Here is a 123,155-nt window from a genome sequence, read left to right on the forward strand (position 1 = left end):
ACGGCACCTGCCACTAGAGCTGCCACTACCGGCAGGCACTGTTCCCGAACGGCTCCTGTCACTGTTTAGCGCCACTAGCGACAGCACAATCATTGCTTTTGATCATTTAGCCGATGTACAGAATCTCTGGTTTAGGCTACTTCCAGGAGTGGCGGGTAGGTACCTCTCTACTGTATCTGAACGGCACCTGCCACTAGAGCTGCCACTAGACCTGCCACTAGAGCTGCCACTAGACCTGCCACTACCGGCAGGCACTGTTCCCGAACGGCTCCTGTCACTGTTTAGCGCCACTAGCGACAGTACAATCATTGCTTTCTCAAATATTATCTTAAAGAGATGTACAGTCAGCAACAATAATATAATTCGTAGTCATACAAAGATTAAACAAGTCCTCAATTTATTTCCGTATTCCAGTTTATCGTAGCCGTGCACAGCATCTCGGGTTTACTTCCACGAGCGGCGGTGGCTGTCTCTGTACCCCGGCAGGCACTGTATTCGAACGGGACCTGCCACTGTTAAGCGCCACTAGCGACGGACAGAAGTGGCAGCTGCCAATAAGAACTGGCAGCTGCCAAGCTCCTTAGTGGCAGCTGCCGCTACCTGCCTTGGCGGGTGCCTGTGACTAGTGATGGGATTTATGGCTCTTTGAGGGGATCCGGATCTTGGCGATCCGTTCCTTTCAAAGAGCCGTTCAAAGGAACGGCTCTTTTGGCTCTTTTTAAATATTTAGTCAGTTTTAAGAAGCCAGCTTGGGGGCATCTCAGTTTATCCTGGAAATAATCACTGGGAGGAATGATGAGGTGAGATTTGTAGTCAAATAATTAAAACTCAGATATCACACACCAATATCTGAGTTTGAATTATTCTGAAATATTGATTATTACCTCATTTGTCATGTGTGGACTATATTCCATATGGCTGCACAACATCCCTCTGCTTAGACAGTGACATCACTATTTTGTATTTACCTTTAGTACAAAGTGTGTGTATGTGTAAAGCTACGTTGACTTATGTTATTCATACAATACCTACTCACAAATAAACATCAAAAACAAAGCCGGCTGCAATGAATTTCTGTGCAAAACAGCTTTTACTACAAACACTTCCACACAATGTGGAAGTGAAGGATGCGTGCACAACTATCATCATGCTGTTAGGCAGTAGCACCCCTGCGCTGGGTGCGCCCCTCCCCCTATAACTGTTCTGTCTCGCGGAGGAGCTAATTTGTGTGCATCTGTGTGAAACACGCATAGGAGAAAAAGAACGACCGAAAGAACGGCTCCCCTCCAGCCGCGACTCGGCTCCCATCGTTCATGTTTATGAGCCGTTCAAAAGAATCGGTTCGTTCGCGAACGTCACAACTCTACCTGTGACGTCACTTCCTCCTGCCAGCTGCCGTTTCAAGACTGAACCCCCTCAGAAGAAAACGCAGAATAGCGACAGCTGCTTTTTGACGCTTTAAACATGGTTGAATGCATGATTACTGGTCAACACACAAAACTACAATCTGGAAACTACGATATGGGCTGCAGGTTGGCCTTGAACAGAGGGAAAAGAACGTCAGCCAGGCACCACTACAAAACGCAAATAAAATGCATAGGTCGCTCAGAGTGATTTCATTTATCCTAGACTCAAACGCCCGCGTGGACAGGACCTTTAGCCATATTGTGAATCAGGCGCTAGGAGCAATTCAAGCGTGGCCAAAAATGGCCCATGTCATTAAAGCCAAGCTAAAATATGTACCTTAATCTTAAACGTAATATCTACCTTAATGTTAAAAGTAACTGTATGCACCAGTAAAAAGGTAAAACCTTCGTAATTTAAATAGTAAATTCCCTTACTTTTAAACGTTTTAAGCTATGCAAGTGAACGCAGCAGAGAAAACCCGCCAATCAAGAAAAAGACTTACTGTATAAGGCAAATTGCAGAGGCTAAACAGATATCGCACAACAGTATAGATAACGGGAATCTAACCGTAGTTTGAAAAAAAAAACAACTGAAACACTGTAAAATCGCATAGTCTACTAAAATATTCGAGTCTATTAACATTGCCTCATGTGCCAGAGACGAACAGGCTAACCGCTTACTCGGCTACGTTTTCTAATATATTAGTTGGTAAAAAAAAAAAAGCAAAAACCCGTCAACCATATGTATTTTGATAGCCTATATGAGTATAATAAACATATATGACGAAATGGCAAGCTAAATACCAAAAGATGAACTATTTAAGTAAGTAATACTCACCAATTTCGCTTCGCTTCGCTTCACGACATATGAACTTGGCGCCTTCAAACTGAAAAGCCGAGTAAGCGGGAAAAATTCCCGGATGTAGAGACTGACGACGTAGTGTGTCAGAAACCGGGATCACCGGAATAGAACGCCGTGTTTAACAGTGTAGTAACACTATGTGACGTTAGTGCAGCCACATTTAACTCTGAAACCTGAACACTTTAACTCTAAAAGCTCTAACACCATGATTTCAACACTTTTGAATTTGCTGTGTACTGTTCCTTGGTTACAGCTCAACTGATATTTTTAAGGCCTGTTTTTTAAAGACAGTAGATGCTTTTAGGAACTTTGTTCCTGATGCCGAGTTTCTGGGCTGTCGATGGGTAACTGCTGTAGCTCCTGGCCACTTTTGTGTGTCGCGTTCCCACCGCACAACAGGAACTGGGACTTTTATGCTAAATAAGTCAACTGCACTCAACTGCAGCTACACTAAGCTCCCACCCAGTCTCTCGGTGTTGAAGCTCTTCTGGAAGAGTTTTAATTACTCTAGTGTGCTTGCCCTAATGGTCTTTTCCAGTGGCGCACTCATGGCCCACTTAATCGCACACATGAGGAAGATGCAAGGGAACAACCAGTTGAACCAGCATGGAGTGGCCCGGGCAGCCTTCATGATCTTCTTCCTGGCTTTTGAGTTTGTGGTATGCGCTATCGCTAGGCACACTCTGGCAGCCATCTTTCAGCATGGCCTCACTGAAGTCTCCATGAACAGCTACTGCTTGGTCAACCTGACCCTCTCCACCATCGTACCCATCACCCTGATTGTTGGGATCAGTGCCTTGCGGCAGAGGATCGCCAGTTTGTGTTTCAGTGCTTCAGGAAATAACACGTAGACGGTGGACTCATGTAGCATGTTTCCAATAAGGGTTACAATGTGCTTTCATTTGTTAGCAGACGAGCAGCAAGTTTTCATTAACAAATACTGCACGTGTGTGATATATGCCTTGCAGCTAAATTTGAAATGTTTGAAGCATGCCATTTACCAAATCTGACATTCTGCTGAAATAAAATATGTATATTGTATATCTTGAATTTTTTGTCTGTCATTTTGATTTTAATCTCAGGAATATTGCTGCATTTCTCTCTGACAAACTGGCATCCCATATAGGTTATTCCCTGCCTCATTTCATTTGCTTCCTCGCAAATGCTGTAGTACAGAGGCATTCCCGCTTTGGGAAAAGTGGTTATGGAAAATCGATGAGGAATACAAGTGTATTCCTCATCATCAATCCAGTGAAAACAACTGAGAAGTCCAGAAAGCTGCACACATCACAGCTAAATGGAAATGGAAATTTAAAGTTAAAGGAAATAATTTTAACAAAAAACAAATGTTTTCAATATGTGTGATGTGGTTTTCTGTGTAGGAACGTCCAGGAGCCAAGGGCCTGTAGATCAGCTTCTACATATCAGCGTATCGCGCTAAAGCAAAAAAACACCAACACATAATTCCTGCACTATTTATCTCTTCCATTTCATAAAAGATGCAATGACCTTATTTTATTATCCGTCAGTCTTCCATAACAACATTAAGTGTCACAGAGACTATTCCCATTAAATATATCTTTTGAATTCTATTGAATATATAACTTTATATGCACTATATTGACAAAAGTCTTTAATATGGAGTTGGCCCACCCTTTGCAACTATAACAGCTTCAACTCTTCTGGGAAGGCTGACCACAAGGTTTATGAGTGTGTTTATGGGAATTTTTGACCATTCTTCCAGGAGAGCATTTGTGAGGTCAGGCACTGATGTTGGACGAGAAGGCCTGGCTTGCAGTCTCTGCTGTAATTCATCAGGTTGAGGTCAGGGCTCTGTGCAGGCCAGTCATATTCTTCCACACCAGACTTGCTCATCCATGTCCTTATGGACCTTGCTTTGCGCACTGGTGTGCAGTCATGTTGGAACAGGAAGGGACCATCCGAAAACTATTCCCACAAAGTTGGGAGCATGAAATTGTCAGAATGGCTTTGAATGCTGCAGCATTAACAGTTCCTTTCAATGGAATTAAGCGGCCAAGCCCAACCCCTGAAAATCAACCCCACACCATAATCCCCCCTCCACCAAACTTTACACTAGGCACAATGCAGTCAGGCAAGTACTGTTCTCCTGGCAACCGCCTAATCCAGTCTCGTCCATCAGATTGCCAGACAGAGAAGCGTGATTCATCACTCTAGAGAACACGTCTCCACTGCGTCTCCACTGGCAGCGTGCTTTACACCACTGCATCCGACGCTTTGCACTGCACTTGGTGATGTAAGGCTTGGATGCAGCTGCCCGGCCATTGAAACCCATTCCATGAAGTTCCCTACGCACTGTCCTTCGTGGTTGTTCCCAGTTGCTTCCAATTTGTTATAATACCATTAACAGTTAACCGTGGAATATTTAGTAGTGAGGAAATTTCATGAATGGACTTATTGCACAGGTAGCATCCTATTACGGTAACATGCTTGAATTCACTGAGCTCCTGAGAGTGACCCAATCTTTCGCAAATGTTTATAGAAGCAGTCTGCATGCCTAGGTGCTTGATTTTATACACCTGTGGCTATGGAAGTGATTGGAACTCGTGAATTCAATGATTTGGAGGGGTGACCCAATACCTTTGGAAATATAGTGTGCATATAAATATCCAGCCATAAATTTTAAATTCTACAGTTCAGGTACACCTGCAGCTTCTCCCAAAAAGCACAGGGCAGTTGACAATTGAGAGATATCAGTTCACCCCTTTGATGAACACTGAACCTGGAGAAAATATCTGCAAAGATCATTTAAACACTCTTTCATTGTAGGACAGAAACGGAACCCTCTCACCTGGAGGTGTGACAGTAAGAACCGCGCACCGAGTTCACGTGCTATTTACTGCACTACTACTAATGCCCAGAAGAGGGCCTCCTCTGCAATATACTATAAAGTGTTGAGACGCCACACTCTAAACCTCGATGAAAGTGAATGAATGGTACGCGAAAGTGAAATACTGTTTTCTTGCACTCTTGTTATAAATTTGTGTGTGTGTGTATATATATATATATAATATATACACACACACACACAGAATATCTGGGAAAGGAAAGATGTGATGAAGAGGAAGCAGGGTTATTTGAGAACTGAAATTGTTAAATGTTTTTCATGTTTGTGTTTTTTTCCAAACACCATGATTGTGAAGATTTAAATAAATCTATCAGCATCTTGGGCTGAATCACAGTCATTGCATTCTTACATCTGCAAAACACATCTGTACACTCTCAGATAGTGTCAGCTCTTATGGTTGTGTGTGTCCTTGACACACAAAAACTGTCTGGGGACAGGATTTGGGTAGGTGGAGGCGTGACTTTATGTTGATTGTGAGCTGCTCAGCCGAGACTGACAGAGAGACTGACTGCCTGCATGCAACTCTGGGAACCAGAGATGACGTAATTCTGCACACCTGCATGCACAAAGAGTCGCTTTGCTGATATGAAAAGCTCGTATCTGAAGTCTCACTATTTTGTCCCATTAATACAGGCAGGCATTACACTGGAGCTATTCAGGTTAAGTATCTGTGGGGGGGGGGGGGGGTGTGGGGTGGTTTGCGGTGTTCTTGGGAACAGAATCAGCAACCGAGGCTTTGCGTGTCGAATCGACTTGCCTGCCCCTCAATCACAATCCCCACATAAGTATAGATTGCTCTGTTTTGTTCATCTCCAGCAGGACACCATGCTAAAAGCTGGCCTTGAAGTTAGTTCTGTCTCTCTTTCTTGGCATATGTGTCTGCATTTTTGTTTTTTATATTTAAAGTTTGTATCCTGTTGGCCTCCTTGGCACGCAAAACCCATTGCAAACCCCTTCCTTCCATCCAAACTCTCTTTGGCTTTGTTTGGCTGCAGGCCCAGAGATCATCTCACATTCAGCTTCACATCTTACTCAGGTTCAGCAGCAGAGCAGAGCCTCGAATTCGCCAACTTTAAGTGACTGCCCGACGTCCTTACCCACTCTGCTATCTGCTACCCTGCAGTTCCTTTGAAGCTGCATGCATGAACAATGCATCGCCTTCGTGTTTGCCAGACAGACCTTGTGGCTATAACGGGCAGAGGGTGGGGAGTCGTGGTCGAGGGAGTCAGCTATTCAGGGAAGAAAGACCCTGGGTAAATATAGCCCCTGTGAGCCAGTTTGCAAAGAAAGTAAGATAGGTGGGAAGGGGGGGGGGGGGGGGGGGGGGGTGAAGCACATTTTATCAGAGCCCAGTAGACACATATAAACAGCTTCAATTTAATTCACAGCATACTTCTTGATTGTCAGTTCTGCAAGGGCAAAAACTCAGAGGGGAGGAGCTGGGTAAATATTTACATGATTTATTCCTTATTTGCCCTTTGGTGTAGGCCAGATGAAAGACAAGGCTTTAGTTTCTTTTCATATTCAACAAGGTAAAATACAACAGACTACTTTTGGCTCGATGGCGCCCCCTGGTGTCTCCCAGTTACACATTCTGCACAACAACCATCGCAGCTTTCACGCTTTAAAATCTGTTAGAATAACTAAGGGGGTCATAAACAGGCTAGGCTTCATGCCATATATCTTTTGTACTATGTTTAGTAAATACAACGTCACTAATCCATGATATTCCGTAGGTGCAGTAGCTTGAGCCCCGCCCACAATACATTTAACGTCTAATTACCAAAATCGTTTTGTGAAGTTGCAAGAGAGTTGTGGAGGAAAATGGCAGGAGAGTGTTTGGGGATGAGTACCCCGGGTACCCAGACCTGAGGAAGATGTTTCAGCTCCAAAAGTGGAGATTAGCCTGTTTGAGCAGCCGTCTAAAATAACTAGGTTCAATTTACCAGCGTGTCAACTGGGAGAAACAGTATCTACAGGATGCAGCATTATTTGCGAGCATGATGAAAGGCTTACGCTTAATAGATACCATCCGTTAGGATAAAGCTGACACCATTTATGAGGTGTTAAGAGGTGAAACGCAGGCCAGGAGTGGACCCCGAACACCAGCAAATCAATAAATCAACACTCTTCAATAATATAACAGTTTAGAAAATATCTATCAAGTTATAGGTTTTTTTAAGTCAAGTCATCATGTTCTGGTAATTCGTATATTTTAAACTACGGTATGTCAAATTGGGACACTTTCTGAAAATTTGCTTTCTGGAAAAAATTGCAGAATCATCTCAATGTCCTGAATCACAAACTGATACCATTCTAATTACATTATTGCCCCCTTGAACACCATGTAGAAGAGAAAATAAAGTATTATTGAACACATATTAAGGGCGAAGTTTAACTGTCCCGTTTTGCCAGGTGTCCAATTTTAACAATACTCACCCTACACACCACAACCATCGACCAAGGGGGAAAAAAATCAGAATTGCCTTTTGCAAGTTAGGGGAACAGAAAGTCACTGAACGTTGTTAAAAGAATAAATGCCTGAATAAGATAATTGATCGTGGAAAGGCATGATTCGAAATACGCCTAGTTAATTTCATATTGACCGTAGAAGTGCAGAAAAACGCGACAGAGAGCAGAAAAACAGGCACATATTTCAGCGCTGCTGTGGTAAGTTACTCGTGGGTTGCACTATGACCGAGACGGGGAGGGGGGGGGGCGTCATGAATGGAGGTCATTCTTCATGTGCTTAGCTGCTCAGAACAGTGCAAGTGGTTCGAGAAAGGATCGATGCGAAATCTCCCCCAATTTTATTTTAAATCTGACAGTTTTGCGCATATGTTCGTCTTATTTCTCTAACATTTGTTAAAAAAAAACACACTTCAAAGACGAGCAACATAATGTGTCATGTGTTTGAAAAGGTTTCAGAGTGCCCACTTTTGGACCTTTCACTTCATGATATTATAACACTGACAGTATCGTTTCAAAAAGGTTTTAGATATTTGAATTGTTGGTTACTTGGACCTATAGAGTCAAAGAGAGATTCCAGACTTAATGACTTTGCGACTTCAGTGAGGCGGGGCCGGGACAGTGAAGCGCCACTCCCCTGGTCGGGCCTTGGTGACAATCTTTACTAGCAATCTCACAGTTTCAATCGGGACATGGTAAATCTGGGTCGGACTGTACTTCGTTAATAACTAACAGATAACAGCAAATACACTTGCGGACGTTCCAACGAGCTGAAGTTCAGTGATTGTCGCGGACGGGCCGGACAGGAGGGGCACACTGCGGTTAATATGAAGCAGTGATCGGCTGTAGAAGAATCTATGGAGGCGGTGAGAAGTTGCCTGCTGATAGCAGTGCTTTTGGTGGGAGCCGCGAGCGATCCGGCCACGGAAGGTAAGGCGATCAGTAACACTGTGTAAAGTTATGACGGTCAGAGCCAATAACGCCAGTCAGACCCACAGGAAAATAAAGGTTTCATGGTTACTGGCATCGGATTTAACCAAACAGGCAAAACTTACTAATCAACAAATAAGTGTGAAATATGCGGGCGATTGTGACGTTTGAGAAATGCATGGCTTTTCTTTCTGGAAGTGTGACGAGGAAGTATAGATCGTGATTTTTAAATATGAACTCTTAGTAACAAAGTGAGGAAAAACGTAGCTATTTACGTCGCTATACTGTAACCTGTTCTGCAACTTTTACGGAGAGTAACAAGAAAAACAACTACAGTCACAACAGAGCGTAGCCTACTAACTGAAAGCGTCTTCCTTGTGCAACTTTTCCATAGACGGTGGTAAATGAATTAGGAAAAAACGACAATTTTCTCAGGTCTTCTACGAGAAGACTGGGAACAAATCGGAAGAAAATAACATAATAAAGTAATGCAAATAATTCAGTCACGCCACGAATGGGGCTTTCCCCCATTTTGTTATTTGAAAATTAAAAAACACGTTAGCGTATAAAGGAGACATCGTGTAAAAAATAAAATAAAACAAGGACTGATTGTGCACTTTAAGATGGACCCCTGCCTTCCGCGGACTAGCGAGTCACGTAAGGTGACGATGGAGGATCCAAACCTGTACGGAATGTCTGACACTATTTAATCCGAAACCAACATATTGCAAACGAATATTTAAATTGACGGTAGATTTCTGCATGAGAGCAACGTAGGATGACATGTTCCAACAACTACAACAGCAAGTTTAATTTATATAGCGTCTTTCACCAACCCAAGGACACTTTATAGAGGAATGGTAAATAAACAAAAAGGTAATCATTACAGATAAGAGATGGAAGAAATACAACATAATCACTAATAACATGACAAATACAGCAGACTAACTCAAACCATGATGAAAACGAATGGACAAATTGACAGTCAATGACCAGGGTAGCGGAGAGAGAAAAGAGATGGGACTTGAGTTGAGTTTTGAATATGGGAAGAGGAGTAGAGGCTCTGGGGATGGGAATTCCACAGCTTGGGGGCCGCAACCCAAAATGCCCAAGCACCCATGGTGGAAAGTTTAAATCTCAGGACGGACAAACTGACCAGAAGATGATGATCTAAGTCTGCACCCTGAAGTAGCCATTTCCCACATGGGACATTTCACCGACACAAATAGGTTACTGACCATTTGCAACTTTTTGCAATTTACTGACCATCAGAAATGGTCATACTCATTGACATTACTTGGCGGAAGCACAGAAACTTTGACTGAAAAGGTAAACAGATTTACGTAATTCCACAGGTATGGACATGGTATCGCATCTCTGCCCCTTTTCTCATTACAGCTCCGGATTGTGAGTTTCCTTCCAAACAGTATCACCATAACGTCAGCTGTTAAAGTACTTTGGGTTTTTATGATTGACAAAGCATGTAGGGTACACAGCATTAGAGCTGACATTTTTTGCTGTGTTTGTTATCTGTAACCTTTAGGGATTTAAATGGTTTACTTCATTTTTATTCACAATAGACAGTCGAGACGCTAGAGAGAATACAGCCTTTCCTGTGGCTCTGTATGCACAAAATAAGCATTTGAATCCCATACTTACCGGTGTATTTAATTGTTAGTTGTGTTTTATCAATAGCATGCAAAGCACCTGTGAGGGTGATTAAGTTAGAGACTGACATAATCCAAAGATGACTTGAGATTAAATGGAAGCTGAATGCGGGACCTGCCCAGACTTAAATCTTTGTGATCACTTCCTTGTCAATTCAGATCATCCAGTGCTTTCCCACTGGATCCACGGTGGCTTCCTGACTGGATGACCATCATGAAATGAGTGGGCTTAAAACGTAATTACCTTCAGCATAGTGTTAAAAAAACAACACTGGTAGAATATTGGAAGATGGGTGAATGCAGGTATGAGCTGGGGTGTTGCTAGGGATTTTATGCCCCATTGGTGTATATCGTATTAGGCCTAGAGCCCAGACCAATCAGGTTATGATCCAAACCTATTACAGAATCCTGATAACTTTCCCCCCTCATGACATCTCTTAGTATAGTTAAATGTAGTGATTTGATAAATACACGTATGCTTTTTAAATGTATTCGTGCAACCATACATAATGTAGCAATTCGTTTATTAACATTACGATATACATAGATCAGATGCATGGTTTTTCGCATTTAGGTAAACCTGCCAAATAGCCAGCAGGTGGACAAGGGCTTTTCTGTGGTTTAAGCGTCAACTTCTCTTGGTTAGATGTTTAAGTGTCTCCACAAGGTGAATTTAAGGTTATGGACGGGCTTATTTTTTCTTTGTTTTCCTGCAGATATAAATGAGCTCCAGCTATATGTGTCTCTGTGTGCATCGCGCATGTTCTCCTTATGTTTTCGTGGTTGTTCCAAAGTGACTAGACATGTGTTCTGGTGAATTAGTGATCCTCAGTCCATGATTTATTGACACCCAGGGCTCTGGTGGGACAAAAAGAAAGCCAGACAGATCGGTGCTCAGTGCAGATGTGATCAGATTTGCTGAGCATGAGATTAAAACCAACAACCTTCTGAAGCTGCAGAACCTCACACCATCCCAGACCCCTGGTGCCTGATGATAGGGAGCATATTGCAGGCAGCACACGGTACATGGCAGGGGACACTCAGGGCTGCAGGCCAGTCCATCATTGGACACACACACTCACACAATAGGGGCAATTCAGAGACAGCAAGTCACTTAATCACGCTTTGGATGGTTACCCGGTGCTACCTGGTGAGTCAGATTACACTGAAAGTGGAAAAGACAATAATACTGCGACGAGACATTGAGTTCTCGGCTGCGGTAACGTAGATTAAGTGGTAATAAAAATCATGCAGTTTAGACTCAGGACAAAAAAAGCCGTTGGCAAAGCAGGGCTGTTTCTGACTGCACCTCGCAGGTCGGGGAGTCCGGTTCTTAGCTCGCTGTTTATCATTCTGACGAACAATACACAGTCTTGTTGTCATTCTTATCATTGCACTCAGCACAGCCAACTTACAGTCCAAAGGTCCCTGCGACGCTGCCAGCGGCACTGAACATGGCCGTGGGGCCGTGACTGGGCTCTAACCCCAGGGCTCCCCCCACGTGTACGTGTTTTACTACATGTCAGGCCCCGAGCTCGTGTTTACGTGCTGTGTGTAGCTGCACCGGCGGTGTGCGAGCGGGAGGGAGCCTGCCAATCCTGTTCAGCAGGGCTGGTTTGTTTTACAGGGAAATGCCAGTGTTTGGGGGGGGGGGGGTTTGCCATACTGGTTTGTGTGAAGGAGGGGTGCTAGGGGGGAGGTGTGTTCCTTTGTGGGCTTTGTGGGCAGGGCTTCCATTTGTTGTGGGACAACGGGACACAGTGTGTGTTTGTGTACGTGGGGGAGGTGGTTGTTGATAAATCTGGCCATGTTTTCAGTACGTGAGCTGCCTGAGCTTCCTGCCTGGCTGCCTGGCACACACAGGTACAGGTGTGGTGGGAGCTTTGCTCCGAGTGGATCTCACTGCTCTGATGGATCTCACTGCTCCGAGTGGATCTCGCTGCTCTGAACGGATCTCACTGCTCCGAGTAGATCTCACTGCTCCGAGTGGATCTCACTGCTCTGAACGGATCTCACTGCTCCGAGTGGATCTCACTGCTCTGAACGGATCTCACTGCTCTGAATGGATCTCTCTACTCCGAGAGGATCTCTTTGCTCTGAGTGGATATTTTTGCTTCGAGCAGATCCCTTTGCTCCTCTGCTCCTCACACCTGCCTGTGTCTGGGTCTAATGCATTGGCAGTAAGCCTCTCTGTGACCCAGGGTACGTGTGGGTTTGGCCACAGTCTCCCTGGTCCCCCTGCCCTCACCTCCCGACTCGAGGGGAACCGCGCGTCTGGGCCAGCGCTGTTCTGGGCGTCTAACCCTAATCTTGCTTATTCCTCCTCTCTGGCCAGTGTGGCGGTTGGAGGCGTGTTGACTGTTCGGCATCCTTTGTGTCTCCCCCAGTCAGGCCACGAGAAAGACCCGTGGGGAGTTAAAGTGGGACGTACAGAAAGAGTGAAAAGAGGTGTTTGTGTGAAATCCCAGGTACCCCCCCCCCCGATCCGGTCACACTGGGGTTGCCTCACTACAGACTGTGCCGCGGGGCGTGGGGGGCATCAGCAGCAGTGTGTCCTTACTCCTTACAGGAAACAAAATGTCCCTGTTTACATGTGCTGCCTTCATATGCGTCACATCTACATACATAACCTCAGCTCAGCTGCAGACAGGCTGTCCCTGTTGTGCAGTCAGGTGCAGTCATTTACCAAATAAAAATGGACATTTAAAGCTTCCTAATTGATAAGACTAGAAATCCATCTAATGCTTCTGTATACAGTCAGCTTGATAAATACTCTTTGCCACACCATATATATATATATGTGTGTGTGTAAATATATATCCTTAATATATATCTATATATATATATCCTTAATAGCAGTGCTTTGTTGAAAAGATATCTAAAGAGTTTAACGTTCTAAAAACAATGACTGAGTCCAAAGTGGCTGATGCTGTGGATTACTGTGGTCACTTTAGGTTTTGGGGGCTGGACTTGGTGGAGGAGTGAGAATCTGTAATGTGACCAGACCTGCTGTCTCTGGGGGTTGGGAGGGGCTGCATTAATGCATTGGTCATTAAGACTCATGAAATCTGGCTGATCAGTTGCTGGAGCCTCCCCCCCACCCCCAGTGCAGTAAGTGTTATTGCCGGCACCCTGTGCTCTGGTTAATTAGTTAACCAGCCCCTGGTTGCTCATCACGGGGCCGGGGAACATAACCATGACGAGCCTCCCCCACTCTGCTGCATTAATGTCACCTTGCTAGTTCCAGGGTGACTGGCTGGTTAGAATAAGATAAGATGCTCTATTGGTCCCATAGAGAAATCCTTGCAGCTACAGTGAGGTGCATAAAGTGCACAGATACAAACATTCAGTACAAAACAAAGACAGTAACACAGAAATCTAATGATCTGAATCCCCCTGAAATGTTGGCGCGAACCCAAATCAGACTGCAGTCTCTGATGCCACCCAATATATTCTCCTTTACACTTAACTCCTTTTTACACTTGTTTACTGATCGCGGAGCAGATCAGCTCTGTGGCAGGCAGCCCTGACATCTGGATAAAGGGAGATCAGCATAATCCAGCAACCCCCCCCCCCCCCCCCCCCCCGAACCTGGTGTTCACCATGTCCCACGACTTCTCTTACTCTCCCTCAAAAACATGAGGCAGAGTTATATCCTAGGAGGAAGAGAGGACACAAGTATGTTTCCGGAAAGCATCATGCCAGTGCCAAGCCGGGGGTCAACAGGAAGCCTACAGAAGTAATGAGATCCTTGCTAATGGTCGGCATGCATTAATGTCACATTGGGCATGATCACTGGTACTTCTGTTTCAACCCCGAAAGGAGAGTAATCAATCCGGGGGCCACAGCGATGATGAGGGGGGTGGGAATCCTAAAAGAAAGACCTCAGGCAAGCAGAAGCCCCCCCCCCCGTGCACTTCCTGTAAACACACATTCACACTCTCAAACAGACAGACAGACACATGCGCTGAGAAGCAGGCAGCCTCCTGCCCCCCATCGCTCAGCTCTGGGTTCAGCCTGACCTCTGGTCTCATCCCACATTCCCTCCCACTTTCTTGGCCTTGCGCAGCCCTTATCGCTGGCGTCCGAGGGCACCCTATGAAGAGCTATTTTCCGAGGCCCGCGGCGTGTGTGTCGGTCTCGGCAGGGACTCCAGGTCTAGCGCATTCATCCACGCACCTTCCGGGTCCGTTTCAGGTTCCTGCTGCTATTTCCTGCTGAAACTCGGTCACTAAGTCAAAGTCGGGTCACATGATTCCAGCTCCTCTCTGGACGGAATTCCCTTTTGCGGCGATATGTGTTAAAATGCCGTATTATATAATAACGACACTTTATTAATCTTTGGGGGAGTTTCTCTATTACCTACCCATCTTGCTCTGCATGAGTCACATACACAAGTGAGTGTTAGCCTGAGTGTGACAGTGAAGGGTCAGCCACCTGCGATGCCCGTAGAGCTCAAGGGCCAGCAGACATGTGGCTGTTCTGCCAAGGCTGGGCTTGAATCAGCGACCTTCCAATCACAAGCACAGAGGTTTAGCTCGCTGAATCACACACTGCTCTACACCTATACATGTATTTGCAACTGAACATGGACAAAATGTGGTCAGGCAGTTGAGGCTGCATTTCTCTGTCTAATGTATTTACAGACACAAAGCTGGGTCTCTCCTTGACTTGCACCCGCAACGTCCATCGTTTATAAGAAAGGAGGATTCCTTGTAAATGTGTGATAGATCTGATGCATCTGGCACAGAGGATAGCATTAAGGGCTGGTTCATACCCACTGTGGATACTTCTTGTACCAACGTGCCAGGTAACAGCATGCATTGATGCCAAGGCTGGGCTGGTGCTGTACACCACAACTGCTCTTAAGTGATGTTTATGTAGTGTGGTATGGATGTGAGATTAGAAACTTCAAGGGGGGGGTGGCAGCATTGTGTTCCCTGGACAGCCCTGTCGCCTGCTCCACCCATCTGATCCATACTCCTCATGCACTCACCAGCCAGTTCAATTTCTAGATGGATCAGCTAGAAAAGCTGAAAGCTAATAAATGTTTTGCCTGAATGCTCTGATTCTGGCTGTTTTTCTGAAATGTCTTAAAGTGACAGTTATTCATTTCTATGTCAAAATGTTTATTTTGTATTTATTTCTCATTTGCAATGTGACCAACATTTCACGTGACATGACAATAAACACTATAACAGATGCATTATTGGTATAGACAGACCTTTGCTTTTATGCAAAGGGACCCATAGTAATGGGAAGGGATGCAGTTTATGTTCTTTGGGATTTGAACCTATGAGCTTTGTGTTGTTAGCTCAATGCTCTATCAGCGCTACAAAATTGTGCTTTAGTTTAATGTTAATTGCCTGTGAAATACTACATCAAGCTCAAGATCACACAGTTTGAAAATATAAAACAAATCACATCTCCTAATGGTTTAAAACTGGACATAGCATTTTATTTTTCAGTATAGGTTAATTGTAAAATATTCAGGCTATATAGGTGCAAACCAATTGTATGGTAAAGCCTTTTATGTGACAACCCTGGAGCATTTGATGTGACTTGTCTTAATGTAATTAGGTTCACTAGATCTGTGCCTGTTAATTCATGTGACACCACTGACTAGAGTGGACTGAACAAGGGCTAGATAACATGATTAATTAACCCGACAATAGCACAATATTTTTTTTAAATCAGCGAAGGAAACCATCACACTCTGAAGAAAATATTAATTCAAGCATACTTTACACATTCTCCCTCAGATGATTAAATTCTCCCGCAGTAGCTGACCGGCTACCAATTCGCTGAACAGTGAGGCTAGTGATGAAAAATAACGTCATACAGTGTTACAATCACAGAACTGTACAATATTCCTTGCAAAAAGATCCTCAGAACAAGTTTAGATGCCAGATGGCTGTGATCACAAAATGGCAGCTGCAGGCTCCGTTTTGGCTGCTCTGTCTTGTAGTTCCAATTTTTCAATTTTAAGATGATTTTGGGTCTGGTCAAGTGTACATTTTCAGGTATAGATTTTCATCCATATAATGTTTTGTCAAGTGGTAATAAGATCCATCAAAATTCAAATACAATAAATACAGAAATAATGACAAATAGATTGGTCCTGTTCACACAGAGAACCCTGAAGTCACATCATCCTTCTGCTCTCACTATGCACTGTTGCTGCAATTTTGATGTGATTTGTCTCAAAATTTAATCAGGTCCAGATCTTCACCCTTAAGGTGAAGCTGGCGCTAGACTGGAACTAAGATGGCACTGTAGTTATCTTAAGCCTGCAAAGGCTGTTCTGTCAGTTTAACTGGGAGCGTTAAACCAAGCCCCTCTCCCCAGATCTCCCAGTATGCCTCGGCACAGACATGAAGTTGGCGCTGCTGTCAAGTCCTGAAAACCAGTATGAGATGCTGCGGCTGATGTACACCGGGAGCCAGGTCGTGCATGGCAATCTGGAGATCACGCACCTGCAGGGGGCACTGGACCTCAGCTTCCTTCAGGTTGGTATCAGCTGGCGTTACCATGGTGTCAGCTTCCGCTTTATCAGCTGCTGTGACACGACAGGTCATACTGTCAATCTGTAAACGATGTTAGAATGTGGCCTGTAACCTGCGGGTTGCCAGTAGCCCAGCTGCAAAAACGTAAATACATCTTGATAAAAACATCAGCTGTGTGATGTCGTTCTAAATATAAGCTTTTCCCTCTCCTCTGCTTTGCTGTGCACCCCCCACCCCGGGCACCTACAGGGCATCGTAGAGGTACAGGGCTACGTCCTGATCGCCAACGTCTCGGTGCCCTTGGTGCCCCTGGACAGCCTCCGCATCATCCGTGGCAGCCAGCTCTACAACTCGAGCTACGCTCTGGCCGTGAAGGATAATGGTGGACTGAGCGAGCTGCGCTTACGAAGCCTGACAGGTGGGGGGTGCGAAAGAGAGTAATGGGGGAAGGAACAAAGGAAGGAATGGTTGCCGCAGGGCATGTAAGAGGGAGGGAGAGAATGCCAGATGAGGGCAGATGGAGATGTTCAACCATTGTGTGCCAGTTTATGGTTAACTATGGACCGGTCAGTCAGGCTGTGTTGCTACCCCACAGCCGATTGGACGAAGACTACTATATAAATGTAAAATTCATTCTGATTGGGTGAAGCGGCTTCAGTGTACATGATGCCTTACTGCTCCCTGTTGTTCAAACAGAAATCCTCCTGGGGGGGGTCTACATTTACGACAACCCCCGGCTCTGCTTCCCAGACGCAAGAAAGATCCTGTGGAATGATACTCTGGATGAACAGAACACATACAAGAACCTAGTGGAGGTGCAGAAGCGTCCAGCCCTTTGTGAGTGCCCACCGGAGGGGTCAGAGACCTCCTTTTAAATTGAGCTCCATCTGCCAACCTGTGTTTGACACACCATCTCCAGGGACTTCCTGGTGACCATCTGTCTGTTTCGTCTTACCAGGTCGGAGCTGCCATCCAGCTTGTAAGAACCAGGCCTGCTGGGGATCGACGGCCCAGGATTGTCAGAGCCGTGAGTCATGTGACCACACAAGCCTCATCCGTCACTCAGCCTTGCTGGATCAGCACATCTTTGCCTTGGTGTGTGTTTTTATCCAAGCCATCAGAACTGCCCCTCAGCTCCCTCCCCTTCCATCTCACAGTGACCCACATCCAGTGTGCTTCCGGGTGCCTCCGCTGTAAGGGTCCAAAGTCCAATGACTGCTGTCATAAGCAGTGTGCCGTCGGCTGCATCGGGCCCAAGGACACCGACTGCCTGGTACGTCCCATCTTGGGGCAGATGGGGGGGGGGGGGGCAAACACAGAAATACAGGTGAACATGCATATATGGTCTCACAGATGCACATGGTGTGCTCTCAGGTTTAGGAGCTTGTACCCTTTTTAAAAGGAAATCTTAAGTGCTCATGTGGTCGCAAACCATCTCTTTCCTGATGCTGTTCCCCCCTCCTCCCCACAAACATTCACCCTCCTGTTTAGGCATGCCGTCACTTCAATGACAGTGGAACGTGTAGAGAAAACTGCCCACCCCCCATCATCTATGACCCAATAACCTATCAGTCCAAACCCAACAAGAACAGGAAGTACAGCCTGGGCGCCACATGTGTCAGAGAGTGTCCTGGTGAGTCTGTGCTCCTCATTGCACGCTGCTCAGAGAGTGTCCTGGTGAGTCTGTGCTCCTCACTGCACGCTGCTCCCAGCTCGCCCACATCCTCCACTCCTTCTTTTTTTCTCCTGGGCTGTTTTCCTCTAGCTGTTTACCTTTCACTGCCTCCTGTACTACGACTGTCCCTTTTATTCTCACTGTATATATCACACTCACTGTATAAATATATCAATCAGGGCCTCATTCTGCGTCTCCCCAAGGAAAATAATTTCGCCTTCCCCAGCCCTTTTTTCAGTAGGTCACCTAAGATTCATTCTGCATGCCCCCCCCACCCCCCTCATTGTAGATAACTACCTAGCCATGCCGGTGGCCTGCACCAAGGTGTGTCCCAAAGCCAACCAGGAGGTCGTCGTCACATTCCCTAATGGCACAGAGATCCAGAAGTGTGAGACATGCGACGGAGACTGTCCCAAAGGTGCGTACGCACATTCAGGAGTAGGTGTGCTTGCTTCACCAGTCTCCTGATGTTTCATGCCGTCTCCCTATCTCAGTCTGTTATGGTCTAGGCATGGGAGACCTCCAAGGTGTGCATGCCGTGACCTCCTCCAACATCGCCCTTTTCTCTGGCTGCAAGAAGATCTTTGGCAGCCTGGCCTTCCTCCCTGAGACCTTTAATGGGTAAGATCATTCCACACACGCCCAAACTGCACCCCCACTACAGCCGCTTTTCTGTGTCACGGAGGATGAAGTTCAGATATCTGAAACTGGGAAAAGGTCAAGTGTCATGGTTATTTGAGGTTAGGATGTATGATGTATCTGCAATACTACTTTGCCAGCACCATAGTGGAAGAATGTTGGTCTTTACACCTATTTCTTCTCCAACTATCCATCGTCGCTCCCCAGAGACCCGAGAACCAACACCTCGGCCCTGGAGCCGGCGCAGCTCGACGTGTTCAAGAGCCTGCAAGAGATCACAGGTGCTGCTCCCCCCCGGCTCAGCGCGTGGCCTCGTTAGCCTAACGCAGTGTAAACATGCACTGAACATGAGTGCTTTTTGGTTTTCTTGTGAGCAGGCTACCTGTATATTGAGGCTTGGCCGGAAAACTCGACCGACCTGAGTGTGTTTCAGAACCTGACGGTGATCAGAGGAAGGATGCTGTACAGGTGCGGACTTGCAGCCCCAAGGTGCCGCTTCAGCCCGGCTTTGCTCAGATGCCTCTTTGGCTGTGACGTGTGACCTCCTCTGTCTCCCCTCCTCCTGTCCACAGGGGCGTGCTGTCGCTGGGTGTGCAGAACCTGCAGGTGGAGTCTCTAGGCCTTCGCTCCCTGCGTCGCATTACCGGCGGCCTGGTCCTGTTGAATGGCAACCGCCGCCTCTGTCACGCCAGCTCCATTCGGTGGGAAAGGATAATGCACCCCCCCAAGAGGTCAGGTCTGCAGCAGGTCATCCTCACAGAGAACCGGAGCCCTGAGGAGTGTGGTATGCAGTTTCTCTTGTGAATCCTAGTAGTGGTATTGGATGAGTCCCTCAACACCTAGATTTAAGCATAACACAAAGATTTGCAACCTCCAGCGGCAGATGGGCAACTGTGTCACCCCTTGTGTGCTAACGAGAGCTGCTGGGGGCCAGGACCAGGCCAATGCGTGTCCTGCCTCATGTTCCAGCGTGGGACGGAGTGTGTGGAAGAGTGCAACATCCTGCAAGGGTGAGAGAGTAGTGACAGAGGTCTTGTTGGGAGTGGAGAGAGGTGGAGCACCATTGCGTTTGAGGCTAGGCTGGTGTGGGTTGTGTGGCCTCCCTGGATACATACATTGGCATTCAACATAGTTCCCTCATTTCTTCCCCTGGGGAAAAAGTACCACATAATGGCTGATTCCTTAGCCGCGAGGCCATCTACTGGCCAAACCCTAGTAGTGTGGGTAAGTAGTAACAGCTTGTGTCCCCTTCAGGTCTCAGCGGGAGTACAGTGACAGCAGCGTGTGTCTCCTGTGTCACCCGGAGTGTCGCCCCATGAACGGCTCAACCTCCTGCCATGGGCAGGTAAAACTCGGGGGGGGCGGCCTTCTCTCAGTGGCTCTGAAGCAGAACCTTCGCAAGTTCAGGAACACTGGCAATGCCTTTGCTTTCCAACAGGGGGCACACCAGTGCCGGGAGTGCCTGCACTTCCAGGACGGCGACACCTGTGTGTCACATTGTCCCAGCGGGGAGAAAGTGGAGCAGCAGACCGTGTGGAAATACGCCAACGAGACCAGGCACTGCCTGCCCTGCAGCACCAACTGCACTCTGCAGTGAGCACCTGTGCAGCCACCGCCAGCTGCGACCTCGCGTGCACCGGCTTTACCCAAAGAGCAGCCAGTTTATGGGAGAGGGAGATATGCCAGCCATTATTTATTTTGGACCCGTGCTTAAAAAGATCCTGGGAAGCAGCCAAATGAATTCAAACAATTTATCATGCTTAGTTGTATCAGTTTGCCTGCTTGAAAGGTTCTTCTGGTTAATGAGTTCTGGGCTCAAGCATTGTGTGAAGGACTGAAACTTAAACTTCTCCCATTCCCAGCATGTAAGGTGCTGGGCAGAACCTACTGTTCCTTGGTTACAGCTCAACTGATATTTTTAAGGCCTGTTTTTTAAAGACAGTAGATGCTTTTAGGAACTTTGTTCCTGATGCCGAGTTTCTGGGCTGTCGATGGGTAACTGCTGTAGCTCCTGGCCACTTTTGTGTGTCGCGTTCCCACCACACAACAGGAACTGGGACTTTTATGCTAAATAAGCATGGGAGATACAGAAAGTTTGTAGGTTAAACTTCACATGCAATTTCATAAGCAAGGTAACTATACCGTCACCCCATCCCAATGGAGGATGAAACCCCACTTTTCTCCACACTTCTGCATAACTTCCACGTTAGTGCCAGTGCTTGTGTTCAGCCAGTCAGCAAAGTCAATTGCTATAAGCTACAGCCAGATGAATGAAAAGTACCTACCATTGAGCAGGACCAGCAACTACAATCAGGCTCTTGCAGTGACAATGTGACAGAAGTTCCCTGAATTTTTAAAAAGTTCCTTGTTCCTGAACAAAGTTGCTGTGGTGGGCAGGGGCCAAGTGCATTCTGGGATGCCGGAGAACAAATGCTAGGATAGCTATATGAGAGCCAGGCTCAGGCTAACAGATCTGTAGAGAGGAAGAGCAGCCAGATCGTTAGTCACAGGTGCAGACCCCCTTTCACGCTGTACTATGTTACTGCACTGGGAGCCCTTACCCACGTTTTACTGCTGTTTACTTTCAGGTGCACCGTGATGGATGAGCGGGGATGCCCCGTGCCCCCTGGCACAGGGTAGGAATCCTTTCTGTTGTGGTTTACTGTGAGTGTATTGTTAGGAGTGCTGGGACTTGACATGGTGAGGTAAAGTAGTTTAGGGTTGTCATCATTTGCATAATCAATTAACGTGAATAATAACTTCATAATCCTATAGGTGATGCCAAACAAAAAATGAAAAGTGATCTACTGCAGCCTGTGGTGTACTGCTTACAGTGTTCATGCTCTGTCATTCGTCTCCCGTCAGGCCGGGCACTTTCATCGCCCCCGTGATAGGTGGAGTCCTCCTCCTCATCATTCTAGTGATGCTCATGGTCTTCTACCTACGCCGCCAGAGGCACCTGAAGAGGAAGGAGACAATGAGGAGGATCTTGCAGGAGAATGAGGTGCGGGAGGGCCTGTTGGGGGTTGGGGCGTGAAGGTCCAGTACTGTCTACTCACTGTCAAGTGACTTACTGCCCAGTCAGCATCTAGGCTGTAGCTTGAACCACCCAGGTGATTCTCAGGATTCGGACGGGAAACCAGGGTATTAAGTCAAGTCTTAGGCTACCAATGGTCCTGCGGGCAATACAAAAAAAACAGCTCCAGTTGACCTACCAGGGTTCCTAACTTCTGAGGAATACACATTTTAGGGCACTTTTACACCGCACAAAGTACGGTACTTTCGGTACGGTATTTTCGGAACTTTCGCTTTTCCATTGACTTCCGGTCGAGTACCAGTACCGAAATCTCGAGTACCGAAAGTGCCAAACCAGTAGGGGTACTCCTTTGGTACTTCGGTACTTTGGGGTGGGACTTGCAAACGTATTTGCTGTCGATTGGTTATGCAAATAGCCTACCGCTGAAACACAAAATACAACCGCCATCTTTTGAAACACACAGCGAACAGAGCGATCACAGCAAGAAACAAAATAAAAAGCAGTAGAAACAAAAATATAAAAAAGTAAAATGGAAGGATGGACAAACGAGGAAACACAGGCTTTAATCGCCATATGGTCGGATGAACAGATCCAGTGGGATTTGGATGGCACGATTCAAAAAAAAAAAGTTTTTGCCGTCCCCGGCAATTCAGTTTCCCAATGTTTCCCCTGTCGTGCGCTGATTTGTACACGGTTTAGCTGTTGTTTTCATGTCTTTTTACGAAGCTCTTGAGGTAAACAAGCCATATATTTTAAAACATCACATGCCTTTTCGATGTTTTTTGTTTTTACTGATAATAAATTAAATTATTTAATTCGCTGGATAGAGATATTTCTTGATGAAAACGGTATAGTATTGCTTATAAGACTATATTATGCGTGACGATCTACTGTATTCACATGTTATAATGTAGCTGAGTGATTTTCAGACATTTCACATACCTCTTTGCTTTAATATTAGGGGAAACATTATTTCCTGATAGACAGGAGAAACATAGGGAAACTGAATTGCCCGGAACACCGTAATACCAAGCCACTTGGAAGAAATGGGGCACACACGAAACAATGAACAATGCCGCTTGAAAATCAAAAAACATAATTAAATAATTTGTTTGCTTTAAAAAGACTGAATTAGCAGTAAGCTAATTCTTACGGCCTTGATCGGCTTAGCCAAAGTAAGTGTACCTACGTAAACGTAAATCATGGCAGCATTCATGCAATTTGGATATTATTGAATCTTATACTGTGATAGAAGTTGACATAACAATAAACCGTATTTTCCAGCCTCAACTGTTAGTTTCAATTTTGGGCTGTCAGTCAGGGGCGGTCACTGATGATGTCATTTGGTACCGGTACCATTTTTTACGCCAGTGGAAAACCGACATGAAAGAAGTACCAAACTTTCGGCACTTTATGGAAGTACCGAAAGTACGGTACCTGGTGCGGTGGAAAAAACGCCCTTACAGTGCATGTAAAAACCATCGGATGTGAATGCATTGATTGAGAGTGAATGGGTCTCTTTTCTTAGCTGGTCGAGCCCCTTACCCCCAGTGGCGCCGTGCCTAACCAAGCCCAGATGCGCATCCTGAAGGAGACAGAACTGAAGAAGCTGAGAGTGCTGGGCTCTGGGGCCTTTGGCACTGTCTACAGGGTGAGGGCAGCACATGCCAGCTTGCAAATGCACTCGCAGACCCAACGTGCCAATAGGACATGAGGCTCCCTGTTCACTCTCGCTAACCACTGCATGACACTCCTTAAAATACACCTTACCCATGGTAGACACGTGAATGGTGCACAAGTAGACACACTCGTGTGCTCAGCTAATGTAGTGTTTCACAGACACCTCTTTCATCCTCACGGCAGGGAGTCTGGGCACCTGATGGAGAAAATGTGAAGATCCCAGTGGCCATCAAGGTGTTGAGGGAGAACACCTCTCCCAAAGCCAACAAGGAGATCCTAGATGTGAGTCTGTAGGCTAGTTTAGTTCTGTCAGGCCCTTGAACAAGGCCCTCAATCCCAATTGCTTGAGAAACTGGCTGACTCTGCTTTTTCAATCGTACATGTAAATGTAATCTGTTCACTCTGAGTCAAGTAGGACCTTCTTGCCACCTAGCATGTAATATACTTGCGTCCCCCCCACCAGGAGGCATACGTTATGGCCGGGGTGGCCAGCCCATATGTCTGCCGCCTGCTGGGAATCTGCCTGACCTCCACAGTACAGCTGGTCACCCAGCTCATGCCCTACGGCTGTTTGCTGGAGTATGTGCGCGAAAACAAAGACCGTGTCGGCTCCCAGTACCTGCTCAACTGGTGCGTGCAGATCGCCAAGGTGAGCGCTGGGGAGAATTCCAGCAAGATCCATGGAGGCTCCATGCAAGGCAGGCATTTGCTTATTAGGGAGGAGCCTAAAATGACCATCGTACATGTTGACCTGCAGGGGATGAGCTACCTGGAGGATGTGCGGCTGGTCCACCGGGACCTTGCGGCTCGCAATGTCCTGGTGAAGAACCCCAACCATGTCAAGATCACTGACTTTGGTCTGGCACGCTTACTGGACATAGATGAGACGGAGTATCATGCTGATGGGGGCAAGGTCTGCTCTGTCTGTCTGGTTGAGTTGTTATATCACTGTTCCTTTACAAGACTATGACATTATTTTCTCTTTATTTATACAAGCTGTTAGCCCATCTGATGGTTGTCATCCCCTTTTGGTGACATTGTGACCTTTGACCTTTGAATATCCGCTGGTTACATGCTCTTGGCAATGAGATAACATCGCTTGCTTGCAGGTGCCCATCAAGTGGATGGCTCTGGAGTCCATCCTGCACAGGAAGTTCACACATCAGAGTGACGTCTGGAGCTACGGTTAGTCTATATACACCAAGCCGGATCTGGGTATTGGTCAAGCGGATTGACACTGACTGATACGCTCTGCCTGTCTGTGTGTGTGTTGTCCCCAGGTGTCACGGTGTGGGAACTGATGACGTTTGGGGCCAAACCCTATGACATGATCCCTGCCAGGGAAATCCCAGAGCTGTTGGAGGGGGGAGATAGGTTGCCTCAGCCCCTCATCTGTACCATTGACGTCTACATGATTATGGTGAAATGTGAGTGTGGGAAAAACACAGGAGTGGTGAAAGCACGCTGGGTTATTTTGAATGATTCATCAACACCTCATGATGTATGCCTGCCAAGTACATTTCCCAAAGGTTTAAGTCCCACTGCAGTGTAGAATGGGGAGGGGGACGTCTTAAATTTTGTGAGGTCTGTGCTAATCTTGTTTCGGTTTAATTTTATGTTTCGTAGGTTTTAATCTGTAGTTGTATAATAACTCCAGTGGGGCTTTTAGACTTAGCTTGGCTTGTTTTAAGGTCCAGTTATCAAACCGTTAAAAAGTCAGAGATAACTAATGCAGTATAAAGTCAGTAACACGTTACTTAAGGCCATGTTCTTAGGAATTTACAAACATATTCATAACAACTAATAATGCATTCACAAAGCATTATAAACATGGCATAAGAGATTAAAGCCATGTGTATTATGTATTATGAATGCTTTATGAAGCTCTCATCTATAATGCACTATAAGAAGCCTTCATAATGCATTATAATGGTTGGTAAAAGCATTAAGGATGTTTTGTACTGCATTATAAAGGTATCTATAGTGCACTATAGATCAGAGCTTCATAATGCATAATAAACGTGACTATAGTGTGTTATGCCTTTTTATAAATATCTATATCCATGTTTATAATGCTTTATGAATGCATTATAATGCATTATGAATGTGTTTATAAATAAAATAAAATATGGCATTAAGTAAAGTGTTACCAAAAAGTCTTGTTAATGGTGGGAGGTCTTCCCAAATTGATCTGGAGGAGCGTGCACATTGCAGTTGACCACTGAATTCAAGCATGCAAAGTTTCCTTGCAGTTGACTGTATTTGTGAACGACAGGCTGGATGATTGACCCAGAGAGCCGGCCTAGGTTCCGGGAACTGGTGACAGAGTTCAGCAGCATGGCCCGGGACCCTTCCCGATACGTGGTCATCCAGGTGCGTCCATGTCAGCCGCTGGGAGCTGTGGTGTGATACAGACTCAGCCCGTTCACGGGCCACTGGGACGCCGCTGCCGATGTGGTGTTTCTCAGCCTCTCTCTGCGTTTCAGAACGACGATCAGATCAGCCCAGTGGACAGCCATTTCTATCGCACGCTCCTGGAGGAGGAAGGACCTGGCGTGAGCGAGCTGCTGGATGCGGAGGAGTACCTCGTGCCTCACATGGACCTCTTCAGGACCCAGGGAGAGCTGGCCAGCAATGGGCCCTCGAGGCATCACTCCCATAGGGCAAGGCCACCTTATCCCCTGCGGCTATTTGACATGGGCATAGTGATATCGTGTGTCTGACTCCTGTCTCTGTGTTGTCCACTCAGAGCACCGAGAACAGCCTGGATTGGGATGGTCCAGTGGGAGCGAGGAGCATGAATCCATCAGTCAGCACGCTGGGGAGGAGTCAGTACCCCACCCTGACCATGGGGGCCAGCATGAAAGGGCTGTGGGGCTCCCATTACCCCCTGGCCCGTAGTGTATCTCACCGCTCTGCGGGGGGACAGTCGGATTCTGTTTTCCTGGATGTGGGGACAGAGGCTAGCGCCCCCATCAATGGCCTGCGGTACTGTGATGACCCCACGTTTGCGGCTATGAGGGACAGTGACATGGAGATAGATGGGCCGGCTCTGTTTCTTTCACAGACGATCTCCCTGGGAGGTCAGGGACAGCCCGGTAAGCCTGGCTACACCTTCAGTGCCCCACCGATCCTCATGCCCAACTGGCTGTACAGCCACAACCCCCCAAATGTATCCATGGCACAGTAACTGTTATTTTTGTAATTAAGGCATATAACTGTGCTAATTATTATTACAATCATTATTTCCATATTGATTATTACATGAGGGCCATCCCTGCACATGTATGCTAATTTACCGATCCCCCCCCCGGTCCCCAGAATACGTAAATCAGGTGGTGCAGAACGGTGGAGTGAGCTACACAGAGCGCCCCAGCACGTTGCCACGGCGAGCATCTGGGTCAACACGCCGCTTCCGCAGTGGCCTGATGCCTGGCAACAGCGTAGAGAATCCTGAGTACCTGGTGCCGACTGGAGGTCCGTCACCTGCTTTTGACAACCCCTTCTACCTGGACCTGGCCAAGGCACGTGCCGGGGGCCCCAGCCCGTCGGCTCCGCCCCTCCCACGACTGACCAATGGCTTCGCCACGCCCACAGCAGAGAACCCCGAGTATCTGGGACTGGCAGACAGCTGGAGTAGGCAGCAGGGTCACACTTGAGCTGGACAGTCCCCGCTGTGCCACCTCTAAGCTATGACCTTTCTACCCGTCCTACCTGGCCATCCTCGTCCCTCTCTGGGCCAGCCTACCATGTCTCTCCAGCTCTTTGACCTGTGCTCTAATGGCTGGATGTCTAGGTTGATCTCCCTTCAGCATCCCATCTCAAAGCCTTTTCTAGACAACCTTGATCCCATTTCTCACACATTAACCCAAAGCCAGAGAGGACAGGGTGTTGTGGTTCCTGGTCCAGGTGGATGGGGGGGGGGGGGGGGGGGGGTGAAACTCCTCCTCTCCAGCAGGGTCTCTGTTCCCAAAATGGAATGGAGGAACATGTGAGAGATTTGTAGGCCCAGTGGACTGGAAGGTGACTTTTGGAGTAAATGTATCCCCTATGTCCGACGGGCAGCACAATGTAGCGTCTGGTCTATAACAATAGAAAAAAAAAAACAAGTCAATGGTTTACTGAGAAGAGAGAAATCTCCTGGCCATTATAAGCTCTTTGGAAGGACATAGATCCTGATGTCTCAATCAGTAGTGCAGTATGCAGTATTTGAACAAAGGAAAGTTGTGTGTATTGTTTGGAGGTACACACAGATGCACTTGTCTATATTCTTAATCACATCAGAAGTTATCACAGAACTGCTTTTGGTATTTACCCCAGACCAAATTTGAGGTCAGATGGTTTTTTTGGTGGGTATTTTGTGCTGTGACTCAACATGGACATTAAATTGCTAACAAAAACTAAAAAATGCTGTATTTCCAACAATCACAAAACATGGTCGGGTGATTTAACCATAATAATGAAATCCTTTTGTCAGTCACACTTCAGTGACTTTTTAGGATTATCCCAAGTGAAATACCAAGCTATTTAGGAACTTTTGAATGAGGTGCTCACCTGAATCTCTCCACTAGAATGTGCAGGTGTTTAAGTGAAGAAATTTGCTTTGCTTAAAAGCCTCAGCTTAACTAAGTGTAAATGTAACTGTCATTAGTGGCCAAACTCACTGGAAGAGAAGAAAATGAAGGAAATAATAAATATATGAGATGTAGAAACAAGTGACACTGTAGAAATGAAAGGTATGATTTTTTAATTATGTTTGAAAAGTTCTGTACTTTTTTTTCAATTGAGAATACTGATGTTCTGGTTCATTATTAATGAGAGCTCTATTCTCATGTGTGATGTTTAATATGCACGTAATTCCAACTAGAACATTCTGCAGAGACCATCTGGTTTGTAAGGCATGTGTAATTAAAGGGCATTCAGCACTGCAGGACTGGGCCAGGTTATGTGAGGAAATGATTTGCATGGCATTTGTATTTCTGTGCACGGGGCCGCGCTCTTAGTGGTGCAGCCAGAACAGAAACTGGCCACGTTGTGGTTCAGAAAAGCCAAATTCCCACAGCTACCAAGAATGTATCTACACTTCCATCTGAGGCTCATCCTGCAGCTACTGAAGAGTCATCTTCAGATTGCAGAGCTTCCCAGAGTCTCTCTGGGTGAATGTGCTTGCAGTGATAGAGGATGGATGCTTGTAAGATGCAAATCAGCTGCATTGGAGGAAGAGGGTGAGGGTCTTATTAGGGGCTCCGGTTGGCTGAGGAAGGCCCCCGCATGCCATGGCGAGCCCTCAGACAGAAGCATACTTGCTTGTTGTGTCCTGTGAGCCTGGGGGGGGCTCATTGTCATTCAGGGGGCAAGGCCTGCGTGAAAGGAGCTGTTTGTTATTGCCGGAAGCGGGGCCATACCCCGACCCGGGCTCCGCCACAATGCGGGCTGATGTACGGCTGACTGGTGGGCCCCTGAACAATGCACAGAGGGCTGAGGGAGGGGTGTGTAGAGGCCCTCCGCCACCCCCAGCTATCATTGACGCTGTCCCAGCTTATGCGGGATTAAGATGCCAGCTGGCTGGACGCAGGCTCTCGGAATATGGGAGTGCGTATAGCAACCTGTGCTGTGGGTCCTGTCGGCATCTCCTCTCTCTCCTAGAGCTGCAGTTAGATGGAAACAGTCCTTTAGGAGCACAGAGCAAGCTGATAACAATGCGAGATATGCACCGGGAGGGAGGGGGAGATTCCGGGCTGGTCTCTGTGCCGGAATGAGCGGCATGACTGTAGTCTGTAGTGCTGAGCTCTGTTCAGGTCTGTCACTGAAACGGCACTGCCCTCATTCAGGTTCCAGGGCCCCATTCTTACCGCTATCAAACTGAAATCCAAAGCTGTGATGCGCATCTGGTGATACCGGTACACTTGTTTTCTTTGAAACACAGGTTAAGAATCTCGCCCTGTGAAGCTGAGGGCCATGTGGAGGAGCGCCCCCCTGAGGGAAATCTCCCAGCCAGAGTCCAAAAATAAAAGGTGCGGCTATGTGAACCACGCCACATGTGGTAACTCGAGCCGAGCCGCTAGTACGTAGAGTCAGCCGGCCCCCGCCGCCGTCTGCATATAGAACGTGCCGGGCAGTCTGGAAACTGTGGGGGTAGGGGTGGCAGGGGGACTTGTGAATGTTGTACAATACACTTTATAGAAAATCTCTCCTATTTTTTCAAGTGATATACCATTTTTTTTGTACATTTGTATTGCGTGTAAATCTGGCCGATTTATTTTCTGGAACCTGTATCAATGAGCCAGTAAATGGTTTGCATTAAAGTACTAAAATAATATAACTTTGTATACAAATGTTTTTTTTTGTTGTTTTTTTTAAGATTGAATTTTGCTCACACAATTTAAATAAAGTTGGTCTTCGTACAAAATCTCACAGAAAGCACAAATGTATTTTATTTTTTATTGAGAACAGAGCTGCCAATGGATTTTGCCTTAAAAACAAGCTTCCAGCAAGAATAAATATTTATCAGAATTTATACCTTTCACAATATTTACCTTTCACTTATAAGTACAGAATGAATGTCCATTTTTTAAATGTTACCTTGGCATTAACACTAAAAACAGAACCATCGTTACTAAACGACGGCCTAACATCATCAGATGATCATTACACCCCAGCTGTAGTGCGATTAGAGTAGTCTAGAAGGCTCTCCCTGACCGACACGCTCCCTGACCAATATTCCTCCTGGCCCAAGAGCACATACACCTGGCCCCACAGAGGGGAAGAGCCTCACTCAGTCCTCCCATCTGCCAGTCTATAGGATGACTGTTTCCATGATGATGATGAGACACGAGCCAATGGGAGAGTGTGGAGGACCGTAGTTGAGGTTGAGGGAGTGGAGTGAGGGGAGGGGGTGCTGCGGGTCTGGTAAAGGGCAGGGGTGCCGTGTGGAGGCTGAAAAGGGGACCAGCGGAAGTTGTTGGAGCCAGCTGCCTGTTCCCCATTCACATGGCTTTCACCTTGATCTGTTTCATCTTCATCTGCTTCTTCTCCAGCTTCTTCTGCTCCCTCCGCTGAGCCGCTTCCTGTGAGCGGGAGACTGAGGTCACTCACATGGACGTACGTGCGGCCTTTCACCGAATCTCCCACCTCTCCTCACCTCTAGGCGACGCTGTCGCTCGGGATCCTCCTCGTTCATGATGCGCTCCTTCTCTGCCCGCTTCTTCTCCTCACGCCGCGTCTGCGCCGCCTCCTGCCGCTGGGCGTGTGTTTGCTTTAGGAAGTTCTCCTCCACACGGGCCCGGTTCTTATCCGCTTTCAACTTCCCCTGAGAACAGACACGGCAAGAGAACCCGGGCCGGGGGTCACGAGCTCAGACACCTTCACGGGGCTCAGACACCTTTACCTTCACGGGGTCACCTTCACCAGACAGGCCGACCCAGCCAGATTACAGACAGCAAACTGCTGCTGGTAATTAAGGCGTAACACTCCCGGAGGCTGTTCCATGCCCTTACAGCACTCGCTCAACAAACTCTGCATGTACTGTACCAGCCAATCATTTTCATCTTTGATGTTTAAATCACTCCTGGATGGATTTGGGAGAAATGCATTTATTTTAATTTGCTTTATAAATATCCCAGTGTTTATTGCAACAAAATTCACACTGGGATATTTGAAATATTTTAAACTATATAGTGCAGCCCAAGTATACTAAAAGTAAAATCATTTTATTGATTGTCGTGCCATTTACTGTATATCTTGTTGAATCTGTTCTTCCAACTAGATCACAATTAAAGCTTGGGTCTCCATTTGTCCATACATCCATTATAATGACTTTTTTCCCTTTGTTTATTGTAGTTTGTAGCTTTTTTTCCAAGATGGCAGTTGTATTGCGTTTCAGGGGCAGGTTATCTGCATGACCAAATCGACAATAAACACGTTTGTAAATCCCACCCTAAAGTATTGAAGTACCAAAAAAGTACTGATTTGGTACTTTTGATATTGGTACTGGACCGGGAGTCAATGGAAATGGGAAAATACAAGATTTTTTGTACTAAAAGTACGGTACCTGGTGCAATGGAAAAGTGCCCTGAGACTACGAGCCAGTCAGTCAGTGAGACAAACTGACAACCAGTCAGGTTGGCCAACAGGGGCTCCCTGCTCACCTCTCTGTTGAGGCGAAATTTCTTGACCTTGTCAATGCTGTAGATGACCATGTTCATAAGAGGAAGCAGGGTGTCCATGTCTTTTGGGGACGTGTTGCCCATTCCAGGCACTACAGACACAAAGCAGGTCAGATGTCACTTGATAAGACATGAGGCTCCATGAGAGTGACGCGTGTAATCAAGTGTGCATGGGGCCTAACTGGTGAGAGCATGTACCGTTAAACGTAAACAGTAAGGTCTTCTTAGTCTCAGGGAGCTTTAAGGGTTGACCCTCCCTAAAACACAGACGCAAACAGATTCAGCACAACCATCGTCTTTGGATAGAATCATGCGAATAGGTTTACCAACAATACATGCCAGGGACAAAGCTCACGTACTCTTGCATAAGCTTTGGACCAGAGAATTGGTCCGAGTAATGGATTGACTCAATCTTGTCGGCGTGATTGATGAGGTAATGAACCATCTGAAAGACAGACACGCACACACAGGTTTTGAATAGACAGAGACATACCCGGCACCTTCCTGTCAAATCTCAGTATAAGGCTACATCTATACTGCTATGTTTTTGAGATCAACAACAACCTCCATCCACATAAGTATTTCCTATCACACTGAGACAAGCAAAAACATACATGACGTAACTACTGGCCTACATTGGGCAACCGCTCATCAACACAGTAACCATAAATTTGTTTCTTTTTGTGCAAATATGCAGCAGTCATATGCTCATAGGAGTTTTACTTACACAAAAATGCTCTGAGCGAACAACGAAAAATGATTGGTTCAGAGAGATAACCAATCAGATTGTAGAGGGGGTTGATCCAAGCAACTAGAGAAGGCAGGACCAAGACATCTCATTGGTCGGTCCCACATCCTCTAGTCGCTTGGACCCACGCCCTCTACAATCTGACTGGTTATCTTTCTGAACCAATCATTTTTCGTTCTACCCTCAGAACATTTTTGTGTAAGTAATACTCTCATGAGCCAGTCACAGTGTATTACATGATATTTAGCTGCATACAGGTTAGCAACAGGGAATGTGCCATTGAAAACCTCCTCCTCCATATCCACCAAGTTGGAATACTACTTACTTCCATGCAAGTGACCAAACAGACAATAACAGGGTATAAGTAGTAGGATCAAATCAGGGAAGGTTCATGTGATGATTAGGGACCATAAGTCTCCATTTTCACTCATCTACATCGTAAGGTTAAAACAGAGTTTTCTGAAATATACAGCTCTGGGAGTGTTTTCTAGTTTCTGTTTTTGGGGGGCTGAAAACTCTGGAGTAGTGTGAACGGAAAGTAAAAATGTGTCAGTGTGGACGCAGCTTAAAAGAGCCAGTTAAGTAACATCGACCCACTGATAATGTTAAACTCTATTCAAATAGCAAGATCTATTTAGTTGAGCTGTGACCATCAGAACCTCCTACATCACCTTGCTGTCCATCATGCCGTCTGAAACCTCTCCCATCTCTGACAGGATGGCCAGGAATTCTGGCAGCCCGTACTTTGCTCCTGACTTGGGCTTGTCACTGCAGAATTCGCTCTGAGAGAGAAAGGGGTGAACACACACGAGAACACAACCACGGTCAGACCTCAAGGTGCTGCCCACACCACAGCCTAGTGCAAAACCACAGACGTGCACAATAACGCGACATTGTCCAATAGCAGCACTGCAGGGAAAATTCTCTCTTTTTGGATTGAATAACACAATTCAGTCTAATATTTCACAACAGTTGCTGCCATGGTACTTAAGAATATGTGGCAATGCATTATTAGTGCATAGATACATTATGGATCATGACATGGGGGAAATAAAGAATAAAGGAAAATGCCATAAGGCGACAGAGGAAGGAACCAAAAACCTCGCCCACAGTCATGCTAATATTATAGAATCATTAATAACTGTCCAAATCTGCAGTAAAGGTCTAATTTAGCAGGGTATCCATCTATATCCACAGAATGTTTATCAATTAGCATTTTTGAAACTGAACATCCAAAGACTGTGAAATATGAGCCATGTCAAGTTACAGGACGGCCGATAAAAACACGTGTCAGTCAGTCACGGGATTCTCACCAGGTCCTGCATCTCCTTCTGCAGTCTCGCCATGGCCTTCCTGTTTCCCACGGCAAAGACAAACGTGTCCATGTCCTCATCATTCAGGGTGACCTTTATTTGCTGTAGAGGCCAGGGAACAGGAGAGAGTGCAGGTTCACACTGCGAGGCTGCGAACGGGGGAAAGTACCACAGACGGACATGCCTGGCCTGGAACGGACCACGGACAGCAACCAAACACATAATCTAGCTGTCACCCCAACTCATCTACAGAGAGGATTTTCAGCCTGGGGGTCTCGACCTGCTGGGGTTCCTGGAGCAGGTCCAATTTCTTTTAGGACTTCCTGCTTAAAGAAAGGCTGAAAAACCCTGATCTACACCAAGTCCTCCTTAAGTCATGCCAACATCCGCATAATAGCAGTTCTGTTAGGGTCCATTTGCAAACTCCCAGAGACATAAACACTCCCTGGCGACGTGCTGATGATGAGCGTGCAGTCCCAGCGTCTGCTCTCGCCAGCACCGGAGGGCGGCGCCACACGGACAAACCTACCACTTGATCGCAGGCAGGCCTCATCATTCTGGCCAGCACATTCAGCAGGTCCTGCCTCTTCAGAAACTGCAAGGGGGGCCGGAAGAGAACATTTTAGCTCAGGAAGGTCAAGCACCACCTGGGGACGTGCTGTGATGGAGACTCCAGAGTGTGCCTGGTTAAATGGGCAACAACCGGTGAGTGCAGGAAATCCCCTTGGGTCTTTGTTAGCAGGCCAGAGTGAGTATGTACAGATATGACTGTGTTTTCACAGCATGATGGGAAGCAGCAGGCAGGCCATGAGGAATGGGAAGTGGGGGGGGGGGGTTGAGAGGGCTGCACCTTCAGCTGGATGAGCATGCCCTCGCAGCAGACGCGGCCTGAGCACCACAGGTTGTAGATGTGTTCGTTCTCCTGGTTCAGCTTCCCTGTGCTCACCGCCTCCATGCTGGTCCCGTCATCGCCTGGGGGGGGTTCAAGGGCATTAAAGAGGAAACACAAACAAACAAACACACACACACACACACACACACACACACACACACACACACACACACACACACACACACACACACACACACACACACACACACACACACACACACACACACACACACACACACACACACACACACACACACACACACACACACACACACACACACACACACACCTGTCTAAGGAAGCAACCTTAGGGGAATTGGCCCCATTCACCATAATGACTCCCATAAAGATCACACACATCTTTACTTTCTGTTGTCCTATTAAGACAGGGGTCTAACTAATTGCGCTTTTCCACTGCCACCAAGCACTGAGCGGTACCACAAACTGGTGGTTCTCCATTTTAATGTGTGCAAGCTGTATCCAAGCTTTACCTGCACTGACTAGTGAGCAGGGCCAAAAATGTGACCAAACCAAGCTGATTGTTACCACCATCTGATTGGTGAAATCAATATTCTGTGTACAGATTATCTGAAGGGAAAAAGGGCATATCCTATATATTATTCATTATTAATAGTATCGCACACAGAACAACTGATGGGAATGGATTCATAAAGCAAATGTATGCAAGTGAATGCTAATTCCACTAGCGTTTGATACTAGCATTACACAGTGATTCTCACAGATGTGCTAATTAGAAATGATCTGTTACAACAATCGATTGCTGCATGTATTGTTTTTAAGGATGAATGTGTATTTGCATACCAGTTATATGCATCCCCGCACATTATGATATACATTATGTGAATAGTAAATAAGTTCTCTGTCACTGTCGCTCTCCAAACCTCTTCGCAGTACAACTCCGGTGTGGCTTGGTTTCTGTATGCCAGTGAAAAAGCGCCATAATTTAACCTGGACCCTGTCTAGTTGCCCAGGGGGAAGTAAGCCATCTCTGAAACCATGTTTTGGCATATATATGACAAATGGCCTTTGCATCACCAAATTTAATTCTGATATAGTTTTGCATGTGAATAACACCTACCTTTAATTTTTTAAAAATCCCTTTGAGAAATAGTCTTTCCTACACTGGGTAGCAAAAAAAAACCTACAGCTCAGCTGTAGCTCGTTGGAAAGGCCAAAAATAGTACTTTTCATGGAACTTATATGTTACTGCCAGCTAGTCTACCTGCACCTCCTATCCCATCACATACTGTAGGCCATTCTATGTAAAGTCAAAAAAGATGCCACACTGATTTTATCCCAAAGTTCTGTTCATGGTGACTTAAGTTTATGAAGTTTTTCCTGTTTTTATACTGTGCACAGGGCATTTGAAAAATGAACAATTCTGGTAAACCTGGGATGATCCTCCCCCCAAAACACTCAAGGGCCGAGCCCTGCTGATTTTCCAGCTTTCCTTCCAGCCAAATGACTATTTCAATATTAGTCTAAATACTAGAACTCGTGGCCATAAGTGGAAATTAGCGGGAGAACATTTTAAAACAAATTTGAGGAAGCACTTCTTTACACAGCGTGTAGTCAGAGTATGGAATAGTCTTCCTGCTATTGTAGTGGAAGCTAAAACCATGGGTTCCTTTAAATCAGAGCTAGATAAGATTTTAACAACTCTGAGCTATTAGCTAAGTTCTCCCCAAACGAGCTTGATGGGCCGAATGGCCTCCTCTCGTTTGTAAATTTCTTATGTTCTTATGTTCTTTGCCTGTGAGCCAGGGATGAAGCCTCTGACCAATCAGAATCAGTTATTATAAACTAACTACTTGGGAGAGCTGAAAACAAGGCCTGGATTTAGAATTGAGGACCAGATTTGAAGGGGGGGGGGGGGTTTAGGCTATTTTTATGAAATAAGAGGATTAAAAGAGATTAGTATATAGTTTCAGCTATGTTTTTGTGAGTTCAGAGTCTTGTGACTCCTACACCCCTTTTAAATAAAGATGCTGTTGGGACAACAAGGTGTTCCCCGGACAGCTGTCACCCCTCCGTCCATCTAATCCTTACTCCTCTGACACCCCCAACCTCTAGAATTTCCAGAATTACTGGATGGACCAACTGGAAATGTGAATAATAAAAGTGTTTTTACCAAAAATCTCGGAATCCTAGTTGTGACACATCTCTGAAACTACACCTATTCATTAACTGCACATTCTAGTTTGCATAAGCTTTACCCCCCAATTAGGTGGTGAACTGTATATATTTGTGCATGAAATTTATATAGTTTTTTATATATGTAAATATTCATATTGCAGCTGTCATGATTAAAATTTGCCTTTATAATCGCGTAGTCAATGCATTTCTCGATTACTCAGCCATAAGGTGGAAGACCAAGCCTAACAAAAAGTGTGAAAGCCTCAAACTCTCCTTGTTGTCACCCAGCACTGTTGCTTCAATTTTAGTGTTCTCAAAATGTGAGCAGTAGGGATGTAACGATACACTCAACTCACGATTCGATACAATTCACGATTCTGAGTTCACAATACGATTTTCTTACGATTTTTTTTTTAGCAGAATGAGCTGCAGGCAAATTTATTCAAAAATATTCCTTTATTTTCTTTCTAAACTGTGAAAAATATGTCCTCTTCTTAATAGTGCAACTGAAATTGATTAAAATACTGTTAAAAAAAATCCCAAAACAAATAAATAATAAAAAAATCTTCAAATAAATAAACTAAGGCTTGCATGTGCAGCTTTTTAGCATGGTTTGCCCTTTTAATAATCTTCACTCAGCTCACTGTGGTGCCGGTGGACATGCTGAAGCATGTTCATTGTGCTATTTGTGTATGTTATCAGTCTTTGTCTTTTTTTAATCAATTTTTGTCTTGTCTGTGCTTTTCTCGCCGTTTTCGTTTGCGATTACCAGAAAACTAAAATGCTGCCACACTACTGATTTAAGATCGGGGGCGGTGCGTCCGTCCATCCATTTTCTGAAACCACTTAATCCTAACTGGGGTCGTGTGGGGGACCAGAGCCTATCCCAGGAACAATGGGCGCAGATGGGACACCAACCCCAGGCAGTCGCCAACACACCGCACACACTCACACAACTACAGGGCCAATTTAGACTCACCAATCAGCCTATCCTGCATGCTTTTGGACCGTGGGAGGAAACCAGAGCCCCTAGTGAAAACAGAGAGAGCGTGCAAACTCCACACAGAAAGGACCCAGGACCGAAGCCAAGACCTTGCTGTGAGGCAGCAGCGCTACCCACCACGCTACCCACCACGCTACCATGCCGCCCGGCCATGCGTCCTCAATTTCAAATTCGCTCACCACATTTGGACAAAACCAAAAACAGACATACGACATCGGCGTGAATACGCAGTGACATCTGACGTCGAACTGACGTCATGAAATCAAATGTAATATTACACCAGCTTTCCTGTTAAAGTACTATGAAGTACTCCTAAAGTAGCGATTCATTTTCCACATCAGCCGGTTTAAATCGTCATACATTTACATCGATTTTTAACTGATTCGCAATTCATTCTTACATGCCTAGTGAACAGTTCCAGGTCTTCACCCATGCAATCTCTAAAGCTAGGAAATAATCAGACAAATAATTCAGTTGTCATGCTGAAAAGATCAAGTGTCTGAGGCTGCCTGTCTCTGTAGTTATCACCACATGGCACTGCTTCGATTTCGCTAAAATTTGTCAGAAAAAGATCTATAAAATACTTTTAGAATTCCTGTCTTCATATGACAAAGTGCCTTCTACAGCTTCCAGCAATATGATCAATGAAATACTTTGGACTTATCACATTTATACGTTCAAACGTCTGCTTTCACCGTTACCTTTGCTGCCGCCAAGTGGCGTTGTTTCAATTTTGGTGTGATCTTTTTCAATTTAATCTCCTCACATAGACAGCGTTTTCGGAAAGATTGAAAAAGATCTGTGAAATACCTTTGGAGTTATTGCGCTAACCAGGAAGTGCGTGTGGCGGTGAACTGGTCCCAAAAACACTTGTATCTCCGATCCAGGGAATACAATAACTTTTTTTTTTTTTTTTTTTTTTTTTTAAAGTATTTTCTTTTCAATTAATTGATTTTCCCTCCTACCATATGCCTTTTTAGAAACTCAAAAATCAGCATTTTCAAAAAACTTGCATAACTTTGGGTGCTTCGCTCATGAAGGGGATTAAGTAGCCGGTGAAAGTTTTATAACCAGGTAGTACACATACATATTTATTTCATTATAAAAAAATTATGATTTTATACTCAAAGTCCTTAACTGGTTTTTAGTAACCAAACATGCAGTTCACAAGATGAACTCTAACATTGAGAGAAAAAAATAGATTTGTGCAAAAGATGAATTTTACCAATGAGGCATATCTGGCCAGGTAGCTGAAATAGTTAAAGATCATAAGAAATTATTGTTTTTTGGGTCTTTTTTTTCATTTCGGAGCTCTTGAAGGTATGTGTAATTCACAGGCCAAATTTCATCAAAAATGGTGAAAACTGTTCTGGAAATTTGTTGAACTAAACTGGAACCTTAACCTATCCGGTGTCTCTGGGGGTTACCTCTGGGTTACTTGCTTCCTCACCCTTCCAGCTAGTATGGATCTGCGTCACCCCTCGGATCACTCACCCACCAGGGCAAAGTTGCTCTCCAGTAGCTCTCGGTGCGAGTTGAACCAAGCCTGCGCCAGGCGATGGTTCTTGTTCTTGCCGATGATGTAGTTCATGATGTAAGCGAGCAGCCCCGTCACCATGAGGATCTCCATGTAGTAGCTCTCCCAGCTGTTCTGCAGGTGGGCCGGGACCTGGGCAACAATGGCACAAAGGAAAAACATGCCTTTATTTTGTAGTTATTATGCAGATTAAAAATCCAGCTTCAATATTCTCTGAGCATTAGTGAATCGTGTTTTTTGGGAACATCTCTCTGCCTCTCTCACACCTAATGACCTTGATGAAGCCGAGTATTCAGGATGCAAGCTGGTCAACATTGTGCATGGGCCAAAACACACGCCAGAGCAGGGAACTGACAGTAATGAGCTTCTACTGTGTGACTTGACCATAAACCATAATATGTAGGATTCCCTCATATCAGCTTTCCTAAATGATACAACTTATGGCCTTACCAACCCGAAATCAATATTTCGAAAGGGACAAAGGCGGGAAGGTCCATAAATAGGAAAAAATAATTACATTACAACATAAGAAAAGGAAGGATTATGACATGTGAGCGCCATACAGTTAAGATGTTGATGGGGTCCTTGGAAGAGGGGTTGCTTTTCTCAAAGCCCTCAAACTCCTCTGTGTCATACTTAATATCTTCATCCTACGGGAGGAGCAAAGAGAGAACAGTCAGCCTTGGCCCGACATGGCACTCACTTCCAAAACGCGTTACAAAACAAACACGAAACACACGCATCCCTGACTCGAACGCCAAATTGTTTCCTCCAGTTTTCTTTTCAGATGCTAGTTTTACATAAACAAGGCACATGTAAGAGTTTCAGGCTGATGCCAGGAAAGTGCCACCGACATGATGTAGCTTTTCATTTAGAATTATTCTGGTATGACTCTAAGGCAAATTAAAGAGCCAGACCTGTCTGTCTCCCCAGTCTATGCCAAAAACAAACATCAAAAAGCTGAACAGAACCTTCAGTCAGCCCAGAAGCACAATTTGTTAAAACGGCTGTATTTTTTTAAAGGCAATTATAGTTGTGGTTACTAGCTTACTAGCTTGACCACCTGATGGCTGATGCACATCAGCTCAGACCCCATTATCTCACCGGCGTTTCGGCGTCCTCAAAGTCATCATGGGAGTCCTCCAGCTCCACCACAGCCTCGTCGTCCTCCTCGTCACCAACAGAGGCTGTGGGCCGGGGACTGGGGGTCGAGTCCTCCTCCTCCTCTTCCTCCTCCAGCGCCCGGTCCTCACTCATATCCTCAAACTCGGCGAAGTCATTGTCATCAAACTCGGCCAGGTCCTCGCCATCGTCAAAATCATCATAGCGGCCGCAGCTGGCAGGCACCACCAGAAGCAACAGCAGGGTCGGGAGGGTGAGCACAAGTCGCATGACCAAATCTGGGGCAGAGGACAGGCGGAGTGACCTGGGGCTGAGGGCTATTTCAGTAAACCAAGCAAAGCATAGGGCCACAAGAAACAACTATTTTGGCATCAATTAACCATGTGATCAGTCAATCAACTAATTGATTGGGCACAAAGACAGGGTTTAAAGGAAAGTGCAAATGCTTTATTTAAGAAACATGCATTTTTAAATAACAGTTGTGATAACATTTTTTAAACAGTGTAGAGAATCTGTATTTAAAGTGACAAAGTGGCATAGAAACAAAGATATGCTGTCTATGTCATATTCAGCTTGTTACCGACTGTACTTTATATCGCATATATGGTATTTTGACAGTATTTCCGAAAGCTATGCTATTCTGGCTAATTTTGTGCCCGAGATTTCAAAATACCACAGTACACTGTATTGTCGTCAAAGCCTAGCAACGACTTTTAAACCGTTCATAAACGTTTACCCATATCACTACTGTGTTTGTATCTGCTGCAATATATCGAGCCTCTGCTGATCTGGTGGATGATATTGCTGTACACGAGCCGACTGCTACCATCTACATCCACAGATGAACCCAGTTAACAGGAAACACTCCCAGGACATTAGTTAACGTGATGTTTGCTGGAATGTTCTTACCGTGATGTAACAACTTGAGCAAAAAAGCAAGGAAAATATATACCTCATTGTTAAGCCCCTTGGTGTTGTGACTATTTGGTTTTATAATCCTTTGTGTCTTCTTCCTTTTTTAATACATGGTGGAGTTTTGTTTGATTTGAGAAGTTAGATGACATGTTTGATACTTTCCATTTTTCTGTAAATTTCTGTTAATATGACTCTATACTCCCTATTTTGTCATATTAATCCTTTGCATGATCGTGTTTAAAAAAAATACAAAAGATTAAGTCCTTACCGTGAAGTTAATTTCCATGTTTTACATTTTAACAAATGGTCTGTCAATCACAGCACGATAAAAGGATGTTCAGGTAGTAATGTTAACACAATTAATGTTGAAAAATATTGTTTTACAATGCAATATAGCATTTTTCTAAAAGACATACACTGCGAATGCGCTGTCCAGTCTTGAACCCATGACATTCGGTGTGTAAAGCAGCAGTGTTACTCGCTGTCCAACCATGTCCTTCATTTGCTTTTATATTATTAGTCTTAGTTGTTGTAATTCAGGGACAACGTTAAGAGAAGATCAGGAGAACTGGATTCTTTGGTTCCATACCTAAATTGTAACAGTTGGTAAACGTTTCTTGAATGAAAAATTGTTAGCTGGGGAAGGTAGTATGCAGAAGACCTCTGTCTCTTCAAAAATATTTCACCCTTGACAGGCTAGACATGATTAATCAAACAGAACTGTACACTTGAGTCTTTCTGTTACTTCAGGTTACAGTATCTGTTGTTCCAATGTGATGCAATACGACGCAACAGTACTGGACCCATCGTGACTGCTGGTATGATGAAGACCCTTGCAGTTCTATTTCGAACTATTGTGCGGTTTCAATCTGCCGATAAGCCGAAGGAGCGTAAGAGGGGTAATGGGTAAGAGGGCATCCTGTTGTGTTTTTATTAACTCCTATCCCTCTGATCTGCCCTCAAATGTCATTTGAGCCTGCGCATGCGCACAAGCGAACGGGCATGTACTAACAAAATACTAACAGCGTTTAACGGTACCTTAAAACGAGCGTGCACCATTACGGTCGTATAAAATATGTTGGTGTGTACTTTAATCGAACTCAGATACACTGCTAGACAACGCCAATAGACAGTCAGACCGTCGATTCATAGACAATTTCTGCGGAAATAAATAAAAGGGGAAACGACGATTTTTGACATGCAGATTTGTCGGGGTCGATTACTGATAAACACCGCAGATACAAAAAGCGTATGGACATTTAACTGGTCGACGGTGGCTCAGTGCCATCTAACGTGAACAAGGCGATGATCAACATCACATTCAATCATCAATGTAAAGAATCCGATTTCATAATTTCCCACCCCGTGTGGTTTGTAATAGTAAAGTAAGTCCTAGGTCCATAACAGCCGTAAGCGGGGTGTTTAGTTACCCGTTTAAGAACGAAGAGAATGAGATTAGCTGGCTAACTAATACAGCTAATGTTACAATCTATCCTGTTTTACAATCACACGGTTAAGGACTATAACTCGAGCTTCCGCAGCCTAAAATCAGTATTTCCTACATGTCTTTCATACCTACTTCTTCCAGTAGATGACCCAGCCAGTACCCGTAACGTGCCTAACCAGTTAACGTGATGACTAGTACAAATCTTGGCAGCTGCGTGATCTGCAGATTCTCGTGCGTCCGTACGTGCATACGGCTTTGCGTACGTCTGTGCGTACATACGTACGACGCCTGCATATAGTCTTTGAGAAATACGTCTTAAAATTTTCATACAGAACACATTATTGTGTATTCCCATCATTCATTTGGGCTCGCCGGACATGAAGCCTTTATGCAGTGTACTAAAATGGTATGTTATGCATAAATGTCACATCAGTTTTTGGATATACCTGCTCTAACACTTTGCAAAACGAATCAAAATAGTAATCAAAATCTGTTTCCCAAATAATCGCCTAAATAATGAAGGTTAAAATAACCGGTCACATTAATCTTATACATAAGGGGGAGTGTTTCGTTTTTTGCCACGGGTGATAAAATTGTATAGAATAATAAAGGCTAAACCACAGGAATATGTTAGCAAAAACGGTGATCCTTCGTTAAAAAGTGTCAAGTTTTCTTATAAAAATACGTCTTTCCACTTGAATTCTGAACACAGTAAGCGCTGGATCACGCCGCGGTAATAAATGCAACATATCGAAAAGAAACCTTGGTAAAACCAGAAATCCGAAGGACAGTGCCTAAAATAATCACACCGTTTGACGTAGCATGTAACTTATCCTCCATGTGTTTAAAGCCAAATATGCACAGTCGAAAGCTTAGATCCAGAGATATCTCCGTCCCACTGTGCGCTGCAGAATCGCTTGGACGAAGCGACATTGACTGTGCGTGTCACACTTTAGGAGACTGTCCATCATACTGAGTGACAGTCCCAGCGCCCAATGACGGAGCAGCAGCCCCGGGCCCCAGCTCTCTCCAGCGAATGGCGTCTCACTATGTCGCAGACACATGCGGCAGGCTTTTGTCTGCTGTGCACTGCCGTGTCTAATTTGCTGTCAGACGTGCTAAAAATACAAAAGGACCTTCGCATCTTTTACAAGTTTAGTGCAGCGATAAGTGGATCACAAATAAAAATTTAAGGATTGCGTTTGACTAGAGGCGGAAGATCGTGCGCCTGAGAGGAAGAACAGGCCGAAGTCTCCGCCCAGCCGGCCACGCTTCGCCAGCAGCGCGCCCGGAGGGCCCAGGCGGCCGATCGCACCAATCGTTCGCTTTCCGGGCAACTGTCCGTCAGTGGCATGCCTCCGCTTCTCGGCTGTTAGCCCGGACGCTTGATGCCGTTTCTGGATCTGTTCGCACTGGTCCCATCAAGTTCGGCGCCGTTTCTTTGTTCACAGCGACGACGTTTTGCGGACAGTCGGTAATCAGCGGCCTTGGCCCTAAGAGCCCAGCAAGAACCATAATCCGCATTCAGCCAATCTGTCTGGCCACTTAAAAGTCGCCGATCGCCGCGGCCATGTCGCTTCACGGCAAGCGAAAGGAGATCTACAAATACGAGGCGCCATGGACTGTGTACGCCATGAACTGGAGCGTCCGGCCGGACAAGCGCTTCCGTCTGGCGCTGGGCAGCTTCGTGGAGGAGTACAACAACAAGGTAAGCCCATCTAGCTATAATAATGATACTTAATTATTATTATTATTTCTTTTGTTTGTCCGTTTAAGATAAAATAAATGTTCCTTGGATTGTATATTCGCTGGTCATCGGCTCTTCTAAATTATAGGGATGCAGTACAAGTCTTTGTTCCATAGGCATTTGGGATGCAGTCCCAGAAATGCTAAGAAACAGTAATTGGCGTATTATGAAGCGCCTCCGAGTCCCATTTTAATTAAGTTCTCCTTAATAGGATCTCGGTATTAATTTGTGTAGAGACTAATCAAAGGGTGCTGCGAAACCAGGGCAAGCTTCTTTCCTTCTAAACTATGGGAGTCAGGTTAGAGATACAGAAAATTTGTGTCAACGTGTTTTAAAAATCAGTTATAAAAATCAGTTTGTTGGATTGCAAACCTATCCTGACGCTTTCAGGTTGACTCCTGCTTACCTGTGTGGTTTTAGGTGCAGCTTGTGGGTTTGGAAGAGGAGAGCTCCGAGTTTGTATGCAGGAACACCTTCGATCACCCTTACCCCACCACAAAGATAATGTGGATCCCTGACACCAAGGGGGTATACCCCGACCTGCTGGCTACCAGTGGCGACTACCTGCGTATCTGGAGGGTGAGGGTTTGACTTGACACATTAGAATTTTGGTGCCGCTGTGTTTTCGATAGATTCCATAGGTACTGAGTGTGCCTCCTTGTGTCAGGTCGGTGACACAGAGACCCGATTGGAGTGTCTTCTCAATAACAACAAGAACTCAGACTTCTGTGCTCCGCTTACCTCTTTCGACTGGAACGAGGTGGATCCCAACTTGCTGGGTGAGTGCGTGACACTGCACCTTAGAGGTCAGTCCATGCCAGCACTGCCCTTTTGGGTTTCACACACCCCTTTTTCCGTTTTGATTCTGTAGGTACGTCTAGCATAGACACCACCTGCACCATCTGGGGCCTGGAGACGGGCCAGGTCCTGGGCCGGGTGAACCTGGTCTCTGGCCACGTGAAGACGCAACTGATTGCCCACGATAAGGAGGTGTGTCCCAGGGGGAGGCATGGGGGTCTCTGACCCAGTGCGTTAAGGTTCTTGTTTAAGGCTCACGAGCTGATATGGCGTCTCTGTGCAGGTGTACGATATTGCTTTCAGCCGCGCTGGTGGTGGCCGGGACATGTTTGCATCAGTGGGGGCAGATGGCTCCGTGCGCATGTTCGACCTCCGTCACCTCGAGCACAGCACCATCATCTATGAGGACCCCCAGCATCACCCCCTGCTGCGCCTCTGTTGGAACAAGCAGGACCCCAACTACCTAGCCACCATGGCCATGGATGGCATGGAGGTTGGTCCCCCCCCACTCATCATAAGCTTCTGGGTCTCAGTATCTCTGTCTGCCTCTGCCCACCCATTGGTGTCTGCTTTCACATTTTAGGTGGTGATCTTGGACGTGCGTGTGCCTTGTACGCCAGTCGCCAGGCTCAACAACCACCGGGCATGTGTCAATGGCATCGCGTGGGCACCGCATTCTTCCTGTCATATCTGCACAGCCGGTGAGGCACATCTGCGTGACCCTACACCCCAAACCTGCCCTCTTCATGTCATTGCCACATGGCAATCTAGCCTTTTGGTAGAATTGGGCATGAAGACAGTTCTGGCAAAATGGGCTTTCCTGCTGAGGTGTTTATTAATTATGTGCGTGTGTCTCACCAGCGGATGACCACCAGGCCCTTATCTGGGACATCCAGCAAATGCCCCGGGCCATCGAAGACCCCATCCTAGCCTACACTGCTGAGGGCGAGATCAACAATGTCCAGTGGGCTTCCACTCAGCCCGACTGGATCGCCATCTGTTACAACAACTGTCTGGAGATCCTGCGAGTCTAATCTCCAGGCCTGACACTGGGGGGGGGGGGGGCTTCATAGGGCTTGTGGTTCTGTAGCAGAGGGTGGGGATTCTGAGCATATTAATTTTTGTATCTGTGTATATATAGAGGCCTGAATGCCCTTAGATATTTTGTTATTGTTATTTTGTATGGCTGTTTATGCATTGAAGTTAAAGCTATGTGTAGTTCCTGAACAACCACTCCTGATGAGTGGCGTTAGGAAGCTGGATTTCAGATTCACCGCTACCCATGATGCTTTGCCAGCAGGTCTATTTGACCTGTCCTGTGATGATTATTTCAGAGGAACAGGGGAAGATCTGTTGACCAGGCTCATATCGTCCCAAAGCTATGAAGTGAGACTCTGTTATATGTGGTATTAATGTTTTGTGTGATATTTTTCTATCCCTGGGGCATGAACTACAGTAAACAGGAGATAAAAGGAAACTTAAATATTTTGGGTGCTGAATGCTTGTAAATGAAGGGATCACTGACATTTCTGTTACCCTAAATCCTGTTTTCAGGCTGTTAAGCTGTAATTAAACAGTCTGACATTCAATCTCTCTCTGCACTCAAAAGGGTTAGGTGTTTCTACATTACTGTTAACCGTTGTCTAAACATTGGTTGTGATTGGGAGGAGTTTGCATCAACACTTGCGTGCAGTTCCACAGCTTGAACTGTTTTTTGAACAATGTTTGCTTGAAACAGGGATGTTGGTCTGATCAGCCTGGAGACCAGATTTTTTTTTTGTTTACTTGTATATCGTCCAAAATGTCAATGTTATTGAAACAAGTTAATAGTTTAGGGAGGTTGGTTCTTAACACGCGCGTAAATAAGGTTTTGTGGAAAAGGTGTAGCAACAGCTTGAATGGGGTCATCTGTGGCCCCTGAGTGATGGTCATGCCAAGCTGGGAGTGTTTTGCTGTACCCCACCTGACTCACGACACGGTGACTTTCTTAGGCTTGTCACGGTCCATTTGGCTTCCGCTGAAATGGCCCCTGCGTCTTGCATGGTGGACACATCTACTTATAGGCCAGGCTTTCTGGAAAGTGCCACCAAAGGAATATGAAATGACACAGTTTCTCACAGTCTCATTGGTCTGTGAAATGGATGGGGCAGAACCAGACATCACATTCCTTCCTGGTTCTGTGATAAAAGCTTATGTTTTCTAGCATGTTTGTATTAGGGGAAAAGTAGCATATAATTCTGTTCCTCATTAACTGAAGTCTTAATAGGGCTTGTTCCCAAGGGTATCTAGTCCTTTTCCATAATACCTTTCATTATGACAGTGCGATCGGTTTTAGGGGTGACCACAAGTCACACTTAATGTGAAGCATTTCTCTACTAGGCAAGACAGCAGTTTGGATAAATCTCCCTACATGTGGAGGTAACAATATCCTTTAATGTTACACATTAACAGTCTTGGTATGATAAGCAGAATTGCCTGTGTTGATTGAGATTAACAGTGTATTGGGTGTGTCAATGTGAGGAGGTGCCCTTGCTGAGCCTTCAAGGATTTCACTAGACTACACGCCTGCCGCGTAGGGACACTGTCACACCGGGATGTGTCTCTGGGGCCTGCTGCCTGTGGTGACCTCTCACCCCTATCTCATATCGGACTTTTATTCTGTGTGCAGCTGGGTGTGAATGATGTGCAGTGGATGCTAATTTACAGCTTGTCTTTTCTTAAATAAACTGTTTTCCTCTGTACATTGTCTCCCATAAATGCAGTGTCTTTCTCTAACAGTGTGATCTGAAATTAAATCCATTATGAGTAATTTAACTGGTATAGAATATAACTCGGGGGGGGGGGGGGGAAATCAGTTGAGTGCTTTACCAAAAGTGTAAACTAAGCTGTAAATAATGACAGAACCTTCCATCGGGAACATAAGTGTGATTTAAAAGCAAATGCTCACAGCTTCCCTGCAGTATAGTCAGAACTGGCTCATACAGTGTTGACATACTTGGAAAGCAGAACTAGGATGATTCACTAATGGAGGTTACTAAGGACGAGCGACCTGTAAACACAATGGATTCATGCCAGGAGTGAGCAGAACAGCGTGTTCTGTGGTGGACTGGAAGAGCCCTTTAGGCAGGAGGCGATCTGATCTGGGAATGAGGATAAAAGGTCATCCTCACGCCATCCACCGGGCCCCCGATAGCTGTGGCGACATGATGCTGAGCAGATCCTGGCAGTTAGACTGTAGTAAGAATGGGCATCCCGATTAGGAGCGCTGCTGTGACGTGCGAAAAGGCCTGGGTCGGCCTTGGGACACACACACACACCAATCATTATCATCATTGCTTTTCTGTATTGTGTTATAAATAAGCCAAAAAAATGTACTTGTGTTTTACGAAACATTCTTAAACCTCACAAATGATAATTCTTCTGAGAGTGCTGTGTGTGGTGCCATCAGTGACGACAAGGGCTTCAGGCGGCTAGTCTCATGTGCTACACGCTTCCCCACAGTGGTGTCTGTTGGTGCCAGCTTGGTGTGAAGAGGCTGAACATATCCGCATCAAGACCCATAGACCAAGGAAAGGCGGCCAACTCTAGTCGCCGAATCTGGATTCAATTTACAAGGGAAACACACGTTTGAAATGACCGTTATTCACATGGAGGTATTACCAACATGTGCATGTACAACATACACATACGGACAGGCGCTCGCAGGGCTCAGGGTCGTGTGGGTGTTTCCCAGAATGCTGCATTCCGATGGGCGACCCTGACAAACCCAGCTGGGCTGTTATTTTAACAACACAACCATCTGACAACATGGCTTAGGAGTCACGGCCCTGACAGGGAGATGCGATGGGAACAGGTGCTGACGGCTAAGGAGCTGCTCTCCATGCTGTTCGGGGAGGGGTGGTAACTCCTGGCAGCCTGTCCTGGGGGGGACTACCATGTCTGCCCGCCCAGGGTTTCCTGCCTTAGCCTGAGGGACAGAGATGCTGCTGACACCTGAGAGGTGGGGAGGGACCAGACTGGCATATTTCAGTCTGGGGGGTGGGGGGTACATGGATAGTTGGGAGAGGGGGGGACTCTAGCTAGCAGGCAGCATGGGATCTGAGACACGCCTCTGGATGTCAGCCAGCCCTGGGGGGGCCTGCAGGTTCTCAGGGAGCGAGGGAAACCGCAGGCCACTGCAAAGTCCAAGGCCGAGCTCCGTCTCGGGGGATGCCGACATGGTGTCTTCCGGGGCGACAGCAAGGTGAACGCCACTGGAAAGGGAGTCCCTGGACTTGTGGGGGAAGCTGTCTGAGTCGGGGCTCTGGAGAGGGGCAGGAGAGCAAGGCATCAGAGGTCAGCGATGGATGGAGCTGTAATGGTAGCTGAGAGAGCAGCCCACATCACACGGATTCCCTTAAAGCGGCGGTGCCCTCGCACCTGCAGTGGGGAGGCCAGGCCCTCTGTGGACACAGATATGACGGGGGCTGCCCCATGCAGCGCCTGTGTGCCACCGCCGTACCGGGCAGACAGGTGCAGTACATGGGTGCCAGGGGACACGGAGCTGTAGGCAGGAGGCACAGGGGTCATCTGATGCTGCAGCAGCTGCAGGATCACGCTGATGTCGGCCATCATTCGTGTCTCGAGCCTGTGGGAGGCGACAGTGCAGAGTGAATCTCACAGCTCACAGCTTCCCTGCAGTATAGTCAGAACTGGCTCATACAGTGTTGACATACTTCGAAAGCAGAACTAGGGCTACGTTCACACTGCCATGCTGAAGTGACTCAAATCGGATTTTTTGCCTTAATGTGACACAGATCTGATCTTTTCAAGTCGGATTTGTGTCACTTTCATATGTGGTACTAAATCTCATACGTATCCGATTCGCGATTTGCCATGCGACCTGAATGTGACGCTCAGATCGGAATTCATGTGGCTTTTTGCTTATACTCATGCGCTGACATCAGCCTGCACCGGCAGTGCAGGAAGATAAAAATGGAGGAGAGCTGCGATAACAGTCAGTGGAAGGATGGAGAAGGTGGGGATTTAATTGATATTTGGGGAAATTAATCTGTTCAAGCTAAACTGGAAGGAACATATCGTAATAGAGAAGTATTTGAAATAATTGCCAAAGAAATGGCACATCGCGGACACGAGCGTGGCTACAATGCCAAAGAAAAATAAAGAGCCTGAAGTCAAAGTTTAAGGAGGCAAAAGACTCGAATCAGCGCAGCGGTCATGGCCGCACAACGTGCCAATTTTACGCATGCGTGATGTTTTGGAGGACCGATGCGTTCACATCACAGTCAGATACAAGGTCATTTGTACTTATGAATGTGAACCGTCAAGATTGACAAATCCAATCTGAGCAAAAAATATGAATTGAACGATGTGGCTGGCAGTGTGAACACAGCCTAGTATCTCCTCTCCCCTCCTATCCCTCCCCCTGCCCACCTCCTCTCTTCTCCTGATCCCTGCCTACCTAACACCTCTCCTCCCCTCACCCAGCCCCTACATACATGACAGCTCCTCTTCTCCTCATTCCTCTCCTTGCCCCAGCATACCTGAGATCTCCTCTCCTCCCCTTTCCTGTCCTCTCCCCCCCTTCTCTCCCTGCCTACCTGATATCTCCTTTCCTCTCCTCCTTTCCTCTCCTTACCCTGCCCCTGCCATCTCCTCCCCTCTCCCCTCCTCACCTTCCCTCTTCTTCTCCCCTTTCCTCTCCTATCCCTGCCCCTAACTACCTGATATCTCCTCTTTTTTCCCTCTCCTCCCCTCTCTTCTCCTCTTCTCCCCTCTCCAACCCATCTCCTCTCCTCCACCCCTCTCCCTACCCATCTGGCAGCTCATCTCCAACACTCTTATCCCCCTCTGTCCTCTCACACTCTCCACAGATGTCACCTGTTCAGCTGGGACTGCAGCAGCTCCAGGCGGGACTCCAGCTCACTGGACCGGTCCTCCGTGTGGGGGGGTGGGAGGCGAGGGGGCTGTGGGCTCTCTGGAAAGTGACTGGACCGACGTTCAGGCCAGTAATCATACAGGCTAGACGCACTGAGCGGTGCTGCAGGACATGGAGGCATCGATCAAAGAGAGACTCAGTGTGTGTATCTGTGTGTGATAAAACCTGTTATTTTGATGCTGTGGGGATCATTTTTTCTATTCTCTGAATACAATCAAAAAAACTAAAAATATCTTGTATTATGTTGGGTTACTTATGGTTAAGGTTAGGGCTGGGTAGGGGTTAATGTTGTCATATTTGAGATTATGATTTTGCCCATTGTCTTAAAAGGACGTTTTGAAGTACAGTTACATTTTCTCTAAAATTGCATAATGTAAAGGGATATGTGTGTGGGGGTCTGGGAGCCACATCTCTACCTGTGTAAGGATGGCCTCTTTCCTGGGGGGAGCCTCCAGGGGGCAGCAGGCTGACCACCGACGGGGGGTAGAGCTCCATTTTGCCCCGGCCTGGGGTCTTTATCTCTTCCTCACTGGACTGGGAGCAGGGGCTGCCGCTGCTGCACCGCTCCTCCCAGTGTGGCTGTGGCTCCGCCCCCCGGTGGTTTCCCAGGGAGGGGTAGGTCTGGTTGGGGTATACATCCTCCCGGTCCATCCCATCTACAGGCAGGAACCACAGAGGGAGTATGGACTTGCAATGATTATACTGAAACTGTAAGTCAAAGCTGTCCATTCAATACTGCATAAACGCTTATAAATGAGGCCTCAATTCATACTGTAGCCAACAAGAGGGGCGTGTGATAGGGAAGGCATGTGATAGGGAAGGCCACCTATGAGCTTCCATGAGTTCTCCATTATGATCAGCATAAATGCATCAACCTGCGATGGTGACAATGACTCCCCACAGAGCGCAGACACCCGCATAGGACTGGCTCACCGGGTTGGTTGCGCCGATGCAAGGAGTTCTGTCGGCGCCGGAGCCGACGGTACCCACAGTCGGATTCTTCACTGGGGACAGGCTGGATAACGCGATCTGCCTGATACAAACCATCTTCAGTAAACCATCCACCAGGGGGAGCCATAGGGGACACAGTGAATTATACACTGGGCTGGGTTTGGAGGCTGTATGTGTGGTTTGTAGCATAGTGTGGTAGAGTAAGCGACTGGGCATGGTGGGGGGGCAGCTGTATGATGGGTAGAAGCTGGGGGTATACAGCAGTCCCTGGGTGAGGCTCTTCTCATGCCAGGGATACTCACATCTCGCAGGTTGAAGGTGATCTCCAGGTTACTCCAGAAGTTGTTGGAGAAGTCAGGGTACATGTCCAGCACCTCGAGCAGGTCGTCCCGCTGGATCTTGTGCAGGTCGCAGTAGGTGAGGGCACGCACATCTGCGCTGGCCTTGCCGGGCCGTGCGTACAGACCGATGGTTTCGCCAAAGATGTCATTCTTGCCTGAGTTAGTAAGGAAGAGGAGGGAAATAAACTGAAGAGGGCCACAGTGAAATCATTTTCACACAGAAGACATAATATTATATTTTTTTACTTCTCACCAGTTACACTACAAGGTTTAAACAATAAGCTAACAAGTGTAACCTGTACTGACAATGTGAAACAAAGAACTTTATTTTCTAGGGCTTGTCAAACGAACACCAGGGGGCACTAACGGGCCATATAAAGTATAAACTGCCTGGAGAACTGGTAGTTGTATAGCTGGTGGAGACATTTCGTCAGTGTGGAACACAGCTTGCAATCCAAGGCCTCCACCTGGGTTTACTCAGCCCAGAGCTTGCTCCTCACACAGATTTCATGCAGTCTACAGGTGAAACTGCCTGTTCACAGTGGACTCCTGTTTAAATGTGTGTATTGTATCAGTTACCCTGTAGAGTTTTGAAGCCATTACCAATTAAGGAATTGTGCATCTGGCATCAGTTTCTTCATGGCAAGTGTAAATATCTGACCAGCCCATAAACTCAAGTACCGTGATCCAAATTAAACAGAGCAGCAGCTGAAATGGAGCCGCACAGAGGAGTGAGGCACAGATGAATGGGGTCTAAATCTGTCCTGTTGCTGCTGGCACCGTACAAACAGGGCAGAGTGTGATAAGGTTGGTACAGTGGGCACTTTGGCAAGGTCAGAGTTAGGTCGCTTTACATCCCTTTACATTATGCAATTTTAAATTTTAAAGTAAAATGTAACTGTACTTCAAACCCAGTAATGGGAATTTCTAATATCATATGTAAGACTGCCCCCCGATCCCCCCCCACCCCAACACACACACACATACACACGCAACACACCACACACACGGTAATGAAATTACATTCTTATTGTAATATTCACAAGACTGCCCTCTCAGCAATGACCATGAAACTGGTGAGCTATCCATACAGTAGGGCTGCACGATTTGGGGAAAATATCAAATCACGATTTTTCTGACAGAAATTGCGATTACGATTTGATTTGCGATTTGATTTTTTTATGTCAAGCTTCAGTTCAATATTCAGTGTGTAGTAATTTTAAAACATCGGACGCAGCATGATATACCATCTGTATTAACTGGTCTATATTCTAATGCAAGGATGAGAATTTAAAGATGTGATGTGTCAAGTTAAATAAAGTAATAATGAAAATAATTGCAGCAAAAAGAAAAATAGCGATCTGGCAGGTAACGCTGATTACCCTCCTAATAACACCAGAACCGCCTTTTCCCATGCCAATGAACAAGCAAGAACTACTTCGGTGTATGCAGCCCTTTTGTTTGCGCTATTGTGTTGTTAGCTGCTGTTATTAACACTTAATAACACTCAAAAAACCGTAATGTTCATAACAGAGTGGCTGTTCCATCCTGAAAACGTAAAGCTGGAAATTTTTAAACGTAGTATGCATTTGCATAAAATGTTGAATAAATAGAAGCCGTTTATTGGTGATTTCATGTTGGTCGACGTTTCTGCTTTTTAACTTTATACGGTTTTCTATACAAATCAATTCAGGTGAAACAAAAAATGTACGTGTTCATGGTTGCAAACTCAGACTCTCATGCAAGAAATCTTACGGCAAATCTATATTCCATTCATCAAAAACGTTACGGCAGTTTGCAACCCTATACAGACTATATATAACCACCCGAGTTCGAACTACAATGGGCCCAGAGGTGACTGGCCTGACTCTCACGCAGGTTGCATGTAAAAACTCCCAAACTTCATAACAGTATTTCTAAATATTACAGTTGTGCTGATATTACATTACTATTTATTGTGTCAGTCATATAACAGCAATAATAAAAAATAGCAATAGTGTCATAAAAGTAATATAATACATAGCTAAGAACTATTAGCTATGAGGCTACAATGCATTTAATGAAATTGGCTCTATCTGTAATTATGTTTTTTTTTTATTATTTTAATCACACTATAAACATTTATAAATTCCTGATCATCACTGTTCATACAGCCTATCAGTGGCTCAGTGGGACGGATGGGAGTGCATAACACTCACCATGGTATACCAGATTTCTCACCTACACAGCCATGGATTTGTACCACCAGTGCATTTTTAAAATCTTTTTCATATTGTAATGAAAGCAGTTGGTGGTGATAAGTGCTGAGTGATAAATCGTTTCAGCATAGTCATCACGATGTGCACGTCGGCACTGCTTTGCCAGTTGACACAACTCACGACAACACACTATTTTTAGATAAGTTCTATTTGGCAATAGTTTATTTCGGGTAATTTCATGTCTTTTCTGGTTTTATAAATACCGCAAATTTAATCAATGTGATATTGCAATGTCATAATCGTGCAGCCCTAAATACAGCCATGGAAAAAAATGAGACCACTGTATCTTTTAAGACAAATCCGCATTTTTAAACCCTAGTTTAATCGTGGTTCTGTTGGAAGAAGGCTATACTGAGTAGAAGGTTGCTTTCAGGTTCAAAATTTCTAAGACAGCAGTACACAAAAATAAGGTGAAGCAGGAGACACTGGAATGACCAGAAACCAGCCAGGTAAAGGGCAGAAGTGACATTCTAACTTCGATAGCTTCGCATGAATCGCAGGATGACATCAAGTGACCTTCCAAAGTAATGGGAAACATTAAGTGCAGGTGTGACATGCACTGTTAGGACAGTTCGTATCAGGCTCTTAGAAGCAGGACTTTAGTCCAGTAAAGCAAGGAAGTATCCTTTCATTGATGAGAAACAGGAAAGAACCTATGGGCTGATATTTGTGCCACTAGAAACTGAATTTGAATAGTGTATATTTGAATCTGCAGTTGTTGAATTAAAAAACTGAATCTGAATTTAATAAAAAATAATAAAGTACATATAAAGTACATCAAAGGCTAACAAAATAGCTAACAGATACAGAAACCTCTAAGCGAACACAAGGTGCTAATTCATACTTGTTTTACGTCACATTCTCTGAAGGATACAAAGTCTCTACACAGTTTACATCAGCTTCTTATAGAGTCCTAATGATTACATTCTATATGCATTATGAAGTGCTAAATAATATTACATACTCACATAAAATTAATACTGACTTCCGCCTCATATTGATGAGATGAATATTTTAAAAGATATTTAGCATAAACACTGCTAGAAAGCCACATGAGATGAACAGGCGAGCCATAACTTAAACTAAACTAGAAGTAAATTTCATATCCCTAGCTAGTTTTGAGTTACTCTACCATATTAACATAAACTAGCAGTGCCATTTAATCACATATACTACCATACTAACCAGACGTTTGGTTAATGATTATGCTACCGCTCGTGTATATAAAGCTTATTCTAATGCGCTTGCGACACACCCCGGCACACGCCTCCTCTTTACCCCGACCTGCAGAGCTGTAGTAAATGTGGAAATGAGTTGCGATGTGAACCTGTGGTCGATTACTTTTCCTCAAGGACCCGGATGTGTGTCTCAATAGATTGAAATTGAATTTGCGAACTGAAAATTTTCCAGGTAGGATAAATACAGTTTCAGGTTATTGGAATTCAGATTCAAACTAATAAATTCAGATTCAGTTTTTTAATGCAACAACTGCAGATTCAAAAACACACTATTCATATTCAGTTTCTAGTGGCACAAATATCAGCCCATAAAGAATCAGGCAGGAGTTTGCAAAAAAAAATATTATTCACAGAGGCACCCCCATAAATAGAGAAATGAGTGAAATAAGAATTCGTGCTGTGGTCTCTTAATTTTTTTTTGTATATATCTATTTATGTAAAGAATTCTACCATATAGTACAAAGGTAGGTAAACAACATCCTCTACAAATCATACCACACTCATGAACAAAAAAGTACATTAAAATTACTCTTACAACTACACTTTCAAAGCACTTGACATTATAGATGTCTATACGGCAAGATTATTTAATCACTTTCACCTTACTTACATGGTGACTACTCTCCTTCGACTGCGTTATCCACCATCGATGACTTAGTCACCCAGAACTAAGCTTCTAACTACAGCTCGAGAGCTGTAGTTCAAACTACACAACTTAATGACTGTTTGCGAACGTTTGTTCAAACTATGGTTTTTGGGAAACACCTGTGTCTTTTAACAATGGATCATACTAAGTTTGTCGTTACCTCAAAAGTTCGAATCATGGTTTCGGGACATAACTGCATCGTACTTGCATAGTTCGAACCACACAAGTGGGAAACACACCCCTGGCTTGTCCACTCCAGCAAGTTGTCACCCTAGAGGCTCTCCTTCATGCGTAAACTGAAGACATGTGGCACGCATCCTCACATCCTCACCAGATCATAGGCTCCAAGCTCCCAGCTCTGCAGGACATCTACCACATATGTAGTGTGAGTGAAGCTTGTGGAATCATCATGGACAGCTCCCACCCAGCACACAGGCTGCCCTGCAAGCCTCCATCTGGTCACCACTATCGTAGGATAAGCTCCGGGTCTAACAGGCTTAAAATGTTTTTTTGCACAGGCCACCTGATTGATACATTTCATGCTGCCAAGTTACAATAAAACCTGCTGCTGAAATATGCATTTATTTACTCATTCATCCATTTATTGTTCTTAACCTGTCTATTACACTTGCTGTTCAATGTACATCTGTCTCTTCTCAGGTTTTCATTGACTTTTTATGCCTATGTGAATGCTTACGTAAGCCTTTTCATAAGCTTTTCAATATACTGCTAAATCCATTCATCATGGATTTGACAAATAAAGGACATTGTCTATGCTTGACTTTAACAGTGTAGAGGAACAGGTCCTCAGCTCACATGAAATGGTGTAACACATCATTTGGGGTCTTTGACAGCTGGCAGACTGTCATCCCAGGATATGGTACCAGAAGGGTGGGGTCAGATGGGGCTGGACCAAAAGGGTGGGGTCAGATGGGGGTGAGGTCAGATGGGGGTGAGGTCAGATGGGGGAGGGGTTAGATGGGGGAGGGGTCAGAGGGAGTACTCACCCAAGATGGCCACCACCACATTTTCGCGCAGGATCTCGATGGAGCCACGGGAGATGAAGTAGAGGGCGGTGAGCACGTCACCGTAGTGCACGAGTGTGTCACCGGGTGGGGCGTGCGTGGTCTTGAAGCGCATGGCAAGCGCCCGCAGGCAGCCCTTGCTGGCCCCCCGGAAGGCCTTGCAGTGCTGCAGGAGTGAGCGGTTCAGGTGCAGGCAGATGTCGGCCTGCAGGCACTCGGGGAAGCCCTTCAAGACCTGGGGGGTGGGGGTCATCAGCACCTTCATTAGAGAGATAATCACAGTGACGCTCACCAGGAAGAACCAGACAATCAGTCTAGGCAGCTGTTTCAGTAGATGGGCCTGGAGTTCATCTGAAACAGCACTGGGATGCTGGGGATATTACTGAGAGAATAGGTGATACTGTCACGATAGACCTTGAGCTGTTATCTATAAGTTGGACTTTCTTAACCCGGGGGCTGTCTTTACTTTTTAATATCACAGCCCTGCAATGTTCAGGTTTTATTGTTATCATGTGTCAGATATCCATCCCTGTGTTCACACGCTCAAAGGGCTTCACCCGCACACCGAGTTAGAGATGCAACAGATCCAACTGGTCTGATACCAATACCAGTACCTGGGTTTTCGGTACTGGGTAATCCAGAGTACTGCTCCGATACCGGTGTTTAATAATTAACTGTATGTCTCACTGTGGGGAGAAGACTGAAATTATTCTGTTATGTTTACGGAAACATCAGGCTTAAATACTTGACTTAAATATCGTTTTCCTAACTTTGTAAGATAATGTAACAAATATACACACATATGTACACTCTGAATTATTACTAACAATCAGCTGGCTAATGGTTACTTTAAATCATTAATTCATACTCATATAATTTAACACCGTGTGTGGGCTCCCGGCCACTAGCAAACATAACATACCTGGGGCAACGACAGATATCCTACAAGCTAGGCAGTCAAAAACTGTGCATTCATACTTAGGCATGTGATGGACTTTTGCTAGATGTTTCAACAGATTGCTGGTGTTTCGGCCCTTACTTGCAGGAGACTTGTTACTTGGGCATTGTCAGCATCGACTCAAGTGAAAAGTAATTACACTTTTGAACATTTAGTTCTTCCTGCCACCATCACTAAAAGCAGAGTCTGTGTGTGTGTGCTACATGTAGCTGAGCATGAGAGAGAGGGGGAGAGCGAGTGTGCAGCACAAAATTCACTATACAAAATAAAACAAAATAAAGTAGACATGTCACAGTAGATGTATGTCACCGAGTTCACATCCAATAGCAAGTGGCAGCGTTAGTATTCAGCTTGAATGCTGCACAAAACACAAGTAAAATGGGAATGAGCTGTTGTGCGGCTGATTGTACACATCGATTTAACAAAAAATAGGAGCTATCGTTTAACAGACAGCCGAAAACTAAAGTATGAGACGTGAATCGATTACATATGGCCGATATCCGATCTGTCTAATAGGTATGGATCAGCGCCGACAGCAGACCCGAATGTCTGATCGGTGCATCTCCACACTGAACGGACCCGTCTGCTTCCATTAACCTAGCAACAGGAGCACTGCGCACCTCTCCTTGAAAATTTCCACATATCGTCCACTCTGGCACTCTTAAAGGCTGATCATTCCTTGCACATCGGAGTGGAGATTTAATGCAACCCTGGATGGAGCGACGCCTCCTTTTTTCTGGTTTGCTGCGCGTTTTGTCCCAAATTGGCCAGGGAGTCAGATTTGAGGCACATCATAGATACACTCGCTAGACGAGTGAACGGACGACAAGGCGTCCCGTAAACAAACCGCAACTCTAAATATTTACACTGCCTTATGGCCTGGGACGTCCCGAGGGGGGTTTGAGCATAAATCTGTGCAAAGCGCGTCTGTGCGCCCGGAGACCTCATTTAGCCAGCCACAAACACCCACTCCTGGCATGTGCCCAACAGGAAACTGTGTACAGACAATATAGAGAAACTCGCTGGCCTCCCCACAGCACACCGTGAAAGGGCAGGACGAGCACGTCATCCCAGACCTGACATGTGGGAAGAGACGCGCAGACCGCTGGGGCGGCCTGGTCGATGGGGAACGGCCCATGGAGAGCTGGCCAGGCCCTCGACAGAGCAAGAGGGCAGAGCAATTCTGTCTGAACTGCTGTTGTCCTCCTGATTTCAGGCTATTTAGAGTCTCCATATGTAAGTTTGCATCAAGGCTGATCCTCAGATTAAGCTGAAACCAATTATGGTTTCAGGCTTCCTGGCTAGCCGGGGGGGGGGGGGGGGGGGTAAAGTGGGCAGCAAATTCATCATATTTAGTCAATTGTCAGAAAAAAGGTGCTTGCCGACCGGCGGCACCGTAATGGGGGCGGGGGGGGATGTTATGGCCAGTCCAAGAGCCCCTTAGTAACAAAGAGACCTAAAAAATAGCTGGATTGGTCATATGCTGTCATGGGGCCCAAAATCTCTAGCGGCATCCCTGTTTCTCTCAAATACCCATTCCCATGTCACATGAATTGTGTGTATAGGATTCATCCAAACTAGCATTGGTGAATAATAGATGACGCCTTTACATTTCATCTATGATGCAAAGATTGAATTTCCCACTGTTTTGCAGAATTGTTACCTCCTACCTGGCAAATCAAACCCCTTTATTTTAAGAGCACAGGCAAGCACAGAACTGGCTTGGTTCTCGCATCAGCTGCTGCTGACGTCCCCTCAGGCGATCACCGCTCACTCCCAGTTTAGTGTGTTCTAATAAGGGATCAGCACCAATTGTACTGACTGCCAAATAGGGACCAAAGACTACGCACCAGTGAAGCGACACTAGAGCTTATCTGCTGAAGGCATCATAGGGCTTTGAAATGGAATATCAATGCATCTGGGCAGTACATGTACTTGGATGGGTGAGTGTATGTAGGGGATTAATGAGGGGCCATTTACAGTACATGCGAGCCTGCAGTGCCGTCTGCATGGGGGATTAATGAGGGGGTGTATACATGCCAGCCTGCGGTGCCGTCTGCATGGGGGATTAATGAGGGGGTGTATACATGCCAGCCTGCGGTGCCGTCTGCATGGGGGATTAATGAGGGGGTGTATACATGCGAGCCTGCGGTGCCGTCTGCATGGGGGATTAATGAGGGGGTGTATACATGCGAGCCTGCGGTGCCGTCTGCATGGGGGATTAATGAGGGGGTGTATACATGCAAGCCTGCGGTGCCGTCTGCATGGGGGGTTAATGAGGGGGTGTATACATGCGAGCCTGCAGTGCCGTCTGCATGGGGGATTAATGAGTGGCCGTTTGCGTTAGTTTGTGGGAAATACGGGGCAGGACTCACAGCATTCATGTCGATGCCGTTGGTGTAGGACCAGGCATGCTGGAAGTACTCCTCAAGACGCTGGCGCAGGCCCCCAGGGATCTGGTGGAAGCGGATGAACTCCTTGACCCGAAGCATCTGCGTGTGGTAGCGGGCTGTTCCAGAGTAAAGACGCTGGATGATGGCAGACACGTTGCCAAAGATGCTGGCATACATTAGGGCTGTGGGGAGCAGATAGGGGGATCGTTAACAGGCTAATCGGGTTGTGTGTCTGCATCGCAAGACCACATAAACCACAGAGATTCACAGAAAGGAGGGAGACACACTCTCTCAGCAGTGCCCCTTTCTGTACACGTGACCCCATGTCGGCGGGTACTCACATCCAATGAGCATGACGCAGATGGAGAAGATCTTCTCGGGGTTGGTGTTGGGTGACACGTTGCCAAAGCCAACGCTGGTCAGGCTGCTGAAGGTGAAGTACAGCGCGGTCACGTACTTGTCTTTGATGGATGGACCGGAGCTCACGTCACTGTCGTTGTAGTGCTTGCCGATCTGGTCAGCCAGGTTGTCCAGCCAGCCAATCTTCATGGCTCCAACACGTGAGGCCCCCGCGCGCTCCACGTTGCCGATGGCGTACCAGATGCAGGCCAGCCAGTGGGCGATCAGGGCGAAGGTGCACATGAGCAGGAATAGCACGGCGGCACCATACTCTGAGTAGCGGTCCAGCTTCCGTGCCACACGCACCAGCCGCAAGAGGCGGGCCGTCTTCAGCAGGCCAATCAGGGTCGTGGTCTGGGGCTGGGGAGGTGGAGGGCAGAGCTGAAATGCCATGTTCCTTCATGTGGATCCCTGGCTACTATTTGAAAATGATGCTTAACATTTACATTTGTCCTTTAATGAGTCTGCTTTAAAGGATAACACACTAGATACTTAATTCTGAAACATGAGGCCCCCTTCCCCTCCTGACAGCTATAGTTCACATGGCCCATGACCCCTCACACACACACAGGTTTGTAATTATATCTTTGTGGGGACTGTCCGTTCATTTCTATAGGGAAAACTCAAATCCCAACATGACGACCTTAAGACCAAATGTTCCCCAAAATGTAATATAAACCTGATCTCTCCTCCCATCCCCCCACACAGATACACCCACATAGATTGTCCCACGCACTCTTGGACCATCTTGGACACTCCCAGACCCTCACCTGACTTGAACAGCACAGGCAGTCAGACCACAGGCTGTGAACCCCCATGGTGGCTTGCTACCTCATCCCGCTTTAGAAGGCTTGCCCCCAACACTTTCCACTCAGGGGACATGGTGGCTAATGTCCACCAGTGAACCTCAGTCACCCTGTGGGATAGTAATGCCCCAGCTTGCAGGATCAAAAGCCTCATTGCTGTTTGTAGAGGAATCTAAATATCTGCTGTCTAAGTCAGTAGCCCTGCATTTTACCTAATTTACGGGGATGGGGGGCTGGGGGTCATAGTGGACTTTTTAGAAGTTACTTGTTTAGCAGACCTCTTTACCACACATGTATCTGCTCTAAAGAGATATCCTCATTATTGAGGGCCTTAAAAAGCAGCCTCTGATTTAAGAGAAGGAGCATACGTCGAGGAACAAAGTGGACATTTCAGGTTCACGTGTCTCTGGCCACTCAGTGAACAAGATGTTCAGTTCAGTTCTGGCCTGGTGGTAACATTTAGGATGAAGACAGCACTAACCATTCCCATCTCACACACCTCATCGGAGCCAGAGCAGAAGATGAGCAGATCGAAGGGGATGGCGGCCACCATGTCGATGAGGAACCAGCCTTTGAAGTAGTGCTGGGCGATGCGGCCCGGTTGGCTCACAACCTCGTCGTTGTGGTTGACGTAGGTGGTGCGGAAGTTGATGAGGATGTCCACGATGAACATGACGTCCACCACTAGGTCCACTACATTAAGCGGGTTACAGGTGTAGCCGCAGGTGCGCCGGCGCTCGTCCTCCTGCTCGTTGAGGAGGAAGGCAGCTGAGTAGGGCGTGAAGACAGCCGTGTAAATTACCAGTAGCAGGATGATCCAGTCCCACACTGCCTTAAAGGGGCTGTAGTGCAGGATGGTCCACTTGTGGATGCGAGGAGCCTGCAGCTTGTACTCGGGCAGCACATCCGCTCCCAGCGACAGTACCTGTAGGGCGGCGCCAGAGAGCCTCTTGTCAGATCATCAAAACAATGAGGAATACAAAAACTCAAGGAACACCAGGAAAACCATTATCAGGCTGATGATCGAGCATGGAAATATGGTGTAATTGTTAGATTTACAAACAAAATTAACACAGACCCTAAGCATTAGCTTTAGCTCGTCATTCATGATAACTCTAGCTGATTAGAAGTGCACAAAATAAAATGTATAGAACATGTGCAGTGGCTGGTAACGGACAAGGGTAGTTTGACATAATAGACATCGACCTGTTTATTTTGTTAAAATGAATATCTAGTGTAGGGTATCCAGTCTAAGGAAACACCAGGCCTTGGATGGGATGATAGTGCATACCAGGATATGTACATATACACACACACACAAACACACACACACACACACACCGCTGTAAAAGTAAAGATCCAATTGAACAACAGCTTGTTTTAATCTGGAACTGTAGGCTGATTTAAATATTCAGCAAGAAAAAAACCCAACCAGTTCATCTACAGAAGCCTCAAAGGGTCAAACAGATTGAAAATGGATGAAAATGGTGTGCAGATGCACAGTAAAACTCAAAAATGAGCGTGTGGAGGCAGAGGAAGCCAGGACACCACTACCAGGCTCATTTCTAAGAAACATGTCAGACTCATCACCACAGGGGCCCAGACTCCAAATACGATCATAAACTGTGATAAATGTGTAACATGTGACCACTGGATTTGAAACAACACCATTGTGGGTTTCATGGCTGCCTCCCTCACGCCAGTGCAACCAGAAACAACAAAGGCCACAAATCTCTCTGATTTTCCATTTGCGGAGCCACCCATTTCACACATCGATTTGTCAGTTTGTAGGACAGCAGACAGTCCAGGAAACACAGGGGGGGAGAGAGTCCAAAAGGGTGAAGGGCTGATGGAAGGGAGCGGAGAGCCTGACAAACACACAATAACCACTAAATTAGAAAATTGTCATATAAAAGCTGGCAACCATCTAAACCATAACACAACCGAGGAAAATACGGTCCATTTGTAGTCTTACACAGCTCCCGTCAGGAGGGGAAAGCAGCAGCATCCCACTGTTACCCCATAACATACAGATTTACATACCAGAATATGCACTGCATTGTGGGAAGGAGCTCTTCCATACTGAGTCTGAGCAGTCAAACACTGAATTTGGTTTTCGCTGCTTAAGAGGTTTGTAGCCTAAACGGAGAGGTGTTTACTCGCTGCTCAGTGGTAACAAATCACTAACAAACAGTCACTGGGTTAGACAAAGTAACTGCCCTAGCCACGGACAGTAAGCAGAGAGTTGTCACTGTAGGCTAGGACTCTCTGGTACACCGTGATGAAAACCTGCCCATATGATTAAGACTTTACCACAATAAGAGGACAGACCCCACCCCAGGCACTCCCAGGCTGGATGAAGCTGGGCTGCACTCTGCAGTGGTGCTGGACACTGACCGGGATTATGACCAGAGCCTCCATGGTGAGGTGTTCCAGGGCACCGTGCTCGCCTGCACAGCAGTGTGGGCTGTCGCCGTGGCAGCCCGTCTCCTCCATCGCCATTCCCACACAGTGTGGCCCCCCAGCTCGGGGGAGTTGTGGTGGCAGGTCTCTCACTGGGGACCACAGTCAGGCTCCTACATGCTCCCTGGATGCCCGCCAGCACACTCACGGCTTTTATACCGCCTGACACACCATATGACCTTGCCCCCTCCAATGGGTGAACTGCCCTGACTCCCTGACTTGGGGGACGTTCCCAGGTCACCTTTATTCAGGGAGAGATGGACAGTGACAGCGATGTCAGATTTAGGAGTGGGGAATGTACTCAAAGTCTCACATTTCAACTAAAACTTGAAAAAGGGAGGATTATAGATTTTGCCTTTTACATTTTAAATCACCCATTCCACTGTAAGAACAATAGGGTGTTCTGTGGGAATTGCCAGAATTGGACAGCAAAAATGCTGCCACCTTCATTATTTACACTCACCTAAAGGATTATTAGGAACGCCATACTAATACGGTGTTTGACCCCCTTTCGCCTTCAGAACTGCCTTAATTCTACGTGGCATTGATTCAACAAGGTGCTGGAAGCATTCTTTAGAAATGTTGGCCCATATTAATAGGATAGCATCTTGCAGTTGATGGAGATTTGTGGGATGCACATCCAGGCTCCCGTTCCACCACATCCCAAAGATGCTCTATTGAGTTGAGATCTGGTGACTGTGGGGGCCATTTTAGTACAGTGAACTCATTGTCATGTTCAAGAAACCAATTTGAAATGATTCGAGCTTTGTGACATGGTGCATTATCCTGCTGGAAGTAGCCATCAGAGGATGGGTACATGGTGGTCATAAAGGGATGGACATGGTCAGAAACAATGCTCAGGTAGGCCGTGGCATTTAAACGATGCCCAATTGGCACTAAGGGGCCTAAAGTGTGCCAAGAAAACATCCCCCACACCATTACACCACCACCACCAGCCTGCACAGTGGTAACAAGGCATGATGGATCCATGTTCTCATTCTGTTTACGCCAAATTCTGACTCTACCATTTGAATGTCTCAACAGAAATCGAGACTCATCAGACCAGGCAACATTTTTCCAGTCTTCAACTGTCCAATTTTGGTGAGCTCGTGCAAATTGTAGCCTCTTTTTCCTATTTGTAGTGGAGATGAGTGGTACCCGGTGGGGTCTTCTGCTGTTGTAGCCCATCCGCCTCAAGGTTGTGCGTGTTGTGGCTTCACAAATGCTTTGCTGCATACCTCGGTTGTAACGAGTGGTTATTTCAGTCAAAGTTGCTCTTCTATCAGCTTGAATCAGTCGGCCCATTCTCCTCTGACTTCTAGCGTCAACAAGGCATTTTCGCCCACAGGACTGCTGCATACTGGATGTTTTTCCCTTTGCACACCATTCTTTGTAAACCCTAGAAATGGTTGTGCGTGAAAATCCCAGTAACTGGGCAGATTGTGAAATACTCAGACCGGCCCGTCTGGCACCAACAACCACGCTCAAAATTGCTTAAATCACCTTTCTTTCCCATTCTGACATTCAGTTTGGAGTTCAGGAGATTGTCTTGACCAGGACCACACCCCTAAATGCATTGAAGCAACTGCCATGTGATTGGTTGATTAGATAATTGCATTAATGAGAAATTGAACAGGTGTTCCTAATAATCCTTTAGGTGAGTGTATATGTTGACTTCTGTCACAGGGACTCCCCTAAAAACACCTGACAGCCCTGGGGGGGTGGGGAGGGGGTAGTCAAGCTTAGCTGCAAAAGTAATGTTAAGCCTCACTTTATATTTTGGCTAACATCATAACGAAACCAGCTGGTTCATAAAACGCACAATATGATTTCATATTCACAATCCACGTGTTATTCTCATAGGTAATGGATTTACCAAAATATTCACAATGCCAACTTCTTGTGTGGCTGCTGGGATGATGTTGGTTCCCATAGCAACCGTGTTGAGTGCAAGCAAGTCATTGGAGTTAGACTTCAGAAAAACAGATTGAGAGAGAGAGATGGAAGGAGATTATTATAAAAATATCCAAGCTGGTGAGAAAACATCTTCAGAGTGACCAGCCGGTCTTTATATAACACACAATGCTACACATACCAAAAATTTCACTGTTTAAGCCATAATTGAAAGACATCACCTAGGGCCGGGTGATGACCAAAAAAATAACATGGGATATTGTAACTGAAAAATATTGGAATAAATGATAGTGTCATCCAACATTCCCCACACCACACATAGACAAGTACGTGGCACATACAGGCCACATGAATTTTTTAGCCAAAAGTATAGCATGAAAGCATGAAAAAATGATAAGTTAAAACTTCCAGATCAGGGTGGGGGGCATGAAATTATTGGTGTTTAGTCTCTGTGGAAAACGACTGGTCGCCAGTCCGGATTTAATTATAATTTAAATCATGTCATGGGCTGTCTGTGTCACGCCCAGCTCCGTCCGATCCTAATGTGTGCCACGCCCACCTCGTTACCTCGTGTTCATCCCTGGTTGTGATCATGTCCTGTTATGTCTGGCTAGTCTTGTGTATTTAGTCCGCGTCTGAGTACGTCTCGTCAGATCCGTCATTGTATTGTCCGTTAGATGTCCCTACCTGTCTGTCTTTTGCTTATTAAAACCCCTGATTACCCGTCAGTTCGGCTCGCTCTCCTGCTTCCCTGCTCACCTTCCTGCCTAATCGTGACAGTCTGGTTCTCAGACTTTTTACACCTCGTTACCACCTCTAGATGCTCTTGGCACAACAATGTATTCCCCAGAACGTCCTGTCACCCCCTGCTCCCCATCTAATCCCGACACCTCCCACACCCCCCTCCTCTATCTCTAGCTCCCATACACTAGGCTTGGGCAACATTTCATTTTTCAAACCATCATGCCATCCATTATGTGTGGTATATGATATTTAGATGGAATTCTTAAAAGTAACAGTATTTTGATATCTTAGTGTTCGGGGCAGGGTTCGCCCACAACAAATTTTGCCACCCAAAAATACCGTGATATACCAAAAATATTACTGTAATACCACCCAAGCCTACCCTACACAATCTCCCTACTTCTCCAAAGAATCTTTACTAAAGCCGCTAACTTTATCTGCCTTGTAATCAGGTTCACCAAATCTCTGCCTGTTCTTTCATGTGTCATCACTGACTAGGCTGCGTGATATGATGAAAATATCCCCTCGGTAAATTTTTACTTAGTTACCTATGATAAATTTTGCCGAGCTGGTGGGCTGCCAATGAATACACTACATTGACAAAAGTATTGGGACACCCCTCCAAAAATTTGAATTCAGGTGATCCAATCACCGGTTCCAAAACCATATGTATTCTCCATACAGAAAAAAACTACAAGGCTGAACTGAAAGCCACATCATAAATGTTTATTATGCTGGTTTGTGTCTAGCCTAAGGCCTGGTTCATACTTCCCACTGATGTGGATGTGTAACGCCTGCACATCATAGTGCCAGGCTACCTGCGATGCTGAATGTTCATGCTTCTTGTGCCAACACGCCAGGCAACCGTGTTCTACCCCACCAGGCCTAGGGTAGGACTGTACAGTAAAATTTATGAAGTGTGCTATGGATGTAATATTTAAATGTTTTTTTTTACTAAAACTAGCCATGCATTATGTGCTTACAGTACATGAGGCAGGGTTATTCTCGTTAACAAAAACTTTTGTAGACTAAAATAATGGTTCTACAATTAACTGAAAAAGAAAAACAAATGTAAAATATTGTGTTACTGTTTACTATTTAGCTAAAGTAACGGACTGTTCATCTTTGGGCCTCTTTCATGTAATGCACTTGAACCACAGAGTCCACTGAGACATTTTGTAGCAGTTAGCAAAAGTCCTACAACTTTCCATGTATCCCTAGAAATAAAATTAATAAAACTTAAACTAAAATATATTGGAACTTGCGGAGTCCTGGAAGGGATATGGAGGGGGGAAAAAACGGTGGCTGGAAAAAACACAATTTTGTGAGATCTGGCAAATTTGGGATGTACTTTTGCGAGAATTGACAAAGGTGAGATTGGCTTTTGCGAGATCTCGCAATACTTTTCCATTGCCATTAATAACTGTGCTGTGTCCCTTTAAAGTACAGATGATGGAATATATTTATGGACTAATAAGTATAAATCTAAGTCATACAGACTGTGTCCATTAGACAGTTGGGCTATTGAACGTGAAGCGCACACACAAACACTGAAATATATTAAAACATTGAAAGATACTACAGCTGGAAAACTGCATACATAGCTAACTTTACCGTGATGTTGGTGTTAAGGTTTAAACTCGAATTCGCTTTCTGGAATATTTCAGTATAGATCCACTTTTCCATGCATACATCATCAAGCGAGACCACCGCAGGGAGATATACCCGAAAGTTACCGTGGCAAAGTTGGTTTTATATTGGCTGGATATTCGGCTTTGCCTCCCCTGTGCGGCATATTCCTTGAAACAAATAAACCAGCGTCGGAAGGGCAGCCTTTTGCTAGGGACCGTCTATAAAGTACATTCAGTAAGAACAGGGATTTTCTAACACAAAAAGACACTTGGAAGAAGAACAAACAATTTGAGTCGCCTTTTAAAATTAAATCCTAAAAGAGATACAATAATTTCACATACATAGTCTACCAATTTGTGAAACTTCAGAAATTGTAGTAGTTGCCAGATTTGATGACTCACCTACTACAAGTGGAATTTCACAGAAATCTCTGATAAGTGTATAGTAATTCAACATGTCTTTTGCAAAATTACTGAAAGCCAAACGAATTTCTCTCATTTCAGAGGATGCAGTAGTTGCCAGATGTGATGATTCACTTACTACAAGTGGAATTTCACAGAAATATCCAACGATAAGTGTACAGTAATTCAATATGTTGTCACACCCTGCATCCCTTCCCCCTCGTTCTCTCTGTTGTGTGGCTCTAACGAGTCACACCTGTTACTTGTATAATCCTGCCTCTTGTTACAGCTCTTGTGTGGATCACCCCAGGTGCCTCTCATCTGCTCCCTCGTCAGTGGTGTATATAGTGCCTCACTGTCTTAAGCTCCCCAGTCCAGTCATTGATGTTGCTGCCTGTGTGTGCGTGCGCACCCTGGTTTGTCCTCGCTTGATCCTCCCTACCCTGTTTTGACCCCTCCTGGGTTCGGGTTTAAAACCTTAAGTCTGACACTGTGGTGACGTTAGCGTTCATTTCATTCATTTTTCTGACTGTAATATCTTTCAACAAAAGCAAGCAACATTGGTTTTTCAGATTTCTTTATGGCAAAATTTAATATTTCAATGTTTGCATGTGCACTTCATGATCAATAGCTTAGCTGTCTTGCTTATAGTCACTGGCAGTGAATGAACACAGTGAAAGTATTAATAAATATGTATAAAAACACATTATACATTGTGTGCATTATTCCCCATAGTTTAATGCTTGAAGCACATTTAACTGGACATGTCTGTATTGTTTAGGTTTATAAATATTAGTCCAACTGTCTTGCTTACGGTCACTGGCGGGGAATGGACACAGTGCAATTATTAAGAAATAAATGCGTTTAATACATAAAATGACACTTACATGGTGTGCATTGTCCCCCAAAGTTTAATGCTTAAAGCACACTTTACAGGGCATGTCTGTATCACTTAGGTTTATACTTATTAGTCCATAAATAAATTTAATCTTTTGTACTTTAAATGGACACAGCACAGTTATTAATGGCAATGGATAAGTGTTGCAAGATCTCACAAAAATTCAATCTCACCTTTGCGAGATCTCGCAAAAGTACACCGATGTTTTTTCCTCCATGTCCCTTCCGGGGTTCCGCAAGGAAAAAACAGATGTACATCATTAACATAAAAACTAATAAAACAACACCAGAACTAAAGCTAAACTAAATGTTGATTACAATATAGTGTAACATATAGTGAACCTTTACATGATGGAGGGGATGCCAGTGCACCACAGATTACATGCTCACAATTTGCACTTAAAATGGTACCATTTCACCCAACTGTTTTTGCATTGAGGGATGCAAAAGGAGTGCTTGGAGAATTATGTGGGAACATATAAACTCTACAAGCAGAAATGGAGATGGGAACTGAACCCACTACACTACAGGTGCTCAGTGACCATTTACTCAGTGAGTAAATTACAAGATGAAACAAACGCTCAAATATTAAATCCAAAATGGCTACCAGTTTCAATCTTCTATTTGGAGAAAGAATCAGCTGTACCATTTAACACAGCAGCCGAATCCATAGATAAAACTTCTATCATACCATTATTCAGAGGGTGTGATTTAGATCGGAGAGAACGGCTAGGCCTCTGCTCCCTGACTCCAATCCACCAGGGGGCACTGTGAGGGTACAGGGAGCACCACAGACATTGGAGCTGAAATCACAGTGCAGACATCACTGATACTGAGACAAGCCATGGCTCTCTGAAACACACACACCTCTTGCTACATCTGCATGAAGTACTCTATACACACACAACTCACCATTTTGTACTTAGATTCATTCATATGTACTTTCATGCATTTGCTAATCACACTAATCACATTATATTCTCAGTTAACATGCTCAACGGGCTGCTTCAGTTCCTTTTTATTGAGACCGTAATGAAATGCTTGTGCTGGCACTGAGAGTGCCAGCCTTTTCATATAAGCATTTAAAAGTTTGGGATAATGTCACTGACACAGGCAGCACTTTAAATCGCAGCCCCACTATGCATGAGGCTTTTTTCAAACCAACTTCAAAGGGAAGAATCCATTTCCAGAATGTATAAAAAAATAAAATTACAAACATACACAGCGTATCAAGGGGACCCTGCGGTTTCGCACGGTGCAGCCTTGGGGTTTCTCGGGGGGGGGGATGCAGGTTTGGCAGGGAGCACACAACCAGAATACTCACAGTCTCAGGGCCCAGTTTCGCTCTGCTCATGGCGGGTGTCCGAGCGACCAGTTACTGACTTTGTAGAGCTGCCGTGCTCGCTGACAGCACTCGTAGGCTCCCCCCCCCCCACATCAGACACACAGTCTCTGCAGCGACCGCCCCACAAGACAACGCGGGTCTCGCTTTGCATAGTATAAATGCGGGGATGTGTCAGGTCATATGTGTAATGGACACGTGAGGTCTGACTTCACTCTGGGCCCGGCAGATCGAGGTCGGAACTGAGATGGGTCACAACCGAACTGGCCATCCCAGATGCACACAGGTGGGCCCCAGCCCTCAGTCCGAACTTCGCAGCTCAGAAAGGTGCAGGCCTGGTTCCAAACCCCCCACACACGGGTTCTTGCTGGCACTGTCTGTCTGTCACATGGTACGATACACAAGCTGCAGGGCGGTCAATGCCGGACAATCAATACCACACGCTGTACAGTAACAAATCAAAACCCAATTAGCCAGAAAGCCAACATAAGCAGAAGCAACACACAGCCTGCATTCCTGCAGTCCCACTGAACATCATCAAGTGGGTGGGGGGAGAGGTCCTCACACCTCATATACAGGAGGATGACTTCCGGGAAACAAACTCCCAGCAACACTAACACTGACCTCAGGTCCAAGCCGCAGAACCAGACACCCTAGCACACGAGTAACATACAACATTCATGCTTCATACATTTACAGCAAACTTTATTCCAACGTTTTTCATTAAACTTTATTTACCATTTGTATAAGTATGTGTACATTAGAACAATCGACATATTTTGCTCTCTTTTGAGACATGTGGATATATAGACAGGTGAGAGTGAAGCTTGGGTTCAAAGCACAGGGTCAGCCATTTATCTGACTCCCCTGGAGCATTTTTGTGGTGGGGGGGTTAAGGGGCTTGCTCAAGGGCCTAAAGCAGGGGTGGCCAATCTTATCCGCAAAGGGCCGGTGTGTATGCGGGTTTTCGCTGCAATGCCATAATTAGATTACTAATTAGACGACTGATTGGCTGAAAGAGTCCTCACACCTTGGTTTGAACAGCTGACCTACAGGTTATCCCAAAAACCTGCATACACACCGGCCCTTTGCGGATAAGATTGGCTACCCCTGGCTTAAAGGCAATGCGACTATTCTGCTGAGTGCGGGATTCGAACTGGCAACCTTCTGCAAACAGGTATAGTTAGTGGTGGGCAAAATGACCATTTATTGCAAGTGAATGGAATTATAGTATTTCCAACTTATTTCAAGAATCGCAATACAGCACTAATTAACAGTAATTTACCTTCTACCGATTAAGAAAACTGCACTTGCACACCATCTTGTTTAAGCACATTACACAGGACTGTGTAACCATCACCAGTTAAAAGGAAAGCAAATTCACACACAAAGATTTAACATTTATGTGGATGGAGTGGTGGCTTTGAGGCTAGGGATCTGTGCCAGCAACTGGAAGGTTGCTGGTTCGAATCCTGTGAATGCCAGGAGTGATCCTACTCCCTTGAGCAAGGCCCTTAACCTGTAATTGCTTTGTCCTGGATATGACGTTAATCTACATCCAGCCCTGCAAAGAGATCCTCCAACTTACACAGATAATTTGGGGGTTGGTGGCAGGATTGGCACTCCAGCCACCAAGAAAAAAATCACTGTTCCATTCAGACTAGTGTGGTGCTGAGGTACCACCTGCCATATGGCTGCAGTCAGGTTCTCATCCCTGAGGTGGTCGTGTGCTGGGTGTGGCAACGTGCTGTCATCAGTGTGTGCTCCTCCCCCCTCCCTCTCACAGGAATGTAAAGTATGTCCGTACTAAGTGCATTACATCAGTAAATCATTTTGGTATTTAATCACTGACCACCGGTCCTGGCCCTAAAGTACTGTTGCCTAAGTCATTTCACATTGATTTACAACTTTGTTTCACCTGGCTGGTACTACATGTACTGTTATGGAAAGTTAATTAACACCCTCCAGATGAATCAGATTCAAGAATTCAGTAATTCCATTGTACAAGTGTGTTTACTGCTGGAATAAACTTAATGAATAAGAAAAAAAATATTGAAGGGTTGAGGCACCCCCACACATTATAAATAAACCAATGTATACAGAACAAACAGATGCCATTGTTAACAACATGAGTAAGGAAAGAAATCAGTCTGGCAGGCCCAGTCTCATCTATATAAAGGTAAAACAATGTTAAGCCAAACCATCACCAGTTAAATGGAAAGCAAATTCAAACACCAGGAGGAAATGCAACATACGGAAATCCAAACATGCTAAACTGCATATAGGATACAGTTACAAAAACACCACCACCCCTCCATCGCTAATTACAAGTGAAACCCCGTCAATGAAATTAGGCTTATAAAGAGATCATTCTTTCAAAAAAAGTGAAATAGTGGAAGAATAAATTTGCACATGAGATGACGTAACAATCTGATTGTATTTCATACTGCACAGACACGTGTCTGATCTACACCACCTATCCAAAGCCTCACTTCCGAACCAACTGACCACAGGAGCTTTAACTACTGGCCTCTGGTTATACGTTGACTCCACACACCTGATGCTAAACGGCTAAATGGCCTCTTTCACACTGGACATTACTCAGGTACATGTCCCAGAGGGATGCCAGACCACCATAGGGTACATAGGTACATGTCCCGGAGGGATGCCCATGTTCCCCCTCACCTCGACAGGGCAAATGACAGACAGAATATAAAATAAATATTCTTCATAACTAGCAAACAAGTATCTCTCACAAACACAAATATGCTTTAAGGATTCTGGAAAGACTCCATCATTAACGCTGATGTATCTTTTTAAAGATACACAGAATGGTTACACTCAAATTTCATGGCTGGTAGGGGGAGAAGTATATGAGTAGCTGCAGCAAGCTGTTTGCTGCCTGGCAGAGCGTGACTTCAACAGCTGGAAGATTAAAAGCTGATAAAGACACCACTGAGTGACAGAAGTCCCTGAGATGTGCCCACACTGAGCCAGCCGCAGTGTCACTGTGCAGGGGTCAATTCTGGGTAGTGCACAAGCAAGAGAATCCAGGACTCAGATAACCTGACACACTGCGCGGGAATTTATACATTATGACAAACATCTTAAGGCCGACTGCTACAGAATCAGGGTTGTCAACTTTGATCGGCTGGCTGAAGTGAGATTTTCAAGTCTGCACACACATGCACACATATTTAGTCTATTTACATGTATGTCACAGTTTTATTACCTTGTATATCAGGGGTGGGAAGTCTTATCCGCAAACGGCCGGTGTGTATGCGGGTTTTCGCTGCAACTCACTAATTAGATTACTAATTAGAGGACTAATAGGCTGAAGGGTCCTCACACCTGTGTTTGAACAGCTGACCTAAAGGTTATCCCAAAAACCTGCATACACACCGGCCCTTTGTGCATAAGATTCCCCACCCCCACTGAAAATAGTCTGTAGGGTTTGAAAACTACCCCAATGCTTTTGATGTAGCTAATTTTCAAGGGGAACAGTGCAGGGGGTGGGGGTTTGACACTGCTAATCATGTGCGCCTCAGCGCCGCCATTAGCCCAGCCAGAGAGACGCGATACCACACCCATCTGACAGCAGGTGCCTCTCAGGCCTATTCAGAATCATAGTATTACTATACTAATCATCATGAGTGCACTGAGGCCATGGCCCGTGAGGAAATGTGACAGCGTGTCAGAACAGTCAGGAGTCAGCTGGATGTCATGTCATATATGCAAGGGGGGGGTGGTGTGCGACGCGAAACCACAAGAGCCGAAGGGCGGGCAGAAGCGAGGGACACATCAGCCGCTGGGTGCAGCAGCTCTTCTCACACCCGGAGTGCAGCATGCTTGCAGAAGCCTCCCCCATGCAGATGCACGCACACGCACACGCACACGCTGAGCTCACTTCGATGAGCGTGCATACCACTAGATCAGTGTTTCCCGACCGGGTTGGGAACGCCAAAGACAGTCCATATTTTTGCTTCCTCCCAGCTCCCTGCCAGACAGTCCACATTTCTGCTCCTACCGGGAGCTGGGGGGGAGCATAAACGAGGACTGTCTGTAGCTTCCCAAGGACCAGATTGGGAAACACTGCACTAGACAGCCGTGGAGGGGCTTCGGGGCTCTTCTGTAAATGCCTTGGCGCGTATCTGATTGACACAAGGCGTTTGTGACGCCTGAGCTCTGCCGCAAACCTTCAAGAATCAGCTCCTGCACCATCTGCACACACAGTCAGGACGAAGCTCAGGCTTTGCGAGTAAAATACGGCCATCTGTCAACCACAGAGGGGCGCTGTCAGTGAGGCCCCACCTGCGTGACCTTCTCTGTCACGTTCTGTGTGCGGTCCTTCAGCTTGCTGGGCGCCAAGATCTCGATCTCAGCAGGCGAAGGAGGCCGCAGTCTCTCGTGGGCAAAGCTGAGCGTCACCTGCGGGATCTTGTTGACGGCGCGGTACCTCATCAGGTCCGAGTCCGATGTGGAGTTCGGAAGGCTTGGTCTCAGGTCTGCGTGTGGGGGGGGGGGGGGGCATGAGCAGAAGACCAGCCATAGCATCTCCAATCACTCCACTTTTTCCAGGGTTGTACTCAACTCACTTGGTGCTATGCTTATTACCATTTTGAAAGTAAACTTGGACCACACACACACACACACACACACACAAACACACACAGGCGGTATCAGACTCACTGCTGCCAGACAGGGAGGTGCTGCCCCGGTAGGACCAGTCAGCCCTCATGCCCTCGATGTCGTCCAGCGAGGAGGCACGACGGAGGCTCCGCACACTCTCACGGGAGCAGCTTCGGGGCAGGCCAGCTTCGTGGAAGGATCCGTTGGGGTCCAGGAGGCTCCGCGGGGACGGGCGGCCGATAGGGGCCCCACTGCGGTCCGGCTCGATGAGGGCCTCAGTCTCAGACTGGACACAGCTCTCTTTCGAGGGGATGCGGAACTCCTTTAGAGGGACGTCCTCACTGCCAGGCTGGGCAACGGGGGTGGCAGGGGGGTGAGAAGTCAGTCAACAAGGATGGGGGGGGGGGACTGCCATTACACAGACATAGCAACAAGAGGCTTAAAGCAGACTGTCAAAATCATACCAAAACATCAAATAAATACCCTCCATGTTCCACCTGTTTGGGTTGATCTGATACTGCTGCTTTCTTTCTTGCAGATTCAGGTGCAGGCTGTTTATTCAATTCAATTCAATTTATTTTTATATAGCGCCTTTCACAACAAAGTTGTCCCAAAGCACTTTACAGGGTTGTGTTGTGACACATACAACATAAGTAGAGGGAGATACAGAATGGGAAAGAAGGAAGGAAAGAAATTGAATAAAGAAAGAAGAAAGCCAGAAGACAACGGAGGAGAGGAACCAAAAACTCCCAAGTAGGGAGAAAAAAAAAACCTCTGGGGTCCAAGGACAACTGGCCGCCCAACCCCCCTGGGCATACTAACATCACTGAAAACATATTAATTCTCATTACTTCCCTTTAAGCTTCATCTAAGTTGTGGATAGAGATGCAAATTCATCTAGCACAAGATTGACCTGTGAGCCTGGAACCCATCCCAGGAAGTACGGGACACCCTGGAGGGGACCTCCTGGACGGACACCAGACCGCCATAGGGTACATAGGTACATGTCCCGGACGGACGCCAGACCACCATAGGGTACATAGGTACATGTCCTGGACGGACACCAGACCGCCATAGGGTACATAGGTACATGTCCCGGAGGGATGCCAGACCGCCATAGGGTACATAGGTACATGTCCCGGAGGGATGCCAGACCGCCATAGGGTACATAGGTACATGTCCCGGAGGGATGCCAGACCGCCATAGGGTACATAGGTACATGTCCCGGAGGGATGCCAGACCGCCATAGGGTACATAGGTACATGTCCCGGAGGGATGCCAGACCGCCATAGGGTACATAGGTACATGTCCCAGAGGGATGCCAGACCGCCATAGGGTACATAGGTACATGTCCCAGAGGGATGCCAGACCGCCATAGGGTACATAGGTACATGTCCCAGAGGCTTCGGATTTTGAACTTTATGTGGAACACAGACACGTCAGAGATGCAATTTAGGCTTAAATATTCACCAAACCATTCACTTCTGGACTGAAGCATCAGAGAAGCAGACAAGCACAGGGAGTACGGTGGGAATCAAATCCAGGCTTTGTGAGAACACACTAAACACTAAAGTAGTAATAATGCACAATGTGGTAATGTTTTGGTACTTTTGACACCTTATACTATGCATAGTTTTGAAGTGTTAAGTTTTCCTGCCAGTAATCAATCCCTTTCTTGAAGTGCTCACTGCTGTCTGGAACAGAGGGGCAAGCTGTGTCATGCAGGTCCCAGCCATCCAGATCGCCTGTCCTGTAGTGTCTGTTCCTGTCTGAACATTTTATCTTTTATGTGTTGTTATATGTCTACAGCAGTGGTTTACATCATGTCAAGAAAAGTGTTCGATGATATCATTCCCGGCTGGAAGCACAGGACCTCCAGTTTAACACAGTGTTTCCTAACCCGATCCTGAGAGACCCCCACATGGTCCATGTTTTTGCTCCCTCCCAGTTCCCAGAGCAAAAACATGGACTGTCTGGGGCTCCCCAAGGATCGGATTGAGAACTATGGCTTTAAAGGCTGATGGGCCCCCATGTGCATGATGCTGGGGCTACATAGGTGTGGTCAGCTCACCTGCAGGTAGTCCACCACCACACCCTCAAACTGGTCCTTGGACTGGGAGGCTCGGCGCAGGGAGATGGCCCGCAGAGACGGCAGCCTCAGCCTCAGCCGGTGCCTCTGACCTGGGGTTGCAGTGAGGGTGGGCGTGACATCAGTGGCTGGGGACATGCACATGACTACATGCGTGTTACAAACATTGGCAGCATGCCTGTAGTATTTTGTGCATGTGCACAAAACACACATTGCTGTTTTTATCAGGACTCCCAGCATGCTCCTTTCAATGAAATTGTTACTGTATCTTAACATAAACCAAAGCCCAAAAGCTTGGGAATTCACATCTGATTAACCTATAACATCTGGGTTAAAAAAACACCATTAAGTGATACCATGGAGATACAAGATCTTTCAGAGGTACCAACCGGTCCGGACCCAGCCCTGGGCTATGTGCTGCCTGAGCCCCCCCTTCCTCAGCGAAGTGTCAAGCAGCTCCTGGAAGTTGAGTATGAACATGATAACTGTTCCCTCCTCATTCTTCACCGGAACCACGTCCACCATGCAGGGTAGGCAGGTCCCTGTGGGAGGACAGCCAAACAGTCCTTAGAGCCGGTTATCTGCACATACACTGCAGGCTGGGCTGCGGGGACCCTAACAGAGGCCCCGTGCCCCTTCACAACAGAGCAGCTTTGCATTCAATCAATCAGATAAGGTCCTAACATGACGACATTTCTGCTTTTTTAATAGACCAAATTTGACTAGCAAGCAACCGGACGGGCAGATTTTGAATCTCTGTGCCACAGTGTCTACAGATATCCTTGCAATCTCCTTGCCACAGGCAAGAGTAGAACCAAATATGAATGCAATTTTGTGCATTTGATTCTATTCTCAGATCCTAAAAACCCTGTATGGTACACAGGCTGGCAGCTAAAGAACAGTAACCATGATTTGTGGAAATGAGTCTCACAGTAGAAATTGGATTAAACTAAAGTTTCCCTGTATGTGGTGTCCTGATGGTCCAAAATGAGCATGAACTACCATCCATGGTATACTGAGCCACCCTCCCCACACCGACAGGTCGGAACCTGACCTAGGACCAGAAAAAGGTCATTACATACCATTTTGTCCCTCGCTTATGGTGTTCCATATTCAGAAGCTTTACAATCACCCATCCATTATGGCCCCAAGCCCCGAAACCAGCTGCTTTTAGTTTTGTTTGAAGAAGCCTTGTAAGTAGTAATAAAAGGCTGTCCTTTAAGGGCTATAAAGTCCAGATGGGTGAATTAGTGTATCTGACAGGTGAGCAAACGCGCATCCGTTGAGGTGTGGAGATGCCTAAAATACAAGCAGGCTGGAAAACCTGGAACCTGGCAGAATGTTTAACTACCTCTGACTCTTAAAGCTGGCAGGGGAAACAGGGCTGAAGACCCATGACAGGTGGGATTAACCTGCTTGGCCAGGCAGAGACACTTTACCCTGCTTTCCACTTAAAAGGCTTTACAGTGGGTGGGGTGGGAGGTCTTCAGAGGAATATTAAAAGGTCAGACGACATGGCCAAGGGAGGCTGACCCCTAAGACATCCTCCTTTCAGTCAGAGATTAGAGGAAGGCACACTTTCCTCAACTCCTGGCTGTACTCTATCATAAAAAAGGTAAAAAATAGCTCAATCCATCGGGGGGGGGGGGGGGGGGGCGGGGAGGTTGTGTGCCAGGCATGGCTTTCCACTGACTTCGACAGCTGCCTTTCAGTATTTGATTTAGCTGCTTATTTGTGAGTCTGCATCTTCATTCGCGCCCCACCCCCAGTTGGTACTTGGACGTAACAAGTGGCAGCTTTTTATTCTGCAGGAGAACGTGAACAGGTCATCATGGCCAAACGACAGGACATCCTCTGTTCAGCACACGTCACCGTCACGGAGGTGGGAGTCAGTACTTCAGTACCTTTCTGGTGCGCAGATGCCCTGATGCACTAATGTAACAGCCTCTCCGACCAGTTAGGTCCCTTATGCATATGCCAGTTCAGGGTGGAGCCGAAGCTGATGATGAACACAGAGATAGCTGACAAACCTTGGTGTTGCCTCCACAAACATCTGGCCTGTGGATGCTTTGGGTGTTATGCTGGGGGGGGGGGGCAGACAGGCATGCTTTTCTTTTTTAACATCTGTATTGGTGTGAATCACAGTTATCGTGCTGTTATGTTGAAAAAAACTTTCCATATTCATTATAGATATGCACTTTTCCAAAAATAGTAGATATTTTGGCTTTTTAATGAGGGACTAAGGGTTCATAATACAGTTTATGGTTTGCCAGATACTTGAAGTCTCTACTTCCATTAAATGTTTTTAGTATCATAATAAAATGCATTCAAATTACTAGCTTATAAAGGGTTGCCATGGTGAAAATCACACACGCATTAGTTTTAAGAAATAATATTGTAAAGAAATTTCTGGAAAACATATTTAGTCTTCCTGCTCCACTACAATGATTTAGAGGCATGTCTTCTTTTAAGCGTATGTCCTTAGATTAACCACAACCTATACTGGAAAAAGAATGGCTGATTTGTATACCTGGCATGCATTTAACATTACAATACCTGTCCCTGTGCCCCGCCCCCTCCCCCCCCCAAAGCATCTGGTATTCTCCCCCACATGGAAAGAAAAAGGGTCTTTCTCATGAACAACAAACACAGCTGAACGGTGTGGCATATGATTCTGATGATCGTGTACACCCTTATGCAAATTAATCAAAACGTTGTTACACAGACATGCATAAAGTGGCCTGGGAACTGCTGGTTTGCACAGCCAACAGGGCAGAGATTATGCTGAGTGGATGGACAGAGGAGGCACTGTGCCCACAGACTGGCAGGCCTGCTCAGGTGGAGTTAGAGGTGAGTGGATGGACAGAGGAGGCACTGTGCCCACAGACCAGCAGGCCTGCTCAGGTGATTAGAACTGGGTGGTATGACTGATTGGGTGGACAGAGGAGGCACTGTGCCCATAGACTGGCTGGCCTTCTCTAGTGCAGTTAGAGCTGGGTGGTATGACTGTGCTTCAGCCATCCATGTATGTTTCAAGTTTTAAGCTCTGGGGTTTAGGTGTCTCCCCGTGTTGTTGTGTGGTTTCTTCTAATTTCTCACCCTCAGTCCAAAAATATGCTGAGGTTAATTTGAGTTGTCAAATTCCCCAAAGGCATGAATGGTGTGCGTTCCCTGTGATGGACAGGCACCCCACCCACCCTGGGTTATTCCCATACAATTTTAACAATCCACCAGGTCCTAAATCCAGACCCAAGGCCATAAGTATGAATTAATGTCACTGTGACGTCCATCTTACCTGTGGTCAGTCTGTCTGCATATAGACGCAACAACTTGTTTCAATTAATTTGCACAAAGGTGCATATCTTTATATTGACCAAAAGGCCAAAGACCCATATTAAAAACACAAGCAGGCACCACATAGCCAGGCCAACAAAAAAAAGAAAGACATTAATGGACCAAAAATATTAAATTTCTACAAAAACAATTCGATGATTGAGACAGAGCGGATTGATGCCTCAGCCTAAAAATAAAAGCGATGATTGAATCAGCAACAGCTGCTTCTCTTTCATGCCTAAATGCTAATGCAAAGCGGGAAACTTTGAATTGTCACTCAAAAATGTGTATCGTTATCTCTGCTTGGAACCAAGCTGTAGGGTGTACTCAATAAGTAGTAAGCTGTTTAGCAAAGCCAAGCTGCAGTGAATTGCCAGCAGCAAATATTTGCAAAGCAAAACATGTCAAAAATCTCTTTGCTTGGATATCCGGGCTCCCATACATTACTGATATGGACACTTCCTTGTTTGAGTTGAAGGGCCCTTTGAAGATGAGTGAAAATGTCATGGATAGAACTACATGTGTGAGGCAGAAGCATTCCAGACTTAGTAGACCAATGGCACTTTTCCACTGGTACACATGAACTAATGGCGCTTTTCCACTGCATAGTACGGCACGACACGGTTCAGTTCAGCTCACTTTTGGGGGGTTTTCCACTGGGAACAGTACCTGGTACCTGGTCCTTTTTTTAGTACCACCTCAGCCGAGGTTCCAAGCGCGCCGAACCGTTACCAAAACGTGACGTGTAAACTCTACTGGTCACTGATTGGCCGGAGAAAATCGTCATTACTGCGTCACTGAACTTGCGACACGAGACACAACAGACCCGCTAGATTTTTAGCACAGCCAGCGAAGGTTCGGACGCACCATTTTGTTTTAACTAAAAATGGTCTTGCTGTTAAAAACATCCACATGCCGAAAATGAAGAACACCATTCCGTCGATATGCTCCATTGTTGTGTGTTTGTTTGTGGCGCATTTACGATGATGTCACGGCAATAGAGGCGGCGCAACTATAACGACACGTGAATAATCCCGCCCACTCTAAAGCGGCACTAAACTGCAGTCGAAATGCAAACTGAGCCAAACCAAGGTGAGCTGTACTGAACCGTGCTGTGCCGTACTATGCAGTGGAAAAGCGCCATAAGACACACCTGACCCGAACCATGGAGAGATACTAGTTACAGTGCAGTTCCAGCTTCCTTCAGATGTCCAGTGCAGAATGGTCAGCTCGGCAAAGGTGCTGCTGCCAGTACATCCCGATGCGTAATGCTACTAATAATGAATAACATACAGAACAGCGATTCTCAACCCAAGGGTTGTGACCCAAACTTGCCAAATCTGAAAGGGTCACAAGGCAGAGTTGGAAATGTAAGCATTTTAAAAACACCAAGCTCCAATGTTGATCCACGATCAAATTTTCCAGCCCAATCGTAGAATTAACCTATGTAAACGAGTCTTAGGTCTTGTTACGACTGCCTGGCTCAACGGCAGAGCAACATAAAAGGAAACCACACGCAATCAAATAATCAATCAAAGAATTTATTTAAAGAAGGAATAATAAGTGTATGCAAAGTCAGTAATATGTAAGTAAAGCAAAAATGGTGCAAAGTATGTCTAGGGATGCCCAAAAACGAAACGCCAGAGGAGAAAGGGAGCCCCCCCAGAGTAACACGCAGGTCTCTTCATACCCCTCCCAATTAACGCTTCACACGGCACACCTGCCGTGGACAAGAACACAGGTAGGAAGTGGGCAGAGCTGACAGACCGGCAGAGCCGTCACAGGTCTGCAAATGCTTAGCGCAAGACTAGTTAACACTTAACCAATACAAGAGGCCAAACTACTAATGCTAAATTTAAAATTCACTGCCACATCCAATCAGATTAGTGCAATAGGTATCGATTAATGTAAACTGCAGAGTGAACTGCGTGCTATAGATCATGGTGTTAATTTAAACCTACATTTGATATAGGGTCGCGACTGAGCTGGTATGGTAAAAATTGGGTCATGGTGCAAAAAAGGTTGAGAGCAGAGTGCGAATTACCCCTCCATAATTGGGGGGTACTGCCTTCATAACACTTCTGTGACCATTACGGTCCGTTACCGCGTCAATACGAATAGTCGCCACCAGGATCAATGTTAAGAGTGCAAGATGCGCCAGGGGTGTTTACTGACATGTATGTAACACACGGTCATGGTCTGGACATGCGACACAATGAGAATCAATACAGAAGATCTCATTGTCCTTATCCCTATCCAAAAGAATTTGGTTTTGATAACTCCCAGGAATTATCCTAGAAGTAGTATACTAATAAAAGTAATAAGCCTATACATTTACAAACAGCCTGGTCTGGTCCAGCAGTCTGGTGTTATTCCTGCCCTCTCAGTCCCCCCAGCTCCAACAGCCTTCAGAAATGAATATTTGTCTATTAGGCTAATATCTGCCTTGATGACACAGTAGATACACAGTAGTACAGCCTAATTTCTAACTCACCTCTTGGTCTTGCGCACTGTCCTGATCCTGCCATCTTCCTACTGCCTGCACACTGTCCTGATCCTGCAATCCCCCTGCTGCCTGCACACTGTCCTGATCCTGCCATCTTCCTGCTGCCTGCACACTGTCCTGATCCTGCCATCTTCCTACTGCCTGCACACTGTCCTGATCCTGCAATCTCCCTGCTGCCTGCACACTGTCCTGATCCTGCCATCTTCCTGCTGCCTGCACACTGTCCTGATCCTGCCATCTTCCTACTGCCTGCACACTGTCCTGATCCTGCAATCTCCCTGCTGCCTGCACACTGTCCTGATCCTGCCATCTTCCTGCTGCCTGCACACTGTCCTGATCCTGCAATCTCCCTGCTGCCTGCACACTGTCCTGATCCTGCCATCTTCCTACTGCCTGCACACTGTCCTGATCCTGCCATCTTCCTACTGCCTGCACACTGTCCTGATCCTGCCATCTTCCTACTGCCTGCACACTGTCCTGATCCTGCCATCTTCCTACTGCCTGCACACTGTCCTCATCCTGCCATCTTCCTGCTGCCTGCACACTGTCCTGATCCTGCCATCTTCCTACTGCCTGCACACTGTCCTCATCCTGCCATCTTCCTGCTGCCTGCACACTGTCCTCATCCTGCCATCTTCCTGCTGCCTGCTCACTGTCCTCATCCTGCCATCTTCCTGCTGCCTGCACACTGTCCTGATCCTGCCATCTCCCTGCTGCCTGCACACTGTCCTGATCCTGCCATTTCCCTGCTGCCTGTGTGCTGTCCTGCTCACTGTCCTCATCCTGCCATCTCCCTGCTCACTGTCCTGCACACTGTCCTCATCCTGCCATTTCCCTGCTGCCTGTGTGCTGTCCTGCTCACTGTCCTCATCCTGCCATCTCCCTGCTCACTGTCCTGCACACTGTCCTCATCCTGCTATCTCCCTGCTGCCTGCTCATTGTCCTGCACACTGTCCTCATCCTGCCATCTCCCTGCTCACTGTCCTGCTCACTGTCCTCATCCTGCCATCTCCCTGCTCACTGTCCTGCACACTGTCCTCATCCTGCCATCTTCCTGCTCACTGTCCTGCACACTGTCCTCATCCTGCCATCTCCCTGCTCACTGTCGTGCACACTGTCCTCATCCTGCCATCTCCCTGCTCACTGTCCTGCTCACTGTCCTCATCCTGCCATCTCCCTGCTCACTGTCCTGCACACTGTCCTCATCCTGCCATCTCCCTGCTCCTGTGCCTCTCCTGCCTTCTGCTGACCACCACTTTCCTTCATACACATTAACAGTTTGCAAAACTGCACCTATACTTTTAGTGTAATGTTCTGTAGCTTAACACTAATATTTCCTACTTATTCTTCTTTTACAACCAAAAAAGTGTCTGATGTCTCCATCTTTCCTTTTCCTCATAGTGTGTCTGTGAATAAAATCTTATCTATATTTAACAAAACAGTATCTGGGCTATTAGATGAAGCTTCTAAAAAAACGTCTATAAATATGAAATTGTGGAATGCAGAATCAATACTATTAAAATTAAAATAATAGGGCTTATTATTTGCTAGCTAGTTTTTTTTTACGTTGCCCCTATAGGTTTCACTTATAGTAATGTTTTTTCAGAGCATAATGCAATGTTGTTAGTTAACGTAACTAACGTTGACTGTACCAGTGTTCTGTCGAGTAGAGCTACTTTGTCAAGGTAAGCTATGGTTAGGGCTATCGATTAGCACTACGGTATAGCTTACCTCGACAAAGTAGCTCAACTCGACAAAACACCGGCCTCAGAAGGACAATGGTAAGTAATTCAACTTATAAAGATGTCAGCTTGCATTAGTCGATGAAACACTAAAACGAATAAATGAAGGTTGTAAAATAACACATTTTCAACAGGCTAGACTTTTGCTGCCTACTTACATTTACCAATGCACGACAAACAGTACCATGACAGATGAACACAATGAACAGGTCTCAATGAGAATGAATGACGCAACCGACTGGCTGCTTCTAGGCCCGAGGTGGTTAAAATGGTACAGTCCACATTAGGGGTGTATGAAATCGTTTTACATAAAATTTTCTTACAAGGTGAGGTTATCTTTTTTTTTTTTTTTACAACAAAAGAAAAATGTTAAGACCCCCCCAAACTGCTATTTTTGTCTCTTTGGGGGGGGGGTCTGGGTCTTGATCGGGGGGTACAGTAACCCCCAGTACCCCCCGTAATTCGAACCATGGTTGAGAGCCACTGATATAGTACTGTATATGCCCTTTTCCCCTTGAGATAATCAATGCATATTGACACATATCACCAGTTCTTTCTTGTCTCTGTGCATTTCAACCAATGAGATGGTGGTGACACAACCAGTCCAGTTTAGTCACGCTTTTGGCCCTGGTAGTAAGCAGGGCCATGTCAGCGTATGTATGACTTGGATAATTTGCAATGGAAAACGGCCTCCTCATGATACGACTCGGGTATGCATCAGTTCTTAGTGGCAGTGGAAAAGTACCACGAAAAATAATGGTAACACGTGGGTTGTCAGGAGTGCCAGAGACCAAGAGTGGAGAAGTGTGCATTACATAGAGCAGGACATTAAAAACATGACATCCTCATGACATCATACCAGCACCATAATAGCAGCACTGCTTGCATGTCAAGCACCAAGATGGGTGGGTGTTGGCCTTGTGCTGGATCCCTACCTTCCTTGGCATAGTAGAGGATCTCCACCTTGTGCTCCTCAGACCCAAGCAAAGCCTGCCCCAACTGGGTCAAGGCACTCTTCATGGTGCCTGGACCCACTAGGAACTGACAGGTGCCGGGCTGCTGCATTATCTCTGCCCGCGAGAAGCCAAACATCTGGCAGAAGCCATCATTGCAGTAGATGATGCTGCAGTTCTTCATTTGCGCATTGGCGATCAGGAACTTGCGGTCTGAGGACACAGTGTAGAAGTTCTAAGCAAGAGAAATCAATGTTAAGGAAAAGCAACCATAGCTCTGCTAGACAAAATGGAAAAGCCAGAGTGCGCATTCTATACTTGTTCTCCTCGTTGTGCTTATCATCTACGTCAGTGTGTCCCAATCTGCTCCTCAGGGACCCGCAGTTGGTCCATGTTTTTGCTCCCACCCACCTCTCTGCCAGATGTGTTTTTTCTCCCTGTCAGTTCCCTTGGGTCCCCGAGGACCGGATTGGGACACATTGATTTACATTATTCATGTTTTTACATGACAATGACAATTTAAAAGCCACTGGCACTGGACGTACTTGTGCCATGGCATCTGAGGTTTCTCAGAAAACTGACTCTTAGGAGACATTTACTATTGAGTGCAAATCAGCAGTGCATAAATATATTCCATTGTTGCCAAGCATGCGGAAGTCATAGTAAGGTTCCCTTGGCTTTAGAAGAGATGATACCAGTGATGTGCCATTAAAACACGGCACAACCTACAGTAATTAAACAGGAAGGAGCCAAACAGTAGGTGGATATGGAAACAGAGAAAGTCAATGTAGTCACACTCACACACACACATACACACAATTGTGGCTGGTTGGCCTAATTAATAAACTTTTATACAATACCCACTTCACTGTATAAACTTAGAAGCTATGTTATACAATACACCTTCTCACAAGTGGTTAGCTGGATGGCATGCGTAAATGAAACCAAATCATTTACTGTAGGCAGGCACAAAAATCCCCAAAAGATGCACCCTGCTAATAGGAACACTGCTCCACTGAGTGCAGGTTCGCCGGCATTATACAATATGTAATTAATCCACACAATTAGGCTGTTGCTAAGCAGCAATGGCATGTTTCCTTCTCAGTGGAGACAAAGATATCGCCATGTATCTGGGTGGCCCTAGGAGTGGAGTGCTAGAGAAATGAATCGTCCACAGTGGATAGAGCCTACAAGTAGGCGAGCATGAAAAACTTGTCACATGACCTTGTCACCTCTGAAAGGGTCCATCAAACATCTCAGACAGGCAGGCAGCTTTTTACCAGAAGGATGGATGGACTGGTAGTCAGTAGTGTAAAACCTCATGAGCACAGGCAAACATAGCTGCAGGTGCTACCCCAACCCGGAACCGCTGAGAGCAGAACTAGGCTGTTTATCACAGTGTTTTTCAAACCAGTCCTCCGGACCCCCAGATGTTCCATATTTTTGCTCTCACCCAATTTTCTGAGAGCTGGGAGGGAGCGAAAATGTGGACCATCTGGGGGTCCTTGACGACTGGTTTGAGAAACACTGGTTTTCTCATCCAGCTTAGCTTCCCAACGTTATCACACCTTGATAGCCAGCTCCTTAGCAGCAGTTCAGCTCCTCAAGACGAATGGCCTGCCCCACTACCCCAGCAGATCCCGCAACAAGCCAACAGATTCCTATCACAAATCTCATACTAATACATACATTCAAAACTACATGCCAAGGTGATTAGAAAGCTTAAAATTAATAATCAAAAGCAAGGTCAAGACTACAAATAAAATTGCTTAACGCATGAGCTATAGACTGTCATTAAAATTAGTGAAGTAGCAGTTCTGTGTGATTTCATGGTGAAGACATCCATTGTTGACGCATATGTTATGCAGCTACCAAACTGAGTTGACCCCGTGTGTGTACATTAGCCTAATTTGGCGAATGACACCGATGCCTCATAGGCACAGCAAAGCACTGACTCATGGACAAGGGCATCTCTGCAATCCCATCAGGCAAACTCTTAGCAGATAACAAAGACGACCTGGTTTCTATCACACTGACAATGCTGCACATTAGGGAACAGGGGTGCAAGAGGACATTATATATGGGACAGAAGTTACTTTTCCATTTAAGAAGTTGATCTGTGGTCGATTTAGAGGGGAAAAACTGTTTGAATATACACTCCTGGGCAAAAAAAGGGCCAAACCCAAAACTGCTTGGTCAGAGTCCAGATTTGAACCCTACAGAGAATATCATGTCTCACATAAAACTAACCTGGAAATGTTTTTCAGCTACTCAACTGTTTGAAGCTATTAACATTGAGTGGATTAACACTGACTCCTCTTTCTGTAAAAAGCTGTCTGCAAGTTTACCTACAAGACTTAAGCAAAATGAAAGGGAAAACCTAATCTCCCACATCCAGTTATGTGACAGAGACAAGCATTGCTGTTTGATCCTGTGTGGATTCTTTAAATGCAGGGTACTAATGTGCAATAATAATAATAATAATGTGCAACTAGGACAAACAAACTCAAGAACAAAAGCCATAGCACCCTAAACGTACACATGCACTGACTGGACAGTAGACTACACAGTCTAACCCCCAACCCCTGGACTTCCTTCTATCAACTGTGCAATATCCATTACCTAAATGGTATTGATAACTGTGCAATACTGTATACTGTGCAATATCACATGATCATTATTACCATGTAATACACTGCATATCACATTGTATATTCATATATTTAAAACCCTATTCAGTTATTTATTCCAAATGTACACTCACCTAAAGGATTATTAGGAACACCATACTAATATGGTGTTTGACCCCATTTCGCCTTCAGAACTGCCTTAATTCTACGTGGCATTGATTCAACAAGGTGCTGAAAGCATTCTTTAGAAATGTTGGCCCATATTGATAGGATAGCATCTTGCAGTTGATGGAGATTTGTGGGATGCACATCCAGGGCACGAAGCTCCCGTTCCACCACATCCCAAAGATGCTCTATTGGGTTGAGATCTGGTGACTGTGGGGGCCATTTTAGTACAGTGAACTCATTGTCATGTTCAAGAAACCAATTTGAAATGATTCAAGCTTTGTAACATGGTGCATTATCCTGCTGGAAGTAGCCATCAGAGGATGGGTACATGGTGGTCATAAAGGGATGGACATGGTCAGAAACAATGCTCAGGTAGGCCGTGGCATTTAAACGATGCCCAATTGGCACTAAGGGGCCTAAAGTGTGCCAAGAAAACATCCCCCACACCATTACACCACCACCACCAGCCTGCACAGTGGTAACAAGGCATGATGGATCCATGTTCTCATTCTGTTTACGCCAAATTCTGACTCTACCATTTGAATGTCTCAACAGAAATCGAGACTCATCAGACCAGGCAACATTTTTCCAGTCTTCAACTGTCCAATTTTGGTGAGCTCGTGCAAATTGTAGCCTCTTTTTCCTATTTGTAGTGGAGATGAGTGGTACCCGGTGGGGTCTTCTGCTGTTGTAGCCCATCCGCCTCAAGGTTGTGCGTGTTGTGGCTTCACAAATGCTTTGCTGCATACCTGGGTTGTAACGAGTGGTTATTTCAGTCAAAGTTGCTCTTCTATCAGCTTGAATCAGTCGGCCCATTCTCCTCTGACCTCTAGCATCAACAAGGCATTTTCGCCCACAGGACTGCCGCATACTGGATGTTTTTCCCTTTGCACATCATTCTTTGTAAACCCTAGAAATGGTTGTGCGTGAAAATCCCAGTAACTGAGCAGATTGTGAAATACTCAGACCGGCCCGTCTGGCACCAACAACCATGCCACGCTCAAAATTGCTTAAATCACCTTTCTTTCCCATTCTGACATTCAGTTTGGAGTTCAGGAGATTGTCTTGACCAGGACCACACCCCTAAATGCATTGAAGCAACTGCCATGTGATTGGTTGATTAGATAATTGCATTAATGAGAAATTGAACAGGTGTTCCTAATAATCCTTTAGGTGAGTGTATATAGAACTACAGAACTTTTGCACTATTTGTTTATTGTTTGTCGTGTGTACATGTTTGCACTGAAGGTGTTGCTCTTAATCTCATTATACATGACATGTGTATAGTGACAATAAAAAGGCATTCATTCAATCACAGAGTACACTCCTGAGCAAAAAAAAAAAAATGAATTTAAAAAATGCAAAATATTAAGGGGTCGATTCTTCCATCAAACACTTAGGTAAAAAAAATCGCTTAACAGGTCACGCACGTTTGAGTGAAACATATTAATTCTACCCTCAGCATCGTGGACACGCCCGCCACACTTAACGTGAAAAAGAAGGCGTGGCCGTGCAAAAAGTATAATATAATTAATTCATTAAGCAAGAAAAGGGGATAACTATGGGCTGATATTTGTGCCACTAGAAACTGAATATGAATTTTGTATATTTGATTCTGCAGTTATCCGCATTACAAAACTGAATCTGAATTTAATAGTTTGAATTTGAATTCCAGTAACTCGAAATAGCATTTATCCTACCTCGAAAAATACAGTTTGCGAATTCAATTTCAATCTCATGTAACACACCTAACTCGAGATAGCATTTATCCTACCTCGAAAAATTCAGTTCGCAAATTCAATTTCAATCTAGTGTGACACACATCCGAGTCCTTGAGAAAAAGTAATCGACCGCAGATTCACAACGCAACTCATTTCTACGTTTACGACAGTTCTGCAGGTCGGGGTAAAGAGGGGGCGTGTGCCGGGGTGTCGCAAGTGCAAATGCGGGATCATATACGTAATAAAAATTAAGCAATACCGGTGTTCTGTCGATATATGCTGCTTTGTCGAAAAATGCTACCGTAGTGCTGATAGCACTAACCCTAACTCTTACCCTAACCCTAACCCCCCAAAACCCCTAAAACCCTTAACCCTAACCCTAATCCCAAAACGGTGGAACTGCACATGCGCAGAAAGGCTCGATAGGTAGCATTTTTCGACAGAACACCGGCACTGCTATATCTTAATCTTTATCGTGCCACCATTTCTCACAAGTTGCCAGTACTCTACTCAAAGACAAGCGTCACGCGAGAGTGGCGGGACACCGCACGCCGTATGGTCAGTGTTGTTGAGGCGCTCCTGTTGTTCCCAACATCCCCGCCGCCGTTCTCACGGTCAATACAGTAGCGACACTTGTATTTCTCCACTTAGAGCACTGCTCATACAGATCACCATATTAAACCCCAGTCCAATTGATGTTTCCGGTTACTAGTACAGTACACAGAGAGCGCTGTAGACCTGCAGCAGACAAGACACATAGCACCTCAAACCCGCTTTATAACTTTACATTTAGATCGATACAGGGGGGTATGTGTATCGATGCATTCATGTTGTGTTTTTTTCTTCAGGAGTCAGGAGCCGCTTGTGTAGATCTTCAGATTCAGCCTTTATTGCCAAATAATTTACAATGAAAAAAGAACGCCAACGTGATACAATTTTATCAGCAACGAACACACGCACCGCAAACGAAATTCAGTGAAAAGGGCGGGACACAGTCTGAGGTAAAATTCAACGGTAAAACTGACCACAGAAACTGTGATCGTTGGGTTTTAAAACTTCACGTAAATGTTTTTAAAATGTATATATTTATTCAGTCCTTTGTGGGTTTGGGATAGACTATAATCTGTTGTTCTAATTGGTATAAATTTAGTTGGTATAAAAGGTATAAAACCTTCCATTCATTTAGCTGCTGAAATTAGTAAATACATCCTTTCAGTCTTGTTCCAACAGAATGATTGTTAATATGATTATAATTATTTGGGTTATTTCAGTAAAAACTGGGTTGCTTTTCAAAGTCATTGTTCAATGGAGATTTTTTAGACATCCTTGGGTAACATAAGAAGCCAATAATAGGTCTGTTTTGCCAAGTGTGTACTGTATTGCATGGCTACTTTAAAATATAGTTTTCTTTTTCACATTATCAAGTTTTGTATAGCTTGATAAGTTTCCCGCTTTGGCTAAAACGTCGTCTCGATATATACATTCATTCTCCCTTTACACTGCTACCTGTTCCGAATGCCAAAGACCTGCACTTTTGGTAACCAACTGGAATACTGGTTTAGTGCAACACCTTCTCCCGGGACCTAAACGTAGCCGGCAGTGTCAATTTGGAGAAACGATGCTATGTTTGGGTTCATTACTGTATTTGCTGTATACGATGATATTATATACAATATAAAAAGCTATTTTACATTTATTTGTAAATATACAGTCCCCTAAAATACGCCTAACAACGCCCCTGGTTTTACTCCGCAATCGATTGACGAGATCAATATCAATAAAATACAGTTGTACCTCAGTTCTCGAACTCATTAGAACTCGAATTTCTTAAAAGTCGAACCAACCAGTTCGAAAAAAAATTACCTAGAGCTCGATCTGAATCTCAGAAGTCAAACCGTGAATGCCGACCTAAGATAACTTATAAGCGCGGGGAAATGAGTCACGTGGTAGGTCTCTCAGCGGAAACAAAGGGTAACGCTTCAGTCTCAGCCTCGCATTCGCTGAGATCATCGTGCATGTTTATGCTAGCTGAATACATATATTTAGACAGTAAAAATACATTTAGACAACAATAGACAGTAACAGCAATTATTATATAATGAAATACATTTTAAAATAAAGATTTCTTATTCATTATTTTAATATTAATAATAAACAATTAATACATTTAATTATAATAATATTGTCGTGCGGACGGAACGGAAAACGCAGACATGGGGATTCCACACGGGGTTAACGAGGGGGCGTGGCACAGTTTTTAACTTTACACATTGTTTGGATACATTTATTTTCTTACTTTACAAATGACTGTTTTGATAAATGTGCTTAGATGTGTTTAGTACAGTATATGCTCTTCTTGTTTTATCCGGTTCATTTTGTGTTTAAATGCTAAAAAAACACATTTAGGTGTAATTTTTTGTGGCCGGGAACCAATTAATTGGTTTTACATTATTTCTTATGGGGAAAATTCTATCAGAACTCTTTAAGGATTCGATCCGGAGTTCTGAACGGATTAAATTCGAGTTCTGAGGTACCACTGTACTGTAAATCTGTCGTCAGGGTAATTAAAAAAATTGGAGAAAAGTTACGTTACTGTTATGAGTTCGCCAGAATGACCCATAATGTGTTTAACCCTCAATGGGTCCTTGTCAGAAAGTTACGTTCCAGGTCCTTGGGGTTCAAGTTGCACCCCTATCCATTGGCATATATAATTCAATGGTACCAAGCTCAAATTCAATTAACTAAAGTTAAGATACATTTATTAGTTAACTGAATGATGCTTGCACAGCTTACGCAGTGAGATAGTGCAGTTAAAGGGGTTGCGGCAGTGGGGGGGGGGGGGGGGCAGCAGAGGGGACTGGTCATATAATGCACATTCCGACTGTATCCTCTTGCAGAATGTGTCGAAGAGCTTCAGCTGTGGAATACCTAGCCATGGTGTTATATCTTTTCTAACAGTTGAAATGTAAACAAAACAAAATGGCTGACTTTTTTTAATATCCGAAAATGTTCTAGAATATAATAACATAAAAAATTATAGTAGCAATTATCACTAATTAACTGAATTTGTCGATCATATCAATGTCATAAATTAACCCTAAAAAGGGTTATGTAATAGCAACTGGACTTTGTTTTTCATAGAAGACGTTTTGCACTCCATCCAGAGTGCTTTCTCAATTCTGACTGACTGGCATAGCAGGTTGATGAACCCTGTGGAATCCTCAAGTTGTTAGCACTAGATGGTCACCTGTGGGTTTTTGTTGTTCCTCCTGGCTTTCATGCGTTTCACTGATACCACCTGAGGCCGAGCGTGAACGACTTTGGAAGCGTCTTGGCAAAGTTGAAAGAACTGCATTGTAGGTGGACCGGGAGGACAACTGCTTCAAATGAATGACCGTCGTTGAACAGAGGAGGTGGCCTAAGACGTCTATCACCTACCTACAATGCAGTTCTTTCAACTTTGCCCAGACGCTTCCACAGTCGTTCACGCTCAGCCTCAGGTGGTATCAGTGAAACACATGAAAGCCAGGGGGAACAACAACAACCCACAGGTGACCATCTAGTGCTAACGACTTGAGGATTCTACAGGGCTTATCAACCTGCTATGCCAACCAGTCAGTCAGAATTGAGAAAGCACTCTGGATGGAGTGCAACACTTCTTCTATGAAAAACAAAGTCCAGTTGCTATTGCATAACCCTTTTTTAGGATAACCATGACCTGGATAACTGAGAATCTCCACAGACATCTGTCATAAATTAAGTTTTTTTTGGGGTGCATTTTGCACCCCCGAAGAAAGTATGCCAGCGATAATTGACGTCAACACTTTTTCTATCATTTTCTGCATGACCGTATGTAAAACTGGTGCACTTACAATGTCCTAGAGGATAACTGCTGTAATTTTAATAACAACATGGTAGTAGCCATAGAAATGGGCAGGGGGTGCAGAACGCACCCCAAGGAACCATTGAGGGTTAAGAACGGATCCATATATTTTGACTTCCCCCCCCCCTAATCATTCAGGACATTTCTGTGAAGAAGCAAATATGCCTAACCAGTATATACTCATCTCTGTAACATCGCCATAGTTATGTCACCACAAGTTTTCATGGTTGATTCAGCGTGCTGGGTCCTCACAGAAAAACCAAACGCCCTGTTACCACGGCCGGCTATAGGAGTGGGAAGGGGTGAGCAACGCCCACCCAAATTTCTGCTCTGTCTGTACCATGGGAATCTGCCAATTTCGTTTATTTCATTCTTCCCATCAGATATTCTTCTGCGGAACATTTGTATAGGTATGTTACAATCCACGGGAATCCTGGCCGCCATTTTCTACGATCGCCACTGCTATGCGATATAGGTGCATCACAGGGTAACCCCAAGGTAAAATGGGCAGTGCGCTGTCTGTGATCGGCTATTTCTGCGAGATTCCTTGTTATGACATACTTAGGATTCCCCTCTTCAGCCTCGAATTCGAATTTTTCAATTTGATCATACGGTTTGTCATTTTTGCTTGCGCTGAAAATTTTCATCAAGTTCAACCTGTTCTAAACCAAAATCTATGCTTTGGACAATAACAAAAGCTAATTGGACGCTCTTTCTATTGTTTTTTCTGTTAACTGGTGAAGTTTCATCAAAATCAAATGAATCCGAGACAGTTATTTACCGTTCCGAAGATCGCCTGTCTGATTGACTGAGTGTCATGGCGGTCACTGCGTTTTTGCATCTTTAGCCTTGTCCGTCACACTAATTAACTAATTAAAAGGAGAAATAGATATCCAACTTAATTGTTTAGTGTTTTATCTGATTCTCTTTAACTTTCTCCGTATGTGTTGAAAGTTTCATTCAGTTATCTCAACCCACAAGGAAGTTATTGAACATTCACTTTTGTTGATCACAGCTTTTGTTTTATTCTAATGCAAAGACAATACATGGAAATTAGCCATTCCCCAAATATTAAAACTGTCATAACTTCCTTAAGGCCACTTAAAATTAATAAATTGTTTTACATGACTCAAACTTCTAAAATATTGGTGAGTATGGGATTTTATATTTTATATTTTTAGCGAAAAGACGAACGGCAACAGAGATATACTAAAACTAGAAAAGTTCTCAAACAGCTCGCGAAGGGTAATATTACTCGGTATATTGATGCCCTGCCAAGATTTTAATACCGTGGGCCCACACACAATCTGACAAACGATAAAAACCATTGTCCGAGAAGCGTCAAATTGAAAAATCCGAGGCTGACATTCAAGATTTTTCACCCACAGTTTTTGAGGTGAAAAAAAACCGGATTTTTTGAAAAATATAAAATATAAAAAAAATCGAGGCGGCACCAAAAAATTGAGGCGGGCGGCCATGTAAAACAATTTATTAATTTTAAGTGGCCTAATACTGAACATAGAGGGGTGGTTTTGGTACCAAAATTTATGTTTCTTTACACTCTCCCTGATGAAAACATTTGCAGGTCTTAATTTTACTGTCTCATTTTTTTGTAACATACCTAATTTGTAGTCTCCTGAAAAAGTGGAGGAGGAATGTTGCCTTATTCTTGTTAAAGCTCCTTTTTGCTGTAGTTTGCTGTAATGTGTTGAATAATTATCTTTGCTAGTAGTATTTTAGTTAACTCTTAGATAATGAGCTAGCTATAGCTAACAGTACTGTTGGTTAGGAAGCTCACTAGAACAGAATAGTGCAACCCCAGTATCCGCTGATTTGGTAACCGCAGTCTCAATGTAATTTATAACTTAAACTTATTCATAGGTATGTAACTACACGGAAAACAAGTCATTTATATTGTTCGCTACTATCGTAGTTCCGTATAGGGCTTGGATCGCTGTATTTAACATGACAGTTTGATAACCTCGATATCAGCGCAGGGTTGCCAACTGTGGTCAGCTGGATGGAGTGAGATTTTCCATTCAAAACAAGTCCACACACATGCACAAGCATACATTTATGTAACAGTTTTATTTCCTTAACAAATAAAAATAAATAATAGTCTGTAGGGTTTGCAAACTACCCCAAAGCTTTTGACGCAGCTAATTTTAGGTTCATAGTGGAATAATATAGATTTGCCATAAGACTTGCATGAGATCCTGACAGAGAGAGTGCAAGTTGGCAACCCTGTCAGCGCTCAGTATGAATAAAGTTACCTATTTAGATAGATTACATGCTATAATTCACTTTGATTAGTCATACACAACCACAAACAACATGCAACAATTTATGGTTACCAAAGCACAGCTTGCTACCAGCAGTTCAGTTACAGCTGGTCTTAGCCTGAATAACCAAGCTTCAGGACCGGTGCCTTCGAACCAAGTGGGCTGCTAGTGCAGGTCGCTTCCACCTTGTTTGCAATGTCAGTTTGTTTATGGTTTGGTAATTATCTTTTAATATTTTTTTTCTTTAAGAAGCATCCTTACACTATATTACTGTTCAGGTTAAATGTTCTGGTCTTATGTTGCTATATTCCAGTTCATGAGTTTGAGTGTTTCAGATTTGCTTTTAATATGCCAGTAAATAAACTTAACATAAACACAAGCTTATGTTTGGTTAGCAGACACTTATATCCAAAGCACCTTATAGAAATCATACAATAATACGACCCCAAATCAGAAAAAGTTGGGACAATGTGGAAAATGTGAATAAAAAAATAAAGCAGTAATTTACAAATTTCCCTTAACTTTTATTTCATTGCAGACAGTATGAACACAAGATAATTCATGTTTTTTTTGTCAACATCATTTGATTTGTAAATAAATATCCATTCTTGCCATTCTGGCTTGCAACACATTCCAAAAAAAGTTGGGATGGGGGCAATTCAGGGGTAGTAATGAGGTATAATAACTAAATAATGATGTGATTTGAAACTGGTGATGTTAACAGGTGATCGCAATCATGATTCGGTACAAAAGCAGCATCGAGGAAAGGCCTACTCCTTTAGGAGCAAAGATGGGCAGAGGATCGCCAGTTTGCCCCCAAGTGCGGGCAAAAATCATTGAAATGATGAAGAAAAACGTTTCTCAAAGAAAGATAGGAATAGATTTGGGCATTCCTCCCTCTACAGTGCATAACATAGTGAAAAGCATCAGGGAATCTGGAGAAATTACCGTGCGCAAAGGCCAAGGGCGCAAGCCTAAACTGAATGGCCGTGATCTCTGAGCCCTCAGACGGCACTGCATTAAAAACCGTCATTCATCAATAAATGATATAACTGCGTGGGCTCAGGACTACTTCGGGAAGTCACTCTCAAGCGCTACAGTACGTAGTTACATTAGGAAATGCCAGCTAAAACTGTACTGTGCCAAAAGGAAGCCCTACATAAATAGTGTCCAGAAGTGCCGTCGCCTTCTCTGGGCTCGGAGGCATCTGGGATGGTCCATTGTGCAGTGGAAACGTGTATTGTGGTCAGACGAATCGGTTTTTCACATCTTTTTTGGAAGAAATGGATGCCATGTGCTGCGGACCAAAGAGGAAAAGGACCATCCAGAATGGATATTTATTTACAAATCAAATGATGTTGACAAAAAATAAAACATGAATTATCTTGTGTTAATACTGTCTGCAATGAAATAAAGGTTAAGGGAAATTTGTAAATTACTGCTTTATTTTTTTATTCACATTTTCCACACTGTCTCAACTTTTTCTGATTTGGGGTTGTAATAATAATAATAAATTTGTCTTTCCTGATTAGAAAGATGACCAGGAGAACAAAATGTCCACCGATTTCTCCGGTCATTAGCTGTTACTACACTGTATAGTCCATTGTGTGTAATGGTGCTCACGCAAAATTTCTAATTCCCCCCTAACCTGAGCAGTCTAGATCCAGGCCTGCCTGTTACTAATTTTAGCCCAACACCTCCATGGTCAGTCTGGCTACTCCTAGTGAGACCAGATAAGGGGAATATGATGCGATTGCACAATAAATGGCAGCAAAATTACTTGAAAGAGGTAGATAAAGTGCATGGGTGGGGCTTGACATCTGGTGTCTACCAAAGATGGCAAAAGGTATGAGGTGATGGTCAAAATTACATTAGACTTGTTTAGAGGGAATCTTGTAAGCCACAGGTGCTGATCAAGATTCCATGACGCAGCAGACATACAGCAGACATACAAAAATAAACACTACAGCATAAGCTTCCCTGAATGCCCTTAGTGTTGCACTTTATCTGCAGATTATTAAGTTCTTATATATTTAAAGATATGTACCTACGTAAGGAGCATGTGCTGGCAGTGCGTTGCTGCACCCACCACATGACAAACCACCTCAGGGATGAGAACACGAGTGCAGCCATGTGGCAGGTGATACCTCAGCACCACACTAGTCTGAATGGAGCAGTGTGTTTTTTCCAGTGGCTGGAGTGCCAATCCTGTCACCAACCCCCAAATTTCCCTGTAAGTTGGACGACCTGCTTGCAGGGTTGGATGTAGATTAATGTCAAATCCAGGACAAAGCAATTACAGGTTAAGGGCCTTGCTCAGGGGCTAAACGGAGTAGGATCACTCTTGGCATTCACAGGATTCAAACCAGTGCTCTTCCAATGGCTGGCACAGATTCCTAGCCTCAGACCGTATGTTTCTACTGTGCTATTTGCCTCAATTGTACGTCGTTTTCGACAAAAGTTATGTACTGCTTTGTGATCACCGTGTTTCACTCGGAGGATTACTACTGTCGCAGTGTGCTTACACTGCATTGCATGTAGCAGGTTTGATTTGATGGTGCAATGGAGGAAGACAGGGAAAATAGCGAGGAAAGTCAGAGAAAAAGACAAAAAATGTCTAAAGTTTGAGACCATTTCAAACAAAAGAAAAGTGAAAATACTGTACAGTGTGTCCATTGTAAAACTGAATTAGCTTACCACAATAGCACAAAGTCAATGATTCAACATCTAAACAGAAAGCACCCAGTCTATGCATCCAGTCCACAGAGCGGAACCAATATAAGGTAAGCGCGAGCGTTTCACTCACATTTGCGGCTAAAAATAGACCTGTGATAGAAACGTATTTATGGGCATATGTGTGAATAAAAAAAGTATAACAAGATTCAGCCCAAGCAGCCCCTATTTTTCCTCAACAAAAAACACTGATAATACAACAGCAGTGAAAATAATGCTGTTGTAGTTTAATTAACATGGAGCTGGAGCCTGTCTATACACTAAGAGAAAAGAGATGGTGAACTCAACAGCAGTGCTTGTAATTGCTACTAAACCTTTACTGGTAAAGAGCTGGTGAGAGTCCTTAATCAAACCAGCTGTTCAACAAGCTGAAAGGTGAAGAAAAGCAATGCTTTCAGCCGCTCCCATCCACCGCCGTTTGTCTTCCACAGCAGCAAGGCTACAGTAAAGCTATACAAGTTAAAATAGAAGCTGTTTGCATGCAGATAAACTGTTAGCTTAGTTTGACACAATATTTAAATTTGGCAACTTGCAGCAGGCTGACAGCAGCCGTCACACTTTGTCACAGTGATACCTGCAGCATGTCTAAAGGGGAGCATGGAGTGTACTCAACTAGATCTATTTCAAGGCTTTAGTAATATTTTGCAGATTTAGATTAATATGAATAATATTACATAATTATAATAATATAAACAAAATAATATAAATATTTTATAAAAATTACCCACCCCACCCTCTCCTCCAACAGCCTTGGGCCAGTAAAACTCTGAGACACTGAATTATTATTATTTCCTCTCTTTTTCAGTAAATCACAGTGTCTTATGGACAGCTTTGTTCGGGCAGTTGCACTGTGTTCAGTTCAGCAAGCTGCTGAGTTGACCAACAGCATTTTGAACATGATTGTCACAGACATGCGCCCTCTGTCTATGGTGGAAAACAAATGCAGCGCGATATCCAACCCAGGTAAAGCTAACAAAGTGCTTTTTGTGTGTTCCGGTAACATCTACACCATCAGAACATCTATTTTCTGCAGCAGGAAACATTGCGTCAAAGCGGAGAGCAAGCCTCAGTTCTGAGCATGTTGATACTGTATGCTCACTTTTCTTCATTGCAACCGCCACTTGCTCCTTTAAAGGCTTACACACACACTCATTCTGTAACACACTTAAACACACACACTCACTTACATTCACTTACACACAGGAGATACAATCCTGTCAGAACTTTTTTTATGCCTCCTATTAATGTACAAAAATACAGAGAGTAAAGGCCATTTTAATTTATGCCTTAGTTTAAGATATATGTATACCTTTTTCAGTAATTTTATGACATTATTTGAATTATTTTTGCATTTAAGAAAGTATTTCTTTTAAAAAACAAAACCAAACAAATATGTACATAAATGCACTAGAAGGGTTTAGTTCTTTTGTCAGTTGTTGTAAGTTCAATCATTAAAAATGTTCCTAAAAAGGAAACCCATGAGTTCATTCATTTTTAGAGACCTGACTATTTTTTCTTTTTTGAATAGTTTCTGTTGCTCTTTAATAAGACAGAAGTATTTCTTATCTGATTACTCGATTAATTGATGGAATAATCGATAGAATACTCGATTAATAAAATAATCGATAGCTGCTGCCCTAATCGATACATTATAGCCAAACCAAAGTTGCATTTATAAGGTGCAAATGTAACATCAAATGCCGCTGCTGATCTCAATCTATTTCTATGCTGTTCTGTATAGTTTTCTGGGCAAAACCACAGAAATACCAAAGCACTCTAATTTCATCAACTGCTCATTTAACCAATAATATCCCACACACTCTGAGCTTCTGCTATTTACATAGGGTGAAGCCAGCAAAAGTGGGACATCAGCTAAAATGGAACAAATAAGGTTTTGCGGCTTCTGCTCTTTAAATAATGAATACAATGGTATTATATTTACATATCAACAAGTGATTGGTCAACTTTGAATTTTGTGGGTATGGTTGTATCTGAACTGCAAGATGATCTGAAGACGCACATGGTGATTCCCTGTACAAACTGCTTGGGGTTTAAATGTAATGGGGTGCGACACCAATACAATCTGATCAACAATATACCATACCATTTTCAAATGTTGTCTAATAATAACTAAATTTTAATCTATTACTCTTCAGATTTATTTTTTCTTAAAACTGCATTTTTTTAACTGTCCCATTTTACCTGACCATGGTAGATAAACGGGGACAGTAGCATTCAGCAAAATAGGGACACCATTTAAAACGAATAAAACTATAAATGATGCAGAATTTGTCATTTTTTCCAGAAAATGGTACAGGTTTGTAGGCAGAAGACAGGGAGAGGACATGCATAGGGCTAAGCGAAGTGGAAGACAAAGGTACAACCAATGGAGTGATGAAAGAATGAAATGTACAATAAATAAATATAGGGAAAGAGTGGGAGCAGACCAGGAACCAACGCTTTGGCGAGGGTGTGGTGTGTTCCAATGCCCAGCCTTCAAAAAAAGGGTGGACTTTTGTTATGCCTTTGGTAGGAAGCCATTTCTATCCGAATCATTTAAAAGAGAATTAACTGTGATGTTGAAGCTACTGTCACAGAGAGGTGTCCCACTGACTGAACAGGCCAACAAGAAACACAGAGCTACTTACGTTGGTTTTAAGGTGCATAGCCTACAAGTACACACATCCACAGACACACACTTTTAAATTTCACTAATACTTTGGCTGCTTTTTATATTTAAAATTTGTTAAGATTTTTGGTTTATGGCTTGAGGAAATAATAATAAACATGACTAAATTATTTCTGGAGTATAAACCAGGCCAAATAATTAAAATGGCATGTCCCACTTTACCAACCATACTGTCCCTATTTACCTGAAAGAGCCTCTTGAGAAAGAAACTTGTACTCATCTTGTTGGAATGTCTGAATCTTTTTATTAAAACCTATATTGGCTCTATTAACAGTGGTTAAGGACAGCAGAGACCGGTTCAATCTTATTAAACAGCACTACTGTATGTGGATATATGTTTTTAGATACACTTTTAACATTTATCAAAAAGTGTCCCATTTTCGCTGACTTCATCCTATTATAACGAAAGTTTAATGATAATCAGTGTATTAATTATTTAAAAGAAATTTTCGTGTTGCTGAATATTCATAAGTCAACAGGCGAGCCAGCGCATTTGATGGGGGCGGGAACATCGGTGTTTAAAAATGACCATTAATTTTTAGAAATCACAAAATATGACTAATATTACAACTACACGAATCCCATTGCATCTGTACTTCCAAGAATTGCAAAACAAGCCGGTTACGCCATCTCCCTCAGATGGACCGGAGCAGTAACTTCGCACAGTTTTTACCAGTTTGCTTTATAAATTAAATGAGAAATAAAATCACGTTTACTTACTCTGCCCTTCGAATTTGCGTATAATGGTGTCCAGGTAGGTGTTCTGGAGCGCTACATGACCCCGTCTCACTGGCATCTTGGAGCAAAAGAAAGATTGCGCCTATCCCGCGCATCAAACTGCACACTATTCCTTGCTTATTTGAACAAAAGAATTCGAATAAACAAAAATTAAATGCATATTACGACACAAATAACCATTAGGCACGTGCCGGCCGGTGAGGCAACGTCCTCACTCTAGACGGAGGCGAATGTGAGTAAATGCGGCTGGGCATCCAGGAGCGGAGACTCGAGCCGGTGCACGGACAAGACAACTTGGAGACTTTGAAACAAAATGCGGAAATCAAACACGTGCGTGTCTGGGTGCAGATGCAGGAAACGCTGTTAGATGCGAAGAAGAAACGGCGCCCTCAAAAACAAACAAAAAACACTTATTAAAAAATTAAAAAGTCAAGGGGAGACTTGGAGCGTGGATAGGTCATCAAGGAGGAAGCGGTGACGATCAGAACCTCCGCCTCTCCTCTCCAGCTTGCCGCGGGGGCCACAGGGGGAAGCCGCTAGCTGACACCGGTGACAGAAAGCAGAGAGTCGCCTCGAGAACGTCGCGCCCGAGAACGCGCATCTAGAAATAGACCCTCGTCGCGGCTCAGGCTCCTATTTTTTCGTCTTTTTTCGGTTGGCTTGTGTCTACGACTATTGCTTGGGAGGGCTTGCTGTATGATTTATATTTTAACTGCGCATAATTTCTTCCGCCTCTCTATTACGGTAGTAAAATTTTAAGTAAATCACTTAATTAAATGATACAAGCATTCTTGAGTTATGGAAATAAGTCATGACAATTTCGCCCTCAGCTCCACCTACTGGCGCTTGTAAACCTGCCAAATAATCATAGTCTTAAGTATTTGTTTTTAATTTTGCCACAAACTGCAAGTCTTCAATGTCTGAAACAGTTCATTCTTGTTTCCTTTCTTCGCGGCTGTTTGGTTACTTTATACATTTTATTATTTCATATGGTAAGCAGTTAAAGTTTAAAACCTACATGGAAGCGAACTGTCCCTTTTATATTCGTCTGCTGAAAAAAAGCAAATGAGGAGTGCATGATAAGCACATGGAACACAAGGTACAACTTGAGAGTTTGAAAACGTACAGTAGATAAGGCATTTTTGAAAATGAGAACAGCCGGGAGTTCAGCACCTTGCATTGTTGTTTTGACAACTTCTCTTTCAAGCTGGATGGCCTCTTGACATCTTTGCCCTTTGCTGGCTGCATGTTTAGAGTGCGGGTGTGCAGGCAGCTCCTCTGCAGAGCCCGTCCTTCACCCTTCACTCTCCTCATCCCTGCACCTTCTTTGGGCTGCTGCAGGCAGAGCCTGGCAGACTGAGGCTACAGGGAAGAAGGTGAGATGTGCAGTGCTGTCCTCGCCCCACCATTCCGGCTTGGCTTTGGCATCCACATCTCCAGCTGTCTGCCGGGCCTGAATGATGGAGCCCATCGATGCACACATGTGGACACACTCATCATACCACAGCTGAACTGAGCTGAAACTAGTTGTTTAACCATCCAAGACAGACAGTTTAAGGTCCAGGGAAGTTTTCACGTGTTTTGAAATTTTGTCACTTTTATTAATAATAAGCTCTATATCCAAAATTAATTTCCTTACAACAGTGTCATAATTATCTGTTGGCTTCAGAGCACATGGAAAAAGTATAGCAATATAAATTTTATATAGTTATATTAATTCATTATAGTACAATAACAATATACTTGGAAGCTTTGAATATCACAGTTATTTCCACTCCTAGTATAATACCTTGGTTGTGATAATAAAGTGTGTGGATTTCAAATGCAATGAGATTCAAACATATTTTAACCTGTTAGCCTTCAAAGTGAAAGAGCTTCCAAAAAGCCTGAGGGATAAACAGACAATGGGCATGACACGGGATAAAAGCTGCAGAGTCAAAGCCACGTGTCTCCTGATGCGCCCATATCTGTGACATGCTTCTTCTATATTCACCTCCCAGCAAAATCTGCCCTCCTTCTGTTTTGTCGGTCCGTCTGCTGTAGGGTCCCCCAGCCGGGGCTTCGCAGGGCCCCACTCTTCAGACAAACGGAGGATCCTGCTAAAGGGTCCTTTTAGGTCGTACTTCCAGCACATCCTCTAATAGCATTCACTTAGGTTAGAGAGTGCTGGAATCAACACAACTCAGACACTCTGGCCTAGAGGAAACCCGTAGGTATATACATAGAGGTCTCATAACGGTATTACACACACACAGCAGCTCAGCCGGGTGGTGAGGAAGATATCAGAATGGTATGCTGGAACACACTGATCATGCTGGATCACACTGGTCATGCTGGATCACGCTTTAGTAAGACACTGTGAGGGAGGTGTGGCAGATCTTGGCATGGACACTTACCTGCCCGACTTCAGATGCCTGTTCTGCAGGTCCATCACCTCACAACAAGCTGCCCTGCCAACAGGAAAGGGTCTATTTAAAATTATTGCAAGTATACGCCCGTAGTGATGTAGTGGGTGAGGAGGCCAGTGTAAGGGATCCTTTGTTTCTTCATGTTTTTGTGAGAAACATCCACGGGGGAAGTTAAGAAATGATCTGAGGGTATGAATTTGAATGGCCAAAAGAGAGGTGCTGAAGCTCTTCTGAGAGCCATGTGCAGGGGTGCAGAGAGGCAGCAGAATCTTATAGAGTCATAGGGGTCAGAATCTGCTGCCCTCTGCCACAACCTCTGTGCTACCAAGCTGGTAGGACATTGCAGGAAGGTTCGGTTAAAGGGCTTTGAGCCTGTTGTGTGGTTTAAAGCTTCTAACTTGATCTTAGTTGTGGAAATATAGCCTTTGAGAGTGAATGAGATTAGTGGGTCAGTAGTGTCTTGGAATGGACTCATGGATGTGAGTATTTGTTTTGCTCATTTACCTCATGCTTTATGGTAGCTATGTCATGTGATTAATGTCGCTATGGGGGATATAGTCACCAGCTCATCAGCACGGAAGGATGAATTTTGTTTTACTTTAGTGGTCCTGGATGCACATTCTACGGTGCCACACTCCCTTACTCAGCGATTTTTGGTATTTTGATTTTTGGGCAAGTCGCTACATGCCCGCTGTGCTTTTTCATGAACATACGGTCAGTTGCTCTTGGTTTGTGGACTATTGACACCAAACTTGTTGCCATTAATAACACCAACAGGTGAAACATACAGATAAATAAATGAGGCAGGTACAGTCTCTAATAGCCTGATGCCCCTTTATGTTCCCCGAATGTGCTTATGTTGCTATTTTGTTGCACTTCTGGTCCTTGAATAGTCTTATTAGGTTTGTGCTTTGTTAGAAGTTGTTGTGTAACTCTTGCTCCAATACCGCTTACACTGTACCTGCGTATTCATAGGATGCCTACTGGACTCCATGGCAGCTTGTCTGTTTGCAATGTGCTATTGATTCATTTGTATGTCAATAAAAATATAAATAAACATAATAATGTTTTAATAAATTTGGCAGTAGGTTTCAAACTGCTGTTATTATATCAAGCATCAGAATATATTTCACATTGACTTGAGCTTAAAACTCAGCATAAGTGTAATTTTGTAGCGCTGGGGGTGTCCGTCGGGCAATGAGGCGGCACTGGACTGATGCCAGGTGTAAATAATGCAAAAAGTGGTGTATCATGTATTATGCTGTTATTGTGTGTACAGTAATGTCATGTGTAGTATTTAACATTACCTGTTGTAAATAATGTGTATGCATGTGCCCACCGTGTAGTAGTCAGGGTGGTCAACCTGGTGGGCAGTGTATGTCAGTTGGCATGCATCAATTAAGCCATTTTGTGCTTTTCCAGCGCTTGTCTGCCTCATCATCCGTCGTGCTTTCACTCTATAAGTGAAATTAGACACATTTTACTCCCAGACGGTTAATAATAATAATAATAATAATAATAATAATAATAATAATAATAATAATAATAATATTTACCTTGGAAGTGTTGGAAAACAGCTCCCAGTGAATCACTAGAGCCAAAGGAACAATTCAGCAGCACTGTGGACACCTACACAGTACCAGAGATGACAAATAAGCATGAAAAGGGTGTGTTTGTATCTGGTATTTTTTTAGACACAAATGATAAACATATTGACCGTCAAAAAAACAGGGATCATTCCAAAACATGACAGACACTGTAAAGCCACTGAGCCGTGACGTTGGAGTGTCCAATCCTGAGGGGTCAGGCTTCCTAGGAGGAATCTCCGTATGTGCAAGACTGGGTTCTGAGCTCAGTCCCTAAAGGTCACATATTCATGGAGGAGTCAAGCATAATGTGGGCTGTGTTCTCTCCTGTCAGACACAGACTTTGGTGCTATATTTATCTGGCCTGACCTGCATGCCTTCCCCCAGATTCAACAAAAGGTTCGGGGTGAGCAGGAATGTGAGATGAAGAGGGCAGGACCCTCAGAGGCCGAGGGAAGGGCAGCCGGCCAGGCCAAATCAACGCCACACTCGTACCTTATCAGTCTACTGATTCCTCCTCTTAGACATTCCAACAGTCAGAAAAGAGACTGAAACTATAATAATTATCTTCTGATAATTAATCTGCATTGTAAAGTGCAATAGAGATTCTATGCCTTGAAAATAGTGGTGGTTATGCACCATACCCAGACTTCCAATTCATGACAAATCATCTTATTCTATTTGTCGATGACACTGTTAACTAATCGTACAGTTCCAACTGATTTTTTTTTTTTTTTTTGCCAAGGTTCACTGACAAAATATCTTCTCACTTTGTCAGTTAGCTCGCTGTCAGCTGGTCAGTATCACCACCTTTAATGAAATACATAATTTGATGGATGGAGTCGTGTTGTTGTATTTCATATAAAACATTTGGTGTGGGTGGGAAAATCCTTGGTGGTTTGGTAAATAGAACCATGTGACCAGGAGAGACTGGATTAGACAAGAACAATGTAAATACAAAACATGTAAAGAACAGGCAAAAGGTATCAATGCACACAACTTCTACCTGACCTGGACGCCACCCTCCCCCTCATTCTCTCATGTTATCCAAAGTCAGAAGGTCTAGGGATCCATCATGCAGTACCCACATGTCAGTGCTCTGTTACACTCCATTCTTTCCCATTTGGGGCTTTGTGGACTTGATGATTAATTTCCTTTGAGCTTATTTAATGTGACTGGAGTCCACTGAGACATGACCATGCCCCCCTCCCACCAGGTTCTACGTAATTAGAATGGTAATCATGACCTGCACTGTCACCAGCAAACTGACAATGGCCAATTACCGACATCCCATCACATCCTGTCAGCAGGCAGCGCTAATTTTATCTACAGCCATGGCAGAGAGAGTGAGGCAGAGAGAAAGGAGAAAGAGAACATGGTCATTTAATGGATTTCCCTCAAGGTTCTCCTTGACCACATTATTTTCTTAGTCCTCCTCCTTCCTCCTAATCCCACCCAAGTCTGAGTCCCTCACTGTTGGACAGCCTGGGACACAGTGAACCTGAACATCTGCCTTCCAGCCTTGTCCCAGCCCTTTGAAGTACTTTATCAGCACTGGATGTTTTCCTGGCTCGATGCACATGTTACCAGCGACAGCCTCCACAAAGGACCCTAAGGTGTCACATTCCACAGATTACAGTACACAGGGTTCATGCATTCACTGATCGACCATTAAACCCAAGAAACCACTAAATATATCCAAAAGGAAGCGGTTTAGCCAAACAGAAGTACAGACAGTACACTACCATCAATAAATCAACACTTGGGAAAATTGGACATTTTATTTTAACAGTCCATACATAAAGAAGTTTTACTTCCATCAGGAAAAAGATCAGTGTTAGTGGGAGACAATGGGAGAATAGTATGAGCAAAGACTTTATAAAGATCAATAATATTTCTTCCTGGTGGTAAATAATGCTAGAGGAACACCATTGCCAGAGTAGTTGATCTACAACTATGCTTAGGAGGGTGGTATTTGTCAAAGTAACATCTAGAGGAATGCCAGGACCCAAGGTTTCCCAGCAGAACATTGCCCAGAGCATCACACTGCCTCTGCCGGCTTGCCGCCTTCCCATAGTGCATCCTGGTGCCATCTCTTCCCCAGGTGAATGATGTACATGCACCTGGCCATTCACATGATATAACAGAAAACAGGACCCATCAGACCGGGCCACCTGTTTCCATTGTTCTGAGGTCCAGTTCTAAGGCTCATATGTCCATTGTTGGCATCTTCAGCGATGCACGGGGGTCAGCATGGGTACTCTGACAGGTTCTGACAGGTGCCATTGTTATCACGATTGGGAAGTGAGGGTGTTGAAGGCAGGTGGAAGGATCAAACAAAGGGACTTTACTTACACTAATATGAAACAGGCATGACTGGGAAAGGAAACGGGAATATCAGCTGGGCAGGGCGTGACAAATGTAACAGGATAATCAATGTTATTCACTTCACCTGTCAGTGGTTTTAATGTTATGGATCAAGTGTACAGTATATATTTGCTGACAGTCAATTCATTTTCTTTAAAAATTGCATATTCAATCAAGTTATTTTATCAAGCAGTTTAAAAGTTTTTTAAATCAGTTTAAAATACACTGCAACTATGTTCAACTTCATTCAATTTATTGCTGGTCTATTAATTTATCATCAAACAAATATGACAGCATTTGACAAATATTTGTTAAAGTGCGACAACATGAAACAGGATAACAGTATTTTTAACTATCTGTTTAAGGGAAAAAGGCTGAGTAAGTTCACAGTGTACACAGTGAAAAAGTGAAACCATCCATCCATCCATCCATTTTCTGCCGCTTATCTGGGGTCAGGTCATGGTGGCAGCAGTCTAAGCAGAGATGCCCAGACCTCCCTCTCACCAGCTCCACAGGGGGAATATCATGGCGCTCCCAGGCCAGCCGAGAGACATAATCGCGAGAATAATCGAAAATTGAGGGCTTTGCCTTCTGTCTCAGCTCTCTTATTACCGTAATAGAATGGTAAGCATCCGCATCCCTGCCAATGCTGCACCAATCTGCCTGTCGATCTCCCGCTGTCTTATTCCCTCACTCGTGAACAAGACCCTGAGATACTTAAGTAAATCTTCCCCCACCAGGAGAGGGAAATCCATCCTTTTCTGGTCGAGGACCATGGTTTCAGTCTTGGAGATGCTTATCCTCACCCCGGCTGCCTCACACTCAGCTGTAAACCACGTCAGTGCCTGCTGCAGGTCACAGCCCTATGACACCAACAGGACTACATCATCTGCAAAAAGCAAAAACGCCATCCATGCCCCCGAACTGGAGCCTCTCCACCCCATGGCTATACCTAGAAATTCTGTCCATAAAAGTTTTGGTGACAGAATTGGTGACAAAGGGCAGCCCTGGTGGAGTCCAACACCCATTGGGAACGAGTCTGACTTACTGGAAATGTGAACCAAACTCTTGCTCTATTTGTACAGGGATCTGATGGCCTACAACAACAAACCCCATACCGCATACTCCTGGAGCACCCCCCACAGGACCCCCTGAGGGAAATGGTCATTTGCCTTTTCCAAGTCCACAAAACACTTGTCAACTGGTTGAGCAAACTCCCATGAGCCCTCCATTCTTGTGAAGGTGAAGAGATGGTCTAGTGGTCCACGACCAGGATGCAATCTGCATTGTTCCTTCTGGATCTGAGATTTGACCAATGGATAGACCCTCCTCTCCAGTACCCTGGTTTAGACCTTCCCAGGGATGCTGAGGAGTGTGATCCTCCTAAAGTTGGAACACATCCTCTGGTCCCCTTTCTTAAAGATTGGGACCACCACCCCAGTCTGCCAATCCAAAGGCACTTTCTCCAATGTCCATGCAATCTCATCCACCTCCAGAGCCCTACCACCCAATAGTTGTTTGACTACTTCAGTGACCTCAGCCCCAGAGATGGGCAAGTCCTCCTCTGAGTCTTTCAGCTGTACTTCCTTTGAGGAAGATGTATCAATGGGATTTAGGAGATCCTCGATATATTTTTCCACCACCCAGCTTTATCCGTACTTGAGATCAACAGTTCTCTATTCTTGCTGTAAATAGCATTGGTGAAGTCCTGCTTCCCCCTCCTGAGTTGCTTAATGGTTTGCTAGAACCTTTTGGAGGTGAACTGGAAACCCTTCTCCATAGCCTCACCAAACTCTGCCCACACCTGAATTTTTGCCTCAGCAACTGCCCAAGCTGCTTCCTGCTTAGCGGGCCGGTTTCTGTCCGCTGCTTCCGGGGTCGACAAGCCAACTAAGCTCAGAAGGCCTCCTTCTTCAGCCTGACAACTCCCTTTAGCGCTGGTGTCCACCAGTGGGTTTGGGGATTGCCTCCGCGACTGGCAATCTTACGGAAACAGTTCTGCACCAACGCCTCAACAATGCTGTCCCAGAACATAGCCCCTTTAGGACACATGTCCCCAACTCCTTAGGTGCACCAGGTCTATCTGGCATCTTCCCCCACAATTGGATCCAATTCACCACCAGGTCGTGATCAGTTGACAGCTCAGCTCCTCTCTTCACCCAAGTGTCCAAAACATATGGACGCAGATCCAATGACACAATTACAAAATTGATCATCGAACTGCAGCCTTGGGTGCTCTGGTGCCAAGTACACTTATGAACACCCTTATGCTCGAACATGCTGTTCATTATGGACAAACTGTGATTAGCACAGAAGTCCAATAACAGATCACCGCTTGGATACGATCAGGCAGGCCATTCCTCCCAATCACACCCTTCCAGGTTGCATTACCCATGTAAGCATTAAAGTCCCCCAGCAGAATAACAGAGTCCCCAGATCGAGCACCTTCCAATGAAAAAAGTGAAACAGCAGGGGGAAAATAAACTATAGATACAGAGTATATTACATTAACACCCTGGGTGGAGTGGTGGCTCTGAGGCTAAGGATTTGTATCAGTACCTGGAAGGCTGCTGGTTCAAATCCTGTGAATGCCCAGCATGATTCTACTCTGTTGGGCCCTTTAGCAAGGCCCTTATCCTGCAAGTGCTTCATCCTGGATATGATGTTAATCTACATAAAGCCCTATAAGGAGGTTTTCCAACTTACAGGGAATAACTTGGGGGTTGGTGGTAGGATTGGCACTATAGCCACTGGGAAAAAACTCACACTGGTCTACTCAGACTACTGTGGTGCTGATCACCCACTGTATGGTTGCACTCCAATTCTCATCCCTGAGATGGTTTGTCATGTGGTGGGTGCCACAATGCACTGTAATCAGTGCATGGTCCTTACCTACCTACTATGGTGACCGGGCCACTTCTGCATTCCATTAGCACTTATAGATCAAAAAGTTGAACAATAATTGCAGTTAAGTCAGGCAGCACTATATTCTACGTATTTGAATTTGTGGATAAAACACATGGGCAGAATAATTGTTAATGAGACATTCGCACAAATTTTCTGTGTAATTTGCATTTAAAAAATGAATTATTGAAGCAGCATAAGTGACGCGAATGTTGCTATGTAGGTCTGATTATGTTTTTTAATTACTTCTGAATACCTTTAAGGATGAAATTTGAAGATGCCAGTGTTTTACATGCTCGCTCTCCCTAAGATTCAAATTCACCATTTAGAGAGATAAAAAGCAAAGGACTTCATTTTGACTTAAAACGACTTGTCGTTTTCTTCTTCTAATGTGACTTCATTAAGCGTTCTGCGTAAATCAGCATAAACACCATCAAACGAGTGTTGTCACACATGCTTTGTAAAAACCAGGCTTCCAGTATGACATACAGTATATGAAAGTGACGATAGCTTCAAAAGCCTAAAAAACATCAGATAAACAATATTGTACAGAAAACCCAATAAATGCATTGTCCTGACCCCAAACAGGACTCTATGGTGGTCTGTGCGTAAAAGTTATTTAAAAAATAATGTGTTATTATTTTTGAAGTAAATGCACACATCAACATAATTTTTTTTGGTATTTTATGTAAAATGTAATTTTTGTCATTCACTAGTTAAACCATTTTCTAAAATATACTGTTATATGAGGTTAATTGAGGCTCTTGCTACTCGTTGTGTCCGACTCTCCTATCCTTACCCCTGCCTACGAACCTAGACCCTGGTCCACTGTAATCTATATGCGTAATCAGGTCACTCTTATTCGTAGTCGGGTTACAGAGGGATGGAGCAAAGAGGCCTTGATTAGGTAGGTGCATGGTGGTGGGGGGGGGGGGGGGGGGGCGGTTGCAGAGGGTTATTGAGAGCAATCTATGGAATGCCATAACAGTTCAATTCCACTTAGCAGGAAAATCCTTGTGTGATCACCCGAGCCTACTACTCAGAGATATCCTAACGTCAGGGGACAGTGCTTAGTGTTCCTGAATGTGCGAGGCAGCTAAGTGGCTTATAAACAAGAACGAGATTTTCCCACCTTCGGTGTCTGACTGTGAGATGAGACTGAAAAGGACAGACGTCATTCTTATCACCGTGGCTGCCAGCTGATGGCTCTCGGCCACTTCAACTGCAAGGGAGATGATTGGTTATCAGTTCACTATGCAAAAAAAGCTACTGTGCATTTGGAAGAATTGCTGAAAGGCAAACGTGCACAAGCACGTATTGTCACGCAGTCACTTTGCACACTCCAGTTAGAGAGAAAAACAAGACAGGGTAATAGACTCAAGATGCAATATCCCCAGTGTCCGCTGGTAGGGCTTGATGTAAACACTGCATCCCGAATGGTCAGCCCCACCCCTCTGATTTTGATTTACAGGGCATAACACTCAGTGTTAAGCTGCACTTCACAACCTTGTTTAGAACATAAGAACATAAGAAATTAACAAACGAGAGGAGGCCATTCGACCCATCAAGCCCATTTGAGGAGAACTTAACTAATAGCTCAGAGTTGTTAAAATCTTATGTAGCTCTGATTTAAAGGAACCCAGGGTTTTAGCTTCCACTACACTAGCAGGAAGACTATTCCATACTCTAACTACACGCTGTGTAAAGAAGTACTTCCTCAAATTTTTTTAAAAATGTTCTCCCGCTAATTTCCACTTATGACCACGAGTTCTAGTATTTAAACTAATATTGAAATAGCCATTTGACTGAACAGCATCCAGACCCGTTAGAATCTTATAGACCTGGATCATGTCCCCCCTTAGTCTCCTTTGCTCAAGGCTAAACAGATTCAGCTCACCTAACCTCTCCTCATAAGACATTCCTCTAAGACCAGGAATCATTCTCGTAGCCCTCCGTTGCACCTTTTCTAAGGCAGCAATGTCCTTCTTAAGGTATGGTGACCAAACCTGCACACAATATTCTAGGTGGGGTCTTACCAAGGAATTATATGAATGTAACATCACCTCCCTTGACTTAAACTCCACACACCTAGAGATATAACCCAACATTCTATTGGCCTTTTTTTATTGCTTCCCCACACTGGCGAAAGTGGGACATGGAAGCATCGACATACACACCGAGATCTTTCTCGTAATCAGCTACCTTTATTTCAGTGGAACCCATAAAATATCTGTACTTTATATTTCTGCTCCCTGCCTGGATTACCTTACATTTATCTGTGTTAAATTTCATCTGCCTAGTATCAGCCCAGTCGCTAATTAAATCCAGATCCCGTTGTAGCCTCTCTGCTGCTAGATCAGTATCTGCTACACCACCCACCTTGGTGTCTTCTGCAAATTTAACCAGTTTACTGTATGTATTGGTGTCAATATCATTAATGTAAATTAGGAACAATAGTGGTCCTAACATTGAACCCTGCGGTACCCCACTATGAACGCAGGTCCACTGTGACATTGTGCCTCTAATAACTACTTGCTGCTTCCAGTCAGTTAACCAGTTTTCGATCCAGGCTGCCACAGTTCCTAAAATCCCTGTAGCTTTGAGCTTTAGCAAGAGCCTTTTGTGGGGGACAACATCAAAGGCCTTCTGGAAATCTAAGTAGATCACATCATAGGCCTTTTTGTGATCAATTTCATTTGTAGCTTCCTCAAAGAAATCAAGTTGATTCGTTAAACAGGATCTACCTCTCCTAAATCCATGTTGGCTATCCTTTATAATGTTATTTGCATCCAGGTAATGTACCATTTTCACTTGGATTATAGCTTCCATTATTTTTCCAGTAATGCTAGTTAAACTGATTGGCCTATAGTTTGCTGGATTACTTCTATCCCCTTTTTTGAATATGGGTGTTATATTAGCATGCTTCCAATCTGAAGGTACCGTACCCGCAGATAACGATTTCTGGAATATTAAAGTTCTTCACTTTATAGGGGCTGTGAATTGCGGACACACATTAATAAAGTCTCCTAAACAGGAATTCTCCATGTAGGTATGATGGGTTTTATAGATAGTACTCACAGAAAGTCTTGAGTCAGTTGCTTAATTCAGTAATAATTAGTAGTAGTTTATTTATATAGCGCCCTTCTCAGACAAAGGTCACAGAGCGCTGAACAACAATCCAATACAAAATGGAACAAAACTAACAAAACACAGACATTACCAATAAAAATAAAAACAAACAGGAACTACTCAGCACCGATTAAAAGCCTGTTTAAAAAGAAATGTTTTCAGTTGTTTTTAAAAGAATCAACAGACTCAGACCATAAGGCAGGCTGTTCCACAGTCTTGGTGCCACAGACTGAAAAGCACAATCCCCATGGTTTTTTAGCTGAGTACGTGGGACAACTAAGAAGCCCTGTTGTCCAGACCTAAGAGCCCGATAAGCTGTATAATGATTGAGCAAACAGGTAAGGTGTTCAGGAGCTTGTCCATGTCAGGCTCTGTAAGTAAGTACTAAAATTTTAAAGTGAATTCTATAAAACTCTGGGAGCCAGTGCAGTGTGTGCAGAATGGGAGTGATATGATCACTCTCATTGATCACTCTCTAGCGGCTGCATTCTGCACTGACTGGAGACGTGAGAGAGGGGACTTACTCAGACCTGTATAAAGAGCATTAACAGTAATCAAGTTGTGAGGAAATAAAAGAATGTACAAGCATCTCCAATTCTAATAATGTTGCAAATTTATTGGTTTCATAACATAAGTTCTTTGACAATCAATGTTTAACCTGCCTGCACATATCTTCCACCAGACATTTTCTTTTTATTAACTGTTAAATTTATTTTTGACTGATTCAGTTCTAGTCTTACCATTTTGCTAATAATTGCAATTATAGTCATGGACTCCCAAAGGGATACTATACATAAATATGTGTATTTTATGTTATTGCAAAGGTAACTAATTAAAATGCACCCAATGATGCTTGTCAGTGAACTTTTTAACCCAGAACAGCTCATTTAGAACTATAATTTGGATTTCAATGTATTAGTACTTGAAATGAATGATCTACTTTATTAATTTCTAATGTAATATGTATTTTTTAAACAAATGAATGAAGTAATGATTTTTGTTATAAAACCAGTACATCTGCAATATTTTTACTGAATTAAGCAAACGTCACAAGAATTTCTGTGAGCACTGTATGTCATAGTACTTTAGTTGATGGGGTCATGGGTTTGATGCGAGTAGGTGAACTGGTACCCAAAGTGTGTGACTGTGTACATGACTGGGTGTCCCCCTGTCTTCAGAAATTACTTTAAAAAAGGGATTTGCAGTAAGACATAGGAAGTGTTAATCATCTCACCCTGAAATGAAGGGTGGTCCTTCTCCCTTCCCGACTGCTTCAGAAAGAGACGCATAACAGCAGCACTTCAGCTTCAGTGGGTTTCTTAACAAGCTCACTAGACTCATGATCTCAGGTGAAACGCCACTCTAGTGAAGAGACAGCTGGCGGTGTCTGCGCTTTATCAGCTGATGCTGGGAAAGTGTGAGCTGGAAAATTCAACAGCAATTATAAAAAAGTTCAGAAGGAGTTCAGAAGGAGACGGTCAGCGCCCGGCTTCTCGTTTTGCCATCAGCTCCAGATAACCTCACTTTTCAGGTGAGAACTCCATTCTTTTCTGATTTTCTCAAGTATATATAACTCCAACATCTTAATTCAAATGAATAAGAGGCACAAATGCATGAACACATATGTGTGCTGGTGGAATTACGTGAAAAAACTGTATAAAGAAATCAGAATCAGAAAACTTTTTTTATCCCGAGAGAAATTGTTTGTGAGACTGTACATCACGCAACCACACAAGAAGACAGAAATAGTCCACAGGAAGATCCTTGTCTGGCTGCTGGGGCTGTGTCTGTGTGGTCATGCACACAGCCCCCTTGTGGAAATGGAATGGTGTACATACCCTCTTCTCCTTCTCAGGCCGCATCAATCTCCAGGTACACTATGCTATATCTGTACTTAAAACAAAAAACAAGTATGACACTCCAAAGCACCATGTCTGAGAGAAGATAAGCAGAATGTTCCAGGAGGAGGTGATGATGATGGGATGAGAAAAAAGGGGACGACGGTCTCGCTTCAAGGGCCGATGCAGGGAGGTCAGGGAAGTTCATTCTCACCCTCCAAGGGCAACAAAAACAGAGTGACAGTGAGTCACAGCTCAATAAAACATAAAAGGGGCCCATCTCTGCAGGGCTGCCAGAGAGTGTAGCCACAAGATTGGAAACCGAATAAGCACCTACATGCTCTTTAGACCGGGTTAGCTCTGTAACAGCGACACCTGCTGGAAAGTTAAAGTAATGCACTAGTTCTATTACATTCTCACACTAACATGTTAAAATCTGAACCTCCTTTAATCTTATAGAAAATATTTTCTAAGATGCACCGTTGACATACCTCCCCATAGCTTGGTTTCAGGAGTGGATGGTTTCAGTGCATGTCCTGTCGAGGGTAGTATTGATCCACAAATAATAATTTATTCCCAGATAATTCTCAAACTGTGGGGTGTGAAATGATTTTCTGAATATTGTAAAATAAAGTTAATATATATTTATTTAGTCGCCAACTCCCTCACTTGGCAAATTTCATGGTAGCAATCTGGGCACTGGATGGCAATATTTATTGTGTAATATTATGCATTTAACTCAGCGAAATTTATCATGGTGGAATTTAATCAGGTTTCTGAGCCAGAGTGGTGGCAGATGAAAGCGCAGGTGTGGTGAACCTGATTATACAGAGACAAGTTGGTCTTATAATAAGAATTTTTTGGAATGCTGGGGACAGGGCGTACGGTAGGCTTGGATATTATTACAGTAATATTTTCAGTATACTGCAGTATTGTCTTTCAGCAAAATTTATCGTGGGCGACCCCCCACTTGGCAAGATTTATCATGGGGACCCACCCATGCCAAGATTCCATAATATTGTGCCAACGGTATTCAGTTGGTAATTTACAAAGACTTACAAAAGATACAAAATGTCCAGATTCTGTCTTGGTCATTCCTTCCAAATTTTTCAATAAACTTTTTAAATGTTTTTATTATTTTCACATTTCACACTACATAACAGCAACAATATTGTACGACAGTATGACCATACAAAACACGTGCAGGAGCCTGGAGCAGAGTAAGGGGCTGTGTACATTGGGTGATGGTGGTGCAGGAGGTAGTGCTACCGTTCGGCAACCAGAGGGTTGCCGGTTCGAGTCCCGGGTCTTTCTATCCCCATTGAAGTGTCCTTGAACAAAACACTGAACCCCAAATTGCTCCCGGTGAGCTGGTTGGCACCTTGCATGGCAGCCTCCGCCACCGGGGTGTGAATGGGTGAATGTGAGGCGTACGTTGTAAAGCACTTTGGTAAAAAGCGCTATATAAATCCAGTCCATTTATCATTATCACATTGTCCACTCTTGCCCAGTATCCTGCTTGCCAACATCCATTGGTGAATACTGTAAGTTGGACAAACTCAGGGCAAGGATCACATTCTAATGGGACATCAGTAACTGCAACATCCTTTGTTTTACAGAAACATGGATAACCCCCAAGTACCGGACAAGGTGGTCTCTCAGCTGGAGTCTTTAACTGTGTATTGACACATGGACAGAAATTACAATTTGTGATTGACAGAATGGAAGAAGCCAGTAAATCTAGGGGTGTGGAGTCTGTTTTATGACAAACAATAGATGGTGTGTTTATCTGCCTCATGAGTTCACTTGTGCCATTGTCACCACGATTTACATCCCTCTGGACTCATGGATGCCGTCATTATGGTGACTGGTGATTTTAACAGGGAAAACCCCAAACATGCATCAGCATGTTACAAGCCCAACTAGGGGTACAAATATGGTAGATCGTTGTTACTCATTGTCTGTTCTGTAAATCTGTTTTGCTCCCGCCATTTATAAGATGAGACCATAACTCCATTCTCCTTACTCTTCTGTATAAACAATGTTTGGTCTGGAAAGCACTGAGATGCTGGGAGATGTTTAGCTCAAGCAGTGATGACGTCAGCGAGTTTAAGGACATGGTGTTAATTTTTATTAGTGTGCTGGTTTATTCAACTGGTCACCATCAGCAAAGGCTGTGATCTGATCCTGCTGCTGTACTCCTTGTACTGGCATGGCTGTGTGGACAGCTCAAATAAAATCTGAAGGTGACAGAGTTGTGATTGGCCTGATTTCCTAAAAGTAAGAGAAGGCCTACGTGGGCAAGGTGGATAGTCTGATGTAATACTACCTGTAAGACCAAGGAGATGCTGGTGGACTTTAGGCGTAAGCAGTCCAGTGCATGCATCCCTATCAATAAAGGGATCCCAGAAGGGGAACAGCAATATATATCCCAGAGTCTGCATCTCTGATGACCTTACCTGGTCCAATCATATACTGACTCTGATATCTAAAGCCAGGCATCAGCTGTACCATCTGAAGCAGCTGAAAAGTTCAAGCTTTCACCAGCCTTCTATTCTGGAGTATTGGAGAGCATCCTCACCGCAGGAATTAAAGCCTGGTTTGATAATTGCTCTGGTGGGGATGGTACTTTCCACCCACAAGGCTGATCTGCCCTCCCTGCAGGATATGTACCTCAGCATAATCTGATATTGCTGTGTAGCTGTCGTTCCTACTATATCTACTGTTGCGCCAGGACCATCATTGCAACTGTCCAGTCACATTGTTGTGATGCCACAGCTTTGCGACTCAGGGGGAAAAGACAGGTAAACAAGTGTGCCAAGTGTGGGGCATTATAAGCGACTGTGGGCTTTTTTTTTCTGTAGTCGCATATAATATCACTGAGTTGAGGGTTGTGTTTTTTTGGGCTTGTTCTTATTTTGTGGTCATGGTTTTAGGGCTTTTTAGCTAATCCTAATTTTTATAAAATAGCAGATTTTCCATTTGAAGAAATTCAAATGTTAATGACAATTATAATACAGAATACAGAACAATCATCGAACAAATGATTGACATTAGACAGCTGACACAAGCATATGTACTGTACATAAATAATAAAATTCTTTATAATAATCTTCATTTATATAACACTTTCATACATGAGATGCAGCTCAAAGTGCTCCACATATGAGATTAAAATAAAACCAAAGACAGAGAAGCAGCTAACGTACATGTCAATGAAATTATAGAAAGATGGAATAAATTTAAAGTGAGAGTAAATGAAAGCTAAATAAATAAACAATAAACAAGAATAACATACAATAAAATATAAAAGAATGAAAAGGTTAAAATTCTAATAGCATAAGCTAGTAAAAATTGGAAATAATATATGTTGTGGATATAGCAACAAAACTGTGAGATAAAAAAAAAGGAATAACACAGGTAGTACAAGAACTCAAGCAAATAATAGGCCTACCACAATGGTATAAGTGAATAGGAAAATAAAATGAAATAAAACAGTATAAACTCATTAAAATGCCAATCCAAAAAGATGTGTTTTCAATAGCTTTTTAAATCTGACAAGTAATCCAGCTAAGCAAGAAATCCTGCTTTGTGATCCAGGTCCCTTGTCAGAGATTGGTTTATCAATGAAAACCCATTGCTTGGTTTGGTATTTAAAGCTGGGTACTGTACATAGCAAGCCAATGGCAAAAAACTAGAGCTAACCAAGGCTGACCAGTTTGCTCACACTGATTGTGAAAGTTTGCACTGGAACACGCTAGCATGACTAGAGGTGACAGTTCACATACAGCCAAATCATAGAACTATGTTTCACCAACTAGCTTCGACTGATATGTTTCAGGCAGCTATAATGTTTTTGAATGATGTTCTATTATCATTACAGTTGACCTACTACCAAACAGATTCAGTGTCATCAAGGATACAAATTGTAATTTCAAGTTGAAATCATCAAAACATCTCTAGGCATATTAAAAAAACTGAATCTGCTATATTGTAAGCAGTTGGATGAAATTTAACCCTGCCACTGTTTTTACTGATGAGGTCCAAGTGAACAGACTAAACAGCGAGAATTTTCTGATTATCAGAGAGTCAGATTTATACTGCTTTTGCCCCTAGATGGCACTGTCTACAAATAAAAGGAACATTTTAGCCTTTTACCAAACCACAACCCCTAGAACAGGGGTGCCCAACTCCAGTCCTGGGGGGCCGGAGCCCTGCACATTTTTGGGTTTCCCCTCATTTAACACACCTGATTCAACTGCTTGTGCTAATTACCACACAGCTCTTGAGCTGAATTGTTTATGGTGGAACAGGGAAAGAACTAAGCTACACAGGGCTGCGGCCCCCAGGGCTGGAGTTTGACACCCCTGCCCTAGAAAGAGAATTTTTTTTTGTTATTAACAATGATGCACAACAAATGAATATAGTTTTTTATTGTAGTTTTCAAAACTAATTAAAATAAAGTAATTAAAACACAATGTGTGCTTAAGTACTGCTAAAAAAATTGAGTCAGACAATCAAATGGTCCACGAATGAGCTGCTTGAATGCGTTTTTACTGCTCTATCAGCCATGCGAGTCCTGCTGCTGATGTCATGCGGAACAAGATGGCCGCCCTGGAGCTGAAACTGAGAGACACCTGCTGGCTCTTCTAATGCTATTTATGTCTGTATGTAAATGAGGGAGTGAGATGAGCTCCTTTCAGCACAGGGAGCATACCTGTCACCCACCGCGAGCTATCCCACCACCCCAACCAAGCTCTAGTATCCCTTACATTTTAAGACAGGTGTACAAGAAATCTAAAATAACCACTTGTCATTTACATTTTATTTTCATTACACATTTTCTTTTAATTTCTCATGTTCACTAGTGTGGCTCTCT

The 123,155-nt window shown here is 44.6% G+C and overlaps 4 protein-coding genes and 2 long non-coding RNA genes across 15 annotated transcripts; 3 read left to right on the forward strand and 3 right to left on the reverse strand.

Moving 5' to 3' along the window:
- Positions 1-8,196: 8,196 nt before the first annotated feature.
- Positions 8,197-30,167, forward strand: LOC111854099 (receptor tyrosine-protein kinase erbB-2). The gene is made up of 27 exons (XM_023831705.2): positions 8,197-8,554; positions 16,570-16,730; positions 16,977-17,145; positions 17,424-17,564; positions 17,686-17,754; positions 17,885-18,000; positions 18,219-18,360; positions 18,692-18,820; positions 18,897-19,023; positions 19,249-19,322; positions 19,419-19,509; positions 19,614-19,825; positions 19,919-20,051; positions 20,296-20,386; positions 20,480-20,634; positions 21,630-21,677; positions 21,907-22,045; positions 23,607-23,729; positions 23,942-24,040; positions 24,222-24,407; positions 24,516-24,671; positions 24,868-24,943; positions 25,039-25,185; positions 26,034-26,131; positions 26,245-26,421; positions 26,508-26,856; positions 27,080-30,167. The coding sequence occupies exons 1-27, from the start codon at positions 8,482-8,484 to the stop codon at positions 27,415-27,417; spliced, it is 3,819 nt and encodes a 1,272-aa protein (XP_023687473.2). The 5' UTR covers positions 8,197-8,481; the 3' UTR covers positions 27,418-30,167.
- An 18-nt stretch (positions 30,168-30,185) lies between these two features.
- Positions 30,186-43,855, reverse strand: LOC111854103 (PAT complex subunit CCDC47). 3 transcript variants are annotated; one of them, XM_023831712.2, is made up of 13 exons: positions 43,190-43,855; positions 40,678-40,973; positions 40,137-40,223; positions 39,531-39,705; positions 34,835-34,956; positions 34,514-34,579; positions 33,985-34,086; positions 33,343-33,453; positions 32,283-32,368; positions 32,122-32,180; positions 31,906-32,015; positions 30,900-31,067; positions 30,186-30,825 (listed from the first exon to the last, which is right to left on the reverse strand). In XM_023831712.2, exons 1-13 carry the CDS (start codon positions 43,413-43,415, stop codon positions 30,745-30,747), a joined length of 1,689 nt encoding a protein of 562 aa, XP_023687480.1. In that variant the 5' UTR covers positions 43,416-43,855; the 3' UTR covers positions 30,186-30,744. The 3 variants fall into 3 exon arrangements, with proteins under 3 accessions (XP_023687480.1, XP_023687482.1, XP_023687481.1); XM_023831714.2 differs by having other exon boundaries at positions 43,186-43,474; XM_023831713.2 differs by lacking the exon at positions 43,190-43,855 and adding an exon at positions 42,027-43,161.
- A 286-nt stretch (positions 43,856-44,141) lies between these two features.
- Positions 44,142-48,343, forward strand: LOC111854104 (DDB1- and CUL4-associated factor 7). Its single transcript, XM_023831715.2, has 7 exons — positions 44,142-44,765; positions 45,225-45,383; positions 45,472-45,583; positions 45,676-45,794; positions 45,886-46,095; positions 46,186-46,303; positions 46,464-48,343. The coding sequence occupies exons 1-7, from the start codon at positions 44,628-44,630 to the stop codon at positions 46,634-46,636; spliced, it is 1,029 nt and encodes a 342-aa protein (XP_023687483.1). The 5' UTR covers positions 44,142-44,627; the 3' UTR covers positions 46,637-48,343.
- A 582-nt stretch (positions 48,344-48,925) lies between these two features.
- On the reverse strand, positions 48,926-105,488 carry kcnh6a (potassium voltage-gated channel, subfamily H (eag-related), member 6a). 7 transcript variants are annotated; one of them, XM_072705113.1, is made up of 16 exons: positions 105,218-105,488; positions 87,183-87,413; positions 79,056-79,208; positions 78,649-78,758; positions 76,638-76,926; positions 76,260-76,453; positions 63,037-63,480; positions 61,692-62,109; positions 61,333-61,532; positions 57,982-58,258; positions 52,794-52,987; positions 52,474-52,573; positions 51,957-52,196; positions 51,483-51,642; positions 50,022-50,229; positions 48,926-49,905 (listed from the first exon to the last, which is right to left on the reverse strand). In XM_072705113.1, the coding sequence occupies exons 1-16, from the start codon at positions 105,222-105,224 to the stop codon at positions 49,678-49,680; spliced, it is 3,453 nt and encodes a 1,150-aa protein (XP_072561214.1). In that variant the 5' UTR covers positions 105,225-105,488; the 3' UTR covers positions 48,926-49,677. The 7 variants fall into 7 exon arrangements, 6 of the variants coding, with proteins under 6 accessions (XP_072561214.1, XP_072561215.1, XP_072561210.1 ...); XM_072705114.1 differs by lacking the exon at positions 105,218-105,488 and adding an exon at positions 104,027-105,175 and having other exon boundaries at positions 87,183-87,435; XM_072705109.1 differs by lacking the exon at positions 105,218-105,488 and adding an exon at positions 104,027-105,174.
- On the forward strand, positions 92,171-103,419 carry LOC111854106 (uncharacterized). Of its 2 annotated transcripts, XR_002840607.2 has the most exons (4): positions 92,171-92,277; positions 92,568-92,720; positions 101,423-101,580; positions 102,923-103,419. It is a non-coding gene; the product is annotated as an uncharacterized lncRNA (long non-coding RNA). The 2 variants fall into 2 exon arrangements; XR_002840608.2 differs by lacking the exons at positions 92,171-92,277; positions 92,568-92,720 and adding an exon at positions 95,754-96,012.
- A 220-nt stretch (positions 105,489-105,708) lies between the features above and the next one.
- On the reverse strand, positions 105,709-108,303 carry LOC140581665 (uncharacterized). Its single transcript, XR_011984791.1, has 3 exons — positions 108,170-108,303; positions 108,009-108,081; positions 105,709-106,494 (listed from the first exon to the last, which is right to left on the reverse strand). It is a non-coding gene; the product is annotated as an uncharacterized lncRNA (long non-coding RNA).
- Between the last annotated feature and the right edge of the window lie 14,852 nt (positions 108,304-123,155).

Source organism: Paramormyrops kingsleyae, chromosome 22 (genome assembly GCF_048594095.1).
Source record: "Paramormyrops kingsleyae isolate MSU_618 chromosome 22, PKINGS_0.4, whole genome shotgun sequence".
In the NCBI taxonomy this organism is placed as follows: Eukaryota; Metazoa; Chordata; class Actinopteri; order Osteoglossiformes; family Mormyridae; genus Paramormyrops; species Paramormyrops kingsleyae.

What these genes read in the sequence shown, in the direction of transcription:
- LOC111854104 (XM_023831715.2), top strand. Translation starts at nt 44,628, where the DNA reads ATGTCGCTTCACGGCAAGCGAAAGGAGATCTACAAATACGAGGCGCCA. An exon ending in GGTGGATCCCAACTTGCTGG is followed by an intron (nt 45,584 to 45,675) that starts GTGAGTGCGTGA and finishes TTGATTCTGTAG; the next exon opens with GTACGTCTAGCATAGACACC. An exon ending in CTGTCATATCTGCACAGCCG is followed by an intron (nt 46,304 to 46,463) that starts GTGAGGCACATC and finishes GTGTCTCACCAG; the next exon opens with CGGATGACCACCAGGCCCTT.
- kcnh6a (XM_072705109.1), bottom strand. Translation starts at nt 104,102, where the DNA reads ATGCCAGTGAGACGGGGTCATGTAGCGCTCCAGAACACCTACCTGGAC. An exon ending in TGTGGTGGTGGCCATCTTGG is followed by an intron (nt 52,988 to 57,981) that starts GTGAGTACTCCC and finishes TTACTAACTCAG; the next exon opens with GCAAGAATGACATCTTTGGC. An exon ending in CTGCAGTCCCAGCTGAACAG is followed by an intron (nt 50,230 to 51,482) that starts GTGACATCTGTG and finishes CGCCTCCCACAG; the next exon opens with GCTCGAGACACGAATGATGG.
- LOC111854099 (XM_023831705.2), top strand. Translation starts at nt 8,482, where the DNA reads ATGGAGGCGGTGAGAAGTTGCCTGCTGATAGCAGTGCTTTTGGTGGGA. An exon ending in GCGCTTACGAAGCCTGACAG is followed by an intron (nt 17,146 to 17,423) that starts GTGGGGGGTGCG and finishes TTGTTCAAACAG; the next exon opens with AAATCCTCCTGGGGGGGGTC. An exon ending in GCAGAAGCGTCCAGCCCTTT is followed by an intron (nt 17,565 to 17,685) that starts GTGAGTGCCCAC and finishes TCGTCTTACCAG; the next exon opens with GTCGGAGCTGCCATCCAGCT.
- LOC111854103 (XM_023831712.2), bottom strand. Translation starts at nt 43,415, where the DNA reads ATGATGGGAATACACAATAATGTGTTCTGTATGAAAATTTTAAGACGT. An exon ending in ACCCCATCAACATCTTAACT is followed by an intron (nt 39,706 to 40,136) that starts GTATGGCGCTCA and finishes ATTGTTGCCCAG; the next exon opens with GTCCCGGCCCACCTGCAGAA. An exon ending in ACGGCATGATGGACAGCAAG is followed by an intron (nt 32,369 to 33,342) that starts GTGATGTAGGAG and finishes TCTGTCTTTCAG; the next exon opens with ATGGTTCATTACCTCATCAA.